The sequence below is a fragment of the Pleurodeles waltl genome, chromosome 1_2 (genome assembly GCF_031143425.1).
Source record: "Pleurodeles waltl isolate 20211129_DDA chromosome 1_2, aPleWal1.hap1.20221129, whole genome shotgun sequence".
In the NCBI taxonomy this organism is placed as follows: domain Eukaryota; kingdom Metazoa; phylum Chordata; class Amphibia; order Caudata; family Salamandridae; genus Pleurodeles; species Pleurodeles waltl.
Genome location: NC_090437.1, coordinates 941,282,194 through 941,426,372, shown reverse-complemented (window position 1 = coordinate 941,426,372; position 144,179 = coordinate 941,282,194).

The following is a 144,179-nucleotide window of genomic DNA, read 5'->3' as shown; positions in this document are numbered from 1 at the left end:
TTTTTCTTGCTCTGGCCTAAATAATTCACATATAATACATTGTTAAAGTGAACCATTCACATTCTTTGGGGGAGAAGCAACCTATATATGATTGATAGATGGAGAGATAGATGGATAGATAGATAGATAGATAGATAGATAGATAGATAGATAGATAGATAGATAGATAGATAGATAGATAGATGGATAGATAATTTGAAATGTTTTACCATAAATGAATTGGACCCTGCACATGGTACACCCTTCGCCAAATAGCTGCACGTTGTCTAATTGCTCTACCAACAGGGTCAGGAAGATGAAGTCTATTTCTCACTCTCCATCTTTGAATTCTTAGTCCTTTACTTCTCAATCTACCGCATACATAACTTTCTCCTGAATCAGGTGTTGATCCTAGAATGTTTACAGTTTGTTGATCAAGTTCTGCATTACTTATATTGGCAAACCTATTTTCAGAATATGTACACAAACCCATTTCTACTCTTCCTCGGTAAAGAGTTGAGGAACTTATGTTCAAACATGATGCAATCGATGCCCATGAAAATCCAATCTCCCATAGGTTCTCAATGTTTTATTTTGGAACAAGAAACCTGCAGAAACAGAATTAAAATAGACTGTAAGGAGCCCTTTGCAAAAAAAGTGTGAAAGAAATAATAAAACTGAGCTGACCTTGGTCTTCCTACACCTTGATTTGCGACGAGTGTATGGAAAGTACTAGCAGAAACAGGTGACAAACTGGTGATCTGCGTTTCAATGTTTGTAATGGAAACAGAATTGAATCTACACAACTCTTCCAAAATTAAGCTCACAGGGATGGTCGCAATTCCAGAAAGATTGTAGGCTGTTAATATGGCAATTCGAATTTCCAAATGGCTCTCCAGTTTTCTCTGCAGGTGTTCCAAATAGTTAATATCAACAGATGTCAAAGCTCGTTCTAAAGCAAAAAAGCATGATTTTAAAGTAGTGAGATAGTCCACAAGATTATCTGATAATGCTGCACCAAAGAAAGAAAGAAGCAAAATGAGCTTAAAACAAAATCTAGATGCACTCATTAAAACCATGCTCAATAAGGGCAAAAATATCAAGGACTGAACATTTTCAGGAATTGGTTTTCCTGTTTGATTTCAACTGTGATTTGATTGGGCCTCAATGTCATGTGCTTTCTAGTGTTGCTAAATCAGCCACCTCATTAACATTTATTCATCTAGGTGGTTGCTGATCCAGTGTATTGGTCTCTTTTCCTTTATGTGCATGTCACATTTATCACAGGACGTGATAGTTGAGTATGTGAAATGCACATCAATTTCAGTGCATGCCATAATCATTTCAGTACATTTTTTATTTACCTAATTTGACTTTATTATTAGTTTCGCATGTGCTATATCAATTCTAAGATGTGTCATACAGATTTCAATGTAGATCATATTAATTTCAAAAGGTTTCATACTTATGTAATATTTTATTTCATTGCATGGTATTTAATGTGTGTTATATTAATTTTTAACAATGTGATATTCATTCCAGACTAGATCATATTATTTGTTAGATGTGCAAAATGTACTTGGTTGGGTGTCATATTCTTTTTAATGTGTCATTCATTTCATATTATGACCTATGGCTTTCAATTATCCACATTACCTTCAATCCATGCCATAATGGTTTCAACAAGTCATATTCTTTTCAATGTAATAGTAGTCACATTCATCTCAATGCAAATCATAATAATTTAGATGTAGATTATATTTATTGCCAAAGGTGCCATATTAATTATAGCATAGGTCATATTTCTTCTAATGTATGTCATGTAGACTATTGTGTCTGCCATATTGATTTCAAAATATGTCATATGCACTTATACATGTGTCAAATGCATTACAACACAGGCCATGTTAATTTCAATATGTAACAGAAACATTTCAAGATGCACCATATTCATTTACATACATGTAATCTTCCATTAGCAATCTAAGCCTCATTGAATCTAATTTGAAATGCCTTCAAATGAGTATGACCAAAGCTGAAATTGTCATGACATTTGTCAAAATGAATGTGGTGTGCATTGAAATGAATATGATACTCATTCAAATGAATATGATATATGTTAAAATGGATAAGTTGCATCTTAAAATTTATATTACAAGTGTTAATATTAATACGACATCCATTGAAAATAAATATAACATTGATTGAAAGAAATATAGCACATATTGAAATGAATATGACATGAGTTGAAATGAAGACGAGCTTCATTAAAAAGAATTTGACATGCTTCATAATGAATGCATGATATGTTAAAATGAACATGACATTTATCAAAATGAATATGGCTTGCATTGAAAGTAGTATGATACACATTGACATGATTATGATTATTGCAGTGGGTATGATTCAAGTTAAAATGAAAATGATGTGTTAATTTGAATGAGACAAATTGAAAGGAATATGACATGCTAAGATGAATATGACATCCATTGAAATGAATATGATGCACATCGAAATGAATATTGCATATGTTTAAATGAATATGACCTATGTCGAAATGGATAAGACCCATCTAACAATTATTATAACAGGTGTTAAGGAGAATATGATATTCATTAAAATTACTATGATATTTATTGAAAGGAATAGGACACATGTTAAGATGAATATGAACCACTTTGAAATGAATATGACACCTGGTGAAAAAATATGGCCTACATCAAAATGAATGACTAATTTTTAAATGAATGTGAAACTATGGGGGTTATTACAACTTTGGAGGTGGTGTTAATCCGTCCCAAAAGTGACGGTAAAGTGGCGGATATACCACCAGCTGTATTACGAGTCCATTATATCCTATGGAACTCGTAATACGGCTGGTGGTATATCCGTCACTTTACAGTCACTTTTGGGACGGATTAACACCTCCTCCAAAGTTGTAATAACCCCCTTAGTGAGATAAATGTAGTATACTTTAAAATGAACATAGCACATATTGAAATGAACACAAGCCATGTTTAACTGAATATGACCCCTGTTTAAATTAATATGGCTTGCATTAAAATGATCTTGATTTGCCTTAAAATTATTAGTACATGTTGAAATTGTTATTACATAGGGTCTTATTACGAGTTTGGCGGATGGGAAAGCCCATCTGCAAACCTCCTGACAGGGAGGCCGACGCCTTCATGGTGACCACCCCGCTGGAAGTATTAAGAGCTTCCCGCTAGATGATCGGGTGGAAACCTCGATTTCCACCTGCAGGCCTAGCAGGAAACAGGCTACAGCATTGTCTCTAGCTCATAACTGAGCTGGCAGCAATGCAGTCACCTGCAGGGTGCACCAGCACCCTCTCAATGTTCACTGTCTTCAAAGCAGACAGCATTGGTCATATTCAGTTTAAGGCATGTTGAATTAATTTCAAAGAGGCTCATCTTAATTTCAATGCAAGTCATATTCATCTTAGCATGTGTCATATTCCAGTTGATGGATGTCTCATTCATATTAACACATCATAATAATTTTAACATGAATGATATCCATTGCAACATATATCATAATAATGTCAATGTGTACCACAATACTTTCAATTCAAGCTGTATTCATTTTGATAAATGGCATGTTCATTTTAACGTTGCTCATATTCATTTTAAAACACGTCAGATTTATTTAAATGAAGCTGATATTCATTTAAACTCATGTTATTTTTATTTTAACATGTGTTATATTCCTTTCAATCATTATTTCAAATGAGGTCATCCATTAACACTTGCCATACTCATTTTAAGATGCACCTTATACATTTTAATATATATCACATTCATTTGAATATGTTTCATTTTACTTTCAATGTATGCCATATTCATTTTGACAAATGTCATAAGAATTTGAGCTGTGGTCATACTCATTTGAAGGCATGTCAAATTAAATTCAATGGGGTTATATTAATTTCAACACAAACCATATTCATTTTAAATCATCTCCATTTCATTTCTGTATATCTCATTCATTGAAATCTGGGTAATATTCATTTCAATGCAATTCAGATTCATTGCAACGTGTGTAATGCTCATGTCACTGTATGAAATATTAGTTTAAGTGTGCATTATGTTCTTTACAGAATCTAATATAGTCATTTCAGTACCTTATATTCATTTCAATCTGTCATATTCATTTCAATGTATGCCATATTCCTCTTGGCATATGTCAGTCATTTCAAGAAATGTCGTATTCTTTTTGATGAATACTGTATACTTTTCAGTGACTACTTTATTCTTTACAGAGTGGCCCATATTTATTTCAGTATGATTGATATATATTTCAGTATCTCTCTTATTAGATTCGGAGTGTGTGTTATTTATATTAGTCACCATTACATTTATTATGGTGAGTGCCATATCCATTTTGCAGCAAGCCATGAATTTCAGGATGTGTCCTTTATGGGTTTCTGTAATTTGTACATGAACGGCTTCCCATAGGGTGCCATATTGGGGGAAGTATCAACAGTTGGTATCTCGGGTACTGAGATGGAAATATCCTCTAATACCATCTGTACTGTTGCCGCCTGGTCTGTCTGTCGCTCCCCATGGGATTCCTGAAAGTAGTATTCCTCTGCCATGACTCCTGCTCCCCAGCCTCTGTGGTGACCCCTCCCTCAATCTTCTGGCTAAAGAGGTAAGTCTGTCTCTGTCCTCCTTGATTAGCTGCAAGGCGCTCAGGCCTGATGTCTTGTTATTGGAGCTGTCAGAGGCAGAGGGTGTCAGAGAAAGTTGTATTCTTCCTGCAACCTCCACTTCCTTTATTGACTCGTCCACCAGTTTCATCCAGTTTGTAATAGACTTCTCTAAGGTATGGATATTACATTTTTGTCGTCTACCAATGTCTTGGGACAATTTATCCAATTTCTTTTGTTTTGTAATGTATGTGATTCAAGCTAGCCCGGCTGATGAAGGGTGATACCCTGAAACTGGTCCCAGGATGCTTGTTTCTGATCCAGGGAAGACCTGGCTCGGCAGTTCGGGCTGGACTGTTCCCATGGGGAACAGGGTCAAGATTGATTTGCATATGGCTGGGTCTAAACTGGAATGGCATGGCAAGCAAAAAAACTGATGGATTAAACCCAGATCTGTGACTGGGGGTGAATGTTTGATTTGTTCTGCATTCCGTCCATCATCTGTGGTTTTTGCCTTTTTTAATTTCGGCAGATGTTTTCTCAAGGCCCCCCAAAGCCTCCTTGCATTCGACATCGCTGTATCTTCCAAAATCTCCTGTGTCAGTTCTGCAATTTTTTTCTTTAACTTAAGTTCAACAGACCTATCTATAACCAAGACCATCCGGTGCCAGATTTTCATATGTTATTCCTAATTTCTGGCTCGTTTTTTTCCTAATGCACTTCCCCTCTTTTAACAGATGAAAGTTCTGATAAAAAGAAATGGAATTCGCGGTTTTCTTTCAATTCGTCAATTCTGCCGATAACGTTTGTCGCCAATGAATCGGAAATGACTCGATTCTGGCAATGAGTGCATTTGTTAGAAGTAACCTCATTCACTAGCACTGAGAAGAGACACGACTAAAGAATGAGCTTTGAAACTACATTTGAATTCAGATAGAGTACATAACGTCTGATTGATCTTGATGATTTCCATAAATATTTTCCTAATACCACGCTGTGTTCATGTTTTCAGAACAGGTTCCTCAAACGCTTGGACGCTCGGAATCGAAAGGCCGACAAGATCCTTCACAACTTCTCTCACTAAGTGATTGACAGAGGAGGTGAGAAATGAGATGTGACTGATGTAGATGAAACAATAATGTTTCTGGAGTTGAAAGGAATCAGAACGGAAGAAAGCTAAGCCATTTCTCTTATTACCGAGCTGAGGGAAACGATGTCCATTACTTCCTCTACAAGTTGTTTCAATCAAAAGTCGATAGAGGCAGTCATGTGTATGGAACATTTTATTAAGTTGTATTGTTTTGTATTTCCTTGTTTCGAATGTTTGACTGTTCCGCAGCGACTTGCCACTATCGCAATTGTGAAATATTCCATCATGCCAGATTAGATTTGAATCAATTTTAAGCATGGAAGTAGTAATGTAAATTTAAGTTGTCTGAAAGAAGTCAGTGTGCTTTTGTACAATTTACTGAATATATTTCTTTTACAAAAGGATCTCATGTAGCATAGCAAATATAAAAACTGAGATACAGAAGGAAGGGCGCCCACGTCTGTACTGCGCATTGTGGAACCGTAGTAGCGCAGAGAAGTAAACGTTAAGAAAATGACCTTCAGACCATACTTGTGGGCAAATGTATTAAGACTGCAAGTCTCATCTCGATGTAGTCCAGACGAGCATTATGCTGAGGTTCAGTCCATCATTACAAGGTGCACAGCACTAGCTGTGTGCAAGCTCCGCATGCAGAATTAACGTCATTGTGTGATAACGCTGCACTGGTACTACGCAATAACAAGTTAAACTCCGTAGAACAGGGGGACAACAGTGTTGGACTGGATTTAATGATTTAATGGCTGCAAAACCACGTATACAACCCAATTTCATCAGATTTAATGCATACAGGTACCATGTGGTCTATGCAGGTGGTAAATGTATGCATGTGCCTCTGTGTGTGGTCTGAATGGAAGGAAAGACGTCAGGAGAGTAGGGAAGAGAAGAGGAAGCTAATTTCTGCAGGGGAAGCATTGTTTGCTCCCCTATGCTGGAAAAAACGGCTAAGAGGCTTGGCTACTCGTAAGGCCAACACCTCATGCAATTTTGCTGGGTGTATTTACCACTGGGTAAAATCGAATCCAGTGCACCCACACCCTGGAAAACTGTGTGGGGGTACACCTACCCACACAGAAACATGCAGAGTGCTATTCAGGGAAGTAATTCTGTGCCACCAGACTCATAATCAGGTCCTTAGACTTTGGTTTGGCCCTCACTGCATGCACAAAACAAACACTGAGACTAACAGTCCATGTTGAATGAATCACCTCAAACACTTTCATACATCAATCAAGCAATCAATCAATCACATAATTTTTTTAAAGCGCACTACTCACCTGGTAGGGTCTCAAGGCACGGGGGTGGGTAGTGGCTGGTTACTGCTCGAAAAGCCATGTTTTTAGGTGCTTTCTGAATGTTAGTAGGTCTTGGGTCTTGCGTAGGTTGGTGGGAAGGGAGTTCCAGGTCTTGGCGGCGACCTGCTGCCAGAGATGGTGCGTTGGATGCAGGGGACTGTGGCGAGGGTGAGGTGGGCGGAGCTGGCAAGTAGGTATGTGGAAGTTTACTCGTTCGTTGAGGTAGGCCGGTCCGGTGTCATGGAGGGCCTTGTGAGCGTGGACAAGGACTTTGAAAATTATCCTTTTGTTGATGGGCAACCAGTGTATGGATCTGAGGTGGGTGGATATGTGTTCGTGGCGAGGGAGGTTGAGGATGAGTCATGCGGCTGCGTTCTGGATGCGCTGGAGCTTTTTTAAAGTTTGGCTGTGGTCCCAGCGTAGAGGGCGTTGCCGTAGTCCAGTCTGCTGCTGATGAGGGCGTGGGTGACTGTTCTTGTTTCTAGGGCTATCCATTTGAAAGTTTTGCGAAGCATGCAAAGGGTGTTGAAACAGGAGGATGATATGGCGTTGATTTGCTGGGTCATGGAGAGGGAAAAGTCCAGCATGATGCCAAGGTTGCATGCGTGGATGGTGGGGGTAGTCCGAGGGTGGTGGGCAACCAGGAGTCATTCCATGGTGTTTTGTTGGGGCCGAAGATGATGATCTCTGTTTTGTTTGAGTTCAATTTGAGGTGGCTTGTTGTCATCCATTTGGCGGTGTCGAGGAGTCCGGCATGCAGGTTAATCTTGGTGGTGGCTGTGTTCTTGGTGAGGGAGATGATGAGCTGGGTGTCGTCAGCGTAAGAAATTATGGTGATGCTGTGGGGTCGGAGGATGTTGGCGAGAGGAGCCATGTAGATGTTGAAGATGGTGGGACTGAGGGAGGATAGTTGGGGGACCCCAAAGATGATCTTGGTGGCTGTAGACCGGAAAGGATGGAGGCAAACTCTTTGGGTTCTTTCAGAAAGGAAGGAGGTGAGCCAGTCCAGGGCCTTGTGGCGAATTCCGGTGTTGAACAGCCGTGCGCGAAGGGCTTGGTGGCATACGGTGTCAAAAGCTGCAGAGAGGTCTAGGAGGATGAGGGCGACGGTCTCGCCCTTGTCCACTCTGGTCCGGATGTTGTCTGTGCAGGCGATGAGGGTGGTCTCAGTGCTGTGGTTCTTGCGGAATCCAGATTGGGAGGTGTTGAGCATGTTTTTTTCTTCAAGGAAGTCAGATAGTTGTGCGTTGACTATCTTCTTGGTGACCTTTGCCGGGAAGGGGAGAAGAGAAATGGGATGGTAGTTTGTGAGGACTTCCAGGTCTGCTCTGGTTTTTTTGAGAAGAGCGTTGACTTCGGTGTGCTTCCAAATTTCTGGGAAGGTTGCAGTGTTGAAGGAGCTGTTGATGACGGCGCTGAGCTGGGGAGCGATGATTTGGCTGGCCTTGTTGAAAATGTTGTGGGGGCACGGCTCTGTTGGGGAGCCTGAGTGGATGGAGTTCATGGTTTTGCTGATTTCTTCGTCGTTGGTGGGGGTTTAGGTGTTTAGTCAATTGGTGCGGTAGGGTGCTGTGGTGTTGGTTGTGTCGGTGGTGGGTGTTGATGATGGGGGTGTTGTGAAGCTGTTGTGTATGTCTGCGATTTTGCAGTGAAAGTAGCTGGAGAGGGAGTTGCAGAGGTCTTGGGAGTGTGGGGGGTCGATGGTGCAGGATTTGGGTTTGGTGAGTTCTTTGATGATGGCAAAGAGTTCCTTGCTGTTGTGTGTGTTGTTGTCTATGCGCTCTTTGAATGATCGTTTGGTGGTCCGGATGAGTTGGTGGTGTTTGTGCATGGCTGTTTTGAGGGTGGAGAAGTTGCTCATTGAGGGTTCTTGGCACCAGGCTTTCTCAGTTTTTCGGAATTCCCATTTGGAAGATTGAAGTTCTGTGGTGAACCAGGGGGCGGTCTTGGTGGTGTGGGTGTTGTTTGTTTTCAATGGGGCGAGGGAGTCTGTGCAGGTTTCTAGCCATCGTGTGAGGTTGTGGGTGGCGGTGTTGGGGTCGTTGGTGATGGGCGGTAGAGTTTGGGAGAGGTTGGAGATCAGGTGTTCCTTGGATATCTTGTTCCACTTGCAGTAGGGTGTGGTGAGTGGTTAGTGGTGGTTGGTGGGTTTCAAGAAGGAGAAGTGGATGCAGTGGTGGTCAGTCCAGTGGAGTTCGGTGGTGTGAGTGAAGGTGATGTGGTTGCTGGAGGTGAAAATGGCATCTAGCGTGTGTCCTGCTGAGTCGGTGGGTGAGGTGACAAGTTGCTTGAGGCTGAGGTTTGTGAGGTTGTCCAGCACGGCTGTGGTGTTGCAGTTGTGGGTGCTTTCCAGGTGAAAGTTGAGGTCACCAGAGAGTATGTAGTCTGTGGAGGGGAGGGCGTGGGAGCTGATGGTATCGGCGATGGTGTCACAGAATGAGAGGCGGGTGCTGGTGGTCTGTAGATAAGGCTTCCTCTAAGAGTGGTGTTAGTGTTTATATGTATTTGAAAGTGTAGGTGTTCTGCGTTGTGTAGGGAGACATTGGTGTTGGTGGAGATTTTGATGGAGTTTTTGTGTATAATGGCAATGCCATACATCGCCCCTCTCCCTCATATCAGTAATTAATCAGGACTATGATCCATCTTGTACAGATGCTACACCAATTTCAAAAGCAAAATCCCTTTCTTATTGGAGATGAATAAAGAACTACATTCCCCCTATAATTACCTATTTCATCTATCTATGAGAGGTCTGAACATTCCAAGCGCGTAAGTATTTTTATTGTTTTCTGTTTGTAATGTTCATTGAGAGGGCCGCCACTATGCTCACAGTTTAATTGGCCTGACCGCAGGTGAGGCTAATGGTACACCATGTTCCTTCTCTTTGGTCTCAGGAATCCAGAGATAGGGTGGATCTCATCTTGATGTCACTTATGGTTGCAGAGAGCCTATTGTAATAGCTGAATCTACCACATTTGTCACTTAAAGGGACGTTGTCTAATGGAGCACAATTTTGCTAAATAGCATAGGAATTAGCAGACCCCCTCAGTTCTTTAATCAAATAAATATACACTGTGCACTCAAATGAATCATCATTTTAAATCCTCTTTAAAAGTAAGGTAGGATATTAAGGAAGAAATCTGAAAATGCCACTTTAGAAAGTTTACGATTTCTTGTCTGAAACATTTGTGCCTTTTGCCACTGTCCTCGGTCACATGACTGTGAATGGTTCTACTGTTGAGGTTTGTGTATTGCTTCCAGGCAGTAACAAAAAGGAGAATTAGATGTGAGTAGGATAAGCCATCCTGGCAGCATGACTGGGGGAGGGTGGTAGCCAGTCCCACTTACACTTCAAAGGGCTTTGTCTCCTGCACATACAAAGGAATCTGACAAGATACTTGCCCAGAGCTTTGTTGTCCCCAGACAGTTTGCAGCCTTGACAGGGGAAGAACATTTGAGAACCAGATGTGAGGGTAGGACAGAGAAATCCCGGTAAATCCACTAGCAAGAGCTTGATTACAGTAAGGTGCTCTTGCTTGCAACATTCAGACTTATTTTAATATATTCCTTACATCCGTGAATATCACATTTGCAATAACCAATGCTTGTTAAATGCCTCAATTATAACTAATCCTTGTTGATTATGCACATTGTATCCTACCTGCTAAACCTGTGCCAACTATAACTGCCAAAACATGTGCTTTTCACAATGTGATCTGCATTGAACATGTGACACAATCTGGAGAATAATTGCTCTTTTCCTTAACAATCTATTAACTGCCAAAAGACACATGTGCACATTTGATTATTTAAGGAGGCTTGTGAGTCTGAGGACTTGCTTGGCTTCGTACCTATTGCTCTGCTCACCTGTTTCCAGTCAAGCCAAGTTCCTTGTCGTCCAGCCTGTCTCCAGTAGAGTTCCAGTGTTCCTCATTCTCCAAACAGGTCCCAGTCGAGTTCCAGCATTCCTCGTCTTTTAAATAATTTATGATAATAAGAAGGAGCGTGATTTATCCTTTGGGTTGGAATCCAATATACTGCTTAAGAAACATTAAGGAAAGATGTATTTCCTGTAGGAAGCGTTCCCCTGAGAACTAGAAGATTGGAAATAGAGCAAGTTTATCAAAACTATTATTGGCAAAAGATTACGCCAGAACACAAAGAAGCTCTTCAGTCAATTTGATTGTTTTTGAGTTTGGACATTGATTCAGAGACTCTGAAAGTATTGTGAAAAGAGGAAGAGACTTGTTCCGCCTTATAGAAATACATGCACAATGTTTCAACAATGTATAACTTCGCAGTAGCTTCTGCAAGTTCAATGTATTAATGAAGTAATTCTTTTGAAGCCCAGAATCCTAAAAACTAAAACCCAGTATTTTGAGAAATCAGAAGTCCTGACGCCCAAAATGACACACAGTCCAGGGTCCACCATTCTGATTCTGCGGTCCACAAAGCAGAAGCTGGTATTTTCCCTTTGTCTCTTCCCAAAACCCCCTTCTCCTTGAGGACTTGAGAGAAGGCAATGTACTCATTATCATGGTCACGTTAGTCCTCACTGGGATTGGGGAATTGTCATCGCCCCATCAGATTGCCTGGAATTTAGGTGAGTGGCTTGCACAGAACAGGCTGGCACCAGGGATACATATTAAACCTTCAAGGCACCCATCAGACTCCCCTAGAGCTGTGTAAGTTACATAAGAAGTACTGCCATGCTGACAGAGGACAGCCATGCTGCTTGAAGGACTGTCTTGCTGTCTGAAAACAAAGCCTGGATGTGCTTACCTTCACTCCATGATACCGGAGTCACTCCAAATGTCAATTGGTTGACATCCTGTATGAACTACACAAAAAGCTTGAGAGGCCCCCTGCAACTGTCCATCTGACCTGTTGCAGTTGGACCTGCCTCTGCACCTGCCTGAGCTCTGCTGGCCTCTGCTGGAGTGAGTCCCTGATCCCCAAAAGGTGCCTCCCCAGGTCCTGGACCCTTAACTAGCATCAGAAGGTTGTACTCCTAAAGAAAAAGTTAAAATTCTGAACTTTGTGCTGCTTGCGAAAGCAAACCAACCCATTTGCGCTTATATGTCACACACGACAATAGTCAATTAGAAGCGCCAGTGAGACCTGCTCTTCACTTTAACAGCAGCTGCCAGAGACTTCCTTCAAAGGGAGACCTTCACTTCGCACTATACCAACAGCCTGCGATGACCGCAAACTCAAAGGTACAGCAACAACCCTCCAGTATGCTCAACCAACTCTTTGCGCTACAGCGACAACCATCTGCGATTTCTTGACTGCTCTTTGCACTACCGCGATGACTGTCTGCAACATTCAGCCTCCTCCTTGCAGCCCTCCTCCAACATGAATGGAACTCTTTGAGCTGCATTTTGAAAGTAACTTTTCAGTGGGACTGACCATGTCCCTGTTTCTGACCCATGTTCCATCATGGTCAGCCTGCACTCATGACTTTCACCCAGTCTACTGCAACCAGATGACTTTGAGTGAAAATTTCTGCTTCTATGCTCTATTTTCACTGAAAACATAAAAATTAAATATCTCTGGTTCTGCTGATTGAAAGTTTATCATTTTGGTATCATTTTTTTCATTAAAATGTACTCTACAATTAGAGAATCGCAAAATGCCATGTATCACAGTCAGACTCCCCAAAATTGTGAATCACTAAGCAGTCTCAGCTGTAAATAGAGAATCACAATTTCTGATTACCTATTTACTCTCAAATTGCAACTGTGACACGCAAATGCGACTAGGAGTCACAAATGCAGCCTCAAATTGCAACTTCAGTGAGCAAAATCAGGGAAAGTGCTTCCTGGGTTGTGGGAAGGACCCTGACCACAGGAAGTACTGCCCACGTGAAGGCAGACGACTAGCCACAGTTTGGAGGACAGGAGTGCCGCACAACACCAATGAGTGAAGGAACACCAGTAGCAGTGGAATATTGCACCAGAATGTCCAGCCAACAGTCACAGAAGGGGACACCTGTAAAGAAGTTCTTGGAGAAAGAACTTGAAATACTGACAGAGATGTTTTGCAAATACCAGGAGCAGCTGTTTAGATGTGGATCCCTGACCGTGCCTGAACCACAAAAACACAAGATCTGGAAGGAGATGCAGCTTAAAATCAGTGCTATTGATGTTGCACAGTGTTTGATGTAAGAAATACGTAAAAGCTGGTACCACCTCCGGTCTCGCACCAAAGAACGTATGACCAACCGCTTTAGTGAGTCACGTGCAACAAGTAGTTGTCCATCAACTGTGCCCCTGTCAAAGTCACTGAAGGCTATGGTGGAGATAACCCTGGAGAGAGAGGCAGTTGTGGGATTTGGCAGCCTTGGCACATCAGTAACTGTATCATCGCAAGGTAAATGTACACCTGTGTGATTCTAAGGTAGATGTATGTGAACCTAAAACTGAGTGAGGCAAATTGACATGGAACTATTGCACCGCAACAGTAGCCCTCATGGTGCATCATGGAACTTGTAGTGAAACAAAAACAAGATGCACGCAGTGTCAGACATTTATTAAAAATAATGTGTGTAACTCAAATGGCATCTCAGAAGCATCAAAATTAAAAATGTGTCCTTTTCCATAATAGATGCATGTGATAAAGAATTAGAGTCTTCAACTGCTGAGGCAGACAAAGAAGTTCCAATGTACCAGGGAGGAGCAGTATTTGGTGATCGTGAACTCACAACAACCTATCCCCACACCAGCAGTGCCTCATTCTCACCACAGCCTCTTTCATGTGATTCAGCATAGCCCGTACGGACGCCCAAGACCATCCAGCCATGATTTGACAGCCCATCAAAATCAGCATACCTCAGTGCATGCCCAAATGTGTCGTGAAATACCTCAGATGCATGTGCCTTCAGGCTCACAGCCCAGGACAGAAAGCACTGTTTAGTGTTCTTGAGACATCCCTGCTTCAGATTCAGCACCTGCAGCACAAAGAAATAAAGGGGATGAATTGCAGAACATGTAGCATACATTGTCCACAGGATTTAATACAATGGGCAGTAAAATGAACAGGCTGACTGATGTAATAGAGAAATTATGCACGCAGTTGGTAGAAGATAGTAGCAACAGGAGGTGCAGAGAGAGGAGCAGTGATGTACATATGACTGCCTTGATGAGGTCCATTGGGCACATGTGACCTTATTCTTAATCAGTTGCATCGTGCCAATACAGGCCAAAATGGGGCTAGTACACTGGGGATGTGGCAAGGACCCTTGGCAACATTACTACTGCTGTGGAGGCCATGAGGTGAGGTCAAGTGTCAGATGCCTCACTGCCACTGAGGTCCAAGTGCAGCGACACAGTTCTACCAGTGCTCCAGCACATTCACATGGTTCAGCTACACATAAGGAATGCATACAAAAGAACAATTGAGAGTAATGGATCCTGAATGGTAAATTTTTGTTTAATGTCAGGTCGGTGATGTATCCAACCCACATTTTGAGGGATATTGCATTTGTTGAGGGGCTAAGTTGTTCAATTCAATACCTCTTCTGACACCTGACAAAGTTTGCTCAGAGGCATCATTGAAACTATTGTGCAAACATTTTTATTGGGCATATAGATGTGACCATGTTTGCATTGTCCAGCATTCCGTCCATCATCTCTTCTTTTTGCTTTTTTCACCATAAGTGGGAGGGGTATGTCCAGACTTGTGTCCCATGCTCACTGCACCACTGGAGATAGCCTGGCTGATGAAAGGTGATACAGTGAAACCGGTCCCGGGATGCTAGTTTCTGGTCACGGAGGACCTGGCTTGGCATTTCAGGCTGGACTATTGCCACGTCGAACAGCATCAAGACTGTTCTTTTTACTCTTAGAAAGTAGGCACTTCTCTGCACTTAATGCTATCTGTGACTTACAGCTTGTCTCCAATCCACGTCTGGTCTGTGCTGGTTGACAGCTCCCCTGTGCATTCCACCCAGACAACCATGAACACAGGACACTCAGCTATATCTGCATTTATCTGCATACTGATGGGTCTTCCTTGGCAGGAAGGGGCGAGGGGCTCCCACTTACACTTCAAAGGCCAGTGGCCTGCCCTCACACAAAATACTGACAACCCCCCACAGAGCTCCTGGCAGATAGGGCTGGGTTGAAAGGGAAATTGGCACACTTCATAACAACTCTGAAGTTTCCCCCACTTCAAAGGCATCTTTGGGTACATATACTGTGACAGTGACCCCAACAAGTCAGACACATCTGGACCTACAATGAGACTGTCTGAAGGACTCATCTGGAGTGCTTTGCTGGAAGGACTGCTGGTCTGCTTGTTGCCCTGCTGCCTGCTGGCCCCTGACTTTGCTAGAAGGACTCTGCCTTCCTCCATAAGTGATTGCCAAGGGCTTCGATTGAGCTTGCCTCCTGTTCTGAAGTCTCAGGGCTATCAAAGACTTTGCAAAAGAGAGGGAAATTCAGCACATCGGAAAATCAATCCAATACCTCCAAAATGTGACTCAACGCCTGCCGGATTGACACAGCTCCTGTCTTGCATCTGAAGAATCACTGCATCGTCTGCCGGATCAATGCACCACCTGTTCCCTCTTCACAATGCATTGTGGATTACCTATGCATCTTCCCTGGGCATCTAAATATCCCCACATCTCAGTGAGGAACCAAGGCTGTGTTCCCAGTAACTGACACATCACCTTGCAGCGTGAAAGGAAACAAAGCATTGATTTTGTCACCCCCCCCCCCCCCCCCCCCGGAAAAATCAATGCATCACTTTACTTTTCGCTGCAACTTCTCCTCTGCGGCCCTCTACGCTGTTATTTTTTATGCATCCCAGGTACTGTGTGTTAAAAGGATACAACCACTGATTCTTAAGGATCGAGACTCATATAAACCTTTTTAAAATGATATATTGACCTGTGCATGTTGGATTCTTGTTATCTGATTCCTATTTTATTCGGATAAATATTATCGATTTCCATAAACTGGTATGGAGTACTTTTTTGTGGTATTTTTATTTTGATTGCACAAATACTGTACACATTTCCTTAAGCCTGCCTGCTCTGTGCCAAGCTGCCAGAGGGTAAGCACAGGATAATTTAGATTGTGTTGTGACTTGCCCTGACTAGGATTGTGGTCCCTACTTGGACAGGGAGCATACTTCTACCAACTAGAGACCCAATTTCTAACAGGTATTGATTAGTCTGCCCTAGCTTTTGGCTGGAGAGAGGTCATGTTGGACCTTGCCCTTTTTGCAAGGTCATCCCTAGTTTCTTGTCTTCTGTTGCTGAATTTGGCATTAGGACTGCTTCCCACTGGGAAAGTGCTTGTGCTCTTTCCCTAAAGCATGGTGCAATTGTCATGTCTCTTTTAATTTACATGTAAGTACCTAGTAAATGGTAAACTAGTGTGCAGCAGAAGCACTCTTTGTGCCACTCACTAAAGCAGCCTTTTAAAACGTGTCAGACTGGCCATTGCAGCGCATACTGTAGTTGAAACTGCCATTTTGACCTGGCATAAGAAGTATTTAGCTAGTCCTAATTTTGTTTAGTGCTAATAAGTCACCACTAAGATAAGCTATCAATGACCATTGGGTAAGGTGCATGGTATTCACACTGATACGAGAGGTATCCTTGTACCATACATAAGTAAAGCTGTTCGGATTGGAGATCAGCAGAGCAAAACGAGGGTGTGTTTTCTACCCCCTATGTTGAAACATAGCTACTTAAGTTCACAGGTGATGATTAAGCTGTCAAAACCAATAACAATATTGAATTAATCCAGGCCAATAAAAAATAATTTGTTTACAAAAATGTTTGTATTTTCCTTATTTTAGCATAGCTTTGCCTAGCTAAACGTCCATACTTTTAGCCTCTTTTATTCTGAGGGCACTTAACTTTCTTGGTTAAGCAGATGGGGACCTCCATGTAGAGCACCCATATAACTCTGACTCCCTTGCATTGAAATAAGCTCTCAATTTGCTTGGCCTTTCTAATTTCACAGCACTGTACCAAAAATTCAGTCAGACGCTTGATGCCATATTTTTAAATAATGCTAATTCTATCAGTATTGCCACTCTTTCTCTTATATGGCTGGATCATTCTATCTACCTTTGAATAAAACCATCCTTTTTATTGAAAGCAATCTGTGTCCCTGCTTTTCCAGACCTTGGTCAACAGTATCAGCTACAGTAGCGCCTACTTGTCAACAGGGGTAACGGGGCAGTGGAGGATATTAGAAAAAAAAATAAGTAAAACAAAAATTCACTTTTATGTTGGGAGAGAAGGTTCCATCTCTCCTTCCTCCTTGGAATTCCGGAAGCACAAGACTTCCAGACTCCCCTCCAATCATGATGTTGCTGTCAACTGCATGACAGCAGTGTCATGATTGGTCTGAGTGCCCTGCTTCGGCGCTCAGACAGGGAGTAGGGCCCTGTACTTTCTCATTCCGGCTGTTCAATACAGACGGGTGGAGAAATGCAAAGTGCACATGACTCCTTGGCCAGCCCAACATGGCACAGCCATCATGTGCACATAGCCCTCCTCCAGCTCAGCCTAGCCCAGACCCGCCCCACCCTAACCCTGCTCCAGAGGAAAAATAAATGTTAATAATATAACGTTATTATCATTTTATTTTTACCTTTCGTCCACTGAATAAAGCAGTGGGGTGACGCTCCTCCGTCTTAGAGGAGGAGCCACTGCTGATCAGCTAGTTTTTTTTCTTTGGCCCGTCTTAACAGATCTCATCATATTTTCCTCTGTAGCTCTACCTCGTCTGAACCTTTTAATTCTGGGATTACGGGCCCACTAATGTGGGAGCTGATCTCAATTGCATTTTTTACCATCTTTCACTTCCTTTCCCATGTACCCTGACCAGCCTGGTACATGAATGTTCAGTGAATATTTCTCTGTTCGATATTTTCTGGCCAATTCACAAAGGCATGTAAGAGTACATAAACAAGTACTACTTTCTGTACTCCAAAATGCCTTTGTGAATTGGTTCCTTTGTTATTTATATTAGTTCAAACTATATTTCACCAATAAAGCTGTATGTGTAAGGATTTTTTGGAGGGAGGATGGTGTTGCCATGTTGCTAGGATTGTGATGTATCACTGAATATTTATAGATTTTTTTCTGAAAGTACAGGCAGTTGTATGTCTTCAAATAGCAGTTTATCACTACTTGGCAGCAGTGTTATAGGGTTTATGGTGGTGTACGTTTTAGAGGGTTGTTCAGAGTTTTAAAATTAGTTCCAATTGATGGGATTTGCTCCAAGTGCTGTTGTGCTTACCAAATGCCTACAGTACCTTTCTACACTATTTTAGGAAGTGTTAGAGTTTGTGGAGACGTAGCTCTAGCTATATTGAGCATTGTGTTCAATTAAGCCAAGTGCTCCTAGATTTTTGAACACCATATTTATAACATGTTTCACACTCATAATTTTAGAATTTGAGGGAGATGTGCAGTTTTTACAATTGTAAAATTACATCCACTGTTTCAGTGCTTAGGTACCACATCAGCTATATTGATTATATTTGCACACAATTTATTTCATAATCACTTGGGGTAACATTGGTGTTTGAGTAAGAACATGGAATCAGGCAACAAGTTAAAAATGTGACAGACTGCTTGCTTCTACATTTGTATGCCACACACTCATGATCTGTAACCTGTACTCACTTCTTCTTGTTGAACAGGTGTGTGAGCGCAATATTTCAAACATTCACACAGCAAACACATTTCGAGGACTGAAAGGCTGGTTGTACACTCAGAATGATGGTACAATTTGGATTGTTACTTCAAATCTTTGTGGGATCCATTGCGTGAGATGCCTGAGTACAACCAAGGAACTACATGTGCCATGAAACCATATAATTAACATAAGGGTTGTGAGTGCCAGCAGCTATTTTTGAGTTCCTTGTGCTCCAGAGTGTCATTGTTAGTCAACTTTAATATGTTGTTGCTCCTGGCAGGTTTTTGTTGCCAGAGCTGTTAGAAATGGTTGGGGACTAGTGTGATCATCTTTTCGATTCAATGGAAGTCCAATCCAAATGCATTGATGCATTCTTAGGAATCAAATTATATTCAAAATAGACAAAACCTTTATTGGTAAAGTACTGTTCTAGAGCCAATAGTAATGATTATAAACTTATACTTGCACACTTTCTTTACCTATGTTAGAAATGGAACACATCTCATCAGTTTCAAAGATTTCGAGGTCTTTCTCCTGATTAACATAGTGTATAAATCTAGTCAATTAGGTTGAGGAAGTAATCCTTTATTATCAAAGTGAATATTAAACATTCTGATGGATGGTTGTTACATTGCAGTTTAACAAAACAACATTGAGTAGATTTTGGAATCAGAGAGAAAATAGAAGCTTGTTACCTGGTCAGTAAAAGATGTAAGATCATTGCAAATTGTTTTGATCTTAGTTTTATGTGTAATATTTATGTTTCAGTTATTAAGAATTCTAGAGTTCCTCCAGAATACACGGAGACAGTCTGAAGATATTAACTTTTTTAAGGGATCTTTTAGACACTGTGGCACAATTGATAAGATATAAACATATTTTCATCTTTATCTTGACATTACATACCAACTATACCAATAGAAGTCAGTGCCCACCTGAATGAAAATACCCAGTATCTTGTTGCCCCTCATATACCATTTCCTTTTCCTAGATATACTGCTAACCAACATATTCATCTCATGCATACTTGACTATGAACAAGATTGGTCCTTACTGACAATAACTTTTATTTTACAGCTACTTTGGAGGAAATCTGGACATTGTGAGGAATGGTGGCATTTGTTGGGTGTGGCATGCTGCCTCTGGATTTATCCTTCAAGCTCTAATTAAGTCATAATTGGCTGCTCCACTACTTTGAGGATAAGTTATACATACTAGAGGAGGACCAGCATTTTATTGTTTTAAGAGTTTAATGTAACACAAACTGTCAGTGGCTTTGTTCTCCATACACAAAATCAGACACATTTACATGCCACATGTCACCACCATGGTCACACTCTTTTGTACATACTGAATACGTCTTCTCAAACGCCAGGTATAGATTGAGCTATTATATATTTTTACATATGAAATGCTACACACCACAATGCATGTCAGAAAAAGGGTTAGCAAATTACTCTAGATGCCATTGTTGCTGATTGCATGGGGCAAATGTGCTGCACTTGACTTGGTTGTGCTTTAATGTGGCAGAAATGTGGGCATGGTGTGTGAGAGGTTACATGACAAGTGACTGTCCTGGGTTACCTCAAGGCTATAACTGCATCCCTCTGCATCACTCTGTAAATTTGCAACACTTGCCCTATTGCTTGCAAAGAGAGGTTGGCCCAGAGATGGGGAAAGGGCAACCCCCCATGTAACTGAATAGGTTAAAAGACTGTATATAGTGGAATGAAAATTCAGGAAATGTTGCCACTGTGCTGCTGATGACAGCTAGCCCCAAAGATACTTGGGATCCCAACAGGGCATTCCTGTTTCATCCAAATATGCAAAATAATACCCCCTAACTACAGACACAAATCAGTCAGCTTGGTCAAGGGGGCAACAATGGTGCCATACCCCTTGACAAATCACCTCTGTTATCTGGTGAGGCCCAAGAATACTCTAATCTCAGTCTGGGTCTTTAAGGGTTTGTCAAGCCAAGATAGTCTTAACTTTGGTCTAGAGGACACCAAGTTGGTCTCCCGATTACACTATGATCCCTGCCCTAGCTGGCACTTACTAGTCTTGATAGTCAGGCCTGCTTTCTGCAGGGCCTGTAGCACATCATGGGGGTGGAACAAGTGTTCATCTTAACTGGAGTTAAACACTGCAGTGTTGTCTAGGTAGGTGTCACTGAAAATCTCCATTCCAGCCAGAACCTGATTGACAAACCTTAGGGAGGTGGACTCTAAATTAGAAGGGACCATTTGGGAAGGAAAAGGCAGACCTCTACCTAGTTCCCTCGGTTAAGGAAATCAGCCAGTACCAGAATATTAAGTCAAACATGCTCAGGGACTTCTCAGTTCCCAACTGATCAATAAGCTCATTAGCTCAGGGAATAGGTGAGCATCAATCTTGGTGACTAAATTGAGCCTGGTCTTTGGTACCAGAAGTTCAGGACTACTCCAAGGGTTGTTGAAGTGCTCAGTCACCCATAGCTCCAGCATCTTGAACACCTCTTCCTTGATGCTGACCCTCGCCTTATAAGATAGCCTGTAGACTGTATGCTTAACAGATATGCTGTCCCAAGTGTCACCATCATAGGTGCACCTAGTGGTGAGCCCTGGGGTCAGTTAGGATAGAGAGGTGAACTGCCCCAGATAGTGGTGACTCTCTTGCTCATGAGTACATTTAGAGGACAGCATGACACCTTTCACTGACCCATCCTAATCCTTGGGAGATAGGAGATCTAAGAGAGGTTCACTGTCCTCCTCTACCCCATCACCCATTGGATATTATTGGCCTCTCAAAGTGGAGCTTAAGGTGATTGACATGGAAGACCCTTATGGGGCTCCTAGTGATCTTGAAATCAACCAGGGGGGTGACCTTCTCCTTGCACTCCTTCAACTCATAGGGCCTAGAACACTAGACCTGTAGGGCCTGGGGTTCCATTGGCTCCATCACCCACACTTTTTTGACCGGGATCTGGTCATGCCAGAGTTTCATGACTTCCAGGCCGGCTTCCAGGCTCTCAGTGTCTCTCTTACAAAAGCTCTTTATCTGATTCTGGAGAACCAGCACATAGCTCACTACAACCTGGGAGGCTTTTCTTGGGAGATTGTTCCCACCCCTCCTTCACAAGGCTGAAGGGGCTCTGACAGGGTGATTATACAAAAACACAAAGGGATTGAACCCAATTCATGTCTGTGGCAACTCCCTGCAAGCACACAACAGGCATGGTAATAGGATGTCCCACTTCTGCCTCAAAGGCTCTGACAGTCCCATGATCATGGCTTGTTGAATCTCTCAACATGCCCTTTGATCTGGGAACCACAGGGTGTGAAGAGCTTGTAGGTCACTACACACTCATCCCACAGTGACTATGGGGGTCATTACAACATTGGCAGTAAAAGGCGCTTACCGCCATGCAGAAGACCGTAAACACACCGCGGCGGCGGCGGGAGCCCGCCACAGCTATTATGACACACATCACGGAATCCGCCAAAATTCAGACACCCACACAACACCGCCACACCAAAGGTCAGCGATAAACATGCGGAAACAAATCCTCCACCTCCACACCAACAGAAACACGCCCATGCCATTACGACCCACAAATCCACGCGGCGGTCTTTCAACCGCGGTATTCCATTGGCGGTACACACCGCCGCGCTCAAAATACACACACAGCTCCAAAACACCGCCACATTGGACAATTCCAAATACACACACCTGATACACATACAAACAGCACTGCCACACATCCAACACAATATGAAACATACACCCACATCACCCACAAACCCCTACGACCCAAAATTAGAGAGAACGCCATAGAGAGACAGCACAGAATAGAGAACCCCATCACACAGAGGCACACTACACCATCACCCACACAACATCCACGCACAAAACACCACATACCTCTAGACTCACCACACTCATCAACACATACACCACCCCACACCCCACCCACACCACCCCATGTCACGCCAAAGACACCCCGCTTCTCTGAGGAGGAGCTCAGGGTCATGGTGCAGGAAATCCTCCGGGTAGAGCCACAGCTATTTGGCTCACAGGTACAGCACACATCCATAGCCAGGAAGATGGAGCTATGGCAAAGAATAGTCGACAGGGTCAACGCTGTTGGACAGCACCCAAGAAATAGGGAGGACATCAGGAAGAGGTGGAACGACCTACGGGGGAAGGTGCGTTCCATGGTATCAAGGCACCACACCGCGGTACAGCGGACTGGCGGCAGACCCCCACCTCCTCCCCCTCAACTAACAACATGGGAGGAGCAAGTCTTGTCCATCTTGCATCCTGAGGGCCTCGCAGGAGTCGTTGGAGGAACGGACACTGGTAAGTCAAACCTTACCTGCATGCTATCACACACCCCCACCCTCACACCCTCCCCTATCACCCTAACTCCTCACTAATGTACCCATAACACCAACCACCCATCCCAACCCCAAGACCTGCATGACACAACTAAGCATGGATACCCATCACTAAAGCATGCCCACTGCACATACCCAGAACACCCCCCAACCATCACCACACAAGCCTCCACACAGGAATGCCTGCACTGGTGTACACGCACACCCAACCATTGCACACCATGAAACACACACATGCAATAATCATGTACTTATACCCTCGCAGGAACCCGAAGGAACGTCACCACACCAGAGGGTCCAGACAACACCACCCCACCCCCAGAAGAGGCCCACAGTGACGACAGCAGCTCTGCCCTACTGGATCTTGATGACCAGCCCGGACCATCGTGGACCTCAGGACAGTCGGTTCCCCTTGCCCAGCCACAGCCCAACACCGAGCTTCCACCCTCTGGTAACCCCAGCACAGCACCCACCCAGCGGGCCCATACCACCCTACCCAGGACAGGTCAATCAGCGGTGTGTCCACCACTACAGGGCACCCAGGGTAACCCACCACCCCAACAACAACAGGGACCTGGGGGCAGTGGTAGTGGGCACACGGTCCAGGGGATGGAGGCACAGGAACATAGGGGAACTGGGAGGGCTGCTGTGCGACAGAGGGAGGACAGACCAAGGGAACTTACTCTCAACGAGGCCCTCTCCTCCATAATGGGAGCATACCACCACTCCCAGGAGACAATGGCAACGGTCCTGGACAAGTTGCAGGAGACCCTGCGTCTGCAGGAGGAGCAGTATTTGGGCATCAGGGAGGAGCTGAGGACCATCGGCTCCGCCCTGGGCCCCATTGTATGGGTGCTGACGGATATTCAAAAGACCTTGAGGGACACCGTGGCACTCCAAGGGGCCCCTGACACTAGCCAGGAAGATGAAATGCCCACCACCTCCGCCGACGCTAGTGGACAGGACGCCCCACCACAGGACCACCACACCAGCACCCCACCCCCTGCAGACGGACAACAACCACGAAAGCGGTCCCTGAGATCCAGGAACAGGACAGAGCAAGATGGCAAGACCCCCGCCTGGAAATAAGACCACCCTGATTGTCCCTACACTGTCCCACTTTGTTACCCTGTCCAGATTGGAACTGCCCCAGCTCCACTTCCAATGGCCAGATGTGCAATGTACCTGTGAGACTAATAGACTGGACTCTGCCATGGACATTCTTCCAACATAACCCATCCCCATTTCACAACCCACCTTCATTTATATGCACTTAAATAAACACCCTTGAAACACTAAAAAAACTGGAGTCAGTCTATGATTTTGAACTTTGTATTGTCAATTACAGTGTCAAAAAGGGTTACCCATTGTACGGCCAACATACCAATGTCACACATCACAAGCCTTTCAAGGGTGCAAGCTGTTGACACGTAGGTTACCACATTTGTGAAACTGAAATGGAAGGGGACAACTCAGTTAACAAATAGTGAGTGAAATGTAGGTACAGGATAGAGGTAGACGTGTGAAAGTTAATGTTATGGTAAACCTGAAAATGTACTCACCTGTGTCTCACTGGAAATATTGCTGTATGACTGACTCCCTGTTGTCGTTTTCTTCTTCCTCATCTTCATCCTCATCACTGTCCACAGGCTCCACAGCTGCTACAACACCGTCATCTGGATCATCCTCCTGCAAAAAAGGCACCTGGCGTCGCAATGCCAAATTATGGAGCAAGGAGCAGGCGATGATGATGTCCCACACCTTCTTCGGTGAGTAGAATAGGGATCCACCTGTCATATGGAGGCACCTGAACCTGGCCTTCAGGAGGCCAAAGGTGCGTTCGATCACCCTCCTAGTCCGCCCATGGGCCTCATTGTATCGTTCCTCTGCCCTGGTCCTGGGATTCCTCACTGGGGTCAATAGCCAGGAAAGGTTGGGGTAATCAGAGTCCCCCAATAGCCACACACGGTGCCTCTGGAGTTGACCCATCATATCAGGGATGCTGCTATTCCGCAGGATGTAGGCGTCATGCACAGAGCCAGGGAACATAGCATTTACCTGCGATATGTACTGATCTGCCAAACAGACCATCAGGACATTCATGGAATGATAACTCTTCCTGTTCCTGTACACCTGTTCACTCCTGCGGGGGGGACCAGAGCTACATGGGTCCCATCAATGGCACCTATGACGTTGGGGATATGTCCAAGGGCATAGAAGTCCCCTTTAACTGTAGGCAAATCTTCCACCTCAGGGAAAATGATGTATCTCCTTACTTGTTTCAGCAGGGTAGACAACACTCTGGACAAAACGTTTGAAAACATATCCTGGGACATCCCTGATGCCATGGCCACAGTAGTCTGAAATGACCCACTTGCAAGGAAATGGAGCACTGACAGCACCTGAACGTCAGGGGGGATTCCAGTCGGATGGCGGATTGGTGACATCAGGTCTGGCTCCAACTGGGTACATAGTTCCTGGATTGTGGCACGGTCAAACCGGTAGGTCACGATCAAATGTCTCTCTTCCATTGTCAACAGGTCCACCAGCGGTCGGTACACCGGCGGATTCCGCCATCTTCCCATATGTCCCAACTGACGGTGCCTAAGAAGGACAACAGCGAAGAAACAGTCACCATTCCTCCAGGTATGTACCCACAGTCACACACAAGAGTACAACAGACAACTAACCCTTCCGGGATATGTTTTGAGTGTAGGCCTCGGTATGTGTGACGCAGTAGTAAATGAAGCCATGTGGGCCCCTGAAATGGCAGCTGCCTGACCTCTAAACTGGGACAATGGAATTGTGGGGTAACTACGCTGGCATTGGACACCGTTGCGGTAGGCGGTCGTAGAGCGCGGCGCAATGCTGCATTGGTTAACATTGGACCCTATGGGTCCCAGGAGCCAATGAACAGGTGCGCCGGCGGTGATGATGCGCCCCGCCGCGGACGTCACGCCATTTTCTATCTGTTCAATCACTAGATACCTGACCTTCGACAGGAGAGGACCTACACTGCTAGTGCTGCTGTGACCTCGGTCTGGAAGCGACGATGGCTGCTGCGTCTGGGGAAAGGGCCCCTGCCTTCACTGCACAGGAGTTGGAGAAACTTGTGGATGGGGTCCTCCCCCAGTACATGCTACTCTACCGTCCTCCAGACCAACAGGTTAGTACACAGGGAGCACGTTGTATGGGCTAGGCCTGGGTGGACAGGGATGGGTGAAAGAGGGAAGGGGGCAGAGTTCTAAGAACAGAAATGCATGGGGATGAATGGGCCACATGGCCAGAGTTGGGAGGGGGCCACTCACATTGACGGTGCAGTAGGTGATGACTGTTCCTCTTTCCTTGTGCATGTCATGTAGGTCAGCGCCCACAAGAAGAGGGACATTTGACGTGCCATCGCGAAGGAAGTCCGGACCCTGGGGGCCCACCAGAGACAGGGCCCCCACTGCCGGAAGAGATGGGAGGACATTCGCCGCTGCAGCAAGAAGACGGCAGAGGCTCAGCTGGGGATGGCCTCCCAACGTGGGAGGGGTGCCCGTCTCACCATGACCCCCCTGATTTTCCAGATCCTGGCGGTGGCCTACCCGGAGTTGGATGGGCGCTTAAGGACATCACAGCAGACACAAGGGGGTGAGTACAACCTCATTCTGTGGACTTTGCATGCAGTGGAGGTGTCTGGGTGGGGGAGGTGGGCTGTGGGTGTCCCTAGGCCAGTGCGAGTTAGGTAGGCAAGGCCCCTCCGTAATGTAGGCCATATGGGACTCTACCCCAGCTCAGAACATTGGCAAGTTGATGTATAGTTGCCCCTTTGCCATCCATGTGCGCAGATGTCCACCATTGCCATGTAGGCCATATCCCAGAAATTGCATGTGCAGAGGGCAGGAGCACGGCGTAATGCATGGGGCTGCTGTGTCTGTCTTGTCCGCCAACGGTAGCGGTATGCGGTCTTTCTTCTGTCTCCCCCCCTTTTCCTGCTCTCCCTGTCCTTTTGTACATCAGCATCATCAGGCGGAGGTACAGTGGCACCGGAGCACGATGGAGCTGCATCCCACATGGCCATGGAGGGCCACACCACAGACTCTGAATGCACCAGTGGGACGGAGGGCGAGGGGAGCTTCACGTCGGCCACCGGATCACCAACCAGCGACACTGACTCGTCCGCCGATGTGAGCTCCCCTGTGGTGGCGGCACCATCTGTGCGCCCCACTTCTACAGGTACAGCCGCCACCTCCCCTACCAGCCCCGCCCTCCCAGCAGCCCCTCAGTGTTTGCCCCGTGCCCGCTCACCCAGAAGGGTGGGCATCACCTTCGCCCCAGGCACCTCAGGCCCTGCCTCAGTCACCCCTGCTGCCCTCAGTGAGGAGGCCATTGACCTCCTTAGGTCACTCACTGTTGGGCAGTCTACCATTGTGAATGCCATCCAGGGTGTAGAACGAGAGTTGCAACACGGTAATGCTTTCCTGGAGGGCATTCATTCTGGTCAGGCTGTCCTTCAGCGAACCCTGCAATCTCTGGCCTCAGCACTGATGGCAGCCATTGTCCCTGTGTCCAGCCTCCCCCCTCCAACTTCCTCCACCCAGACCCAATCCCCTGTACCCCAGCCCATCCCAAGCACACCTACAGACCAGCATGCACACAAGTCAACACTCAAAAGTAGCTCAAGCAAACATAGGCACCACACACACCACAGGCACTCACACAAGCATCACACCCATACAGACACAGCAGCATCCACTGTCTCCACTGTGTCCCCCTCCTCCTCTTCTCCCTCCTCCCTCCCAGTCTCGTCTACACACACACACCTGCATGCACCACATCTACAGGCACTAGGACTTGCACCAGGACACCCAGCACCACCAGCCGCTCACCTGCACTCACCACCTCCACTGCCATTTACACGTCCCCTGTGTCCTCTCCCAGTGTGTCTGTGACGCCCCCTCCCAAAGTACACAAACGCCGGCAATCACTCACCCAACATCCATCCACCTCACGACAGTCTCCAGTACCTGCACCTGCACCCAAAACACCTAAAGTGACACCTCCTACAACCACCTCCTCTTCCTCCACTCCCAGACCCCCTCCAGCTACCCATCCCAGTGTCCGTCAGAAACTGTCCCTATGTCAAATTGACCTTTTTGCCCCCACCCCCCCCCCCTCCAATTCATCATTCCCGTCGTAGCGCCTCAGCCAAAAAGCCTCCAGTACCAGTGGTGCAAGTTCCAGGTTTTTGGAGTGCACCATCCACCAGGGCAGGCAGTAGGACCCGGAGCCAAGGCACTGGCAGCCCACCCCCTGTAAAGGCTCTGAAATTGGAGCGTAGACGACAGGACCGTGTCAAGACTCCTGGTGGGACTGCAACTGAAATGGGATCGAAGACGATTGGTGAGTCAGCTGTCACTCCAAAGATAGTGGTGAAGGTCCTGAGGAAGTCTCCCCAGCCTGTTGTGAGTGTCACGGCGGAGAAGTGCACCATCATTTCCGGCGGTCCAGACACAACCGCCAGCACCGTCGTTACTGGTCAGGAGACCACCGCCAGAGTCACAGCCCAGGAGGGCCCAAGTATCGTTACTGGTCCGGAGACCACCGTCGGAGTCACAGCCCAGGAGGGCCCAAGTATCGTTACTGGTCAGGAGACCACCGCCGGAGTCACAGCCCAGGAGGGCCCAAGTATCATTACTGGTCAGGAGACCACCGCCGGAGTCACAGCCCAGGAGGGCCCAAGTATCGTTACTGGTCAGGAGACCACCGCCGGAGTCACAGCCCAGGAGGGCCCAAGTATTGTTACTGGTCCAGAAACCACCACCGGAGTCACAGCCCAGGAGGGCCCAAGTATCGTTACTGGTCAGGAGACCACCGCCGGAGTCACAGCCCAGGAGGGCCCAAGTAACGTTTCTGGTCAGGAGACCCCCGCCAGAGTCACAGCCCAGGAGGGCCCAAGTATTGTTACTGGTCAGGAGACCACCGCCGGAGTCACAGCCCAGGAGGGCCCAAGTATCGTTACTGGTCCGGAAACCACCTCCGGAGTCACAGCCCAGGAGGGCCCAAGTATTGTTACTGGTCAGGAGACCACCGCCGGAGTCACAGCCCAGGAGGGCCCAAGTATCGTTACTGGTCAGGAGACCACCGCCGGAGTCACAGCCCAGCCCAGGAGGGCCCAAGTATTGTTACTGGTCAGGAGACCACCGCCGGAGTCACAGCCCAGGAGGGACCATGATCCCACAGCCCCGCTGGGCAATGATGGAATGTCAAGCCACACACCAATGTCCAGTGTGGAGTTCGTCATGCCACACACCAATGTCCAGTGTGGAGTTCGTCATGCCACACACCAATGTCAGTATCCGAACCGCCATGTCAGAGCACCGCTGAACAGTCCATAGACCGCCATGGCAAAGCACCGCTGAACAGGGCAAAGACCGCCATGGTGAAGACCGCTGAACAAGGCAAAGACTGCCATGGTGAAGACCGCTGAACAGTCCATAAACCCGCATGTCAGAGCACCGCTGAACAGTCCATAGACCGCCATGGCAAAGCACCGCTGAACAGGGCAAAGACTGTCATGGTGAAGACCGCTGAACAAGGCAAAGACTGCCATGGTGAAGACCGCTGAACAGTCCATAGACCGCCATGTCAGAGCACCGCTGAACAGTCCGTAGACCGCCATGGCAAAGCACCGCTGAACAGTCCTTAGCCCGCCATGGCAAAGCACCGCTGAACAGGGCAAAGACTGTCATGGTGAAGACCGCTGAACAAGGCAAAGACTGTCATGGTGAAGACCGCTGAACAGTCCATAGACCGCCATGGCAAAGCACCGCTGAACAGTCCATAGACCGCCATGGCAAAGCACCGCTGAACAGGGCAAAGACCGCCATGGTGAAGACCGCTGAACAAGGCAAAGACTGCCATGGTGAAGACCGCTGAACAGTCCATAAACCGCCATGTCAGAGCACCGCTGAACAGTCCATAGACCGCCATGGCAAAGCAACGCTGAACAGGGCAAAGACCTCCATGGTGAAGACCGATGAACAAGGCAAAGACTGCCATGGTGAAGACCGCTGAACAAGGCAAACACCGTGTGGGTATGAATAGGCCGCCACATCAGGCATCCTTATCCCATGTGCAGCTGGGACAGTGACAGGACAGGAACTTTCACGGGGAGACTCATCCTATCTGGGCACCAGTCCCACCCAGTACCAGTAGAGAACTGCATCTACTTGCGAAAATGTGGCTTTGCATTCCTCAGGATGGTCTAGTGGGCAACCCACCCACTGTAAAGACTTGTGAGACTGTGGCTTTGCACTCCCCAGGATGGCACAGTGGGCAAACCACCCATTGTAGAGACTTGTGAGACTGTGGCACAGTGGGCATGGAACCCCGTCGTGGATCTGGCTTCGCATTCATGTGGCTGAGGTGCCCCCCCTTCCTTTCCCCCTGAGGTGCCTGTAGTGTTTCTATCTGATGCCCCGGCAGTGTTCTCTCGGATTTTGTTCAGGTATCTATTGTGGGCCTCACCCATGCATTTTTGGACTGTTGGTGCACGGACATTATTGTGTACATATCTGCACTACTGCTTGTATAGAATATATAATTATGACAGATTTCGAGATATATATCTGTATATTTTTGTATGACATGTATATTTGCACATTACAATGTTTGACCGCAATTCGCTTTGTCTTTGCATTCTTCCTTTCGTGGGTTGTTCATGTGATATTTTTGACTGCATTGGTGTGTATGTTGTGATATGCAAGGGTGGGGGTGTTTGGTGGGTTTCCCCCTCACTTTTGCCTTCCCCCTCCCCCGTGTCGTAGATGAAGTACTCACCGGTATCTTCTGGGCCTATGTCGCTGTTGGTCGTAGAGGAGCAGAAAGACAAGGGCAGGTAGGATTTGGAGTTCCGGCTCCATGGAGTCGTAGTTCCTCGTGGAGTGTGTTGAGGTGAGCGTTTTCCATAGCAAATGCTGTTTCTGCCGTGTTTTTATCCACGGAGAATCCGCCCCGGAAAAGGTGGCGGATTGGTGTGTTGTGATACTATGGGCGGTACATTGTCTCCCGCCTGTCTGTTGGCGGTGACCGCCGCGCTGTTTGTCTGTACCGCCGTGGCGGGCGGTGTGTTAAAGTGGCTGTCTTTGTTGGCGGTTTCCGCCAGGGTCATGATTCCCTTTTTTTGTCCGCCGGCCTGTTTGCGGTATTTCCGCAGCTTTAACACCGTCCGCCAGGGTTGTAATGACCACCTATATGTACAAAGATGTAAAGTTGGTGTCTCAGTCAGACCCACCTCTCTGAGGAAACCTATCCCTGTAAATCCTCATTAGGGCCCTGGCCGCTGCAGGTGCAATTACCACCTGAAGAGGTATAGCTTCCGGGTGCTGAGTGGCATGGTCCACCAACACCAGGATTAACCTGTTACCTAGAAAAGTTTTGGGGTCCAAGATCCCATCAATGTCAATACACTTTCTCTCAAAGAAGGTGCACATGACAGAAAGGGGAGCAAGGGGAGCCTTCAGCATTCTCTCTTACTTTCCACTGCCCTGGCAGGTAGGACAAGACCTGCATAAAGCACCTGAGGACACTCTCAATCGGGCCAGTAGAAGAGACAAATCTGGCAAAAGTCTTGTCTTGTCACAGATGTCCTGCCAGGGTATATCATGAGCCAAAATCAGTAGGGAGGCCTGTAGCACCGGGAGACCACCAGTACATGTGCTGTACCAGGCTCAGGAACCTTAGGTTCACTATACAGGAGATCACTATTCTAGTAAATGAGGTGATCACGAGACATCTGCCTGTGGCTCAGCCTGCCACGTAGGCCCTCCAGAGTAGTGAACTCTTTCTGGGCTTCGCAGAACTCTGCCCTAGATGGTCTCCCAAGGAAGCAATGTCCTCCCTGTAAGTTTCAGGGCATCAGCCTCAGGTTGCTCCTCCTCTTGGTTCTCCATGCTCTTCCTCTTTTTGGCAGGTACCTGGGTCATTTGTTCAGCTCCAGATCCTCTTGACTTCCCTCTTGGACTGCTATGGACCATGTAGTTAATCACACCCAGTCTGCTCCACTTGTCAGCCTAAAAACATTTTTTTTTCAAACTGCCCTTTTGGACCCGCTTTGGTTCCCCCTCAATTTCGACATGTTTTTGGCTCCTCCCTATCACAGGCACTTGGCCTAACTGCACAAGTGAGGTATCATTTTTATCTGGATACTGAGGGGAACATTGGGTGGTAGGAAAGTTGTGCCGGTGCAGTGATCCTATACAGAAATGTGGGAAAAGTGTAATTTTTTTGATAAATTTGAGGTTTGCCGAGGATTCTGGGTAAGAACACACTGGGGGGTCTACGCAAGACACACCTCCCTGGACTCCCTCAGGTGTCTATTTTTCAGGAATGTCTGGGTTGGATAAGTTTCCCTAGATGGCTGCTGAGCCCGGGACCAAAAATGCAGGTGCCCCCCGCAATAACAGGTAGTTTTGTAATTGATAATTTTGATGTGTCCACATAGTGTTTTGAGGCATTTCTTGTTGCGGGCACTAGTCTGACCCAAACAAGTGAGGTACCACTGGTATCTGGTGACTTGGGGGAACACAGAATAGAAGAACAAGTGTTATTTTCCCTTGTCTTTCTCTACATTGTTTCCTTCCAAATGTAAGACAGTGTGTAAAAAAGAAGTATATTTGAGAAATTCCCTGTAATTCACTAACTAGTATGGGGACCCCTGAATTCAGAGATGTGCAAATAACTACTGCTTCTCAGCACCTTATCTTCCCATTCAGGAAATACAATGGTTTCCTTGATACCTACTTTTCACTCTTTATATTTTACCAAATGAATTGCTGTATACCAGGTATATAATGAAAACAAGTTGCAAGGTGCAGCTCATTTATTGGCGCTGGGTACCTAGGGTTCTTGTTGAATCCACAAGCCCACAACCAGACGAGTACAGCAGACATAACAGTATATTGCTTTAAATAATCTGCTGGAAAAAGTTATAGAAGAAAATGTGGACAGAGATGGCTCTTTATTTTACCTCGATTTCAATATTTTTTTATTTTAGCTGTTACTTTCTGTAGGAAAACCTTAAAGGATCTACACAAATGACGCCTTGCTGAATTCAGAAATGTTTAGCTGTCTGGGATCTGTCACTAACTGGAAGGAGGCTGAAAGCACAAAAAATATGAAAAATGGGGTATGTCCCAGTAAAATGCCAACATTTTGTTGAAAACTGTAGTTTTCTGCCTGCTCCTGAAAGCTGGGAAGATGGTGACTTTAGCACCGCAAACCCTTTGTTGATGCCATTTTTAGGGAAAAAAAGACATGCTTTCTTCCGCAGCACTTTTTTCCCATTTTTCTGGAAAAAACATTTTTTTAACTGTATTTTGGCTAGTTTCTTGGTCTCCTCCTGGGAAACCCATAAACTCTGGTTACCTTTTGAATCCCTAAGATGGTGGAAAAAAGGATGCAAATTTGGCATGGATAACTTATGTGGATAAAAAGTTATGAGGGCCTAAGCGCAAACTACCCCACCTAGCCAAACAAAGGCTTGGTACAGGAGGGGGAAAAGGCCTGGCAGAGAAGGGGTTAAAGACATCAAAAAGCACTTTTTCAGTAAATGATTCTCTGTTCTCTTCCTCACTCAAAATTCAGTTTTTGCTAAACCCACACTTTCTAACTCAGGAGTGTGCCGTCAATATGTACTATTAGATAATAAGCAACACATTCATTATGTTACAGGCTATAACATTAATTGTATTGATCAGCACTATGCACCATATCCAAGGTTGGAACTTACTGATTTTAATTATTAATTAACCAAACAGGTATTATTAATCAGTCTCTCCTCAGTATGATTTAAAAAATATAGAATAATACACTGGTTTATCCTTTCCACATCTCATTATTTTTCTTCAGGGTTCCTTTTCATATTAGTGAATCCTTTTGATGAATTTTGAATTTCATTTTGTCTCAGTAAATACGTTTCTCATAAGTCAACTATCACAATATCTCAACTGTGTCTAATTTTTTTTTAATTTCAATCTGATTCGTGAAGTTTTAATTATTCTGGTCTACTCACTGAAATCTTGTTTTACTCTCACAAGACCAAAGATCTTTCCTTGCTTTGGATGACCAAGTAAGTTCTTGCCAATTCTTAAAGAGAAAACTCACTTCTGTGAAGACAGGTGGCTGGATTAAGTTCCTGGTTAACACTTGCACCTAATCATTGAACAAATGAGGAAGGCCTAGATCATCAGAGGCTGCTGAATAGAAGGCTGGAAGCTCAGCCTCTACTGCACTTCAAAATGGATGAATAAGTGATGCGGTTAGGTAATGGTCTCTAGTCTGCGCTCTACAAAATTGCCTTTGAGATTGTACTCTGGTGATATTGGGTCACATAAAGCACAAATGCTTGTGTATGACAAAGTTTGCACCTTGCTCTTGAGGTCCTGGCTGCCCTTATCATCTCAACATAAAATTAATCTCTACACATATACATGTAACATATTGAGACATAATCTGTTTGGAAGCTACATAAAAGTAGTTGGTTTGATTGTAAATTCCCAGTCCATCATTAGTCATTGCATTTGGTTTATAAAAATGTAGGTTCAAATGGAAAAAACACCTGCTGACCCAATCGTCACAGAGATCAAATGGCAGGTCATTGAGTTGTAGCTGTAGTCAGAAGAGAGATCCACTCAGCAAAACAAACTCTATGAATCACTCCTTGAATTCTGGTTAAACATTAGGTGGGGCCCTGTGTGAAGAGAGTGAGGTTTTGTGTTTCTTTGATGTTTCTGTCTCTTTATGTGAGATGAGTAGGTCAGACATTCTTCAGGTAGGTGTCCAATGTACATACATGAATGACCCTTCGCATAGCCAGATGCTATCAACTATGGTAGAAATGATCAGGGTACGACAAATCATCAATTGTCACTTCCTGACTCTGCTGGGTACTCCATCCCCCTTTTATCTCCTACTTACTTTTAGCCAGACCATCAGTGTAAATCTTTATTTGAGAGTGGCTGAATAAACTCTTAAGCTACAATAACAATCATTTTAGAGTCAATAAAGAGAGTTCTAATAGTTTTAAAATATGTATTTAAATAATTAATATTGTTTTTATTAATCAAAATCTTAAGTTACAGAAACACACATGAAGAGTGTCCTGAATCTCTCCCTATTTTAATCATCTCGTCCCACAATTGTTGCACATCTAAATGATACTGCCTCTTAGTCTGGGAAAGTTAGAATAGAGCTTTCAGTCTGTTACATTAAACACAATCTTAACGAATATATGTCTCTTGTGCAATTTATCAACTCTTTCTAAGACCTAATACAATCTCTGTAGCAGTATGAATAACTCTGTTGTATCTACCAGTTGGGTAACTGCACAGTTTTCATGACTCTTTTGAAACTTAATCCTATTTCCCTAAACTAATAAACTCAGAATGTTCTCTCCAAAATCTCACCTCACACCCTCTATTTTGGTCAAATAGTGCTCATTAGTTACTTATAACTCAGCACCAACAGCACTAGTGGCAAGATTTAGTGGTCAAGGTCTAGTGGTCATCTCTCAGTCTCTCTCAATCTGTCAGTCAGATCCCTGAAGAAGATCAGTTATCTTTCCTGTGATCATCTGCCACCTGCCTCTCCTCTTTCTAAAGGACACTTTTTATAATTAATTTTATTGATACAATCGTTAACAATGTTATGTTTTTATTGAGATGTTGGAAGAGTAGACAATGCATTGTCTTGTTAGATGGCAAAGATTGGGTACATGTACTTCTTTTTTCGTATGCACTTCACTTCTGTAAAAACTATGTTACATACATAAGTATAACGCCCACCCTATTCCCATCATTCATGTAATGTAATGTTAACGTTTTAAACTAAAGCAAATGTTATTTTCTATATTCATGGCAGTTCATTCCAAAGTAGTTTAGTAGGTGGGTAAAGATGTAAGTAATCCTGGTTCTATTCTTTTAAAGAACGTTGTATCATTTCACAGGTCAATAAGAGGTTATAGAAGAGAAAAGAAAGAAAACAAAAAATATGCAAGCCTAGCAACTTTCGCAAGCCATGCAGCACGGGTTAGACAGAGTTTGGAGAATGCATTTAAACATTCAAGCATTGACAGATTAGGTCTGTCAATTCATCTCATCTTAGTGATTAGTAATATGATCCTTAATTTTCAAATTTTCTTTTAGGGCCTCATCATCTCTGAAAGATGCTATGTAGCAGAAAAATACGTCAACAGTTGCCACAACATGAAAAAATCAAGGGGTTGGCAACCGAATGAGAGGGACACCTAAATGGTGTGTGTCAAATTTGTAACAGGACAGTGTGAGCAGCATAGACTTTCACAGACCTATTACTGAAACTAGGACAGTTTCAAGCACACGTCTTAGCCACCTTGATATAGTTACACACAAAAAATAGTCAATGTAAAGCAATGTATATATACACTGTACTTAAATGTACCCACCGTCAAATGTCCAGAAAATATCCATGCTTGTTCCAACTATCAGTTATCCTCTCCTTACCATCAACTCATATCTATGCTCCTGTTTACCATCATAAGTGAATGTAATGGTTGCAATAATCTAATAGTTAAAGGTATCTTCACCTTTTACCAAATCCTCAATAAAATGGTTCGGAGCAAAGTAACACATGCGTCACCTGCACACTGGTCAGCCATAGACAATGTGGCATGTGGAAGCCCCAAACTTGCATGGCAAGGGGACTGACATGTTTGACAATGTCCCTCTGTCACAATTACTGTTAACATGATGTAAAAAATATATTAATATTCATGAGGTAGCAGGCAAATGCACATTTAGGATAATTTCGTTTCAACAGGCCATGAAAGTAAAAGAGCTGAACCAGTGACAAAGAAAGAGAAGGACTTCAGCTGCTTGATGGGCACTGGAATACTCCAGTTCTTCCTCTGAGAAATAGAGATGATGCTTTGAGTGGGCCTGCAGCAGTTATTGTGACACCCACGTAAGCAGCCATAATCACCTCATCCTGCACCCGGGAACTGGGGGGGGAGCGCTAGTGCTCCCCCGCTGTGCTCCCTACCCACCCCCCCAAGGCAGGGATGGAAGGGGAAGCCCTTCCCCTTCCACCCCGACCCCCCCACCTCCCCTGTGACGTCACAGCCGCGATCGGAAGAGAAATGCAAAGCATTTCTCTTCCGATCATGGGGGGGAGGCCGAGAGAGGCTTCAAAGGGAAGGAAAGTTATTTCCTTCCCTTTGAAGTCTCTCTCCTCGTTTCAAAAGCCGGATTGCAAAGCAATCCGGCTTTTGAAACGCCCACTAGACACCAGGGATTTTCATTTTTTTTTTCAAGTGGCATAAGGGAGCGACCCCTTGGGCAAGGGTCACTCCCAGGGGGGGCATTTTTTTGGAAGGCCTTTTCTGCCCTCCCTGGGGGCAGATCAGCCTATTATTAGGCCGATCTGCCCCCAAGGGGGGCAGAAACCACTAGGTACCAGTGATTTTTTTTTTGTTTTACAGATGGGGAGTGACCCCTTGGACAAGGGTCGATCCCCTGGAGGGGGAAATTATATTTAGGCCATTTCTGCCCTCTTTTGGGGCAGATCGGCCGATTTTAGGTCAATCTGCACGCAAGGGGGCAGAAACCACTAGGCACCGGGGATTCTTTTTTTTTGCACCAATGTCACGCAGGGGGAGCAACCCGGTAGGCAAGGGTCGCACCCAGGGGAGGGTTGGGGGGGGGAATTTATTTTAGGCCATTTCTGCCCCCCCTGGGGCCGGCTGAGCTAGAGACCAAAATCCACAGGTAGGCACTTTGCAAAAAACACCTCTGTTTTCTGTGAAAAAATGTGATGTGTCCACGTTGTGTTTTGGGCCATTTCCTTTCGTGGGCACTAGGCCTACCCACACAAGTGAGGTACCATTGTTATCGGGAGATTTGGGGAAATGCTGCGTGGAAGGAAATTTGTGGCTCGTCTCAGATTCCAGAACTTTCTGTCACCGAAATGTGTGGAAAACTTATTTTTTTTAGCCAAATTTTGAGGTTTGCAGAGGATTCTGGGTAACAGAATCTGGTCAGAGCCCCACAAGTCACCCCATCCTGGATTCCCCTAGGTCTCTAGTTTTCAAAAATGCACAGGTTTGGTAGGTTTCCCTAGGTGCCGGCTGAGCTAGAGGCCAAAATCTACAGGTAGGCACTTTGCAAAAAACACCTCTGTTTTCTGTCAAAAAATGTGATGTGTCCACATTGTGTTTTGGGGCATTTCCTGTTGCTGGCGCTAGGCCTACCCACACAACTGAGATATAATTTTTATCGGGAGACTGGGGGGAATATAGAATAGCAAAACAAGTGTTATTGCCCCTTCTCTTTCTCTACATTTTTTCCTTCCAAATATAAGAGAGTGTGTAAAAAAGACGTCTATTTGAGAAATGCCCTGTAATTCACATGCTAGTATGGTCACCCCGGAATTCAGAGATGTGCAAATAACCACTGCTTCTCAGCACCTTATCTTGTGCTCATTTTCAAAATACAAAGGTTTTCTTGATACCTATTTTTCACTCTTTATATTTCAGCAAATGATTTGCTGTATACCCATATAGAATAGAAACCTATTGCAAGGTGCAGCTCATTTATTGGCTCTGGGCACCTAGGGTTCTTGATGAACCTACAAGCCCTATATATCCCTGCAACCAGAAGAGTCCAGCAGACGTAACGGTATATTGCTTTCAAACATCTGACATTGCAGGAAAAAGTTACAGAGTAAAACGTAGAGAAATATTGCAGATTTTTCACCTCAATTTCAATATTTTTCTTTTTCAGTTGTTATTTTCTGTAGGAAACCCTTGTAGGATCTACACAAATTACCCCTTGCTGAATTCAGAACTTTGTCTACTTTTTAGAAATGTTTAGGTTTCTGGGATCCAGCATTGGTTTCATGCCCATTTCTGTCACTGACTGGAAGGAGGCTGAAAGCACAGAAAATCGTAAAAATGGGGTATGTCCCAGTAAAATGCCAAATTTGTGTTGAAAAATTGGGTTTTCTGATTCAAGTAGGCCTGTTTCTGAAAGCTGGGAAGCTTGTGATTGTAGCACCGGAAACCCTTTGTTGATGCCATTTTCAGGGAAAAAAACCACGAGCCTTCTTCTGCAGCCACTTTTTCCCATTTTAAAAAACAAAAAAGAATTTTCACTGTATTTTGGCTAATTTCTTGGCCTCCTTCAGGTGAACCGACAAAGTCTGGGTACCTCTAGAATCCGTAGGATGTTGGAAAAAAAGGACACAAATTTGGCTTGGCTAGTTTATGTGGACAAAATGTTATGAGGGCCTGAGCGAACTGCCCCAAATAGCCATAAAAAAGACTGGCACAGGAGGGGGAAAAGGCCTGGCAGCGAAAGGGTTAATATTGGAGCCTGTGTGTGCATTTTTAAACTGCTATTTTGACCGGGCAAAATAAACCTTTTGCCAAGCCCAAACCTTCCTTTTTAATACATATGTCACCCCTGGCGTAGGTCGCTCTTACTTAACTAAGGGACGGAGCTGTCACCTACCACACTTGCACATCACGAAGGCCCTGCCTGAACACACTCACAAAGGGTTTGTCAATAGTCATTTGTGTCCCCATACAAGTTGGGGCCTAGGCAGGGAGGTAGGGGATGTCTGACACCTCTGGGGGGTGGAAACCTCCAGAACCTTTTCCTAGTTCAAAGTGGTCACAAAGTATAAATAATGAACCCTTAGATCCAACTCTTCAGTAAACATCTGGACCTGTAGAAAACTCAAAAGAACTGCTGTCTTTCTTTGCTACAAGAAGGACAGCCAATCTGTGATGCCCTACTGTCTGAGAAGAGCTGGACCTGCATCCTGAACTTGGGACACCGGAGTGACTCCAAAGACTAGTTGTCTGGTCTCCTAGTCAGAGCCTCAGGGGCAGAACAGGCTTCAACAACCATGAACCCAGCACCAGCTTTCTGTCAGCTATGAGTCCTGCCCTCCCAAATGGTGCCACACCAGTCTTGACCATTGGAAGTGAACATAAAGGTGCTCTAGCAGAACCAACGCAGTGTGACATATTGCCTTGCAGAACTTTGCATCTGGGCCACTGTGTGACGCATCCCAGATTCAGGACTTCGCATCGCAGCCCTGCAGCTCATCAGAAATTCTACTGTGTGATGCATCCTCAATGCATCATTGACGCAGGCCTTCACATTGCAAGCCCATCATTGAAGGCATCCTCGACGATGATGCAGAACTCTGCAGTGCAAGCCCCACAACTTCTTCAGAATCAACTGCACTTCGCTTTGCAAGCCTCTGTAGATGACATTGTCAACAACAATGCAGAACCTCACATTACAGACTTACAACTCTCCGGAACCAGCTAAGGGTGATGCATCTCCTTACCTGGACTTTCACATTGCCTCTACTGTGAAGCACATCCTTGACACAGGATCCTTCAATACTCAGCAACCACGATTTAAGGTACCCTTTTTCAACAGGCCTAACTTGTTCCCTGTATCCAACCCACGCTTCATCATAGTCAGCCTGAACTGGTGACTTTGTCCAGATCTGACGTGACCAGATAACTACAATTAGCACTTTGTGCTTTTTGACACTATTTTCAATAATGACTTTTAAAATTGTATATCTCTGGTTCTAGTGATTGGGTTTTTGCCATTTCAGTCTTAAAATATTTATTAAAATATCATCTATTTTTCTAAATTGGTGTGAGATCTTTTTTGTGTTGTGGCTCACTTTATTTCTGTTTGGAATGCTGCATCAATACTTTACAGTTTGCCTCTGAGTTAAGCCTGTCTACTCTGTGCCAACTTACCAGAGGGCTGAGCACAGTTTTATTTGCAGTTTACTTGTGACTTCACCCTGAGGAGGATTGTGGTTGCTGCTTAAGAAGGGTTTCACCCCCCCAGCCAGTAACACTATTTCTTAAATATGGCATAAAGAAGAATATGAAGATCTGCTAGGTTTAAGTTAGCAGAATGAAGTTGTTATTAGTAGACACATACTGACTTGACATGACACAATGTGAGGTAGTATGAGATTTAAAATATCATTTTTCTAGTGTAAGCAGTTGGGGAACAGGTGGCAAAAGATGGCTGATAGGGAAAATGTTAATATACCCACTGATAAATCTGGATAATGGAAGATTATCCTTATATGTTTGCATCTGCAATTTTATAAATAATACATGAAAACCACTACAACTGTGCTAATTCTTTACAAGATATTGGGTACCTACATGACACATGTATCTCCAAGGTATATTGATGTTGAGTGAGGAATAGTAAATCTATACTTTCCAATATGCACTTATAATTTGATAACTTGATATTCTTGTACCACAATATTGTTGGTGTTGATATTCAGCAGTACAATCATTTGGTGGAAGTGAGGAAAAAGGGTGTATTACATAGTGTGGTTGTGCGACCTCACCATGTAATACACTTACCAGCCCCTTAAGAACCTTTAGGTTTCATTTGTCAGACCTTCAGATCAACCCTGGGTAGCTGTGACTGAGCAGCAGGACTTACACAAAGAAACAAGTGTAACACATCTAAACAGCACCAAAATAATTGAAGAATAAATCGACAAGAAACCAAAGATATCCAACACCAATTTATAAAAATAGACTGCATTGTTATGTATTGTTTGACATCACAATGAAAAATATCCACCTGAGGGCTCCAGAGATAAAGAATTCACAAGCTATAATAAATCAAATTATTTCACTCAAGTGTGAACAAGCACTGGCAAATTCAATAAATGTGACACCTAAAAAGATTTTCACAAAATTGTTTGGGCAAGTTGAAATGTGGTCACTTGGTGTCACATCAGGCGCCTAACTCTAGTAGAGAGCTAGTCACGGGGACCAGCAGGGTCCTCAGAAACAGTTACCTCAGCATGGGGAGCAGTCTTCAGTCAATCCCAGGCAGGTACTTTTATCCTTTGCAGGGCTTTCCTTGAAAGTGATCCTTATGCAAGGGATGAAGGTTTCTGAAGAAGTTTAAAGGATGCTGTGGATGCAATGCAATTGACAGAGGTCTTGCTGTGATTACTCCTTGGCCCACAAAGAGAGTGAGGCAGTCCTGATCACAGGGTCAAAATCCCTTAAAGTCCTCTTGGTTCTGACAGAAGTCCAGTCGCCACTGGACTACCAGTCACCCATTATCATGGTCACATGCCAATCCTTCTTGTGTTGATAGTTCATCCTCTGTAGGTCCCAGCTGCACTCTGATGACACTCTGGGCTCAGAAAACTCTGATAGAACTTTGAGCATCAGGTCCTGGTCCCTTGTGCTGCACAGTGGTGGTTGGCAGTGGATTGTTGATTTTGGGTTACCAACTTGCCCCAGTAGGCTTCTCAGCTGTTGTGTCTGTGTGCTGTGAACAGGAGGCCAACTCAAAGTCTCTTGCACTCTCTTGGCTTTGGCTGAGCTCTGAAGATGACTTCTCATCAAGCAGGACACAGCAAGCACAGTCCCTCTCCTTTGGCAGCCACCAGGCTCAGCAGGTCGAGTCCATGCTAGTGCATTCTTCCCTTGCTGGATCCACTGTGCAGCAGGACAGTCCTTCTTCAGTCCTTCTTCCAGTTTAGTCAACATCTGAATTTGAGGTGCCAGGCGTGCCTTAGTTATTCTCTGAAAATGCCCTCAGGATAGTATGTGGTTGGTAGCCAATGGGCAACCAGGTTCCCTCTCACCTAATGACCACTTTCTGCAACGTGTGGCATCTGGCAATCCCAGGATGTACCATTTTTCACAATTACAATGTAGCAGTACCCCTCTCCCGGCACGTGGAGCTTTCTAGCCCAACACAGAGATACATCTACAAAGGGAGATACATGCTCCTGGAATGACAACTAGTTTCCCCCTCCTGTCTGAAATGCCAGCCTGTCTGCCTGAACAAATGGTGCAGCCCCTCTCCTAAGTATTACCCATTTTTCCTTCAAATGCAGCTTCTCCTTTGAAGCTCTCCTTTTGAGCCAACACCTTTATGACTTCCTACAAGAGGGAGGTGATACCTCCTTCTAGAACAGGCCTATATTGTATGCTCTTCTGGGAGTCATTAAAATCTCTCCCCAGGAGGGCAGAACATTATCTCTGCGATAGGACCCCGTGTTTAACCAGCATGGGTACAGGGGACTTATGGCAACAAAGTTGCATACTTCAATTTGTTACATTAATTTCAACCTGTGAATTAAGTCAGGCTTCATGTAACAAGTTGTTGGATACCCTGGATGTCCCACTTTGGTCGCACGGTTCTAGAGTTCATACAGCTGAGAGCTCAGCGTGAAACTCTGCACTCCCTACCTGGGTTACCATGTTTTTCCACAGTAAAAAACAACAATACCGTTCTTTCACTGTCAGAACATGTAAACTTACATGTTCTGCCCTAGGAAAATGTTGCACCCTGCCTTAGGACTCAATAGGCCTGCCATAGGGTTGGCTTACACGTATACTAATGGGAATTCTGGCTTTGCAATGCTTCAAATGGCCAGCACTTAAAACTGCTCCTCCAGCCTGCAAATGGCTGGCTGGGAGTCTCATTTCACTCATGTCCCACCTAGGGTGACACAACTGGTGCTGCAATCCCTAGGGCTGACACTCTAACTGACATACCCTGGGTAGCATCTATTGGTGACTTACAGGTGAGTTAGCTCAGCCAATTGGGGAAAAGCCAATTTGGCATTCAACATCAGTCCAAAAACCTGGGGATGACCAAGCACAGCGATGCATTTCTTTACAGTGGACTTGCTGTTTAAATCAGCATTGACTATACACATTCTAGTCAACACAATCAACACTTATGGGAAATTAGGTCCCCCAAAATATATTATTTTCACCTGTGTAATTTGCCCAACCTAGAATTGCCTAAATAAACACAACCTGGGCCTATTTACATTCCTTATCCTCATCTGAAATAGGTGTTTGGTATGTGCGCCATTAGGCTACATTTAATTGTATTTTGATTTTTTCTTGGAGGCTGGATTTTGAGAAAAAAATCATTTGAAACCTAGTGTTAACAGGTGCGCTCTGTGAAGAGCTTTAGCATTCCTTTTAAGAAGTGATTCTAAAACTAGAGTCTATCACTAGGTACTTTAGAGCTGATCAGTGAAGAAACGTACAATGTTTCATGCATATTGGATTTCCAGTTTTTTATCTGTATCATTTTTCTAACCAAAGGGATGTATTATTGCACGTTTCATTTAAAAAATATGTTTATTATAAGATGCATAGCAATTCTGCCATCTGCAAAGCAATTTTGTGTATTTAAAAAGACAAACGTGGCGCTTGAGACGACGAGTATTTCAAACTGATTGAAAGGACTCTCTAATGAGGATGGATCATGCCCAGTTAAGTACACGAACATTTTAAATAGGCTTGTTCAGAAAGAGACTGGCATAAATTATTACTATCACTTCAAATACATTGATTACTGAGCCAGGCCTCTTCTTAGGTTAATGCTGCCACCAATCTTGCATTTCCAGTTTACATCATTAAAACACTTAGAGGCTGAAGATTCTTGTCATACAAACTCACAACTCAAAAATGCGGAAAACTAAATACTTGAAAGTAAGCAGTACACAGCAGGGAAAACGATTTTATTGGGATGGCCAGGGATTCTTAGTATCATAATAGATCAAGAAAGGTTTTCCATAAAATTTCAAAATCCAAATATAGTTGTCTAGAACATTATTTTCTGAGTGATAACAATCAACCCAAAAAACAAATTACATTTACATTTGCTTACATACAACAGTGGCAACCAAACACCCCATTTCAATGATTGTAAGGAAATGCCTCCTTGGCATGGTTGCCCCCTGACTTTTTGCCTTTGCTGATGCTATGTTTACAATTGAAAGTGTGCTGAGGCCTGCTAACCAGGCCCCAGCACCAGTGTTCTTTCCCTAACCTGTACTTTTGTATCCACAATTGGCAGACCCTGGCCTCCAGATAAGTCCCTTGTAACTGGTACTTCTAGTACCAAGGGCCCTGATGCCAAGGAAGGTCTCTAAGGGCTGCAGCATGTCTTATGCCACCCTGGAGACCTCTCACTCAGCACAGACACACTGCTTGCCAGCTTGTGTGTGCTAGTGAGGACAAAACGAGTAAGTCGACATGGCACTCCCCTCAGGGTGCCATGCCAGCCTCTCACTGCCTATGCAGTATAGGTAAGACACCCCTCTAGCAGGCCTTACAGCCCTAAGGCAGGGTGCACTATACCATAGGTGAGGGTACCAGTGCATGAGCATGGTACCCCTACAGTGTCTAAACAAAACCTTAGACATTGTAAGTGCAGGGTAGCCATAAGAGTATATGGTCTGGGAGTTCGTCAAACACGAACTCCACAGCACCATAATGGCTACACTGAAAACTGGGAAGTTTGGTATCAAACTTCTCAGCACAATAAATGCACACTGATGCCAGTGTACATTTTATTGTAAAATACACCCCAGAGAGCACCTTAGAGGTGCCCCCTGAAACTTAACCGACTATCTGTGTAGGCTGACTAGTTTTAGCAGCCTGCCACAAACCGAGACATGTTGCTGGCCCCATGGGGAGAGTGCCTTTGTCACTCTGAGGCCAGTAACAAAGCCTGCACTGGGTGGAGATGCTAACACCTCCCCCAGGCAGGAATTGTCACACCTGGCGGTGAGCCTCAAAGGCTCACCTCCTTTGTGCCAACCCAGCAGGACACTCCAGCTAGTGGAGTTGCCCGCCCCCTCCGGCCAGGCCCCACTTTTGGCGGCAAGGCCGGAGAAAATAATGAGAAAAACAAGGAGGAGTCACTGGCCAGTCAGGACAGCCCCTAAGGTGCCCTGAGCTGAAGTGACTCTAACTTTTAGAAATCCTCCATCTTGCAGATGGAGGATTCCCCCAATAGGGTTAGGAATGTGACCCCCTCCCCTTGGGAGGAGGCACAAAGAGGGTGTACCCACCCTCAGGGCTAGTAGCCATTGGCTACTAACCCCCCAGACCTAAACACGCCCTTAAATTTAGTATTTAAGGGCTACCCTGAACCCTAGAAAATTAGATTCCTGCAACTACAAGAAGAAGGACTGCCCAGCTGAAAACCCCTGCAGCGGAAGACCAGAAGACGACAACTGCCTTGGCTCCAGAAACTCACCGGCCTGTCTCCTGCCTTCCAAAGACCCTGCTCCAGCGACGCCTTCCAAAGGGACCAGCGACCTCGACATCCTCTGAGGACTGCCCCTGCTTCGAAAAGACAAGAAACTCCCGAGGACAGCGGACCTGCTCCAAGAAAAGCTGCAACTTTGTTTCCAGCAGCTTTAAAGAACCCTGCAAGCTCCCCGCAAGAAGCGTGAGACTTGCAACACTGCACCCGGCGACCCCGACTCGGCTGGTGGCGATCCAACACCTCAGGAGGGACCCCAGGACTACTCTGATACTGTGAGTACCAAAACCTGTCCCCCCTGAGCCCCCACAGCGCCGCCTGCAGAGGGAATCCCGAGGCTTCCCCTGACCGCGACTCTTTGAACCTAAAGTCCCGACGCCTGGGAGAGACCCTGCACCCGCAGCCCCCAGGACCTGAAGGACCGGACTTTCACTGGAGAAGTGACCCCCAGGAGTCCCTCTCCCTTGCCCAAGTGGAGGTTTCCCCGAGGAACCCCCCCCTTGCCTGCCTGCAGCGCTGAAGAGATCCCGAGATCTCTCATAGACTAACATTGCGAACCCGATGCTCGTTTCTACACTGCACCCGGCCGCCCCCGCGCCGCTGAGGGTGAAATTTCTGTGTGGGCTTGTGTCCCCCCCGGTGCCCTACAAAACCCCCCTGGTCTGCCCTCCGAAGACGCGGGTACTTACCTGCAAGCAGACCGGAACCGGGGCACCCCCTTCTCTCCATTCTAGCCTATGCGTTTTGGGCACCACTTTGAACTCTGCACCTGACCGGCCCTGAGCTGCTGGTGTGGTGACTTTGGGGTTGCTCTGAACCCCCAACGGTGGGCTACCTTGGACCAAGAACTAAGCCCTGTAAGTGTCTTACTTACCTGGTTAACCTAACAAATACTTACCTCCCCTAGGAACTGTGAAAATTGCACTGTGTCCACTTTTAAAACAGCTATTTGTGAATAACTTGAAAAGTATACATGCAATTTTGATGATTTGAAGTTCCTAAAGTACTTACCTGCAATACCTTTCGAATGAGATATTACATGTAGAATTTGAACCTGTGGTTCTTAAAATAAACTAAGAAAATATATTTTTCTATATAAAAACCTATTGGCTGGATTTGTCTCTGAGTGTGTGTACCTCATTTATTGTCTATGTGTATGTACAACAAATGCTTAACACTACTCCTTGGATAAGCCTACTGCTCGACCACACTACCACAAAATAGAGCATTAGTATTATCTCTTTTGGCCACTATCTTACCTCTAAGGGGAACCCTTGGACTCTGTGCATACTATTCCTTACTTTGAAATAGTGCATACAGAGCCAACTTCCTACATTGGTGGATCAGCGGTGGGGTACAAGACTTTGCATTTGCTGGACTACTCAGCCAATACCTGATCACACGACAAATTCCAAAATTGTCATTAGAAATTCATTTTTGCAATTTGAAATTTTTCTAAATTCTTAAAAGTCCTGCTAGGGCCTTGTGTGTTAAGTCCCTGTTTAGCATTGTCTTTTAGAGTTTAAAAGTTTGTTAAAAGTTTGAAATTAGATTCTAGAAACAGTTTTAGATTCTTTAAAAAGTCTTCCAACTCTTAGCAAAATAATGTCTGATACAGAGATGAATGTGGTGGAACTCGACACCACACCTTACCTCCATCTTAAGATGAGGGAGCTAAGGTCTCTCTGTAATATCAAAAAAATAACCATTGGCTCCAGACCTACCAAAATTCAGCTCCAGGAGCTGTTGGCAGAGTTTGAAAAAGCCAACCCCTCTGATGATGACATCACAGAGGAAGAAATTAGTGACTTGGAGGCCAATGTCCCTCCTCCAGTCCTAAATAGGGAGAACAGGACCCCTCAAGTCCTGTCTCCAACTGTGTTAGTCAGAAATAGTGAGTCCCTCACAGGAGGGTCCCACATTTCTGAAATCACTGAGGATGCTCTCAGTGAAGATGACCTCCTGTTAGCCAGGATGTCCAAAAGATTGGCTTTAGAGAGACAGCTCCTAGCCATAGAAAGGGAAAGACAAGAGATGGGCCTAGGACCCATCAATGGTGGCAGCAATATAAATAGGGTCAGAGATTCTCCTGACATGTTAAAAATCCCCAAAGGGATTGTGACAAAATTTGAAGATGGTGATGACATCACCAAGTGGTTCACAGCTTTTGAGAGGGCTTGTGTAACCAGAAAAGTGAACAGATCTCACTGGGGTGCTCTCCTTTGGGAAATGTTCACTGGAAAGTGTAGGGATAGACTCCTCACACTCTCTGGAAAAGATGCAGAATCTTATGACCTCATGAAGGGTACCCTGATTGAGGGCTTTGGATTCTCCACTGAGGAGTACAGGATTAGGTTCAGGGGGGCTCAAAAATCCTCGAGCCAGACCTGGGTTGACTTTGTTGACTACTCAGTGAAAACACTAGATGGTTGGATTCAAGGCAGTGGTGTAAGTAATTATGATGGGCTGTACAATTTATTTGTGAAAGAACACCTGTTAAGTAATTGTTTCAATGATAAACTGCATCAGCATCTGGTAGACCTAGGACCAATTTCTCCCCAAGAATTGGGAAAGAAGGCGGACCATTGGGTCAAGACAAGGGTGTCCAAGACTTCAACAGGGGGTGACCAAAAGAAAGGGGTCACAAAGACTCCCCAGGGGAAGGGTGATGAGACAACCAAAACTAAAAATAGTAAAGAGTCTTCTACAGGCCCCCAAAAACCTGCACAGGAGGGTGGGCCCAGAGCCTCTTCACAAAACAATGGGTACAAGGGTAAAAACTTTGTTCCCAAAAAGGCCTGGTGTCATAGCTGTAAACAGCATGGACACCAAACTGGAGACAAGGCCTGTCCCAAGAAAGGTTCCACTCCAAACTCCCATCCAGGTAACACTGGTATGGCTAGTCTCCAAGTGGGATCAACAGTGTGCCCAGAGCAAATCAGGGTCCACACTGAAGCTACTCTAGTTTCTGAGGGTGGGGTGGATTTAGCCACACTAGCTGTCTGGCCGCCTAACATGCAAAAATACAGACAGCAACTCTTAATTAATGGGACTAGAATAGAGGGCCTGAGGGATACAGGTGCCAGTGTCACAATGGTGACAGAGAAACTGGTTTCCCCTGGCCAATACCTGACTGGAAAAACTTACACAGTCACCAACGCTGACAATCAGAGAAAAGTACATCCCATGGCAATGGTTACTTTAGAATGGGGAGGGGTCAATGGCCTGAAACAGGTGGTGGTCTCCTCAAATATCCCAGTGGACTGTCTGCTTGGAAATGACCTGGAGTCCTCAGCATGGGCTGAGGTAGAACTAAAAACCCATGCAGCAATGCTGGGTATCCCTGAACTGGTGTGTGTGAAAACAAGAGCACAATGCAAGGCACAGGGTGAACAAGTAGAGCTGGAGTCTGGAAGAATGGCCCAGCCTACCAAGAGAACAGGAAAGTCAGTTGGGAAACCAACTACAACACAGCAAAAGAAAGGGAACCTCTCTTCTCAGGAAGAAGTTCTGCCCTCTGAGGGAACTGAGCCTTTGGAGCTTGAACCTTACCAGGTTGAGCTCTTAGGCCCAGGGGGACCCTCAAGGGAGGAGCTGTGTAAGGGACAAGAAACCTGTCCCTCTCTTGAAGGCCTTAGGCAGCAAGCTGCTGAAGAGTCCAAAGGCAAGAAAAATGGAACACATAGGGTCTATTGGGAAGATGGGCTCCTGTACACTGAGGCCAGAGACCCCAAACCTGGTGCCACTAGGAGAGTGGTAGTGCCTCAGCTGTTCAGGAAGTTCATCCTAACATTGGCCCATGACATTCCCCTTGCTGGACATTTGGGACAAACCAAGACGTGGGAGAGGTTAGTCAACCACTTCTACTGGCCCAATATATCCAACATGGTTAAGGAGTTTTGCCTCTCCTGCCCCACCTGTCAAGCCAGTGGTAAGACAGGTGGGCATCCAAAGGCCCCCCTCATTCCACTTCCAGTGGTGGGGGTTCCCTTTGAAAGAGTGGGTGTGGACATAGTCGGTCCACTAGAACCTCCACAGCCTCAGGAAATATGTATATCCTGGTAGTAGTGGATCATGCTACCAGGTATCCTGAAGCTATTCCCCTTAGGTCGACTACTGCCCCTGCAGTAGCCAAGGCCCTCATTGGTATCTTTACCAGAGTGGGTTTCCCTAAGGAGGTGGTGTCTGACAGAGGTACCAACTTCATGTCAGCATACCTAAAGCACATGTGGAATGAGTGTGGAGTGACCTATAAATTCACTACACCATACCATCCACAAACTAATGGCTTGGTTGAGAGATTCAACAAGACATTAAAAGGCATGATCATGGGGCTCCCAGAAAAACTCAAAAGGAGATGGGATGTCCTCTTGCCATGTCTGCTTTTCGCTTACAGAGAGGTGCCACAGAAGGGAGTAGGATTCTCACCCTTTGAACTTCTGTTTGGTCATCCTGTAAGAGGACCACTTGCCCTTGTTAAAGAAGGCTGGGAGAGACCTCTCCATGAGCCTAAACAGGACATAGTGGACTATGTACTTGGCCTTCGCTCTAGAATGGCAGAGTACATGGAAAAGGCAACCAAAAACCTTGAGGCCAGCCAACAGCTCCAGAAGTTTTGGTATGACCAAAAGGCTGCACTGGTTGAGTTCCAACCAGGGCAGAAAGTCTGGGTTCTGGAGCCTGTGGCTCTCAGGGCACTCCAGGACAAATGGAGTGGCCCTTACCCAGTACTAGAGAGGAAGAGTCAGGTCACCTACTTGGTGGACCTGGGCACAAGCAGGAGCCCCAAGAGGGTGATCCATGTAAACCGCCTTAAGCTCTTCCACGACAGGGCTGATGTCAATCTGTTGATGGTAACAGATGAGGATCAGGAGGCAGAGAGTGAACCTCTCCCTGATCTTCTGTCATCAGACCCAAAAGATGGTACAGTAGATGGAGTGATCTACTCAGACACCCTCTCTGGCCAACAGCAAGCTGATTGTAGGAGAGTCCTACAACAGTTTCCTGAACTCTTCTCCTTAACCCCTGGTCAGACACACCTGTGTACCCATGATGTGGACACAGGAGACAGCATGCCTGTCAAGAACAAAATCTTTAGACAATCTGACCATGTTAAGGAAAGCATCAAGGTGGAAGTCCACAAGATGCTGGAATTGGGAGTAATTGAGCGCTCTGACAGCCCCTGGGCTAGCCCAGTGGTCTTAGTCCCCAAACCTCACACCAAAGATGGAAAGAAAGAGATGAGGTTTTGTGTGGACTACAGAGGGCTCAATTCTGTCACCAAGACAGATGCTCATCCAATTCCAAGAGCTGATGAGCTCATAGACAAATTAGGTGCTGCCAAATTCTTAAGTACCTTTGACTTGACAGCAGGGTACTGGCAAATAAAAATGGCACCTGGAGCAAAAGAGAAAACAGCATTCTCCACACCTGATGGGCATTATCAGTTTACTGTTATGCCCTTTGGTTTAAAGAATGCCCCTGCCACCTTCCAAAGGTTGGTGAATCAAGTCCTTGCTGGCTTGGAGTCCTTTAGCACAGCTTATCTTGATGATATTGCTGTCTTTAGCTCCACCTGGCAGGATCACCTGGTCCACCTGAAGAAGGTTTTGAAGGCTCTGCAATCTGCAGGCCTCTCTATCAAGGCATCCAAATGCCAGATAGGGCAGGGAACTGTGGTTTACTTGGGCCACCTTGTAGGTGGAGGCCAAGTCCAGCCACTCCAACCCAAGATCCAGACTATTCTGGACTGGGTAGCTCCAAAAACCCAGACTCAAGTCAGGGCATTCCTTGGCTTGACTGGGTATTACAGGAGGTTTGTGAAGGGATATGGATCCATTGTGACAGCCCTCACTGAACTCACCTCCAAGAAAATGCCCAAGAAAGTGAACTGGACTGTGGAATGCCAACAGGCCTTTGACACCCTGAAACAAGCAATGTGCTCAGCACCAGTTCTAAAAGCTCCAGATTATTCTAAGCAGTTCATTGTGCAGACTGATGCCTCTGAACATGGGATAGGGGCAGTTTTGTCCCAAACAAATGATGATGGCCTTGACCAGCCTGTTGCTTTCATTAGCAGGAGGTTACTCCCCAGGGAGCAGCGTTGGAGTGCCATTGAGAGGGAGGCCTTTGCTGTGGTTTGGTCCCTGAAGAAGCTGAGACCATACCTCTTTGGGACTCACTTCCTAGTTCAAACTGACCACAGACCTCTCAAATGGCTGATGCAAATGAAAGGTGAAAATCCTAAACTGTTGAGGTGGTCCATCTCCCTACAGGGAATGGACTTTATAGTGGAACACAGACCTGGGACTGCCCATGCCAATGCAGATGGCCTTTCCAGGTTCTTCCACTTAGAAAATGAAGACTCTCTTGGGAAAGGTTAGTCTCATCCTCTTTCGTTTGGGGGGGGGGTTGTGTAAGGAAATGCCTCCTTGGCATGGTTGCCCCCTGACTTTTTGCCTTTGCTGATGCTATGTTTACAATTGAAAGTGTGCTGAGGCCTGCTAACCAGGCCCCAGCACCAGTGTTCTTTCCCTAACCTGTACTTTTGTATCCACAATTGGCAGACCCTGGCCTCCAGATAAGTCCCTTGTAACTGGTACTTCTAGTACCAAGGGCCCTGATGCCAAGGAAGGTCTCTAAGGGCTGCAGCATGTCTTATGCCACCCTGGAGACCTCTCACTCAGCACAGACACACTGCTTGCCAGCTTGTGTGTGCTAGTGAGGACAAAACGAGTAAGTCGACATGGCACTCCCCTCAGGGTGCCATGCCAGCCTCTCACTGCCTATGCAGTATAGGTAAGACACCCCTCTAGCAGGCCTTACAGCCCTAAGGCAGGGTGCACTATACCATAGGTGAGGGTACCAGTGCATGAGCATGGTACCCCTACAGTGTCTAAACAAAACCTTAGACATTGTAAGTGCAGGGTAGCCATAAGAGTATATGGTCTGGGAGTTCGTCAAACACGAACTCCACAGCACCATAATGGCTACACTGAAAACTGGGAAGTTTGGTATCAAACTTCTCAGCACAATAAATGCACACTGATGCCAGTGTACATTTTATTGTAAAATACACCCCAGAGAGCACCTTAGAGGTGCCCCCTGAAACTTAACCGACTATCTGTGTAGGCTGACTAGTTTTAGCAGCCTGCCACAAACCGAGACATGTTGCTGGCCCCATGGGGAGAGTGCCTTTGTCACTCTGAGGCCAGTAACAAAGCCTGCACTGGGTGGAGATGCTAACACCTCCCCCAGGCAGGAATTGTCACACCTGGCGCTGAGCCTCAAAGGCTCACCTCCTTTGTGCCAACCCAGCAGGACACTCCAGCTAGTGGAGTTGCCCGCCCCCTCCGGCCAGGCCCCACTTTTGGCGGCAAGGCCGGAGAAAATAATGAGAAAAACAAGGAGGAGTCACTGGCCAGTCAGGACAGCCCCTAAGGTGCCCTGAGCTGAAGTGACTCTAACTTTTAGAAATCCTCCATCTTGCAGATGGAGGATTCCCCCAATAGGGTTAGGAATGTGACCCCCTCCCCTTGGGAGGAGGCACAAAGAGGGTGTACCCACCCTCAGGGCTAGTAGCCATTGGCTACTAACCCCCCAGACCTAAACACGCCCTTAAATTTAGTATTTAAGGGCTACCCTGAACCCTAGAAAATTAGATTCCTGCAACTACAAGAAGAAGGACTGCCCAGCTGAAAACCCCTGCAGCGGAAGACCAGAAGACGACAACTGCCTTGGCTCCAGAAACTCACCGGCCTGTCTCCTGCCTTCCAAAGACCCTGCTCCAGCGACGCCTTCCAAAGGGACCAGCGACCTCGACATCCTCTGAGGACTGCCCCTGCTTCGAAAAGACAAGAAACTCCCGAGGACAGCGGACCTGCTCCAAGAAAAGCTGCAACTTTGTTTCCAGCAGCTTTAAAGAACCCTGCAAGCTCCCCGCAAGAAGCGTGAGACTTGCAACACTGCACCCGGCGACCCCGACTCGGCTGGTGGCGATCCAACACCTCAGGAGGGACCCCAGGACTACTCTGATACTGTGAGTACCAAAACCTGTCCCCCCTGAGCCCCCACAGCGCCGCCTGCAGAGGGAATCCCGAGGCTTCCCCTGACCGCGACTCTTTGAACCTAAAGTCCCGACGCCTGGGAGAGACCCTGCACCCGCAGCCCCCAGGACCTGAAGGACCGGACTTTCACTGGAGAAGTGACCCCCAGGAGTCCCTCTCCCTTGCCCAAGTGGAGGTTTCCCCGAGGAACCCCCCCCTTGCCTGCCTGCAGCGCTGAAGAGATCCCGAGATCTCTCATAGACTAACATTGCGAACCCGACGCTCGTTTCTACACTGCACCCGGCCGCCCCCGCGCCGCTGAGGGTGAAATTTCTGTGTGGGCTTGTGTCCCCCCCGGTGCCCTACAAAACCCCCCTGGTCTGCCCTCCGAAGACGCGGGTACTTACCTGCAAGCAGACCGGAACCGGGGCACCCCCTTCTCTCCATTCTAGCCTATGCGTTTTGGGCACCACTTTGAACTCTGCACCTGACCGGCCCTGAGCTGCTGGTGTGGTGACTTTGGGGTTGCTCTGAACCCCCAACGGTGGGCTACCTTGGACCAAGAACTAAGCCCTGTAAGTGTCTTACTTACCTGGTTAACCTAACAAATACTTACCTCCCCTAGGAACTGTGAAAATTGCACTGTGTCCACTTTTAAAACAGCTATTTGTGAATAACTTGAAAAGTATACATGCAATTTTGATGATTTGAAGTTCCTAAAGTACTTACCTGCAATACCTTTCGAATGAGATATTACATGTAGAATTTGAACCTGTGGTTCTTAAAATAAACTAAGAAAATATATTTTTCTATATAAAAACCTATTGGCTGGATTTGTCTCTGAGTGTGTGTACCTCATTTATTGTCTATGTGTATGTACAACAAATGCTTAACACTACTCCTTGGATAAGCCTACTGCTCGACCACACTACCACAAAATAGAGCATTAGTATTATCTCTTTTGGCCACTATCTTACCTCTAAGGGGAACCCTTGGACTCTGTGCATACTATTCCTTACTTTGAAATAGTGCATACAGAGCCAACTTCCTACAATGATATTATGCATAGCGAGTTTTCCAGGCCTTTTTTCTTTATAAATTATCCAATGGGAAATGTCCTCACTTTATTGGTTTAGTAGTATGTAAGGAATAATAAATTAGTAACAATGAATAACAGGGAAGTCTTTCACTGAAGGGCTCTGAATGACATCACACAGACAAGGAAAGCAACGCTCAAGTTGTTGAAGATGTCATTTAGAACATCGAGGTGAAAAACTTCCGAGCAATTCATTTGTACTCACCTACAATTTTATTTTATGTATGGCTCACCCACATCATCTCCTCCTGGTTTCAACTGCTTAGTAGGGTTACAGGAGTCACAGAGGAGCCATACAAAACATTGTCATAACTACGTCACCCCCAAGTCCAACTACTCTCCAACCATCAGACTCCCTACTCCCAAAATGTGAAATAATACCTGGTATCCTGTCAACCATCCTCACAGCTTACAGGGTTAACTCCACCCCCCCCCAATTAGTAAAAGGTGCCTGGTGTCTAGCCATCGATATTCACCGGCATTTCCATTTATCCCAACCAGATTTGAAAAAAATAAAATCCTAATGTTCTGACACCCATCCACACATCTTCTCTTCAATCACCCCCTCCATGCCCAAATATATATTTATTTAAATAATACCTAGTCTCCTGCCACTCACTCCCTCTGTGCTTTCTATTTCTATCCCTGACCAAATCTATGCTCTGTGTCAGAGCAGACGGTCAGCGTGGAATCTTGTTTACTACAACATAGCACTAAGTAACCAGATTTAGAATCTGGTAATAATGCTAGTGGCTCTTGCTGACAGCCATGCGCACCATAGAATCATAGATGTGTAACAGTGAATAACATGGATGCTTCTCATGTTTTGCACCAAATTTGTTCAGTTTTTTTGACACACATTCAGTGCAAAACTAACTCCATATTTATACTTTGGCGCTAGACCCGTCTAGTGCCAAATTTGTGGAGTTAAAGTCATTTTTTGGATGTGGAAACCTACCTTGCGTTAATGAGATGCAAGGTATGGCCTTAGCACCATATTTAGTGTTATATTCATTCCCCCATGCTAAAATCATGCATGGGGGAGGAGGGTTATTTAACGCCTGGGTCAAGGCAAGAGCTAGGGGACCTGTGGGCCTATTTCCATGGTGGAACACCATGGATAAGCTCACAGGTGCCCTCCCCAGGCCCCAGGGACACCCACACCAGAGGGACATCAGAGGTTGGGGGACCCCATCAGGTAAGTATTTTATTTTATTTTTTAAAGTGCCATTGGGGGCCCTAAAAGGGGCCCCCCCTACATGGCACTGGGTGCAATGGCCATGCCCAGGGGACACTGGTCCCATGTGCTGGCCATTGGGGTGGTGGGCATGACTCCTGTCTTTTCTGAGACAGAAGTCATATGGTATGGATGGCTTTGCATCAGAAAATGACTCTAGGCTGGTTAAAGTAATTTATTTTACTCTAACCTGCCTACAGTCATTTTTGGATGCAAAACCCCCTTCTTCCATACCGCCACCCCCACCCGGCTAATGTCATTTTTTTTATGCTAGCCCACCTTTTGCACCGGCTTCCACCATTTAATAAATATGGTGCCAGGCCGGTGTTCAGGAATGTTGCAAGCCTTTGCAAAACATTTTGGTGCAAAATTGCATTAGTGCAGTTTTGCACCAAAAAGTATAAATATGGCCCCAAGAGTGAAGATTGAGTTGTCTGTGGTTGACTCATTAATCCTCTACGACCTCCACTTTGAACCCCTGTAAGCCCTGTAAATGTTGTGAACCAGATTTTCGAAACACTGTTGTCCACTGTACATTAAACTATTTTTTTATTAAATAACATTGTGTTCTGATGTGTAACTGCTATTTAATAACTAAGCAATGTTATTTACTTTGGAAACAATATATTTTATAGCTAAACATTGTAAATAATTATAGTTTTAGGTAATAATAATTTGATTCCTTTCTGGGTAGAGCACATGGTTGTGTCAAGTCTGGTGTTTATAATTAAGGGTGCATGGAAGCCAATGTTTGATCTGCTGATGTTCATTTGTTAAGGATTGTTTAGAGCTGAAACAATTCTGTTAAACGTGGTGCTTGTTAAAGGTTCCTAAGGTAAGCTTTGTTTTGATAAGATTGTTTTAGTTTCTATGTTGACTTCAGTTGTTCTGCTTAAGATTTTGGATTCTTTTTTTAACTTAGCTTCTGACAATACTATTTGTTTACTTTTGACAAACATCAACTGTGGATTGTTAAAACTGGGATTTTAGTTGGCAAGGGTATGTGCCCCATCCAAGTAGGGATCACCACTCTAGGTAGGGTAAGTCGGATACACACTAAAAGATAACACATGCTCTCCCTCTGGTAGCTTTGCACCGAGCACTCAGGCTTATCTAAAGAGGCAAGGTGTAAAGTATTTGCTCAACACACAATGACAAAGTAACTACAGAACAAAAAGACTCCACACAAAATTCGAAAAATAGCCAATAATTTTATAAATATATGAAGAGCAAAACAAAAAAAAAGTAGAGGTTGAGTTAAGAAAAGAGTTCTAACTCTTAATAGCATATATCGCTTTAGGGGTTACCTGAGGTCGTTCAGGACCGGATCAAAGTCAATAGTTCACGCTGACCGTGATGGAGCATGTGCTGGATACAAAAGCCACGCAAGCCCGGGGAACAGAATACCTTTGTCCTGGTCTCAAACACAAGATGGGTCAATGTTCCTCACACAGTGCTGCTGAAACATCAATTCTCAATGCCAAGTGCCAGTGCTGTGATGTGATGGTTGCGAAGCTGATGCACTGGGTATCTCCATGTAGTGAAAAGATATGTCAATCTTCCTTCAGGAGTGTGGCGATGCATTGATTCAGATGCTTTGGTTCCAAAGCTGATGTCCAGGTTTTTCCACTCAGTGAAGGGATGCGCTGATCTTCCTTCATCAGTGGTGGCAATACAGTGATTTTGATGCAGTGGCCATGCAGTAGGGAAGCCCTTGTTTTGAGTGTGATGCGCAGATTCTGCTCGCACAACAGGTTAGATGCATCTGTTGCTGCTTCCATCTCGCAGGAGATGAGTCGATTTCACTGGTGCAAGTATCTGGGTCCACTTTCAGTGAACTAGGCTTAGACATCTTGATATCCCTGATTCTCTAGAAACCAGAGGCAAGCCAAAAAGCCCTTGAAGATCACTTGGGGGGACAAGGCAGAGTCTAGCTCATTCTCAGCAAGGTCAGAAAGTGGCAGGCGGCAAAGCAGCACAGCAGAAAATCTGTCTTTCCAGGTCAGCAGCCCAGCAGAGTGACAGTCCTTGATGCAGCACAGCAGTTCTTCCGACAGAGACCAGTTGTAGGTCCAGAAGCATCTGATTTTGTGTGGTCAGACCGAGTACATATACCCAAATGTGCCTTTGAAGTAGGGGTGACTTCAAAGAAGGGTCTTTGAAGTGCACACATATCCTTTCTTCCTTAGCTCTGGCTCCAGGATCCATCAGTAGGGAACAATCAGTCCTTTGTGTGGGGATGGGCAGTGCCTATTCAGGTATAAGTGTCATCCCCGCCCTCCCTCCCTGCCAAGAAAGAGCTATCAGAATGCAGATCAATGCAGATGGGCACTAAGACACACCTAACCTTCCCGTCTTTGTCGCTGTCTAGAGGGAATGGTCAAAGTGTAGCTGTCAACCACCCCAGACATGTATTAGAGAAAGGCTGCAGCCACACAGAGATGTAAGATCAGATAAATTCCCATTTTCTAAAAATGGCACTTCTAAAATCGAAATGTTAAAGCCGACTTCACCAGTGAAGAGGATTTATCATCACCATTCCAAAGATATGAAACATGACACAGCTACTCCTTTCTAATCAGGAATTACATCTTAAAAGTGTATCAATGAATTCCTAATTCTAACCTATGAGAGTAGTAGGTTTCACACTAGTGAAAAACGACTTTGGGAGTTTTTCACTACCAGACCACGTAACATTTAAAAGTACATGTCCTACCTTTTAGTTACATAGCACCCTGCCCTATGGGCTACCTACGACCCTTAGGGGTGACCTATATGTAACAAAAGGGATGTTTAAGTCCTGGCAAAGGGTTTTAAATACCAAGTCAAGTAGCAGTAAAACTGCACACAGGCTCACACAGTGAGACATGTTTTAAATGGCTACTTTAGTGGGTAGCACAATCAGTGCTGCAGGTCCACTAGTAGCATTTAATTTACAGGCCCTGGGCACCTATAGTGCATTTTACTAGGAATGTATCAGTAAATTAAATACACCAATTGTGGATAAACCAATGTTACCACATTTTAAGGAGAGAGCAGAAGCATGTTAGAACTCATTAGCAGGGTTAAAGTGCACACAGACCGAAATCCAACAAAAACTGTGTCAGAAAAAGAAAATGAGGAAGGCGAAAATTTTGGGGTGACCCTTCAGAAATGGCCATTTTCCAACAGGGATATACTATTGGCAAATCATATCTGAAACGTTGTTTTCCTTCGTCTATGAGTAGTTACTCCTTTTCTGCTCTAAATACAGCTATTTCTTTCAGAATTTTAATGATTGTAACTATTTTCCTCAGTTATCATTGCGTTGTATCACAGGTAGCCAGGAGGAATATAGTTTATGTTTGGAGCCAGGTAGAAATCTGATTCAGGATTCGGGATTTTTCATGTTTTCAGGTCGGCTTAGCGTGTATTTTACATTTGCAGTTATAGGGTCTGTCACAATGTTTTTTTTTTAAATTTCAACATATTACTGGTTATGAGGGTTCAATATCTTTTGTATTCGGTTTATTTACGAATTGTTGTTTGTTGCTGATTGCCCTATGTGTATGTTGTTTCCTTCTTAATATTGCCACAGTGGAGAATCTTTCCACTTCAGACAAGATTGCTTGATTGTGCGTTGTTCAAAGCGAACATCAGAAGACATACGGCCACATTTACAGTTACTCAAAGTCTCTAATCGTTCTGTCTTGTTGAAGAGGCCTTCTGCATCATTCCAGTAAATGTTATCTTAACGTCATGAAAATGAAAAGATAAACGTTTACTTTAGAAACGTTCTGCAATGATTGTCATAGCTATTGCACGGATCTCTTTGTGGAAGTGACCAACCTTTGAAATAACTGTATTCTAAGCTTCCAATGCAATGCGCTTTTTTACCATAAATACCTTATTTTGAGATCAAACAATTCTGTCTCCCACCCCGCAGTGGTTGAAATGTGTTTTTATTCGGAATTTCTATGCAGACTGACCCGATGAGTATGCAAGTGCATCTGTGCATACTTGTTTGGTGTAATGCTTAAACGCCAGATGTTCTTATTAATGTAATGAAATGGGTATATGCATGGGGTAAACTGAACAGTTATAGGTGGAGCGATGAAATTATTCTCATCCGGTAGGCTGCGTTTCAGTACACTCGTTTTTTTCACTGTGCAACATAGACAGGGACCAATCGTACTCAAATCAGCGTTGGTTCTTCTCTGAGAACAGCTGTCCAGTCTGCACATACAGAACACATTCCTGTGTACAAAGATCTAAGCAAACCCGGATTTTTTCTGCATTGTGTGGACTCGTGAGAGGTTGATATTGCCAAACCGTTATTTTGGATTAATGTTGTTTTGAAACTGGTAAGGTACACGAAATCTATTTTAGAGCTTTTGGCACCACACCCCAGTGAAAAAGTACAACGTTTGCAGTGGCCACACACATATGTCTTGGAGCAAGAGTTGGTTCTTCTTTTCAATGCACATTTCCATGCATAACTGAGTGAGGTTTTTGAGGACGTTTAACACAAATGTGATGCTACTGGGTGAGTGACGAAGGTCTGCCATCAACTGATATATTTCTAAAGATTTGAAGGTACTAGAAATGCATATTTTTGCTAACAGTACTTTGTGACCTAAGCCTGACATGTGTCCGTCTTAGAGGCCCCAAATCAGAATTTTTTCTAGACTTCCTTTTGAAACTCATTGATTGCACTGCATCTGCAGACATTAAAGCACCCACAACACATTGTACGATATATGTGCTTGCAGTGCCTGTTGGAAAATGGGTTATTAGTAAGGGCAGGTAGGTACCTACACTTAGCAATAGGCCACTAACCTCCACTTAGGTCCAGTTAGGTCTCAGTAAATTAAACCCAGCTCAACCCTTGGGAGCTTGGCAACGAGCGACAAGGCTTAACTTAGGAGACAGAGTGTAAAGCATTCAAATATCACAAGACAGTAATTAAGTAAAACACAGGAAACAGTTTAAAAATCCAAAACCAATTTATAAACATAGATTATATTTTTAGCTTTAAAATGACACAAAAACGAATAACAGGGCAACCGGAGATATGAATCTTTAAAGAATTATTGTTTTTTTAGCGCCTAGAAACAAAAAGCGCCAATCGGGTCATCTGGTTGCACCTCGACAGGGGCAAAGTCAAAGTTTAAGGCCGACCGCGATGGAGCCCTGCTTGGCTACAGGCCGCGGGAGGCCTCGGTTAAAAGTTTACCTTCACACTGATTCTCTTTTCTGAAGATTTTCTTCAGCGGGACGAACCTGCCAGTACAATCCGGCCTCCTGGAACTCTTCTCCAGATACGTGTCGTGGGAATCCTCGGTGGAGATTTTTACCTTCGTACGTAGTCATTTTTTAGAGGTGAAAATCCTTCGACCTGGGTAAACCTGGATCTTGATCCAACGTCCCTGGAGCCCTCCTCGGACACGCTGGCTGGGAGGTCCGGGTCAACTTTTTACCTTCGGACTTAGTCTCTTTTTTGGAGATTTTCTTTACCGGGACTAACCTGCAAATCAGGCCGGGTCGCAGTTGAGGCAAGCCGGCTAGAGTGGCTGCGGCTCTTCGGTCCCTCTATGGAGCTTTTTTTCAAAAGTTCTCCAAACTTCTCCAAACTTCTGGGGCTTCTCCCAGATGTTCCTTTAAGGTTCTTTTGGGGTCCACAGCTCACCCCAAGGGTCCAGAAGCTTGGAGATGATCCTTGGGGGTGCGGACTACAACTCCCAGAATGCACCTGGTGCAAACTTCTTTTTGGCCACTGGGCAGTGGTCAGCTGGTTGATTTCTTCAGGAGTTGGTGCAGGGGACTCTGGTTAGCAATTTTTCACCTGTAGCAAACAGGGAGTCCCTCCTTGAACCAGTTGAAGCCAGGCAAAGTCCTTCTTGTGGTGAAGCCCAAGTGTGCAGCTGGTGCAGTCTTTCTGAGTGCAGGTTCCAGGTGCAGGCCAGGGGTCCAGCAGGGCAGTCCGTCTTCTCCTTTGGGTCTTCCTTGTTGGAATCTGATGGGGATCTGAGGTGTGGGTGCAGGTCTGCCAGTTTTATCCTTGCTCCTGGGTGAAACACAGGGGGGTCCTGATTCTCCAATCAGGTGCAGGGTCCTTCCCCCTGTGATGACCACTTCCTCGAAAGTGTGGCAAAAATCAATCCCAGGAGACAACATTCTTCAAAAATCCATCATGGCTGAATCTGATTTTTGGAGGTTACATCTGGCTGAGCCCACCCACTGGTGTGGCTAAAAATCATAAACACACCCCTCTCCTGCCCTCTCCTAATGTAATCAAGGGGGCACCTAGTTGTCTGGGGTTGCAGGATGTGGGGGTGTTGCTGGGTTGTTCCAAATGTCCTTCTCTGCCTTTGAAGACCAGTTTGGCAGCCCTCCCCCTTCCTGCCTCACCATCTGCTGAGGGGAAATTCCCTCCCACAGGCACATCTCTTTGTGTGAAGCCAGGCCACTGCACACCTCATCAAGGCAGCCTGGCCAGGGTCACAGAGGCTGGTCAATCAGAGCACAGCAGCAAAACAATGCAGGGCTGGAGTTGGCAACTTTTCAGGTAACGTTTAAAGTTTAAAACAAGTTATATTAAATCCAACAACTGGAAGCTGTGGGATTTATTATAACAATTAATTAGATACCAAACTCTTTCTATCCATTACTTAAGGGGACTTTTAAAATTAAAATAAAGTCTCCCCATTCTAGCCTATGGAGGCCATTCACTACAATGATGGAAAACTAATTTGGCTGTTTTTACCTCACCAGGGCTTATAAAACTGTTTTTATAAGGTCCCTGCTTATAGTTACATGGCACCCAGCAGTCCTGGGGGCACTTAGGGCACACCTTAGGGGTGACGTATATGTAAAAATAAGGTTGTTTAAGACTTTGGAACTACTTTTAATTCCAAAGTCGAATCTGTATATAACTTAAATTTAAAAGCAGCCAGCAAGGCAGGCCTGCCTTTAAAATGACACTGGGCACCTCAGCAGTGCACCTATGGGTGCACTACCTATGCTGTGGTCCCTAAACCTACATGCCCTACCATATACTAGAGACTTATAGGTAGGTTGACTTAGCCAATTATAATTAGCCTAATTTGCATATTGATTTTACACAGAGCACAGGCCCTGGGACTGGTAAGCAGTACCCAGAGCACAGCCAAGAGTCAGTAGCCACCAGTACCTGTCCAAAAATTCTGGGGGTGACCAGGGTAAAAAGGAGGACTTTCCTTCACTGCCCCCCCAGATGAAATGTGATGTGTACTAACCTACACCCTGGTAGTCCTCATGAGCTAAGTGGAAAAACCTGGAAAGGCCATCTGCATTGGCATGGGCAGTCCCAGGTCTGTGCTCCACTGTGAAGTCCATCCCCTGTAGGGAAATGGACCACCTTGACAGTTTTGGGTTCTCCCCCCTCATTTGCATCAACCATCTGAGAGGTCTGTGGTCAGTTTGTACACGGAAATGAGTGCCAAACAGGTATAGCCTCAACTTCTTCAGGGACCAGACCACAGCGAAGGCCTCCCTCTCAATGGCACTCCATCTTTTCTCTCTGGGGTGTAGTCACCTGCTGATGAAGGCAACTGGTTGATCTTGGCCCTCTTCATTAACTTGTGCTAACACTGCCCCAATCCCTTCCTCTGAAGCATCTGTTTGCACTATAAATTCCTTGCTATAGTCAGGGGCCAGTAACACTGGTGCTGAACACATAGCCTGTTTTAGGGTGTCAAAAGCTTTCTGACACTCTGGGGTCCAAATGACCTTCTTGGGTTGTTTCTTGGAGTTAAGCTCAGTCAGAGGGGCCACTATGGTCCCATAATTCTGAACAAACCTCCTGTAATACCCAGTCAGGTCAAGAAAGGCCCTGACCAGAGTCTGGGTTTTAGGAGCCTCCCAATCCAGGATAGTCTGGATCTTGGGCTGGAGAGATTGTACATGGCCTCCACCAACAAGGTGGCCCAGTTACACAACTGAGCTTTGCCCTATCCGGCACTTGCTTGCCTTGATAGTCAGGCCTGCTTGAAGCAGGGCCTGAAGCACTTCCTTCAGGTGGACCAGGTGATCCTCTCAGGTGGAACTAAATACAGCTATATCATCCAGATAAGCTGCACTGAAAGATTCCATCCCAGACAAGACTCTATTCACCAACCGTTGGAAGGTGGCAGGGGCATTTTTCAGGCCAAAGGCCATCACCTTGAACTGAAAGTGGCCTTCTGGTGTGGAAAATGCTGACCTCTCCTTAGCTCCTGGACTTAAGGCAATCTGCCAGTATCCTGAGGTCAGATCAAACGTGCTCAGGAATTTGGCAGCCCCCAACCTATCAATGAGCTCATCAGCTCTAGGTATGGGGTGAGCATCAGTCCTAGTGACTGCATTTAGCCCTCTGTAGTCCACTCAAAATCTCAGTTACTTCTTCCGACCTTGGGGATTAGGTTTGGGCACCAGTACCACTGGACTGGACCAAGGACTGTCAGAGGGCTCAATTACCTTGAGCTCCAACATCTTCAGCTTTGATGTTGGCCTTGACCTGGTCAGACAGCTTGTACAGCTTGTTCTTGACAGGCAAACTGTAACCAGTGTCAACGTCATGGACACACCAAGTGGTGAGTCCAGGGGTCAGGGAGAACAGACTAGCAAACTGCTCCAAAACCTGTCTGCAGTCTTTTTCTTGCTGGTCGGTCAACTTGGGAGAGAGTACCACTCCCTCCACTGACCCATCTTGTGCATTTGAGGACAGGAGGTCTGGCAGAGGTTCACTCTCCTCATCCTTCCCTTCATCAGTGACCATCAGCATGGTCATGTCTTCCCTGTCTTGGTGGGGTTTCAACCTGTTAACATGCAGGATCCTATGAGGATTCCTGGGGGTGCCAAGGTCCACCAAGTAGGTGACCTCACCCTTTTTCTCCAGAATTGGATAGGGCCCAGTCCACTTGGCCTGAAGTGCCCTAGGAGCCATGGGCTCCAAAACCCACACCAGCTGTCCTGGGTGGTACACAGGCATGGTGGCCTTCTGATCATGCCAGAGCTTCATGAGCTCCTGGCTGGCCATTAGGTATCTGCTTGCCTTCATCATGTACTCAGCCATGGGTGACCGCAGGCCCAGCACATAATCTAGCACATTCTCCTTGGACTCTCTGAGAGGCTTTTCCCAAGACTCTCTCACCAAGCACAATGGGCCTCTTACAGGGTGCCCAAACAGTAACCCAAAGGGGCTGAATCCAACCGCCTTCTGTGGCACTTCTCTGTAGGCAAATAGCAGGCGTGGTCAGAGAACATCCCATCTCCTCCTGAGTTTGTCAGACAAACCCATGATCATGCCCTTCAGGGTCTTATTAAATCTTTCCACCAGACCATTGGTCTCTGGATGATAGGGGGTGGTGAACTTATAAGTAACACCACACTCATCCCACATGGCTTTCAGATAGGCAAACATAAAGTTTGTGCCCCTATCTGAGACCACCTCTTTTGGGAATCCTACTCTGGTGAACACAACAAGTAGGGCCCTAGCCACTGTGGGAGCAGTGACTGTCGGGAGGGGTTTTGCCTCAGGGTACCTGGTGGCATGGTCCACAGCCACCAAAATGTACCTGTTACCTAAGGCAGTTGGTGGGTCTAGGGGACCAAAAATGTCAATCCCCACCCTCTCAAAGGGAGTCCCAACCACTGGCAGTGGTATCAAGGGAGCCTTTGGCTTACCCCCTGCCTTGCCACTGGCTCGGCAGGTGACACAGGAGCTGCAAAACTCCTTGACTTTTTCTGACATTTGGGGCCAATACAAATGGGTGACCAGCCTGTTCCAGGCCTTGGTCTGTCCCAAATGTCCAGCTAAGGGAATATCATGGCTTAAAGTAAGGAGGAATTCTCTATACTTCTAGGGGAACACTACTCTTTTGGTTGCCCCTGGTTTGGGGTCCCTTGCCTCAGTGTAGAGAACTCCATCCTCCCAGTAAACCTTGTGGGTCCCACTGGCATCCCCTTGTTCTTGCCTGGCAGCAGTCTGTCTTAGGCCCTCAAGAGTGGGACACACTCTTTGTCCCTGGCACAACTCTTCTCTGGTGGGCCCACCTGCCCCCTGTAGTTCTGCCAAGTCAGGCACAGCTTGCAGGGGAAGTGGCCCTCCCTCAGAGGCCAGATCCTCCCCCTCAGGTTTGGATTCCTCCTGATCCTCTGTACTTGTAGGGGCTGGCAAGCCAGACCTAGTGCCCTTTCTCTTCTTCTTGGAGGCTTGGCCTATTGTTCCAGGGTCCAAGTGTCCAGCACTTCCCTGTTGTGCTGCCTGTGACCTAGTCACAGCACACACCCATTCAGGGAGGTCCAGCATCTGTGCATGGACCTTTCTCTCCACCTCTGACCATTCAGATCCTTCAAGATCATTTCCAGCAGACACTCTACTGGGAGGGCAGGAGCTACAGCTACCTTCTTAGGGCCAGTCACACCTCCCCATTCCAGGCTCGCCATGGGATGCAGTTGGGTTCTGCTATCTGCATATGTTACTTGGTGGAAGACATCAGGTTAGACCTGTTCTGGAGAAACCAGCTTCTCTGTGACCATTGTCACACTGGCTCCTGTATCTCTCAGAGCTTCCACCTCAGTCCCATTGACTTTAGGCCTCTGCCTATACCTCTCTGTTAGAAATGGGGTCTTTGGTTGACAGTCAGGTTACCCCCTGTTCAAGCAAGGACCCTCACTCTAGTCAGGGTAAAAGAGAATCACCCTCAGCTAAACCCTGCTTACCCCCTTGGTAGCTTGGCAGAGCAGTAGGCTTAACTTCAGAGTGCTAGGTGTAAAGTATTTGTACCAATACACACAGCAACTTAATGAAAACACTACAAAATGACACAACACCAGTTTAGAAAAATAGGAAATATTTATCTAAACAAAACAAGACCAAAACGACAAAAATCCGACATACACAAGTCAAGTTATGAATTTTTTAGAGATTAAACTCAAAAATAGTGCTTAGAAACAAAAATGCTTCGATGAGATGTTAACATGGCGTTGTGACGGGGTCGGTCCCAACAAGCCGACACCAGCGGCGCCGGACATGGAGTCGTGTAGTCCCCCAAGTACAGTACCTTTGGTGAAGAATGGAAACAAGCCGATGTGCGAAGTCGGAGATCGCGGCGTCTGTGCGAAACGTTGAATCCGTGCACTCCGAGCTGCGTCGGTCACGACGTTGTGCGGCGACTTCCACGGAGTCGCGGACTTCAGCGGGGCTGCAGCGGCGTCGGGCCTGCGAAGAGCGTCGCGTTCCAGCGAGGGTCACGGCGTCAGGTGCAGGCGGCGTTACCAGATTCAGCAGTGGCGTCGGTCCGGAGTCGTCCGAAGTCGATTTCCTTGGATTTCCACCAGCTTTTCTTTCAAGGGCCCAGGAACTGGATAGGGCACCACTTGTCAGAGCAGGAGTCTCTCCAGAGACTCCGGGTGCTGGTAGAGAGAAGTCTTTGCTGTCCCTGAGACTTCAAACAACAGGAGGCAAGCTCTAGATCAAGCCCTTGGAGATTTCTTCACAAGATGGAAGACACACAAAGTCCAGTCTTTGCCCTCGTACTCTAGCAGAAGCAGCACTGCAGGAAAGCTCCACAAAGCACAGTCACAGGCAGGGCAGCGCTTCTTCCTCAGCTATCAGCTCTTCTCCAGGCAGAGATTCCTCTTGGTTCCAGAAGTGTTTCTAAAGTCTGTAGATATGGGTGCCCTTCTTACACCCATTTTAGTCTTTGAAGTCACCTTTCTTCAAAGGGGACTCACACCTACTTGTGAAAGGCCTCAGGCACACACCAGGGTGTTGGAGCCGGCATTGTCAGAGGCAGGCACAGTCCTTTCAGATGAGAGTGACCACTCCACCCCTCCCTCCTAGCAGAGATGGCTAATCAGGAAATGCAGTTTACACCCCAGCCCCTTTTGTGTCACTGTCTAGTGTGAGGTGAAAAACAACCCAACTGTCAAACTGACCCAGACAGGGAATCCACAAACAAGGCAGAGTCACAGAATGGTTTAAGCAAGAAAATGCTCACTTTCTAAAAGTGGCATTTTCAAATGCACAATCTTAAAATCAACTTTACTAAAAGATGTATTTTTTAATTGTGAGTTCAGGGACCCCAAACTCCACATGTCCATCTACTCTCTAGGGGAATCTACAGTTTAATCATATTTAAAGGTAGCCCCCATATTATCCTATGAGAGAGACAGGCCTTGCAACAGTGAAAAACGAAATTGGCAGTATTTCACTGTCAGGACATAGAAACCACATTACTATATGTCCTACCTTATCCATACACTGCACCCTGCCCTTGGGGCTACCTAGGGCCTACCTTAGGGGTGCCTTACATGTAAGAAAAGGGAAGGTTTAGGCCTGGCAAGTGGGTACACTTGCCAAGTCAAATTTACAGTGTAAAAATACACTTACAGACACTGCAGTGGCAGGTCTGAGACATGATTACAGGGTTACTTGTGTGGGTGGCACAACCAGTGCTGCAGGCCCACTAGTAACATTTGATTTACAGGCCCTGGGCACCTCTAGTGCACTTTACTAGGGACTTAACAGTAAAACAAATATCCCAATTATGGAGAACCAATTACGTACACATTTTAAACAGGAGCACTTGCACTTTAGCACTGGTTAGCAGTGGTAAAGTGCCCAGAGTAACAAAAACAGTAAAATCAGAGTCCAGCACACATCAACAACCTGGGGAACAGAGGCAAAAAGTTAAGGGAGACCACGCCATGGATGAAAAGTCTAACACGTGTCCCCCCAGCTAAAAGTGGGGAGCAACTACCCAACCTCATGGGAGTTCTCATCACTAAGGCGGAAGAACCTGGACAGACCATCAGCATTGGCGTGCTCTGTACCAGGACGATGTTCCACCGTAAAGTCCATCCCCTGTAGGGAAATGGACCACCTCAACAGTTTTGGATTCTCACCCCTCATCTGCATTAACCATCTGAGGGGCCTGTGGTCGGTCTGAACTCGGAAGTGAGTCCCAAACAAGTAGGGTCTTAGCTTCTTCAGTGCCCAGACCACAGCAAACGCTTCGTGTTCTATGGCACTCCACCTACGTTCCCTGGGTAGTAACCTCCTGCTAATGAAGGCTACAGGTTGATCTAGGCCCTCTTCATTAAGCTGTGAGAGTACTGCTCCAATACCATGCTCTGAGGCGTCTGTTTGCACAACAAACTCCTTGGAGTAGTCAGGTGCCTGCAGCATAGGTGATGTGCACATGGCAGCCTTCAGGGCATCAAAAGCGTTCTGGCAAGCCTCTGTCCAGATCACTTTCTTGGTTTGCTTCTTAGAAGTCAACTCAGTTAAGGGGGTAACAATGGTACCATATCCGTTAACAAACCTCCGGTAATATCCTGTGAGACCTAAAAAGGCTCTCACTTCAGTCTGGGTCTTGGGCGACTCCCAAGCCAGAATCGTGTCAATCTTAGGCTGTAGGGGTGCCACCTGGCCACTCCCCACCTGGTGTCCTAAGTACACCACAGAACCCTGCCCTATTTGGCACTTGCTCACCTTAATAGTGAGGCCTGCCTTCTGCAGGGCCTCTAACACTCTCCAGAGGTGTTGCAGGTGTTCCTCCCATGTGGAACTAAACACAGCAATGTCATCCAGGTAGGCGGCACTGAACTCATCCAGTACTGCCAACACCTGGTTGACCAACCTCTGAAAGGTGGCAGGGGCATTCTTCATCCCAAAGGGCATCACATTGAAGTGGAAGTGCCCATCTGGGGTAGAGAATGCTGACCTCTCCTTTGCCCCCTCAGTTAAGGCAATCTGCCAGTACCCAGTTGTTAAATCAAACGTACTGAGGTACTTGGCAGCTCCTAACTGATCAATGAGCTCATCAGCTCGGGGGATGGGGTGTGCGTCAGTCTTGCTGACCGCATTGAGATCCCGGTAGTCCACACAGAACCTAAGTTCTGGAGTGGCACCAGGAGCAGCAGCTTTTGGGACCAAGACCACTGGGCTGGCCCAAGGACTGCTGGAGTGCTCAATAACCCCTAGGGTTAACATTTTGGAGACTTCCTCCTTAATGCAAGCCCTGACCCTGTAAGTCACCCTGTAAACCTTATGTTTAACAGGTGTGCTGTCCCCAGTGTCCACATCATGTGTGCACAGGTGTGTGACTCCTGGGATCAGGGAAAACAGCGAGGCGAACTGTCCCAGCATGTGGCGACAGTCCCTCTGCTGTTCCTCAGTCAGGGAGGGGGAGAGGATCACTCCCTCCACAGACCCATCTTTCTCTCCTGCAGACAGGAGGTCAGGAAGAGTCTCACACTCTTCCTCCACCCCGTCATCTGTCGCTAGGAGCATGGATAGCTCAGTTCGCTCAAAGTGTGGTTTGAGGCGGTTGACACGGAGGACCCTCAAAGGGTTCCTGGGGGATTGCAAGTCTACCAGATAGGTGACCTCGCTCTTTCTTTCCACCACCTCAAAAGGCCTAGTCTACTTATCTTGGAGAGCCCTAGGCTCCACTGGTGCCACGACCCACACTTTTTGTCCAAGCTGAAACTCAACCAGAGTGGCATTCTGGTCGTACCTCAGTTTCGTATCCTCCTGGCTTGCTTCCAGGTTCTCCTGAGTGAGACTCCTGAACGGGCAGTCTGGTTTCTTAGTGCCAGCATGTAGCTAAATACATCCTGGGGTGGTTTACTAGGAGCTTTCTCCAAAGCCTCCTTCACCAGACTGAGCGGTCCCCTCACAGGGTGGCCATAGATGAGCTCAAAGGGGCTAAAGCCAAGTCCCTTTTGAGGCACCTCCCTGTAAGCGAACAGAAGGCATGGCAAGAGGACGTCCCACTTACGCCTCAAGGGCTCTGACAGGCCCTGAATCATGCCTTTCAAGGTGCGGTTGAATCTCTCAACCAGACCATTACTTTGGGGGTGGTAAGGTGTGGTGAACTTGTACGTTACCCCACACACCTTCCACAGAGACTTCATACAAGTGAATATGAAGTTTGTACCTCTATCAGATACTACTTCCTTGGGGAACCCCATGCGGGTAAAAACTCCCATCAAGGCACGTCCCACCACGGGGCAATGACTGTCCTTAGAGGAATGGATTCTGGGTACCGTGAGGCATGGTCCACCAAGACCAGGATGAACCTGTTGACAATGGCCGTCTTGGGATCCAGAGGCCCCACAATGTCAATTCCTACCCTTTCAAAGGGAGTACTGACTACAGGTAAAGGTTGGAGGGGAGCTTTGCATTTTCCCCCACTCTTGCCACTTGCCTGACAAGTCTGACAAGACCTACAATAAGCAGCTGACTGCTTGTGCATCAAGGGCCAGTAAAAGTGGGAGACAAGCCTCTTATAGGTCTTGTCCTGCCCTAGATGTCCTGCCAAAGGCACATCATGAGCCAAACCCAGTGGGAAGGCCCTGAAGCACTGGGGTACCACCAGCATACGAGCTGACCCAGGCTCAGGAACCTTAGGCTCACTATACAGGAGGCCATCCTCCCAATATATCAGGTGAGTACCTGGCGCCTCGCCAGCTTCCTGGGCTGCAGCCTGCTGCCGCAGCCCCTCAAGAGTAGGGCACTCCTTCTGTGCTGTGCAGAATGCTTCCCTGGTGGGTCCCCCTTCCTGCTGCCACTGCGACAACTCAGGGAACTCCCCCAGTTCAGCCACCTGTTCCCCTGTAGGCTCCAGGGCATCACCCTCAGGCTCTGCCTCCTCCCGGACCGTGGGAACTTCTGGGGCTGGTTTCCTTCACCCCCTGCCCTTCCTCTTCTTGGCGATCCCCTGGGCCACTGTTTCAGGCTCCAGGGGCTCTTGACTACCATGATTGGCTGCCATAGACCGGGTGGATACGCATACCCACCCAGGCAGACCCAACATCTCCAAGTGAGACCTGTGTTCCACCTCCTTCCAAGGGAAATCCTCCAGGTCGTTACCTAGCAAACAATCAACAGGCATGGTTGGACTCACAGCTACTTTCCAGGAACCTGAGACCCCCCCCATTCAAAGGGAACCTGCGCCACTCTGCAGAGGCGCTCAGAGTTGTCTACCGCAACTACTTGGTGAAGTACCCGGGGATCAATCTGCTCTTCAGACACCAGGTGACTCCTCACTGTAGTCACACTGGCTCCTGTGTCTCTCAGAGCCTCCACCCTCTGTCCATTGATGGTCACCCATTGCCTGTATTTCTTAGTGTTATCAGGCACTAGGCTTCTCTGGACCATCTCACTGTCCCCTAGTGAGACAAGGGTCATTTCTGCTGGTTCCCAGCCACCTGAAACCAACTCCTCCCCAAGCGCTACACTGGCCAAACCCTGGGACGGGGCACCAGTGGGTGCCGGTGTACTTTTGGGGCATTTGGGGTCCCCCCTCACATGACCCACCTGGTCACATGCATAGCACTTACGTGGGGGACCACCTGCCACTGGCTGCCCTTTGGACAACCATGGCTTCTTTTCACTGGCGGGTTGGGAATCCTTACCCTGGGAATCAGTTTGGGGCCCTTTAGAGAACTCCCCCTGTTTGCCCTTACCCCCCCCTTTCTTTTGAGAGGGACCCTGCCCATCCTTGGCGTGGTCTCCCCCATACCTCTTTTGGGCCCTGGTGCTCTCTCAGCGGTCCGCTTCCTGCGCAAGCTTCCTGGGGTCAGTCAGCTTGCTGTCAATGAGGTGCTGGCGCAGCTCTGGAAAACATAAACTGTACAAGTACTCCCAAGCAATTAAATTGTAAAGCCCCTCATATGTGTATACCTTACTGCCCTTCACCCAACCATCCAGTGACCTGCAAAAAGAATCAACACATTCCAACCATGTTTGCGATTCCTTTCTCTTGTAGGATCTAAACTTCTCCTTGTACTGCTCAGGGGTGAGACCATACCTGGTGAGTAAGGCCTCCTTCATGACAGGGTAGGTGAGACTCTGAGCATCCCCTAAGGCCGTCAGTGTGTCCCTCCCCTCTGCCTCAAAATGCTTCCACAGGTCTGCCCCCCAATGAGCTTCAGGGACCAGGTTCATGTGGAGAGCTGACTCATAACCCTTGAACCACAAGTAGATATCATCCTCCCTCTTATAATCCCTCACAAGGTCTTTTGGGATGTGTACCCTTCTCTCCGGCTGCACTGTAGGATTGCTGCCACCATCCCTACTGTACTGGCTCCTCTGATCTAACTCCTTAAAGTTAAGCTCATGAGTCAGCTGCATCTTCCTTTCCTCAAGGACTGCTCTTCTCTCATCTCTTTCTTTCTCCAGATTTAGCTTCTGCAGCTCCAATTGGTATGCCCTCTCTGCCTGTCTGTCCTGCAACTCCTCAGGTGTCAGACCCTTGGATGAGACACTGCTACCTGCCCTGGAGACCTTCTCCCTGGACATAACAGGCCCACCCACAATACCATTGTGTACTGAACACTCTTCCTCATCCTCCTCATCTCCCTCATCCACTGTGTGCCCTTCAGTGCTCTTGGCTGTCACCCAGGCCCTCAGCGCCTTTTGCAGCTCCTCCTTCCTGGATGAGCTCTTAATGGGACAGTCAAAACTTTTACAGAACTGCTTCAACTGAGCTTTAGTATAACTCTCCAATTTCTCAAGGTCAAAGTCAGCTCCAACTGATGCATCTCCAAGTGGAGACATGATGAAAGGTCAAAAGAGTGCAAAGTTCCAAATGCAGAAACAAGTTCCCAAATGAAGTTCAAAGTCAATCAAGGATCAGCGAAAAAAACAAAGTGGACGTAGCGAAAAATCCACAAAAAGAGAAAAAGCAAAAATCTCAAGACAAGCAGAATGTGTTCACATAGTGGTCTGAACTCAAACAGTAGTGTACACTTAATTACTGTATGTCAAGTACAAATACAAGTCCAAATCCCAACCGCTGATCACCAATGTTAGAAATGGGGTCTTTGGTTGACAGTCAGGTTACCCCCTGTTCAAGCAAGGACCCTCACTTTAGTCAGGGTAAAAGAGAATCACACTCAGCTAAACCCTGCTTACCCCCTTGGTAGCTTGGCAGAGCAGTAGGCTTAACTTCAGAGTGCTAGGTGTAAAGTATTTGTACCAATACACACAGCAACTTAATGAAAACACTACAAAATGACACAACACCAGTTTAGAAAAATAGGAAATATTTATCTAAACAAAACAAGACCAAAATGACAAAAATCCGACATACACAAGTCAAGTTATGAATTTTTTAGAGATTAAACTCAAAAATAGTGCTTAGAAACAAAAATGCTTCGATGAGATGTTAACATGGCGTTGTGACGGGGTCGTTCCCAACAAGCCGACACCAGCGGCGCCGGACATGGAGTCGTGTAGTCCTCCAAGTACAGTACCTTTGGTGAAGAATGGAAACAAGCCGATGTGCGAAGTCGGAGATCGCGGCGTCTGTGCGAAACGTTGAATCCGTGCACTCCGAGCTGCGTCGGTCACGACGTGGTGCGGCGACTTCCACGGAGTCGCGGACTTCAGCGGGGCTGCAGCGGCGTCGGGCCTGCGAAGAGCGTCGCGTTCCAGCGAGGGTCACGGCGTCAGGTGCAGGCGGCCTTACCAGATTCAGCAGTGGCGTCGGTCCGGAGTCGTCCGAAGTCGATTTCCTTGGATTTCCACCAGCTTTTCTTTCAAGGGCCCAGGAACTGGATAGGGCACCACTTGTCAGAGCAGGAGTCTCTCCAGAGACTCCAGGTGCTGGTAAAGAGAAGTCTTTGCTGTCCCTGAGACTTCAAACAACAGGAGGCAAGCTCTAAATCAAGCCCTTGGAGATTACTTCACAAGATGGAAGGCACACAAAGTCCAGTCATTGCCCTCGTACTCTGGCAGAAGCAGCACTGCAGGAAAGCTCCACAAAGCACAGTCACAGGCAGGGCAGCGCTTCTTCCTCAGCTATCAGCTCTTCCCCAGGCAGAGATTCCTCTTGGTTCAAGAAGTGTTTCTAAAGTCTGTAGATTTGGGTGCCCTTCTTATACCCATTTTAGTCTTTGAAGTCACCTTTCTTCAAAGGGGAGTCACACCTACTTGTGAAATCCTGCCTTGCCCAGGCAAGGCCTCAGACACACACCAGGGGGTTGGAGCCGGCATTGTCAGAGGCAGGAGCAGTCCTTTCAGATGAAAGTGACCACTCCACCCCTCCCTCCTAGCAGAGATGGCTAATCAGGAAATGCAGGTTACACCCCAGCCCCCTTTGTGTCACTGTCTAGTGTGAGGTGAAAAACAACCCAACTGTCAAACTGACCCAGACAGGGAATCCACAAACAAGGCAGAGTCACAGAATGGTTTAAGCAAGAAAATGCTCACTTTCTAAAAGTGGCATTTTCAAATGCACAATCTTAAAATATCAACTTTACTAAAAGATGTATTTTTTAATTGTGAGTTCAGGGACCCCAAACTCCACATGTCCATCTACTCTCTAGGGGAATCTACAGTTTAATCATATTTAAAGGTAGCCCCCATATTATCCTATGAGAGAGACAGGCCTGGCAACAGTGAAAAACAAAATTGGCAGTATTTCACTGTCAGGACATAGAAACCACATTACTATAAGTCCTACCTTATCCATACACTGCACCCTGCCCTTGGGGCTACCTAGGGCCTTCCTTAGGGGTGCCTTACATGTAAGAAAAGGGAAGGTTTAGGCCTGGCAAGTGGGTACACTTGCCAAGTCGAATTTACAGTGTAAAAATACACTTACAGACACTGCAGTGGCAGGTCTGAGACATGATTACAGGGTTACTTGTGTGGGTGGCACAACCAGTGCTGCAGGCCCACTAGTAACATTTGATTTACAGGCCCTGGGCACCTCTAGTGCACTTTACTAGGGACTTCACAGTAAAACAAATATGCCAATCATGGAGAACCAATTAAGTACACATTTTAAACAGGAGCACTTGCACTTTAGCACTGGTTAGCAGTGGTAAAGTGCCCAGAGTAACAAAAACAGTAAAATCAGAGTCCAGTACACATCAATAACCTGGGGAACAGAGGCAAAAAGTTAAGGGAGACCACGCCAAGGATGAAAAGTCTAACACTCTCCATGCTGGGAGGTAAGGTGGCCATAGTTGCAATGTCCACCCCACCCACGGATACTAAGGTGACCTCTGTGTACACTGATCCCAGCCCTGGGCCAACTTCCACCCCCAACCCTACACTAGCAATCCCCTGGGATTGCCCACCAGTGGGGGGCTTCTTGGAGCAGATAGCATCTTGTCTTTTGTGTCCAGGTTGATGACACTCAAAACACTTGCCGGCCTTAGCATGCTCCTGAGACTTTTCTGCTTTAGCAGGATCATAATTCTTCCCCTGATACCCTTTCCCCTTAGAAGTGGAATGGCTCGGAGCTCCCCCACCCTGAGAAGTTTTTGGGGACTCCTGTGAGGACTCCTTGGGCTTTTTATAATCTTTCCCTTGGTTCTTCCCCTGAGAAGAACCATGTCCTCCCTTTTTCTGATCACCCCCTGGGGGTTTCTGGTTAACCCTAGTTCTTAACCAGTCATCTGCTGCCTCCCCCAGCTCTCTGGGGTTGGTCAACTTAGAGTCAACTAGATACTGGCGGAGCTTCTCTTGGACACAATTGGTTAGAAGGTGCTCCCTCATAATCAAATTGTACAGCCCCTCAAAGGTACTTACCTTGTTGCCCTGTATCTAGCCCTCTAGTGCTTTTACTGAAATGTACACAAAGTCCACCCAGGACTGGGTGCTTGTCTTTTGGATGTCCCTAAACTTGATCCTATACTGCTCTGGGGTCAGACCAAACTTTTTAGCCAAGCATCTCTTCATACTGGGGTATGAGTTTGCCTCCTCCCCCGTCAAGGTTAGGAGCCTATCCCTCCCAGAGGTGGGAACCAACTCCCAAAGAAGTGAACCCCAGTACTGAGGCTTGACTCTCCTCATCTGGAGGGCCCTCTCAAAGGCTCCCAGCCACTTATCTATATCATCCCCCTCTACATAGGTAGGAACCACCCCCTTGGGTAATCTGGGGCAAAAAAAAAACACCCATGGACACCTCAGCTTCTTTGTCGCTGCCACTGTCTCTTTTCTCTTCCCTTGCCCACTTTTTCTTTTCTAGGGCCAGCTAATCTGCCTCCAAAGCTATGAATGCGAGCTGGGCCTCCAGCTCTCTTTCCCTGAGGGACAGGTTCTCTCCTCCAGAAGGGACCCCCTTCCCCCAACTAGCTTTGGGTCTGCCCCTAGTGACTGTATGTAATGAGGACCGGTCTTCCTCATCCTCACTTAGGCTCAGATGCCCTCCCTCCCCTGAGTGGTTGGAGCTAGCATCCTCCCCTGCTTCTCCCTCTTGAGCTTCCTCTGGGTCTACCTCTTGGGCCTCATCCCATGCTGTCAGGGATTTGATCAGGACATGCTTCCTGAGGTCAGTGGTTGCAGGCAACCCTCTTTCAGTACACAACCCCCTACGCTGGACTACTGTCAGTGTGGGTAGGCTAGCCACATCAAGCTCCAAGGTTCCCTAGTTTTGTGTCAACAAAACCTTTTTGCAAAAATTGGAAACAAGAATTTAGAAAAATCAAAAAAATTCAATAATTGAAATTAATCCAAATTAAAAATTAAAAACAACTTTTGCACTAGGACAATTTAAAGGATTTTTTATTTGCTCTACTTAAAACTGTAATGTGATACTGAACACAAGAACAGGATCCCACCACAGCGCACCAAAAATGTTGGAAAATGGGTTATTGGTAAGGACAGGTAGGTACCTACACTTAGCAATAGGCCACTAACCTCCACTTAGGTCCAGTTAGGTCTCAGTAAATTAAACCCAGCTCAGCCCTTGGTAGCTTGGCAACGAGTGACAAGGCTTAACTTAGGAGACAGAGTGTAAAGCATTCAAATATCACAAAACAGTAATTAAGTAAAACACACGAAACTGTTTAAAAATACAAAATCTATTTATAAAGATATATCATATTTTTATCTTTAAAATGACACCAAAACTAATACAATCGGATAGGGGGAACCGGAGATATGAATTTTTAAAGAATTATTGTTTTTTTAGTGCCTAGAAACAAAAAGCGTCAATCGGGTCATCTGGTTGCCCCTTGACCGGGGCAAAGTCAAAGTTTAAGGCCGACCGCGATGGAGCCCTGCTCGGCTACAGGCCGCATGAGGCTTTGGTTAAAAGTTTACCTTCACACTTAGGGGGTTATTCCGACCCTGGCTGTCCATGACCGCCAGGGCCAGGGACCGCGGAAGCACCGCCAACAGGCTGGCGGTGCTTCCTGGGCCATTCGGCGGTTTCCCGCCGGTTTACCCCTGGCCCATGGAATCCGCCATGGCGGCGCTGCTTGCAGCACCGCCATGGGGATTCCGACCCCCTTCCCTCCATCCTGGTCCTGGCGGTAAATACCGCCAGGAACAGGATGGCGGGAACGGGTGTCGTGGGGCCCCTGGGGGCACTGGCATGGGCAGTGCAGGGGCCCCCTCACAGGGCCCCATAATGATTTTCAGTGTCTGCAAAGCAGACACTGAAAATCGCGACGGGTGCCACTGCACCCGTCGCACACCAGCAGCTCCGCCGGCTCCATTCGGAGCCGGCTTCATCATTGCTGGGCCTTTCCCGCTGGGCCGGCGGGCGGTCTTTTGGCGGTCGCCCGCCGGCCCAGCGGGAAAGCCAGAATGGCCGCCGCGGTCTTTTGCCCATGGTGCGGTCATTCGGCGGTGACCGCATGGCGGGCGGCTACCGCCGCCCGCCGTGGTTGGAATGACCGCCTCAGTCTCTTTTCCGAAGATTTTCTTCAGCGGAGCGAACCTGCTGGTCCAATACGACCTCCTGGAGCCCTTCTCCAGATACGCGTCGCGGAAATCCTCTGTGGAGATTTTTACCTTCGGACGTAGTCATTTTTTCGAAGTGAAAATCCTTTGACCGGGGTAAACCTGGATCTTGATCCGACGTCCCTGGAGACCTCCTCGGATACGCTGGCTGGGAGGTCCCGGTCAACTGTTTACCTTCGGACTTAGTCTCTTTTTTGGAGATTTTCTTTACTGGGACGAACCTGCATATCAGGCCGTGTTGCGGTTGAGGCAAGCCGGCTAGAGTTTCTGCGGCAGGTCGGTCCCTCTATGGAGCTTTTTTTCAAAAGTTCTCCAAACTTCTGGGGCTTCTCCCAGATGTTCTTTTAACCCCTTCTGTGCCGAGGACGTAGTGGTTACGTCCTTCGGCACAGTGCTGCTGTGCCGAGGACGTAACCACTACGTCCTCGGCACACAGCCCAGAGGGAGCGCTCTCGCTCCCTCTGTGTGCCTCCCCCCCACCCCCCCCAAAGGCAGGGATGGAAGGGGAAGCCCTTCCCCTTCCACCCCTGACCCCCCCACCCCCCCTGTGACGTCAGTGCGCGCTGATTTGTCACAGGGTCTCCCCCAGTGTGCTGGAAGCTCTGCTTCCAGCGCGATTGAAAGAGAAATGCTCAGCATTTCTCTTTCAATCACGTGGGGGAGGCCCGGAGAGGCTTCAAAGGGAAGGAAATGTATTTCCTTCCCTTTGAAGTCTCTCCCAGGTTTTTAAAAGCCGGATTGCTTACAATCCGGCTTTTGAAACCCCACTAGACACTAGATTTTTTTTTTCTTTTTCTGAAACCTTGGGCAAGGGTCGCACCCAGGGGGGGGGGCATTTTTTTGGGAAGTCCCAGGGGGGGCAGAAACCTCTAGGCACCAGGGATCATTTTTTTATTTTTTTTATTTTTGTTTTGTTTTGGTTCTTTTTTAGGTGGGGAGCGACCCCTTAGGCAAGGGTCGCTCCCCTAGGGGGCAAATTATATTTAGGCCATTTCTGCCCCCCTTGGGGGCAGATTGGCCTATTTTGATGAGGCCAATCTGCCCCCAAGCGGGGCAGAAACCACTAGGCACCAGGGATTTTTTTGTTTTTTTTGTTTTACAGATGGGGAGTAAAATTGGACAAGAGTCGCTCCCCTGGAGGGGCAAATTGTATTTGTATTGTATTTATTGTATATATATATTTAGGCCATTTCTGCCCGCTTTAGGGGCAGATCGGCCGATTTTAGGTCAACCTGCCTCCAAAGGGGGCAGAAACCACTAGGCACCAGGGATCTTTTTTTTGCGCTGTCACGCAAGGGGAGCGACCTTGTAGGCAAGGGTCGCTCCCTGGGGGTGTGGGGGGCAAATTTATTTTAGGCCATTTCTGCCCCCCCTGGGGGCAGATTGGGCTATTGGTATTCATTTTTTTTTTTTTTTTTTTTTTTTGTTTGTTTGGTTTTTTTTAGATGGGGAGCGACCCATTAGGCAAGGGTCGTTCCCCTGGGGGGCAAATTGTATTTAGACCATTGCTGCCCCCCTCGGGGGCAGATTGGCCGATTGTAGGTCAATCTGCCCCCAAGGAAATTTGTGGCTCCTCTCAGATTCCAGAACTTTCTGTCACCGAAATGTGAGGAAAATGTGTTTTTTTAGCCAAATTTTGAGGTTTGCAAAGGATTCTGGGTAACAGAACCTGGTCAGAGCCCCACAAGTCACCCCATCTTGGATTCCCCTAGGTCTCTAGTTTTAAAAAATGCACAGGTTTGCTAGGTTTCCCTAGGTGCCTGCTGAGCTAGAGGCCAAAATCTACAGGTAGGCACTTTGCAAAAAACACCTCTGCTTTCTTTAAAAAAATGTGATGTGTCCACTTTGCGTTTTGGGGCATTACCTGTCGCGGGCGCTAGGCCTACCCACACAAGTGAGGTATAATTTTTATCGGAATACTTGGGGGAACATAGATTAGCAAAACAAGTGTTATTGTCCCTTGTCTTTCTCTACATTTTTTCCTTCCAAATATAAGAGAGTGTGTAAAAAAGACATCTATTTGAGAAATGCCCTATAATTCACACACTAGTATGGTCACCCCGGAATTCAGAGATGTGCAAATAACCACTGCTCCTCAACACCTTATCTTGTGCCCTTTTTGGAAATACAAAGGTTTTCTTGATAGCTATTTTTCACTCTTTATATTTCAGCAAATGATTTGCTGTATATCCTGTATATAGAATGAAAACGCACTGCAGGGTGCAGCTCATTTATTGGCTCTGGGTACCTAGGGTTCTTGATGAACCTACAAGCCCTATATATCCCCGCAACCAGAGAAGTCCAGCAGATGTAACGGTATATTGCTTTCGAAAATCTGACATTGCAGGAAAAAGTTACAGAGTAAAACGTAGAAATAAATTGATGTTTTTTTCACCTCAATTTCAATATATTTCTTTTTCAGTTGTTATTTTCTGTAGGAAACCCTTGTAGGTTCAACACAAATCACCCCTTGCTGAATTCAGAATTTTGTCTACTTTTCAGAAATATTGCGGTATCTGGGATCCAGCATTGGTTTCATGCTCTTTTCTGTCACTGACTGGAAGGAGTCTGAAAGCACAAAAAATCGTAAAAATGGGGTATGTCCCAGTAAAATGCCAAAATTGTGTTGAAAAATTGGGTTTTCTGATTCAAGTCTGCATGTTCCTGAAAGCTGGGAAGCTGGTGATTTTAGCACCGCAAACCCTTTGTTGATGCCATTTTCAGGGAAAAAACCACAAGCCTTCTTCTGCAGCCTCTTTTTCCCATTTTTTTGAAAAAAATGAAATTTTCACTGTATTTTGGCTAATTTCTTAGCCTCCTTCTGGGGAACCCACAAAGTCTGGGTACCTCTAGAATCCCTAGGATGTTGGAAAAAAAGGACGCAAATTTGGCGTGGGTAGCTTATGTGAACAAAAAGTTATGAGGGCCTCAGCGCGAACTGCCCCAAATAGCCAAAAAAAATCTCGGCACAGGAGGGGGAAAAGGCTTGGCAGCGAAGGGGTTAAGATTCTTTTGGGGTCCACAGCTCACCCCAAGGGTCCAGAAGCTCTGAGATGATCCTTGGGGGTACGGACTACAACTCCCAGAATGCACCTGGTGCAAACTTCTTTTTGGCCACTGGGCAGTGGTCAGCTGGTTGATTTCTTCAGGAGTTGGTGCAGGGGACTCTGGTTAGCATTTTTTCACCTGTAGCAAACAAGGAGTCCCTCCTTGAACTAGTTGAAGCCAGGCAAAGTCCTTCTTGTGGTGAAGCCCAAGTGTGCAGCTGGTGCAGTCCTTCTGAGTGCAGGTTGCAGGTGCAGGCCAGGGGTCCAGCAGGGCAGTCCTTCTTCTCCTTTGGTTCTTCCTTGTTGGAATCTGATGGGGATCTGAGGTGTGGGTGCAGGTCTGCCAGTTTTCTCCTTGCTCCTGGGTGAAAAACAGGGGGGTCCTGATTCTCCAATCAGGTGCAGGGTCCTTCCCCCTGTGAGGACTACTTCCTAGGAAGTGTGGCAAAAATCAATCCCAGGAGGCAACATTCTTCAAAAATCCATCATGGCTGAATCTGATTTTTGGAGGTTACATCTGGCTGAGCCCACCCACTGGGGTGGCTAAAAATCATAAACACACCCCTCTCCTGCCCTCTCCTAATCTAATCAAGGGGGCACCTTGTTGTCTGGGGTTGCAGGATGTGGGGCCGTTGCTGGGTTGTTCCAAATGTCCTTCTCTGCCTTTGAAGACCTGTTTGGCAGCCCTCCCCCTTCCTGCCTCACCATCTGCTGAGGGGAAATTCCCTCCCACAGGCACATCTCTTTGTGTGAAGCCAGGCCACTTCACACCTCATCAATGCAGCCTGGCCAGGCTGCCAGAGGCTGGCCAGTCAGAGCACAGCAGCAAAAACAATGCAGGGCTGAAATTGGCAACTTTTCAGGTAAAGTTTAAAACTCTTTACCTGAACAAGTTATCTTAAATCCCACAACTGGAAGTTGTGGGATTTATTATAACAATTAATTTGATACCAAACTATTGGTATCCATTACTTAAGGGGACTTTTAAAATTAAAAAAAGTCTCCCCATTGTAGCCTATGGAGGCCATTCACTACAATGAGGGAAAAATGAATTTGGCTTTTTTTACTTCACCAGGGCTTATAAAACTATTTTTATAAGGTCCCTGCTTGTAGTTACATGACACCCAGCCCTAGGGGCACCTAGGGCACACCTTAGGGGTGACGTATATGTAAAAATAAGGTCGTTTAAGACTTTGGAACTACTTTTAATTCCAAAGTCGGATTTGCATGTAACTTTAATTTAAAAGCAGCCAGCAAGGCAGGCCTGCCGCCTTTAAAATGACACTGGGCACCTCAGCAGTGCACTACGGGTGCACTACCTATGCTGTGGTCCCTAAACCTACATGCCCTACCATATACTAGGGACTTATAGGTAAGTTGACTTTGCCAATTATAATTAGCCGAATTTGCATATTGATTTTACACAGAGCACAGGCCCTGGGACTGGTTAGCAGTACCCAGGGGACAGCCAAGAGTCAGTAACCACCAGTACCTGTCCAAAAAGTCTGGGGGTGACCAGGGCAAAAAGGAGGACTTTCCTACAGTGCCCAAATTCATAAGAGCAACAGGTAGAGATATTTAGCATACCACTATTCTGAGTGGTGAAGGCTGAGCAGAAATTTTATTAATTGGATAATTTGGGAATTTTCTTCAAAAGATCTGTACATTTCCGTTTTGACTCCCATCTATTTATGTAAAGAAAGGGCGGACTACCTCCCACCAAAGATGTTTACAATTTTCAGATAATGAATAAATATGGCTATGTAATTTTTGCTTATAGCACAACAGTATATATGTGCAATCACAAGTCAGGTGCTCTAAACCAGCATTTTGGCTCAACTTACTTTTGAAAGGGGTCACTTGCATTGTGTCAGGGTTTGTACTGCTTGGCACCACAAATGTATGGGAAAGCTATATGTGGTTGATAGCTTCACACTGAAGATACCAACTAAAACACGTACATGGGATGATGTTTGCTACAGACACAGCTCTGCACAAAGAAAGATGAAGAGAAATGCCATCTATGTGAACATACTGTTGAAATCTGACAGTGGTCAATTTCTGTGGATATCCTGTTTAGCCAAATGGGCTAACAGAAGTCTACTACCAATAAGCAGAATTTTATGGCAATTTGTTTTATTTAAACAAAGTCGTGTTGGCTTTTATAGTAAGATAAACAAAACATTGTAATAATTAACCTATTAATCCCCTCACCCCTTCTCAAAACGTCCAGTCCTCATCACATCATGTAAAACTACATTTCCACTGTAGCCTCCACACACACTCCTCTCCGTATGTGAACATACACACAGCTTTTCTGTCATAGCCTCCACACCCATACCCCTCTCCGTATTTGCAAAACTAAAGTTTGCGCGGTATTGCATGATATAATTACATTCTCTCTACATATAGCAGCAGTCATGTTTTTGCCACAGTGACCAGCAGCATATTTTGCAATATCATGGCAATTATTATATACCTTCCAGATCAAATTTCCAGTGTCGCTTGGACGCAACAGTACACAATGTACACAGAGGACACCATCCTCTGCTTTGCTGTATCCTAATGAAGAGTGGTCATTTTAATAAAACATCTGTAGAACATTTTCAGTTCTGTTCTCCTGTTTTCGTGATTGGAAATTAGATAGCGAAAAATCCTGTTTTTACTGTAGAAGTGGTAGATTTACAGTTTTAAACAAATGTGCGCTCTATTCCAAAATGTGGCAGGGAACACTGTCCCCCATCCAGTCTAAAACGTTTATCACTGTCTTCCTTGTGTTCCTGTTCAAAAAACACGTTGGCACTTTAGATTCTGTTGTAGATGATGTTGTTGTGGTCATAATTGAATTATGTGATACAGAACTGCTTTCACCCCTTTCATTTGAAACCTTTTGTTTGAAAAAAAGTGATAATATCGATATTTTGCTGCTTCCTGCATCTTCCCGTAAGTAGGAGGGATTTTAATATCTGCCGCACTGTTTTAGTTGTAAATGTACCTGCAATTTCAGTTCTATAAACTAAGGAAAAAATAACACAAGTGACTGCAACTGAGGGCCAGATTTATCTGTGCTGTACTGTGTGGAAGGGACGTTCCTGCTCTTTGTTATGATATGTTATATGTTCTTACAGAGCGTGAATATGCCTAGAGGCATATTTGCTCTGGCAACTGTGAAACAGGATAAGTCCGCATAGACTCTCTATAGATTAGAAAACAGCCATGTTTTGAGTGCCTGCGCAGGCACACAATCTGTTGCCTAGCTCCAAAGCAGACACCCTTGCAAAGCAGGCACCCTTGCACATTGGTGCAATCATGCCTGCTTTGCAGGCAGGATTGTTTTTGTGCTGGAAGGAAGACCTTCCAGCACAAAACTATCCTGTGAGATTTGTCTTCTTTCTAAGTGTGCCGCCAAAGGCTCTGTGAAAGAAAATGTTTGCCTAGGATCACATAATTTGGACAAGCAGGGAAGCTGGTATTGATTCAAGGTTATCTGGTTTCAATTTTTTAAATTCAGCTACCATATTGGTATAACTTTCTCTCTATCTCTCTCCTGTTTATATCAATGGTCACTGTTTTGTCTTTCAAATGAAATCATAAACATTTATAAAGCGCGCTACTCACCCGTGTGGGTCTCAAGGCGCTAGGGGGATGGGGTTACTGCTGCTCGAAGAGCCAAGTCTTGAGTTGCCTTCGGAATGCGGAGTGGTCCTGGGTGGTCCTGAGGTTGGTGGGGAGGGAATTCCACGTCTTGGCCGCCAGGTAGGAGAAGGACCTCCCACCTGCCGTGGTGCGGCGGATGCGAGGGACGGCAGCAAGAGCGAGGTTGGCGGAGCGAAGTTGACGGGTGGGTGTGTAGAAACTGAGGCGGCGGTTGAGGTATTCGGGTCCCTTGTGTGGAGGGCTTTGTGTGCGTGGGTGAGGAGTCGGAAGGTGATCCTTTTGTTGACGGGAAGCCAGTGCAGGTGTCTCAGGTGGGCGGAGATGTGGGTGTTGCGGGGTATGTTGAGGATGAGGCGGGCCGAGGCGTTTTGAATTCGTTGCAGACGTTTCTGGAGTTTAGCGGTGGTTCCTGCGTATAGGGTGTTGCCGTAGTCCAGGCAGCTCGTGACGAGGGCGTGGGTCACGGTTTTTCTGGTGTCGGTGGGGATCCAACGGAAGGTCTTTCGGAGCATGCGGAGGGTGAGGAAGCAGGAGGATGATACGGCGTTGACTTGTTTGGTCATGGTGAGAAGTGGGTCCAGGTTTAAACCGATTTTGCGTGCGTGGTCTGAGGGGGTTGGTGCGGTGCCAAGGGCCGTGGGCCACCAGGAGTCGTCCCAGGTGGTCGGGGTGTTTCCGAGGATGAGGACTTCAGTTTTGTCTGAGTTCAGTTTCAGACGGCTGAGTGTCATCCAATCTGCGACGTCTTTCATTCCATCTTGCAGGTTGGTCTTGGCGCTGGTGGGGTCCTTGGTGAGGGAGAGTATCAGCTGAGTGTCTTCGGCATAGGAGGTGATGATGATGCTGTGTTTGCGTACGATGTCGGCTAGGGGGCTCATGTAGACATTGAAGAGAGTCGGGCTGAGCGAGGAGCCTTGTGGGACGCCACAGATGATCTCGGTGGGGTCTGAGCGGAAAGGTGGGAGGTAGACTCTTTGGGAGCGGTTGGAGAGGAAGTAGGTGATCCAGTCCAGGGCCTGTCCTTGGATCCCGGTGGAGCGGAGGCGGGTTATTAGGGTGGGGTGGCAGACGGTGTTGAAGGCAGCCGAGAGGTCGAGGAGGATGAGGGCGACTGTTTCTCCGTTGTCCATCAGGGTTCTGATGTCGTCTGTGATTGAGATGAGGGTGGTTTCTGTGCTGTGATTGGCTCGGAATCCGGACTGAGAGGGGTCGAGTAGGTTGTTGTCTTCAAGGAAGTTGGTAAGTTGCTTGTTGACGGTCTTCTCTATGACTTTGGCGGGGAAGGGGAGGAGCGAGATGGGGTGGAAGTTCTTCAGGTCGCTTGGGTCCGCCGTAGGTTTCTTCAGTAGGGCGTTGACTTCAGCGTGTTTCCAGCTCTCGGGGAAGGTGGCAGAAGAAAACGAGCTGTTGATGATGGTCTGGAGATGCAGGGCGATGATGTTGTTGGCTTTGTTGAAGATGAAGTGTGGGCAGGGGTCCGAGGGGGCACCGGAGTGGATGGAGTTCATGGTGGCTTTGGTCTCTTCCGTGTTGATGTGAGTCCAGGCGTTGAGGGTGACTGCTGGGGTTGTAGGTTCTGTGGTGGTTGGCTGGGTCTGGTGTCCGAAGCTGTCGTGTAGGTCGGTGATCTTACGATGGAAGAAGGTGGCGAGGGAGTCGCAGAGGTCTTGTGAGGGCGTAATGGCGTTGGTGTTGGCGTTAGGGTTGGAGAGCTCTTTGACGATGTTGAAGAGTTCTCTGCTGTTGTAAGTGTTTTTGTCTAGTCTGTCTGTGAAGGAATTTCTTTTGGCGGCGTGGATCAGTTTGTGGTGTTCGCGGGTAGCGTTCTTGAGGGCAGTCATGTTATCTGTGTGGTGGTTCATTCTTGGCTCATGATGAGAAAAACTGGCCAATATTACAGACTCAACTTTGGGCTCCCAAACTTAACTACCAATCCAATAATGCATTTATTTGGGGGGTGTCACACCCAAACAACCCCTTGAAGCTGAAGCTTAATTTTAGCTACTGGTAATTACGTTGGGAAGCATTTCAACTTATTGTTTTTAGCTCATCTGTGCCATTTTCTTGTGTTAAATCAAGATGCGGCCACACAGCAAGAGCTGTCAACTTTGGAAATGGCAAACCAGTTTTCTGGTGCCTTTAGAACTGCAGAGCTAGGTTTTAGATTCAAATAATCTCAACCACTGCTCAACATGTTCTGTTTTTTAACATATCACTTGCCTGAAAATGTCTCTTAGAAAAGTGCTTGAATGCCCTGGGGCAAATTTGCATTGCATAAAACTGCAAAAAAAATATGGAACCTACTAAGAGGTCATATGGTACATCTGTTTGCAAACATACATCTAAATTCCAGTTGGCCAACTACCAAGAGAAGCAAAATACAAGCTTCTACTTTAAAATGGAAAATATTTTTCCCTCTGGAGCTAAAGTGGCCATCATGCACCAAATGGAGGCGGGTTTTGGGCCAATAATCGTGCCTTCATTTCAAGTTCCCCAAAACTGACAATGTGTCATTTGAGGCCTTTTAACAAAATAGCAGGAACAAACTATGGTCAGCTACCACCACAAACAACACGTGGTAAGTAAGTTAAACATGAAAATGAATGTGAAAACTTGCAGTAAGCAGTCTTACAGCACATGCTCGTAGGAGGCTAACTCAGGTGTTATACCACTGAGACCATACTGACTTACTTACTGCATTGTCATAGTATCTTTATTACCTACACTACTCTAAAAAAGAGCCTGAGAGCTAAAAACATTCAGCTAAGCACTGATGTGAAAAATGAAGAAAAACTATCCACCAGGTTTTCCTCCTTGCCTAGAAGAGAATGGAGAACCATGTTTGTTCAAATTCAAATTACCTATAAATACTTGCAAACAAGAAGCAAATGATGAGCAAATAGAAGGCTCTCAGTTATTAGGTAAAACTAGGGTTCATGCAAAATCATTTTGCCAAATATCTTATGTTATATGCAGCATAAAAGGGACTGTTTGTCACGACTTACGTGCTGCTTTACCCTGGAGGCTGCAGAGCGAGTGGCATGGATCCTGTTCTTGAATGTTCGGCCTTGGCCCAAATAGGGGCGACTCTTTCTGGTAGCCGTGGTGCTGCAGGCAATGGGTACGCCAACAGCAGGCCGTGTCCCTCAGAAGTAGTGCCAGAGGGAAAAAAAAACCTGAAAGGGGAAAAAACCTCCAAAAGATAGAATCCTGCAACAGGAATAAAAAGAATAGGTAACATCAGGAACAAAATACAGGAACATACACTGGAACCGACGAGAACCAGCATAGGAATACAAGGAAGCAGGAGCAAAGACACCATCCAAACAGAAAGTGTTGCAGAGCAAGGAGAGAAAGAATCACAGCCCTTAAATACCAACAAACAGGAAACGACCAACAGGAAGTAAAAGGGCACCATCTTAGATAGGGAAAAGCACATAGAACAGATTGGACTAGGAACCATAGAGAGTAGGGAACAAAGAATGCTGGGAAGAGAAAGGTAATATGGGAAAGGGGGAAAAACATAAAAGAAGGCACAACCAGATGTCCAGAAAAAAGAAGAAAAGAAAAGAACAAGTGAGTGGGAGTTAGACCGGCCTAGACATGCGGTGCGCTAAAAAAGAACGAGGCCCCATGCCCAATTTGGGGCCTAGTAATGTACAGAGTAGGCTGGGGGCACGTCTTATGACCGTGTGCTGCGGCCCGAGCCGAATGTTCGGCTCGTGCCACGCGCAGCCGCGCGACACTGTTTCATTCTTTAAAAAAAGAAAAGTGATGTTATGCCTGCAGTGTATGAAGTGATAAACACACATAGGAACAATATATTAAAGGAAGCAATTACCTGTTCATTTGTGTACATTAGGATGAAATTGGGTTTCTGGTTGGCAGAAATATGCACCCTATCCAAGCAGGAACCACAATCCTAGTCAGCGTACGCCACATACACATCCTATGGTAACCTGTGTTCACAATCTGGTAGCTTGGCACAGGGCAGTCAGGCTTAACTAAAGAGGCAATATGTTAGGTATTTGTGCACCACTTCGAACAGTACAACTGTGAAAACCCCCACGCAAAAATAATCCACACCAGGTTAGAAAAAATAGAGCTTAATTTAATAAATGAAACAAGGCAAAAATGACAAAAATCCAGGAAGCAGAAGTCAAGGTATACATTTCTAACAAATAAATGTAAAATAGATATCTGGTCACGCTAGACTGGGGAAACATCAAGAGTTTATGATGACCACAATGCCATGTGGGCCAGACACAGAGACCCACATGGGACCGCTGAACCAAAGTACCTTGTTCCGGGATGCATCACCATCTACGAAGATATGGGGTACAGCCGAAGTGATTCGCCAGTGTCGAGCCTTGCAGTAGCTGAGATATGTTGATTTTCTCCATGTAACTACAGTGATATGGTGGTTCCAAGTGTGACACACTGGTTCCAAATGTGATGCGCAGCTCCTGAACCAGAGGCAGGTGATGCACTGATTCCAAAGGTTAAGTGGCAGTTTTAAGGGTGATGCGCCCATTCCACCCCATGCAACCACAAGGATGTGCTGGTTCCAACTCATGCAAAGATGAAGATGTGCCCGTTCCAGTAAGGATACATGTGTTCTGGTTGAAGAAGCCCTTTATACCCACTTACAAGGGCCCAGGGCTGGGTTGGCACCACTTAGCATAGCAAGAGGTGCAGCAAGCAAAGTCCATATGCTGTGCAGAATGATACGAAGACCTTTGTGTCCCCAAGACTTCAGAAAACAGGAGACCAGTCAGCTGGCCCGTGGAGCCACTCTGTGTTCTGGGTTGTAGAGATATAGGGTCAGTCCTTTTCACTCCCTGACAAGAGGTCAGCAGGTCAGCACAGCAGAGCAGGAGTTCAGCAGAGTGGCAGTCCTTGTAGCAACACAGCGGTCCTTCTTCCTGGCAGAGTATCTCCAGGTCCGGAAGTGAACAGAGTTGGTGGTGTCAGAGATACAGTACTTATACCAAGTAATGCCTTTGAAGTGGGAGAGACTTAAGAGAAAAGTATTTGGAATGTGTAGATGTTCTTCCTTCCTGCCCTAGCTCCAGTTTCACTTCAGGGGGATATGCAGCCCTTTGCATGGGGACCTAACACTCCCTCTTCAGGTGTGTCAACTTCTCCCTCCCATCCTGCCAAAGATGGCCTATCAAGGTGTGGATGGACCATAAGTCATAATCTCCCTTTGTGTTTGACTGTGTAGAGTGAATTTACAAGCCCAGCTGTCAACTCACCCCAGATGTATATTGCAAGCAAGCAGTGCCCACCAGCTGGCTAAATTTAAAAAATGTCACTGTTCTAAAAGTGGCAAAATCATAATTGCAATTTAAAATCCATCTTCACCATTAGTTGTGATTTTTTAATTGTGATTCTAGAGACACCAATCTTGGGAGTTCCATCTCTTTCCAATTTTGGATATTACACTCATAAAATTTAATAAGGCAATCACAATGTTGTCCTATGGGGAGATAGGGTAGTGCTAGCGCATCGGTCCTTAATAAGTAAACTTACAAGGTGACGTGTATAGGTCAATGAACCTTCTGATTCACATGGAGTATCCTAGCTATGATGTGACCAATGTTCTTAATAATCAATGCACAATATTTATAACCATAAATCAAATCATCAATCAATAGTCAATAAAAGCAATAAACATCATACCATCACCTTTCAGCCATGAATAACCACACATCAGTATTTGTTTTAATAATTGTATTTCCCTATTGATTACAATACCAAGTCATGAGATTAATTCAAAAGCAATTTGATTCAAAATAAAAACCCAGCATCAATTTGTTAGAAGACGCCAAAACATAAACTAATCAAAGCTTGCATTAGAGTACATTCCAAAGCAGTAACACAAGTCAATAAAATAATCAAAGACAATAATTCATTCCTGGTCATGATGTTCAGCAAAGCAGTCCATCAATCATTTATCCCTGATTCCATCAACATCATGTAAGGAAACCTCATCTAACCCAGATTAGCATCAGCATGTGGAACTTCATGCAAAAACAATTTGGAGAACAAGAATTTTAGAAAAAACATCTAGCTAAGGAACTATTAGACAGCGCAGTTGGTATCTAGAAAGGAAAGGCACAATAATGCATTTCAATCACATTGTCATATCTACCTATCCACGTAATGGGCCAGAAACAGGATCAGTCTTCATCCTCTGATCATCAGCCGATCAGCATTTCATCAGGCTCTCAGAGAGTATGCGTCCAATGACAGAATTTCGAATCACCTCTATGATCTTGCAGTCTCTATCCCCTAGCATCATCTGTACTCTCTTGTCTTTGTCACATTGTTATATCGAAGTTACCCAGACTATCCCCCAATTTCCAATTGGTCAATAAATCACAAGTTATGACTCTACCCAATAGTTGTACTATTCTAATCTATGTATTCTAATATTTCACAGTTTACATGTCGTTGATTGGTCCGCTTTACAAAGTTCTCATCATCCTGCTCGTCAGGTATCAAAAATGTTGTATCTTCATCTCCAGTCAGGGTCTTCATCGTTGGAGTCCTGGGAAAGTGCATCTCATGCACGTTACACATTATAAGTTACATTACTAGAGACATCATCTCCTGTTGGTCGGTTCTCACAGAAGCTCCAGTAAAGCATTTTATTAAAAACGTGAGCAGTTCATGGTCATTTCATTTTAACAGCAATTTCCATTTAGACATTAAGAAATTCCGCTTCTGTATGACGACTGGCAAGACTAGGCCAAGACACTCGCTAAGTTAAGGCATACAGTTATTGCAAGACATTGATTATAACTCTCAATATGACATATTACTACATAAATTTAATACGTATTCAATATTTCATGTATATTAATCACTTATTTAGTACAATTTGTGAATTCTGATGGCCATTCTTCGAGGTCACAATTTCAAATGTGCACATTTTTTTTTTTACGTTAATCATTTTCTACTAATTTCTTTTATTCAAAATACATAAACATTCATTAATATTTTCTAATTAAGCCATTTGCGTTAACAATCCCTCCTCTGATGACTAAATATGTCATCACGCTACTTTTCCCTTTTATTATTTCATAATTTGATTTCCTCTTCATTTAGGGCCTGATTCTAACTCTGGAGGACGGTGTTAAACCGTCCCAAAAGTGGCGGATATACCACCTACCGTATTACGAGTTCCATAGGATATAATGGACTCGTAATACGGTAGGTGGTATATCCGCCACTTTTGGGACGGTTTAACACCATCCTCCAAAGTTAGAATCAGGCCCTTAGTCTTCTTCTCAAATCTTCCCTATAGATTCTTTCCCTGTTTCGTTCTTCCCTCCTCTGATTATTTTTAGACCTTTTCAATTGAATCTTTTGACACAATTTACATAATCCCCATATTCCTAATAAGTAAGCAGTTACAATCAATATTCCCTGTATGATTTTTAGTAGTACCCCATTCCAAATATTACTAAGGCAAATTCCCACTGAAGCAAATCCTTTTCCTACCTTTTCCCAAACACCTAGTTGTTTCAATTACTTCAAATAACTACTTGAGTTAGTCAGGTTAGTAAGTAAGGGCCACATGTAGGAAAGTTTTGCGAGTCGCAAATTGGTTGCAGCGCTATTTGCGACCGTGCAAAGTCCCAAATAGCAATGCGACCAATTACCGACTAGCAAAAATTGAGACTTGAGATTGCGACTCGCAATTAAGAAATCACAATTTGCGAGTCACAAACCACATGTACAAGGTAGTCGCTAATTGCGAATAGTCGCAAAAAGCCCATTTTGCACACCCAGATTAGCACTGATTCCAAACAGGTGGTAACTAGAACCATTGTATAAAAGCAGACCCAGAAGGCATCAGGGTTTCTCAAAATGGCTGCACCCTACTTGATTGCATGGAGGAGGAGAGTCCAGGCTGCCCAGCAGAGGAGGAGGAGGCGGAAATAGGGGAGGATATACAGAACCAGGCAGACCATATTTCAACAAACTGGGGAGGAAACATATGACAAATACAGACTGATCAGCGCAGTTATCTTAGAGTTTATTGAACTGCTGAAACCTCAGCTAGAATGCCAGACTTTGCGCAGATGCTCTATCCTCACACATGTGCAAGTGCTTTGCTCACTGCCCCTCTTGGCCTTAGTTAGCTACCAGGGGGTGATTGCTGTTGCTGGTGGGGTGTCCCAAGGTACCCTGTCATTATTTTTTAGAAGGTTCTTAGATGCCATACTTGCACTGATGTCCAGATACATATACCTTCCCAGGATTGAGGAGGAAATACACAACACCAAGTTGGACTTCTACAGAATTGCAAACTTTCCCCATGTAATAGGGTGTGTGGACGGGACACAAATACCCATTTGCCCGCCTGCAAATCTGGAATATGTGTTCCACAATAGGAAATGTACTCACTCACTCAACATCCAGGTCGTACACATGATGCGTACATATTCAGGCACAGTGGGATACACCAATGCCTAGGACATGGGGAGTTTGGTGAAGGATATTTATTAGTGTTAGACTTTTTATCCCTGGCGTGGTCTCCCTTAGGTTTTTGACTCTGTTTCCCAGATTGTTGATGTGTGCTGGACTCTGATTTTGCTGTTTTTGTTACTCTGGGCTCTTTACCACTGCTAACCAGTGCTAAAGTGCAAGTACTCCTTTACAAAATGTATATGTAATTGGCTTATCCATGATTGGCATATTTGATTTATTAGTAAGTCCCTAATGGGATTACGACCATGGCGGAAACCGGCAACATAGACAGCCACTTTAACACTCTGACCGCCACGGCGGTACAAACAAACAGCGTGGCGGTAACCGCCAACAGACAGGCGAAAGACAATGTACCGCCCACCCTATCACAAGATGCCAATCCGCCACCTTTTCCAGGTCAGAATCAACGCGATCAAAAACACAGCGGAAACAGTACACAGAAGGGGAAATCACTCACCTCTCCACACCCAACGAGGAACCAGGATGCCATGGAGCCAAAACTTCACATCCTGCCGGCGATGGTCTTCCTGCTCCTCTATCAGGAGCTCCAGAGACGGCGGCGACGATCACAGTGAGTACTGCACCTACAACACAGGGGAGGGGGGAGGAAAAAGAGAGTGACACACACACACAACATGCAACACCCCCACCCCCACCCTCACCCACAACACCATACACACAAATACATGCTGCAACATCACATATACATCCCCCCAGCCCCCCTTCAATAATGCAAGGACAAAAGGAATTGCTTTGAATGGTTTGTACGGAAAAATCCAGTACCCAAAACTCTAAATACAGTATATACAATTATGTACCCAAAATACACAAGTCCGGATAGTGCATTCAACACCTGACTCCAAACAGAAAGAACACTGGAGGGCCATCAGATGGAAAATAAACAGGCACCTCAGGGGGAGGTGGGGTGCCTAAGCCTGATGAACGCACAATGCCACTGCTCCACGAGGGGGCTCCATGCCCACTGCTGTATCCTGGGGAGTGCAAAGCCACAGTGTCTCAAGTCTTTCCAGTGGGTGGTTTGCCCACTTCTTTATCTTGGGGAGTGCAACGCCACACTCTCTCAAGTCTTTCCAGTGGGTGGGTTGCCCACTGCTTTATCCTGGGGAGTGCAAAGCCACAGCCTCTCAAGTCTTTCCAGTGGGTGGTTTGCCCACTGCTTTATCCTGGGGAGTGCAAAGCCACAGTCTCTCAAGTCTTTCCAGTGGGTGGGCTGCCCACTGCTTTATCCTGGGGAGTGCAAAGCCACAGTCTCTCAAGTCTTTCCAGTGGGTGGGTTGCCCACTGCTTTATACTGGGGAGTGCAAAGCCATAGACTTTCAAGTGGATAACAGTCTCCACTGGTTCTGGAGGGGGCTTTGTGCACAGAGTGCTTCATCTTGCCAAGGACAGAGGTAGTGGATGTCTTTCTCCACTGGTTCTGGAGGGGGCTTTGTTCCCAGAGTGCTTCATCCTGCCAAGGACAGAGGTAGTGGATGTCTTTCTCCACTGGTTCTGGAGGGGGCTTTGTGCCCAGAGTGCTTCATCCTGCCAAGGACAGAGGTAGTGGCTGTATCTCTCCACTGAAAGTGATGCATCATTGAAGCTGCCCGGGCTCCTGGAACTCACCACCAGACTCGGACGACTGACCACTGGGGATGGCAGCCATGTCTGCGGTGGTGCCACTGGCTCAGGATTTTGCTGGGCCACTGGTGGTGCTTGCGGCGGTGTCAGTCGTGGCGGTGCTTGCGGCAGGCTCTGTGGCAGTGGTGCTGGCGGCGGGCTCAGTGGCAGCGGTGCTGGTGGCGGGCTCTGTAGCAGCGGTGCTGGCGGTGGGCTCAGTGACTGCAGTGCTGGTGGCGGGCTCAGTGACAGTGGTGCTGGCGGCGGGCTCTGTTGCGGCGGTGCTGGTGGTTGGCTCAGTGACTGCGGTGCTGGTGGCGGGCTCAGTGACTGCGGTACTGGTGACGGGCTCTGTGGCGGTGCAGATGGCGGTGCAGGTGGCGGTCTTCTCTGCAGTACAGGTTGGCGTCGACGTGGACAGAAGGTGTGACACTGGTCCCTCAGTCGGTGCCACCATGCCCTCTCCTGACCTGCCCTTCACTTTCTGGCCCTTACCCACCTTGGATGGTGGTGCTGCTGTTTTGCCACTATCCCCTTTCAGTCTCCCAGAGGCCCTGGTGGCAGGTGTTTTTGGCTTCTCCCTCCGGGATGTGGGCAACTTTTTAAGTTTTGCAGGTGGCGGAATGTCCTTGCACTCGCTCCGAGGCACACTAGCAGCCCTAATTGTTGGCGCACTCCAATAGCCCACATTTGCTGGCACCACTGTGCCCGGTGATGTGGTGGCTGAGGTGCTGGGTTGGGACCTGGAAAGCCTGGCCCTAGGGGATGGGCGGCCGCTGGGGTGTAGGGAAGAGGTCAGTATTAGCCAGGAAACATTTTTTAGACACACTGGGACGGGTAGATGGAGGGGGTTTTGGAGTGGAGGAAGAGGTAGTGGTTGTAGGAGGTGTATGTCTGCTGAATTTAGGTAACGGTGCATGGGCTGGAAGCTGTTGTGAGGTGGATGGCTGTTGGGTGGATGTGTGCCTGCGTTTGTGTTCTTTGGGAGGAGGGGGATGTGTGAATGATAGTGGGGGTGGTGAGTGCACGTGAGCGGTGTGTGGTGATGGGCGTGCTGGTGATGGAGGTAGTGGCTGAAGATGTAGTGCATGCAGGTGTGAGTGGAGACGAGACTGGGAGGGAGGAGGGAGACGTGGAGGAGGGGGACACAGTGGAGGCAGTGGATGTTGGTATGTGTGCATGGGTATGATGCTTATGTGAGTGCCTGTGGGATGTGTGGTGCTTATGTTTGCCTGAGCCACTTTTGTGTATTGAGGTGTGTGCATGCTGGTCTGATGGTGTGCTTGGGATAGGCTGAATTATAGCGGCTGTACCTGTGGATGCGGGGGGCACAGAGGGGCCCGCCACCGCAAGGAAGCTCCCATCAGAGGAGAAGTCGCTGTCGCTGCTGTCTCCTCCTGTCCCCGCCGTGGAGCTCCACTCGCCCTCCGTCCCACTGGTGGCTTCAGACTCCATTGTCTCGCCCTCCAGGGGCCAAGTGGGATGCAGCTCCCTCCTGCTCCGGTGCCACTGCTCCTCCGCCAGATGATGCTATTGCACACAAGAACAGGGAGACTACAAAAAGGGGGGAGGGAGACAGAAGAAAGACATGCTCAGTACATGCATTACCACTACCGTTGGCGGACACTACAGACACTGCAGACCTCAGCACTACGCCATGCACTAACAGTTCCTAGATTATTCACAAGCCCATGGGGTACAAGGCCTGTGCCCGATTGCTGCACACTTGGAAGTCACAGGAGCCTGACTAGGTGTAGATGGCTCTTACCACTGGTGGGGTTGCGGTGCCACATAGCCTGCCTCACAAGGAACCTTGCCTACAAACTTCGCCCTGGCCTAGGGAAACCCACTGCCCACCTCCCCCACCCTGACACCTCGTAATGCGTGCAGAGTAAGATGAATGTGTCTGTACTCACCGCCTTGTGGCTGCTGTGATGCCCTCAAGCGCCCATCCAACTCCGGATACGCCACCGCCAGGATCCGGAACATCAGGGGGGCCATGGTGCGACGGGCACCCCTCCCACGTTAGGAGGCCATCCAGCGGCGAATGTCCTCCCATCTTTTCCGGCAGTGGGTGCTCCGTCTGTGGTGGACCCCCAGGGTCCAGACATCCTTGGCGATGGCACACCGAATATCCTTCTTTTGGTGGGCGCTGACCTAGAGGAATAGTACAGGAGAAAAGGTAAATCTTTCTCCATCCAGACCGTCATAGTCATTGGCCCACATTCCCACCCTTGCCCTGATGCACATACACTCACCATCCGCACATGCAGGCCTCAGTCCCCCCCATGTATCTTCCAGTCACACCACTCCAAACAGCCATTGCCCATGCAGCATGCTCACAGTGTACTCACCTGTTTGTCTGGAGGACCGTAGAGTAGCGTGTACTGGGGAGGACCCCATCCACTAACTTCTCCAACTCCTCCAAAGTGAAGGCAGGGGCCCTTTCCCCACACACGAGCCATCGTCACTTCCAGACTGAGGTCACAGCAGCACTTGCAGTGTAGGTCCTCTCCTGTTGAAGGTCAGGTATCAAGTGAGTGAACAGTGAGAAAATGGTGGTCACGTCTGCCGCTGTGCATACCGTGACCGCCGGCGTACATCATCATTGGCTCCTCGGACCCATAGGGTCCAATGTTAACCAATGCAGGATTGCGCCGGCGTCTTCGACTGCCTACCGCGTGTAGAAGGCCAGTGCTGTTACCTCATATCCCCTTGTCCCACGTTACAGGTCAGGCAGCCGCCATTTCAGGGGGCCACGTGGCAAGAATAATAACTGTCTCACACCTATGTAGGCCTTGCATACACACAGTAACAGGCACATTACGTATTAATAAACGTATGCTAATGACAGTTTGTGATATCTCAGTGTTGCCTGACTCTCTGCTCACTGTTCTTATCCATAGGGCACGTCCGCTGGGGCAGGTGATGAGATGGTTGCATCCTCCGGTGTACAGACCGCTGGTGGACCTGTTGACAATGGAAGAGAGACAAGTAATAGTCAGCTACAGACTTGATCGTGCAACAATCCATGAACTGTGTGCCCAGTTGGAGCCAGACCTGATGTCAGCAATCTGCCATCCCACAGGGATCCCCCCTCTAGTGCAGGTCCTGTCAGTACTCCACTTCCTGGTAAGTGGGTCTTTTGAAACAACAGTGGCCATTGCATCAGGGATGTCCCAGCCAATGTTCTCCAACGTGTTGTCCAGAGTGTTGTCTGCCCTGCTGAAACACATGCGCAGCTACTTCGTTCTCCCTCAGTTGGAGGATTTGCCCACAGTGAAAGGTGGCTTCTATGCCCTGGGACATATCCCCAACATCATTGGTGCCATTGATGGGACACATGTGGCCTTGGTACCCCGCACAGGAGTGAACAAGTGTACAGAAACAGGAAGAGCAACCATTCATTGAATGTGCAGATGGTGTGTTTGGCCGACTAGTACATCTCCCATGTGAATGACAAGTTTCCTGGCTCAGTGCATGACGCTTACATTCTGAGGAATAGCAGCATCCCTTATTTGATGGGGCAACTCCAGAGGCACTGTGCGTGGCTAATAGGTGAGGACAAGGAGCCTATACCCTGTGAATAGTTGTCTGGGGTTGTCCCTCTGGGTTAGTGTGTGTCTAACAGTTGTCCCTCGACATTTGCAGGTGACTCTGGGTACTCCAACCTGTCATGGCTACTGACCCCAGTGAGAAGTCCCAGGATAAGGGCAAAGGAATGCTACAATGAGGCACATGGGTGAACTAGGAGGATTATAGAAAGAACCATCGGCCTCCTGAAGGCCAGGTTCCGGTGCCTTCTAATGACAGGTGGTTCTCTCTACGACTCACCAAAGAAGGTGTGCCAGATCATTGTGGCCTGCTGTATGCTACACAACCTGGCTTTGCGACACCAGGTGCCTTTTCTGCAGGAGGATGGTCCAGCTGGAAGTCTTGTGGCAGCTGTGGAGCCTGTGGACAGTGAAGAAGAGGAGGCAGAAGAAGAGGATATCGACAGCAGAAACAATGTCATCCAGCAATACTTCCAGTGAGACACAAGTAAGAAAATATCACTGCCTCACACATCTCATACTATTGTTTGAACTATCATACGTCTGTCACTTTCACCCAGTGAATGGACCCTGACTTGTCACTTTGGCTTTCCATTTCACAGACGTGGGTCCCACTGTGTGACCTCTGCTATATTTCCTCATGGACTAGAGCTGTGTTACATAGGTATGTTGACAATAAAATTGACATTGCTATATTCCATAGTTATTGGAAATACACATCTGTGAAAGAACAGACTGACTCCAGATTGTTTTGTGATTGATGTGTGTTTCTTTTTGTGCAAATAAGTGGAGGGGGTTGTAAAATGGTCATGGTGGGGGAATGTCCATGGCAGAGTCCAGTCTATTTGTTTCACAGGTGCATTGTCCAAACGTGCATAGGAAGTTGACCTAGGGCAGTTTAAGGATGGAAAGGGTGACAAAGTGGGACAGAAGGATGACATTAAGGGGGGTCTAATATCCTGGCGGGGGTCTTGGCAATGTTCTCTGTCTTGGTCCTGGATCTCAGGGAGCATTTGCAGGGTGGCTCTCCATCTGCAGGGGGTGGGGTGCTGGTGTTGTGGTCCTGTGGCGGTGCCTCCTGTCCACTAGCGCCGGCGGAGGTGGTGGGCTGTTCATCATCCAGGCTAGTGTCAGGGGCCCCTTGTTGTTCCACAGTGTCCCTCCTGGTATTGACAAGGTCCTGCAGCACCCCTACAATGGTGACCAGGGTGGTGTTGATGGACTTGAGTTCCTCCCTGATCCCCAGATAATGTTCCTCCTGCAGCCGCTGGGTCTCCTGAACGTTGGCCAGTACTGTTGCCATCGTCTCCTGGGAATGATGGTACGCTCCCATGATGTTGGAGAGGGCCTCGTGGAGAGTGGGTTCCCTGGGCCTGTCCTCCCCCTGTCGCACAGCAGTCCTCCCAGTTCCTGTGCCTTTGTCCCCTGAACCATGTGCCCACTGCCACTGCCCCCAGGTCCCTGCTGTTCTTGGGGTGGTGGGTTTGCCTGGGTTCCCTGTAGTGGTGGACACACTGCTGCTTGACGTGTCCTGCGGACAGAGGGATGGGCCCGCTGGGCGGGTGCTGTGCTGGTGTTTACTGAGGGGGAGGCTCTGTGGTGGCTTGTGCCAGTGTCAGGGGAATCGACTGTCCTGAGGTCCCAGATGGGCCGGGCTGGTCATCTTGATCCAGTTGTACAGAGCTGCTGTCATCACTGTGGGCCTCTTCTGTGGGGGGAGTGGACATGTCTGGAACATCCTGTCCGGTGATGTTGGGTAGGGGTCCTGTAGGGGCAGGCAAGATTATTGCATCTGTGTGTGCCATTGTGTGCAATTGGTGAGTGACCCTGTACTCCAGTGCTTACATTCATTTCTAGGTCCTTGTGTAATATTTGGTTTGGGGTCTGTGTGGGTATCTGTAGTGGACATGCTTTGGTGATGGGTGTCCATGCTTTGGTGTTGCATGCAGGCTTGGTGTTGGGATGGGTGGTTTGTGAAAGTGGGTCATATGTGAGGTGTTGGAGTGATGGGGAGAGGGTGAGTGTGGGGGTATATGATGGCATCGGGTGGGGGATATAATAGTTAAGAGTTGACTTACCAGTGTCCATTCCTCCTGCTACTCCTGCGAGGCCCTCAGGATGCAGTATTGCCAAGACTTGCTCCTCCCATGTTGTCAGTTGTGGAGGAGGAGGTGGGGGTCCACCGCCAGTCCTCTGTACTGCGAACTGGTGTCTTGAGGCCACAGAATGCACCTTCCCCCGTAGGTTGTTCCACCTCTTCCTGATGCCATCCCGTGTTCTTGGATGCTGTCCCACTGCGTTGACCCTGTTGACGATTCTGCGCCATAGCTCCATCTTCCTAGCAATAGAGTTGTGCTGCACCTGTGATCCGAATAGCTGTGGATCTACCCGGACGATTTCCTCCACTATGACCATGAGCTCCTCCTCTGAGAACCTGGGGTGTTGTTGTGGTGCCATGATGTGGTGTGGGTGATGTGTGGGGTGGTGTGTGTTGTGATGTGTGAGGGGATGTGTTTGTATGTGTTGTCTGAGGTACGTGGATGTTGTGTGAGTGATGATGTTGTGTGTCTGTGGATGCTAGTGTTGTTTCTGGTGGTATCTCTCTCCGGCCTTCTTTCGCAATTCTGGTCATAAGGGTTTGTGGGTGATGTGAGTGTGTGTTTTATATTAGATTGGGTGAGTGGGAGTGGTGTGTGTATGTGTATCAGGTGTGTGTATTTTGAATTGTCCAATGTGGTTGTGTTTTGTTAATGTGTGTTTTTTGAGCGCGGCTGTGTGTGCCGCCAATGGAATACCGTGGTTGAAAGACCGCCACGTGGATTCGTGTGTCGTGATAGTGTGGGCGTATTCCTGTTGGCGTGACGGTGTCGGTTTTGTTATCGCCAGTTTTCACTGACCTTTGGTGTGGCGGACTTGTGTGGGTGTCTGGATTTTGGCAGATTCCGAGCTGTGGGTCGTAATAGCTGTAGCGGATTTCGGCTGCTGCAACGGGGTGTTGGTGGTCTTCTGCACGGCGGTAAGCGGGATTTACCGCCAATATTGTAATGAGGGCCATAGTAGTGTGTTTTATATGTCCTGACAGTGAAATATTGCTAAATTTGTTTTTCACTGTTGTAAGGCCTATCCCTCTCATAGGTTAACAGGGGGGCTACCTTTGAATATGATTAAAGTGTAGATTCACTTTGGGAGCGGATAGACATGTGGAGTTTGGGGTCTCTGAGTTCACAATTTTAAAATCCATCTTTTAGTAAAGTTGATTTTAAGATTGTGTGTTTGAAAATGCCACTTTTAGAAAGTGAGCATTTTCTTGCTTAAATCGTTTCTGTGACTCTGCCTGTTTGTGGATTCCCTTTCTGGGCCAGTTTGACAGTTGGGCTGGTAGCACCTCTCACTAGACAGTGACACAAAGGGAGCTGGGGTGTGGTCTGCATTTCCTGATGAGCCATCTGTACTAGGAGGGAAGGGAGGAGTGGTCACTCACTCCTGAAAGGGCTGTGCCTGCCCTCACACAATGCAGTCTCCAACCCCCTGGTGAGTGTCTGGTGCCTGGCCTGGGCAAGGCAGCATTTCACAATCAAAAGAGGCTTTCCTTTGAAGTAGGCCTACTTCAAAGGAGAAAATGGATATAAGAAGGGCACCCAAAACCACAGACTTTAGAACACTTCTGGAAACCAAGAGTTTCCTCTGCCTGGAGAGGAGCTGAGGAAGAAGAGCTGCCCTGCCTATTACTGTGCTTTGTGGAGCTATCCTGCAGTTGCTGCTTCTGCCTTTGCTAGAGGGCAAAGACTGGACTTTGTGTGCCTTCCATCTTGTGAATATCTCCAAGGGCTTGATTTAGAGCTTGCCTCCTGTTTGATATCTCAGGGACAGCACAGGCTTCTCTCTGACAGCACCCAAAGTCTCTGGAGAGACTCCTACTCTGCCCTGTGGTGCCCATCCAGTTGCGGGGACCCTGAAAGGAGACAGTGGCAGAAATCCACACACACAATGCCATGTGGGGAGAAGATCGAAGCAACTCTGATCTGTGGCTGAAAAATCAACGCCTCGCTGGCTTTGCGGCTGAAAATCGACGTTCGCCTGCAACGTGACTGAAGAATCGATGCACAGAGCTTGAGAAATGACGCGCAGCATCGCTGACGGAGACTGGTGAGATCGCAACCTGCTCCTCGTGGTTTTTGGATCATCGTGCGGCTAGATTTCCGACGCAAGTATCACTGGATGTATAAAATCAAGGCAAGGCCTGCCCAGACCCGAGAGTGCTGACTGGATCGATGTATCGCTCTCCTGTGGAGAGAAGAAATGACACACCCGACCCGATGAAAGGAGAAACAACGCAAGGTCTCGCTCGTGAGTGAAAGCGACGCATCGCAAGCCTCTTTTGAAGCACACTCACCCATGCAGGGTAATTTTTTATGCACCCAAGGTATATTTTCATGCTAACAGTGTTAGTGTGTGTTTAAAACTACATGAAGACTCTTTTTGCTTTTTAATTGATAACTTGACATGTGTATTGTGGATTGTTGTGTTGTCATTTTGGTCTTGTTTTGTTTAGATAAATATTCTCTATTTTTCTAAACCAGTGTTTTGTCATTTTATAGTGTTTTCATTAATTTACTATGTGTGTTGGTACAAATACTTTATACCTAGCACTCTAAAGTTAAGCCTACTGCTTGTGCCAAGCTACAAAGGGGGTAAGCAGGGGTTAGCTGAGGGTGATTCTCTTTTACCCTGACTAGAGTGAGGGTCCTTGCTGGAAATGGGATAACCTGACTGCCAACCAAAGACCCCATTTCTAACATTGGTGATCAGCGGATGGGATTGGACTTGTATTTGTACTTGACATACAGTAATTATGTGTACACTACTGTTTTGAGTTCAGACCACTAGGTGACCACATACTACTTGTGATTTTGCTTTTTCTCTGTGGGACTGTTTTTTGTCCTACTTCTATTTTTGCTGATCCCTGGATTGACTTTTCTTGAACCTCATTTGGGAACTTGTTTTCTGCCTTTGGAACTTGACACTTTTAACTCTTCATCATCTCTCAACCTGGAGATGCATCAGATGGAGCTGCTTTTGATTTGGAAAAATTGGAGAGCTATATATTATCTCAGTTGAAGCTGTTTTATAGAGATATGGCCTGTCCCATTAAGAGCTCTTCCAAGAAGGAGGAGCTGCAAAAGGCGCGGAGGGCCTGGGTGACATCCAAAGAAGCTGAAGAGCACACAGAGGAGGAGCAGGGTGAGGAAGAAGGGGTGCAATTCATTCACAATGATGTAGTGGATGGGCCTGTAATACCTAGGGAGAGAGTCTCCAGTGCAGGTAGCAGTGTGTCCTCCAAGGGTCTGACACCTGAAGAGTTAAAGGACAGACAGGCAGAGAGGGAATACCAATTGAAAAAGTTCAGTCTAAAGATGGAGATGGAAAGGAGATGGAGCAGAGAAGGTTGGCCATTGAGGACGGGAAGCTGCAGCTGGCTCATGAGCTTAACCTGAAGGAGTTAAACCAGAGGAGCCAGTCTTGCAGAGATGGTGGCAGCAATCCTACAGTGCAGCCTAAGAGGAGGGTGCACATTCCAAAAGACCTAGTGAAGGATTACAAGAGGGAGGATGATATATAGTTGTGGTTCAAGGGGTATGAATCTGCTCTCCACATGAACCTGGTCCCTGAAGCTCATTAGGGGGTGGGCCTTGGAGGCACTTTGAGGTAGAGGGAAGGGATACACTGACAGCCCTAGGGGATGCTCAGAATCTCACCTACTCTAGCATGAAGGATACCCTACTCACAAGGTATGGTCTCACCCCTGAGCAGTACAAGGATAAGTTTAGATCCTACAAGAAAAAGGAATCCCAAACATGGTTGGAATGTGTTGATTCTTATTGCAGGTCACTGGATGGTTGGGTGAAGGGCAGTAAGGTAACTACGTATGAGGGGCTTTACAATCTGGTTGATTGGGAGCACTTGTACAGTTTATGCTTTCCAGAGCTGCCCCCGCACCTGATTGACAGGAAGCTAACTGATCCCAGGAAGCTTGCGCAGGAAGCGGACCACTGGGATAGCAACAGGGTCCAAAAGAGGTATCAGGGAGACCACTACAAGGGTGGGCAGAGTCCCTCTCAGAAGAAAGGGGGGGTAAGGGTAAACAGAGGGAGTTCTCTAAAGGGCCCCATACTGATTCCTAGGGTAAGGATTCCCAACCCCCAAGTGACAAGAAGCCATGGTTCTCCAAAGGGAAGCCAGTGGCGGGTGGTCCCCATGTAAGTGCTATGCATGTGACCAGGTGGATCATGTGAGTGGGGACCCCAAATGCCCCAAGAGTACACCGGCACCCACTGCTGCACCGTCCAAGGGTTTGGCCAGTGTAGCACTTGGGGAAGAGTTGGTTCCAGGTGGGTAGGAGCCAGCTGAGATGACCCTTGTCTCACTAGGGGCCAGTGAGATGGTCCAGAGAACCCTCATGCCTGAGAACACTAAGAAGTACAGGCAGTGAGTGACCATCAATGGACAGAGGGTGGAGGCTCTGAGAGACACAGGAGCCAGTGTGACTACAGTGAGGAGTCAGCTGGTGTCTGAAAAGCAGATTGATCCCCAGGTACTTCACCAAGTAGTTGCAGTGGACAACACAGAGCACCTGTGCAGAGTGGCACAGGTTCCCTTTGAATGGGGGGTCCCAGGTTCCTTGAAGGTAGCTGTGAGTCCAACCATGCCTGTTGATTGTTTGCTAGGCAATGACCTGAAGGATTCCCCTTGGGAGGAGGTGGAAGACAGGTCTCACTTAGAGAAGTTGTGTCTGTCTGGGTGGGTATGCGTATCAATCTGGTCAATGGCAGCCCGTCAGGGTAGTCAAGAGCCCCTGGAGCCTGAAACAGTGGCCCAGGGGACCAGCAAGAAGAGGAAGGGCAGGGAGCACGGGAAACTGGCCCCAGAAGTTCCCACGGTCCAGGAAGAGGTGGAGCCTGAGGGTGTCGCCCCAGAGTCTACAGGGGAACATGTGGCTGAACTGGGAGGTCCCTGATCTGTCGCAGTGGCAGCAGGAAGCGGGTCCCACCAGAGAAGCATTCTGTGAAGCACAGAAGACATGCCCTACTCTGGAGGGTTTGCTGCAGCAGGCTGCAGACCAGGTGGCCGGCAAGGAGCCAGAATCACACCTGATTTATTGGGAGGATGACCTCCTGTATAGCGAGCCTAAAATTCCTGAGCCTGGGTCAGCCCATGTGCTGGTAGCACCCCAGTGCTTCAGGGCCTTCCTACTGGCATTGGCTCATGATGTACTTTTAGCTGGACATTTGGAACAGGACAAGACCTTTGAGAGGCTTGTCACCGACTTTTACTGGCCCCTAATGCGCAGGCACTCAGATGCGCATTGCAGGTCTTGTCAGACTTGCCAGGCAAGTGGCAAGATTTGGGGGAAATGTAAGGGTCCCCTCCAACATTTACCTGTTGTCAGTACTCCCTTTGAGAGGGTAGGCATTGACATTGTGGGGTCTCTGCATCCCATGACAGCCATGGGCAACAGTTTCATCCTGGTCTTGGTGGACCATGCCACCCTGTACTCAGAAGCCATTCCTTTGAGATCAATCACGTCCCCGGTGGTGGGTCGTGCTTTAATGGGGGTTTTTACCCACATGGGGTTTCCCAAGGAAGTGGTATCTGATAGGGGTACCAACTTCATATCCACGTATATGAAGTCTCTGTGAAAGGAGTGTGGGGTAACCTACAAGTTCACCACCCCTTACCACCCCCAAAGTAATTGCCTGGTTGAAAGATTCAACTGTACCTTGAAAGGCATGATGATGGGCCTGTCAGAGCCCTTGAGGCAGAAGTGGGACATCCTCTTGCCATGCCTTCTGTTCGCCTACAGGGAGGTGCCTCACAAAGGGACTTGGGTTTAGTCCCTTTGAGCTGATTTATGGCCACCCTGTGAGGGGACATTTGAGTCTGGAAAAGGAAGATTTGGATAAAGCTCCTAGTAAACCCACCCAGGATGTATTTAGCTACATGCTGGCTTTGAGAAACCAGACTGCCTGCTTCAGGAGTCTCGCTCAGGAGAACCTAGAAGCAAGCCAGGAGGATATGAAATGGTGGTATGACCAGAATGCCACTCTGGTCGAGTTTCAACCTGGTCAAAAACTGTGGGTGATGGCGCCAGTGGAGCCTAGAGCGCTCCAAGATAAGTGGACTGGGCCATTTGAGGTGGTGGAATGCAAGAGTGAAGTCACCTACCTGGTGGACTTGCAGCCTCCAAGGAACCCTTTAAGGGTCCTGCATGTCAACCGCCTCAAGCCTCACTTTGAGTAGACTGAACTGTCCATGCTCCTGGTGACAGATAATGGGGTAGAGGAGAATAGTGAGCCTCTTCCTGACCTCCTGTCTTCAGGAAAAAAAGATGGGTCTGTGGAGGGAGTGATCCTCTCCCCCTCCCTGAATGAGGAGCAGCAATGTGACTGTTGCCACATGTTGGGACAGTTTGCCTCACTCCATGATCCCATGGGTCACACACTTGTGCACACATGATGTGGACACTGGGGACATTACACCTATTAAACAAAAAGTTTACAAGGTGACTGACAGGGTGAGGGCATGCATTAAGTATGAAGCATCCAAAATGCTTACCCTAGGGGTTATTGAGCATTCCATGAGTCTTTGGGCGAGCCCAGTGGCATTGGTCCCAAAGGCTGCTGCACCTGGTGCCACTCCAGAACTTAGGTTCTGTGTGGACTACCGGGGACTCAATGCAGTCAGCAAGACTGACGCACACCCCATCCCCCAAGCTGATGAGCTCATTGACCAGTTAGGAACTGCCAAGTACCTCAGTGCGTTTGATTTAACATCGGGGTACTGCCAGATTGCCTTAACTGATGGGGCGAAGGAGAGGTCAATATTCTCTTCCCGAGATGGACACTTTCAATTTAAAGTCATGCCATTTGGGATGAATAATGCCCCTGCCACCTTTCAGAGGTTGGTCAACAATGTGTTGGCAGGGCTGGATGAGTTCAGTGCCGCCTACCTGGATGACATTGCTGTGTTTAGCTCCACATGGGAGGAACACCTGCAACACCTCTGGAGAGTGTTAGAGGCCCTGCAGAAGGCAGGCCTCACTATTAAGGCGAGCAAGTGCCAAATAGGGCAGGGTTCTGTGGTTTACTTGGGTCACCAGGTGGGGAGTGGCCAAGTGGCACCCCTACAGCCAAAAATTGATACAATTCTTACTTGTGAGCCTCCCAAGACCCAGACTGAAGTGGGAGCCTTCTTAGGTCTCACAGGATACTACAGGAGGTTTGTCAAGGGGTATGGTACCATTGTTACCCTCTTGACTGAGTTGACTTTGAAGAAGCAACCCAGGAAGGTGATTTGGATTGAGGCTGGCCAGACTGCTTTTGATGCCCTGAAGGCTGCCCTGTGCACAGCACCTGTGTTGAAGGCACCTGACTACTCCAAGGAGTTTATGTGCAAACAGACGCCTCAGAGCATGGTATTGGAGCAGTACTCTCACAGCTTAATGAAGAGGGCCTAGATCAACCCATAGCCTTCATTAGCTGGGGGTTACTCCCCGGGCAACGTAGGTGGAGTGCCATAGAACGTGAAGCATTTGCTGTGGTTTGGCACTGAAGAAGCTTAGACCCTACTTGTATGGGACTCACCTCCTAGTTCAGACTGACCACAGGCCCCTCAGATGGTTAATGCAGATGAGGGGTGAGAATCCAAAATTGTTGAGGTGGTCCATTTCCCCACAGGGGATGGACTTTACGGTAGAACACCGTCCTGGTATAGAGCACCCCAATGCTGATGGTCTGTCCAGGTTCTTCCACCTAGGGGGGTAGAACTCCCATGAGGTTGGGTAGTTGCTCCCCACTTTCAGCTGGGGGGGGACATGTTAGACTTTTCATCCTTGGCGTGGTCTCCCTTAAATTTTAGCCTCTGTTCCCAGGTTGTTTATGTGTACTGGACTCCGATTTTGCTGCTTTTGTTACTCTGGGCACTTTACTACTGCTAACCAGTGCTAAAGTGCAAGTGCTCCTTTACAAAATGTGTATGTAATTGCTTATCCATGATTGGCATATTTGATTTATTAGTAAGTCCCTGGTAAGTGCACTAGAGGTGCCCAGGGCCTGTAAACCAATTGCTACTAGTGGGCCTGTAGCACTGGTTTGCCACCCACATATGTAGCTCTATAATCATGTCTCAGACCTGCCACTGCAGTGTCTGTGTGTGCAATTTTAACTGTAAAATCGACTTGGCAAGTGTACCCATTTGCCAGACCAAACCTTCCCTTTTCTTACATGTAAGGTACCCCTAAGTTAGGCTCTAGGTAGCCCCAAAGGCAGGGTGCAGTGTATGGTTAAGGGAGGACATATAGGCGGTCATTACAACATTGGCGGTAAAAGCCGCTTACCGCCGTGCAGAAGACCATCAACACACCGCCGCGGCAGCGGAAATCCGCCACAGCTATTATGACCCACAGCACGGAATCTGCCAAAATTCAGACACCCACACAAGTCCGCCACACCAAAGGTCAGTGATAAACTGGCGAAAACAAAACCTCCACGTCACGCCAACAGAAATACGCACACAGTATCACGATCCACGAATCCACACGGCGGTCTTTCAACCGTGGTATTCCATTGGTGGTACACACCGCCGCGCTCAAAATACACACACATATACAAAACACAGCCACATTGGACAATTCGAAATACACACACCTCATACACATACACACACCACGCCCACACACCCAATACAATATAAAACACGTACCCTCATCACCCACAAACCCCTACGACAACAATTACTGAGAGAAGGCCAGAGAGAGACACCACCATCAACAATACTAGCATCCGCAGGCACACAACACCATCACCCACATAACTTCTACGCACCTCACACTACACACCACTACATATCAGCACACTTATCACCCCACACACCACCCCACACATCACCTACACCACCACATGGCACGGCAAAGACACCCCAGGTTCTCGGAGGAGAAGCTCAGGGTCATGGTGGAGGAAATCGTCCGGGTAGAGCCACAGCTATTCGGAGCACAGGTGCAGCACACCTCCATAGCTAGGAAGATGGAGCTATGGCAAAGAATAGTGGACAGGGTCAACGCAGTGGGTCAGCACCCAAGAAATTGGGAGGACATCAGGAAGAGGTGGAATGACCTACGGGGGAAGGTGCGTTCCGTGGTCTCAAGACACCACCTGGCGGTTCAGCGGACTGGCAGCTGACCCCCACCTCCTCCCCCACAACTAACAACATGGGAGGAGCAGGTCTTGGCAATTCTGCATCCTGAGGGCCTCGCAGGAGTAGGTGGAGGAATGGTCTCTGGTAAGTCAAATCTTAACTATTACATCCCCTACCCTACCTGCATGCCAGCACATACCCCCACCCTCACTCTCACCCCCATCACTCAAACTCTTCACAAATGTCCCAACATCACAAACCACACATCCTAACACCAAGCCCTGCATGCAACAACAAAACATGGACACCCATCACTAAAGCATGCCCACTTCACATACCCATACACCCCCCTAAACCACCATCACACAAAGACCCACACAGGAATGCAAGCACTGGGGTACACGGTCACCCACCCATTGCACACCATGCCACACACAGATGTACTAAACATCCTTTTATACCCTGTAGGACCACTACCCAACGTCACCGGACAGGAGGGTCCAGAAATGTCCACACCACCAACAGAAGAGGCCCACAGTGATGACAACACCTCTGTCCAACTGGATCTAGATGACCAGCCCGGCCCATCGGGGACCTCTAGACAGTCGGTTCCCCTCACACAGTCACAGGCCACCACAGACCTTCCCCCCTCTGGAAACACCTGCACAGCACCCACCCAGCGGGCCCATACCTCCGTCCCCAGGACACGTCAATCAGCAGTTTGTCCACCACTACAGGGAACCCAGGATAACCCACCACCCCAACAACAACAAGGACCTGGGGGCAGTGGTAGTGGGCACACGGTCCAGGGGACGGAGGCCCAGGAGCACAGGGGAACTGGGAGGGCTTCTGTGCGACAGGGGGCAGACAGGCCCAGGTAACCCACTTTCCACGAGGCCCTCTCCAACATCATGGGAGCCTACCACCACTCCCAGGAGACGACGGCAACGGTACTGGCCAAGATTCAGGAGACCCAGCGCCTGCAGGAGGAACAGTATTCGGGCTTCAGAGAGGATTCCACCCTGGGCACCATCGTAGGGGTGCTGAAGGAACTCCTCAATACCAGGAGGGAGACTGTGGCACTACAAGGGGCCCATGACACTAGCATGGACGATGAACTGCCCACCACCTCCGCCGGCACTAGTGAACAGGAGGCACTGCCACAGGACCACCACACCAGCACCCCACCCCCTGCAGATGGAGAACCACCTCGCAAACGGTCCCTGAGATCCAGGACAAAGACAGAGAACAATGCCAAGACCCCCGCCAAGAAATGAGACCACCCTGATTTGTCATCCTACTGTCCCACTTTATCACCCTGTCCATCCTTAAACTGCCCCAGCTCCACTTCCTATGCCCATTAGGGCAATGCACCTGTGTGACTAATAGACTGGACTCTGCCATGGACATTCCTCTGCCATCAACCCTCACCATTTTGCTACCCCCTCCAATATTGAGCACTTAAATAAACACCCTTAAAGCACAAAACAATCTGGAGTCAGTCTGTGATTTCGGAATACTGTATTAGCAGTCACTGTGGCAAAAAGCTCTTTCATTAGTAATGTCAACATACCTATGTCACAAAGCTCTAGTCCATGAGGAATCAAAGCAGATGTCACACTATGGGACCCACATCTGTGAAATCGTAAGGGAAAGTGACAACTCAGTGACCATATACTGGGAGAAAACGACAGACAGTAGAGAGGTAGTTGTGTTTAAGTACATGTAGTAGGCAGGTTTATATTCTTACCTGTGTTTCACTGGAAATATTGCTGGATCACTGAGTCCCTGTTGTCCGTGTCTTCTTCTTCTGCTTCCTCGTCTTCACTGTCCACAGGCTCCACAGCTGCAACAACACCGCCATCTGGACCATCCTCCTGCAGAAAAGGCACCTGTCTTCGCAAAGCCAAGTTGTGAAGCATACAGCAGGCCACGATTATCTGGCACACCTTCTTTGGTGAGTAGAATAGGGATCCACCTGTCAAATGGAGGCACCTGAACCTGGCCTTCAAAAGCCCGAAGGTCCGCTCAATCACCCTCCATGATTGCCCATGGGCCTCACTGTAGCGTTCCTCTGCCCTTGTCCTGGGATTCCTCACTGGGGTCAGTAGCCATGACAGGTTGGGGTAACCAGAGTCACCTGCAAATGGCGAGGGACAACTGTTAGACACACACTAACCTGTAGGGATATCCCCAGACCCACACAACCATTCCCACTGACTTGCTTCCAGGTGCTCACCTAATAGCCACACACGGTGCCTCTGAAGCTGACCCATCACAGAAGGGATGCTGCTATTCCGCAGGATGTAGGCGTCATGCACTGAGCCAGGGAACTTGGCATTCACATGGGAGATGTACTGGTCTGCCAAACATACCATCTGTACATTCATAGAATGATAACTCTTCCGGTTTCTGTACACCTGTTCACTCCTGTTGGGGTGGGACCAAAGCCACATGTGTCCCATCAATGGCACCTATGATGTTGGGGATATGTCCCAGGGCACAGAAATCACCTTTCACTGTAGGCAAATCCTCCACCTGAGGGAAAACGATGTAGCTCCGCATGTGTTCAGCAGGGAAGACAACACTCTGGACAACACGTTGGAAAACATAGGCTGGGACATCCCTGATGCTATGGCCACTGTTGTTTGAAATGGCCCACTTGCTAGGAAATGGAGCACTGACAGCACCTGCACTTGAGGGGGGATTCCTGTGGGATGGTGGATAGCTGGCATCAGGTCTGGCTCCAACTGGGTACAGAGTTCCTGGATTGTGGCACGGTCAAGCCTGTATGTGATTATAACATGTCTTTCCTACATTGTCGACAGGTCCACCAATGATCGGTACACCGGAGGATGCCGCATCTCCTCACATGTCCCAGCGGAAGGTACCTATGAAAGACAACAGCGAGCACAGAGTCAAACAACTCAGAGGTACGTACCCAAAGCTTACACAGAACACCAATCATAATCTAAAAAGTGGCCTGTATGTGTGTTGAGTCTAGGCCTAGGTATGTGTGACGCAGTTGAAAATTAAGCCATGTGGGCCCCTGAAATGGCGGCTGCCTTTCCTCTAAAGTGGGACAATGGGATGTGAGGTAACTGCGCTGGCGTTGTACACCGTTGCGGTAGGCGGTCAAAGACCGCAGTGCAATGCTGCATTGGTTAACATTGGACCCTATGGGTCCCAGGAGCCAATGACGATGTGCGCCGGTGGTGACGGTACGCACCGCCGCGGACATGACCACCATTTTCTATCTGTTCAATCACTCGATACCTGATCTTCGACAGGAGAGGACCTACACTGCAAGTGCTGCTGTGACCTCAGTCTGGAAGAGACAATGGCTCGAGTGTCTGGGGAAAGGGCCCCTGCCTTCACATCGGAGGAGTTGGAGAAACCCGTGGATAGGGTCCTCCCCCAGTACACACTACTCTATGGTCCTCCAGACAAACAGGTAAGTACACTGGGAGCATGCTGTATGGGCTATGCCTGTGTGGAGAGGTGTGGATGGAAGAAGGAAGGGGAGAGAGTGCGGCGTGCATGAACCAACGGTGAGTGCATGTGCCACATGGCAAGGGTAGGGATGGGGGCCAATGACTGTGACGGTGCAGTTGGTAATAAGTTTCTCTTCCCCCTGTACAAATCATGTAGGTCAGCACCCACCAGAAAAAATAGATTTGGCGTGCCATCGCCAAGGACGTCTGGACCCTGGGGGTCTACCACAGATGGAGCACCCACTGGCGGAAAAGATGGGAGGACATTCGCCGCTGGAGCAAGAAGACGGCGGAGGCTCAGCTGGAGATGGCCTCCCAATGTGGGAGGGGTGCCCGTCGCACCATGACCCCCCTGATGTTCAGGATCCTGGCGGTGGCGTACCCAGAGTTGGATGGGCACTTGATGGCATCACAGCAGCCACAAGGGGGTGAGTACACTCTCATTCTCCTGATTTTGCGCGCAGCGGAGGTGTCTGGGTGGGGGAGGTGGGCTGTGGGTTTCCCTAGGCCAGGGCGAGTTCCGTAGGCAAGGTCCCTCCGTAAGGCAGGCCATGTGGCACCCCACCGCACCTCTGTAGAGTGCCAAGTACATCTAGTCATGCCCCTGTGTCATCCATGTGTGTAGATGTCGTCCATAGCCCAGTAGGCCATTTCCCAGGAATTGAACAGTGGAGCCCAAGAGCTCGGCGTAGTGCAGGGGGCTTGTGTGTCCACCAACGGTAGCGGTAATGCATGCACTCAACATGTATTTCTTCTGTTGTCCCCCCCTTTTTTGTGGTCTCCCTGTTCTTGTGTGCATTAGCATCATCAGGCGGAGGAGCAGTGGCACCGGAGCATAAGGGGGCTGCATCTCACATGGCCATGGAGGGCCACAGTACCGAATCGGACTTCACCAGTGGGACGGAGGGCGAGGGGAGCTCCATGGCGGGGACAGGAGCTGAGACCAGTGACACGGACTCGTCCTCTGATGGGAGCTCCCTTGTGGTGGCGGCAACATCTGTGCCCCCCCCCATCTACAGGTACAGCCGCCACCCCCCCCTTCCAGCACCGCCCTCCCAGCAGCCCCTCAGCCTTTGCCCCATGCCCGCTGACCCGGGAGGGTGGGCATCACCTTTGCCTCAGGCACCTCAGGCCCTGCCCCAGTCACCCTTGCTGCCCTCAGTGAGGAGGCCATTGACCTCCTCAGGTCCCTCACTGTTGGGCAGTCTACAATTGTAAATGCCATCCAGGGTGTAGAAAGGCAGTTGCAACAAACAAATGCATTCCTGGGGGGGCATTCATTCTGGTCAGGCGGCCCTTCAGCGAGCTTTTCAGACTCTGGCCTCAGCACTGATGGCAGCTATTGTCCCTGTGTCTAGCCTCCCCCCTCCAACTTCCTCCACCCAGACCCAATGCCCTGTACCCCAGCCTCTCCCAAGCACACCTCTAGACCAGCATGCACACACGTCAACACACAAGGGAAGCTCAGGCAAACATAAGCACCACACATCCCACAGGCACTCACCAAGCATCACACACATGCAGCCCAACCAACATCCACTGCCTCCACTGTGTCCCCCTCCTCCTCATCTCCTTCCTCCTTCCCAGTCTTGTCTACACTAACACCTGCATGCACTACCTCTACAGCCACTACTACCATCACCAGCACACCCACCACCACACCCCGCTCACGTGCAGTCACCACCCCCACTACCATTCACACGTCCCCTGTGTCCTCTCCCAGTGTGTCTGTGAAGCCCCCTCCCAAGATACACAAACGCAGGCACACACCCACCCAACAGCCATCCACCTCACGTCAGCCTCCAGCGCATGCATCTTCACCCAAAGTCAGCAAATGAACACCTCCTACAACCACAAGCTCTTCCTCAACTCCCAAACCCGCTCCAGCTACCCGTCCCAGTGTCTCCCAAAAACTTTTTCTGTCCAACCTTGACCTCTTTCCCACACCTCCCCCACCCCGTCCGTCTCCTAGGTCCTGAACTAGCACCTCAGCCACAACATCTCTGGGACCAGTGGTGCCTGTAGTCACCGGAATTTGGAGTGCACTGGCCACCAGGGCAGCCAGTGTGGCACGGAGCCACAGCACAGACAGTCCCCCACCTGTGAAGCATCAGAAGTTGGCCTGTGGCCGGCCAGAGAGGGGGAAGATTCCAGCCACCAAAGCCGCTCCCAGGGGTCCCGGTGGGAGTGTGGAGTCAGGTGCGACACCTTCCAAGGTGGGGAAGGGCCACAAGAAAGCAGGAAAGTCTGGGAAGAGCAGCACGGCGGAGGAGACCGCCATCATCCCTGCTGCCCAGAAGGCCACAGCCGTCATCCCCGCTGACCAGGAGGCCACAGCCGTCATCCCCGCTGACCAGGAGGCCACAGCCGTCATCCCCGCTGACACAGAGAGGACTGCCAGCACAAGTCCCGCTGGGACAGAGAGGACCGCCACCACAAGCCCCGCTGGGACAGAGAGGACTGCCAGCACAAGCCCCGCTGGGCTAGAGAGGACCGCCAGCAAAAGCCCCGCTGGGCCACGAAGGACCGCCAGCACAAGCCCCACTGGGCCATGAAGGACAGCCAGCAGCTGAGTCACTGCAAAGGAGCCCGCCGCTCCAAGCACCGCTGAACAGGGCACCGCCATCTCAAGCACCGCTGAACAGGGCACCGCCGTCTCAAGCACCGCTGAACAGGGCACCGGCGTCTCAAGCACTGCTGAACAGGGCACCGCCGTCTCAAGCACCGCTGAACAGGGCACCGCCGTCTCAAGCACCGCTGGCACATGAGCCCCAAGGGCACTGACGCTACTGAGTCCGTCACGGGCAGAATGAAGCACTCTGGGCACCATGCCCCGTCCAGAACCAGTGGAGAGATCCATCCATTACCTCTGTCCCTAGCAGGATGAAGCACTCTGGGCACCATGCTCCCTCCAGAACCAGTGGAGAGATCCATCCACTACCTCTGTCCTTAGCAGGATGAAGCAGTCCGGGCACCATGCCCCCTCCAGAACCAGTGGAGAGATCCATCCACTACCTCTGTCTTTAGCAGGATGAAGCACTCTGGGCACAATGCCCCCTCCAGAACCAGAAAAGAGATCATCCACTACCTCTGTCCTTAGCAGGATGAAGCACTCTGGGCACAATGCCCCCTCCAGAACCAGTGGAGACTGTTATCCACTTGACAGACTGTAGCTTTGCACTCCCCAGGATTGAACAGGGGGCAAACCACCCACTGGAGAGACTTGAGAGACTGTGTCTTTGCATTCCCCAAGATTGAACTGTGGGCAAACCACCCACTGTAGAGACTTGAGAGACTGTGGCTTTGCACTCCTCAGGATTGAACAGTGGGCAAACCACCCACTGTAGAGACTTGAGAGACTGTGGCTTTGCACTCCCCAGGATGTAACAGTGGGCATGTGGCCCTCTCGTCGATTTGGCGTCGTGCACTCAACCGGCTGAGGTTCCCCCCCTTTCCCTCCCTCTGAGGTGCCTGTTTTCTTGCTCTCTGATGCCCCTGCAGTGTTCTCTCCGTCATGGTCGGGGATCTTGTGTGGGCCTCGCCCATACCGTGTGGGCCCAGTGTTCCACTGACTTAATTGGAGCACTACCTGAACTACTATGCTTGGTGTATATTTTGTTAATGTGTATTTTTTTGCCTACTTGCTTTTAAAATATTACAATGGTTACACTCATTTTCTTTTGTCTTTGCATTCTTCCGGGGGGTTTGGGGGGTGTAACTATAATGTATCATGCTGTATTAGTGTGTGTGTTGTCGTGGGTGAGGGTGGGGGTGGGGGTGTCCCTGTTTTTTCCCTCCCCCCTCCCCTGTGTCGTAGGTGCAGTACTCACCGTGGTCTTCGCCGCCGGCGTTCGTGCTCCTGGTAGAAGAGCAGGAAGACTATCGCAGGGAGAATTTGGAGTTCCGGCTCCATGGTGCCCTAGTTCATCATGGGGTGTGTAGAGGTGAGCGTTTTCCCTTCGAAATCCTGTTTCCGCCATGTTTTTATCCGCGGTGAATCTGCCCCGGAAAAGGTGGCATATTGGTAGGTTGTGATACTGTGGGCGGTACTTTGTCCTCCGCTTGTCTATTGGCAGTGACCGCTACGCTGTTTGTTTGAACCGCTGTGGCAGTCAGAGTGTTAAAGTGGCTGTCTTTGTTGGCGGTTTCCGCCACGGTCGTAATTGCAAACTTTTTACCGCAGGCCTGTTGAGGGTCTTACCGCCGCTTTAACACCGACCGCCAGGGTTGTAATGACCACCATAGTAATGTGTTTTATATGTCCTGAAATATTGCTAAATCTGTTTTTCACTGTTTTAAGGCCTGTCCCTCTCAGAAGGTTAACATGGGGGCTACCTTTAAATATGATTAAAGTGTAGATTCCCTTTGGGAGCGGATAGACATGTGGAGTTTGGGGTCTCTGAGCTCACAATTTTAAAATCCATCTTTTAGTAAAGTTGATTTTAAGATTGTGTGTTTGAAAAGGCCACTTTTAGAAAGTGAGCATTTTGTTGCTTGAACCATTTCTGTGACTCTGCCTGTTTGTGGATTCCCTGTGTGGGTCAGTTTGACAGTTGGGCTGGTTGCACCTCACACTAGACAGTGACACAAAGGGAGCTGGGGTGTAGTCTGCATTTCCTGATGAGTCATCTGTGCTAGGAGGGAGGGGAAGAGTGGTCACTCACACCTGAAAGGGCTGTGTCTGCCCTCACACAGTGCAGTCTCCAACCCTCTGGTGAGTGTCTGGGGCCTGGCCTGGGCAAGGCAGGATTTCATAATCAAGAGGGACTTTCCTTTGAAGTAGGCCTACTTCAAAGGACAAAATAGGTATAAGAAGGGCACCCATAACCACAGACTTTAGAACACTTCTGGAAACCAAGAGGAACCTCTGCCTGGAGAAGAGCTGAAGAGCTAAGGAAGAAGAGCTGCACTGCCTGTGACTGTGCTTTGTGGAGCAATCCTGCAGTTGCTGGTTCTGCCTGTACAAGAGGGCAAAAACTGGACTTTGTATTGCCTTCCATCTTGTGAAGATCTCCAAGGGCTTGAATTAGAGCTTGCCTCCTGTTGTTTGAAGTCCCAGGGACAGCAAAGACTTCTCTCTGCCAGCACCTGGAGCCTATGGAGAGACTCCTACACTGCCCTGTGGTGCCCATTCAGTTCCTGGGACCTTGAAAGGAAAAGCTGGCAGCCTAAGAGGAAGAAATCTATGCACAGACAGCCGTGCAGGGAAAAGATCAACAAAACTCCAATTTGCAGCTGAAAAATCAACACGCCGCCGGCTTCGCGCCTGAAAATCAGTGCTCGACTGCAACGCGACAGAAGAATGAACACACGGAGCTGGAGAAATGACACCCAGCATCGCTGACGGAGACTGGTGATATTGCAACCCGCGCTGCGTGGTTTTTGGATCATCGTGCACTGGATTTCCAACGCAAGTACCACTGGGTGTGTAAAAACAACGCAAGGCCTGCCCGCACCCGAGAGTGCTGACCGTATCAATGCATCGCTCTCCTACGGAGAGAAGAAACGGCACGCCCGACCCGACAAAAGGAGAAACGCCACAAGGTCTCGCTCGTGAGTGAAATGATGCATCGCATGCCTTTTCTGACACACACTTGCCCATGCATGGTTATTTTTGACACACCCAAGGTACATTTTCACGCTAACAGTGTTAGTGTGTGTTTAAAACTACATGAAGACTCTTTTTGCTTTTTAATTGATAACTTGACTTGTGTATTATGGATTTTTGTCATTTTGGTCTTGTTTTGTTCAGATAAATATTCCTTATGTTTCTAAACCTGTGTTGTGTCATTTTGTTGTGTTTTCATTAAGTTACTATGTGTGTTGGCACAAATACTTTACACCTAGCACTCTGAAGTTAAGCCTACTGCTCGTGCCAAGCTACCAAGGGTGTAAGCAGGGGTTAGCTGAGGGTGATTTTCTTTTACCCTGACTAGAATGAGGGTCCTTGCTTGGACACAGGGTAACCTGACTGCCAACCAAAGACCCGATTTCTAACAATTAGGTACTGTGTAGTACACACCGATGTAAATACATGTCACTGCACAACCATGTGAAGCCATGCACATATATGCTGTTTTGTTACACAGGTGACAGTGCATATGCTCTGAGGCCATGGATACTCACCCCATACCTAACACCTGCCAATCCAAATGAGAGGCGCTACAACATTGGACATCGGCGAACCAGAACCGTCTTTGAGAGGACCTTTGGCATGTTGAAGTCACATTTTCGATGCCTAAACAAAAGTGGAGGGGCACTCCAGTGTGCCCCCGAGACTGCATGCAAGATTGTGGAACATGTGCCATCCTACACAACATAGCATCCAGACGTGGGCTACATCTCATCCTAGATGACACAGATTCTGAGGATGAGGAGCAAGAGCAACCACAACGACAGCCTGGGGATGGGAGCATCGCAATGGAGGGCATACAGAGACGGGACCACATTGCAACTCACTACTTTGGCAGGTACGTGGCAACAGTTACAGCACTCACAAATGTAAGACACACATAGCCAGGTTGTGCAAAAAAAAAAAAACTTTAATGTCAGGAGTGTAATAATGAACTGTTTACTTCTAAACAGCAATAAAACATAAAATGTTACAACATCTGACACATTTACATCATGTGCCTCAGGCAAATCCCAGATTAGCAAAATCACACCCTCCTGTGACTACGGCCACCATGGTCCGATCCTGGTTGGTCCCCTGATGTTTTGGGGGCACTGCTACTCCGTAGGATGCGTGCATCTGAGGCAAAAACGGTGCTCACACTGGAGATGTCCTCACTATCCTGAGGGGTATCACCAATGCCCCTTGCTGCCTGGGTGGTCTGTGTTAGGTCTACTGCATGACTGATGCGCCCTAGTGTCCTTGCTACATCACTGTAAAAAAAATGCCAACGTTCCACTTGTAGTGTTACAGTGCGCCTTGACAGGAAGGTAGTAGTGAATGCGAGGCGGCCAATTGGCTTACTCAGCCGCTCCAAACGGGCAGAAGAGTTGACCTCTGTGCACCTTGCATGGGTCCTATCCACCACCATTTCCCTGCACAGGAGGTCATTGATGGCGGTGGGGAGGTAGGCCATGTTGTTGTTCATGGTGGTGAATTGTGTGTCATCATTGGCAAAACCCTGTGAGAGGGTTTGTTGCAGTCTGTGCAGGTTCCTGTTCATTAACCGCATATGTTTATTTTGCAGGCGGTGACTGCTTGGTAAGGATGCCTCTAGTCCTAGGAATTGTTCACCTGTGACATCCTCCTCACCTGCTGACTGTGTTTGATGTCGCCGTCTCTGCCCAGACCCAGCTGACCTATGTGGCCGACTCACACTCATCTGTGGCCCTGGTGTCATGTTGCCTGTCTCAGTGTCCACATCTGTCTCCTCGGTGGTCTCAGGTGCATGGTGGACAAGTGGTGTGATCATGCACTCTCTTGCTGACTCACTGGCTGCCGCGTCTGCTGTGATGGTGGCAGATTCATCTCCCTGCACAGTAGGGTCATCGGTGGGTACTTGTGGGAGACCTGTAGGAAACAGGGGATACACTGTCAGTGCCTCTCATATGTGTGGTGTATCAAAATAAATATTCCTCAAAAGTTGGACTACTGGACTACATTGCCCATTATGCATTGTTCTGTAGGTTGCAATATAGGCATGGAACAAATGTGGAGGATGCATGCTTTTGTGTACTGTGGTTGTGTGCATGGTGCAGTGAATGGTGTAAAAAAGTGAGATTTGCTACTTACTTTTGGATGTTCCCGGTGCTGAACTGTCCAGTTCCCCATTTCCTACGACAGCCTCCAGCTCCAGAGTGGTCTCCACCATGCTCTCCATGGCTGTAGAAGTTGGTACTGTGGCTGGTCCTCCACCAGTTCCGTGCGCCTCCCTTATTCGCTCTGCCACCCTATCTTTGGTCCTGGACCTGAGGTAGTATCACCTTTTGCAGAGCTCATCAGTGGTGCGATGGCTGACTTCTATCGCATTGATCTTACTCTGAATGTCCTGCCAGATCTTCTTCTTCTGTGTGTCAGGGACACCCATTGCTGCCTTGCCAAATAGGACCTCATGGTGCAGGCAGCACTCCTCAGTCAGGACCTCCAGCTCCTTATCAGAAAACTTCAGTTTCCTCTTCCTCCCTACAGTGGGTGTCTCCTTAGTCTGAGCTGACATGGCTGCAGTTGCTCCTCTCAGCTGGGTGTGCCGCTGCTGTCTGTGCTGGGTAGACTCCTCCGAGTTCCATGGGGGGTACTTCCTGGTTTCCTGGTTCTGATGTCATCACTCAGAACCAGGAAGTGTGTTTTCTTCTTTTTTTTTGGCACCAGCTCGCAAATTGCAACTAAGTCACAATTTGCGACTCTAGGCCACACCCACACACTTGTGCAATTTGCGAAATCACAATTTGCGATACGACTCTGCACCGAATCGAAAATAGAATTGCAATTTCTACTTACATCCTGTTGTGTGAGTCAGAAATAGCGATTCGCATTGAGTGGCTATTTCCAACTCGCAATTCTTTAGCTTCGTACATGTAACCCTAAGGCCCATATTTATACTTTTTTTTAGCACCGTGTTTGCATCATTTTTTGATGCAGAAATGCCGCAAACTTGCAAAATACAGTTGTATTTTGCAAGTTTGCACCATTTTTGCGTCAAAAAGCAGCGCAAATGCGGCGCTAATAAAGTATAAATATGGGCCAAAGTCTCATATCTCCTTACTATTGTTAGGAATATACAAACAACAATGGCTAGAGTTAATCATTTTACAGACTCCGCCGCCCTTCACTAGAAGGATGTCTAAAGCAAGACGATTTTGAAGAGTCATAGCTCTATCCACAGCCAATTCAGTATCTATCAGGAGTATTGCCCCTGTAAAATTTGTCAACATGTTATCTACAATACTAGACAAGTTTTATATCTTGATCGAGTTCAGGAAAACTCCCAGTGAAAGAATCACTGCATCAAATATATCTCCCACTATCGCAGAAGAAGATTCTCGCCTTTGTTGCTTATGATGTAATTCAGTCAATTTCAGAAACTTTTTCAAGTCCTCTCAAATAACATGTCCCTTACCATCCTCTTGGAAGACGGTAATAAGCACTAAGGGGCATATTTATACTCCGTTTGCGCCGGATTTGCGTAGTTTTTTTAACGCAAATTTGACGCAAAACTAACTCCATATTTATACTCTGGCGTTAGACGCGTCTAGCGCCAAAGTCCATGGAGTTTGCGTCACTTTTTAGCGTGGACACCTACTTTGCGTTAATGATATGCAAGGTAGGCGTTCCCGTCTAAAAAATTGACTCCGAGGCATGTGCGCCATATTTACACTCCGGGCAAAAATCACACCCGGGAGTGGGCGGGTCAAATAAAATGACGTCCAGCCGCTTTTGCGTCGTTTTTTAGTGCCTGGTCAGGGCAGGCGTTAAGGGACCTGTGGGCTCGGAAGGAGCCCAGAGGTGCCCTCCCATGCCCCCAGGGACCCCCCTGTCACCCTTGCCCACCCCAGGAGGACGCCTAAGGATGGAGGGACCCATCCCAGGGAACATAAGGTAAGTTCAGGTAAGTAATTTTTTTATTTTTTTTTGTGGCATAGGAGGGCCTGATTTGTGCCCCCCTACATGCCACTATGCCCAATGACCATGCCCAGGGGACAGAAGTCCCCTGGGCATGGCCATTGGGCACGGGGGCATGACTCCTGTCTTTGCTAAGACAGGAGTCATTTCAATGGGGGTTGGGAGTCGAAAAAAATGGCGCAAATCGGGTTGAGGCGATAATTTTGCCTCAGCCTGACTTGCCCCATTTTTTGGCGCCCAAGCTCCATATTCCCCTACGCCGGCGCTGCCTGGTGTACGTAATTTTTTTTGACGCACACCAGGCAGCGCCGCCGGCTAACGCCGGCTAACGTCATTGTATAAATACGGCGCCCGCATGGCGCTTCAGAATGGCGTTAGCCGGCGTTAACTTTTTCGACGCACAACTGCGTTGGCGCAGTTGTGCGTCGAAAAGTATAAATATGGCCTTAAGTCCACAAATATAGTAGATACCAGGAATCACAGGGTCCTGACCATTCAGCATTAAAGTCCATTTACTCTGAAACAGAAACACATGCCTACATTCACTCGTACCCACAAAATAAGTGTCAGTGCATGATTTTGGCCTATATATACAAAGCTTCCCTACGTGTAATGCATCTAAAGCTAGTTTCCCTTGCGTTTTAATTGCAGTGTAAACATATTAATTCTTGAAAGTTCTTTTCTCTAAGCCTTTTTCTAATTTCTCTTTTAATGATTTTCTCCTAGTAGCAGTATAGCCTAAAAAGCTTTTCTCCAAAGGTGTAAGCAAGCATGTTTAATTATTTTTATGAGCGTAAGCAGTCCCAAAGGTTAGTGTAGGCTCAAAGAATCCTCTAACCAATATTATGTCATGATCCTTAGCTATTCTACTCCAATACCTAATAATAGGAACAAACGAAAATACTACATTGTGATTTAAGTAAAAATATTGAATATATTCCTGGTCATTAAACCTTCTTAGTAGCAGACTACAACTTATCCTGTACGTTAATGGAAGTCTATGGTATGTAACTCCTTCCTCGACTGAAAAAGCAATTTGCGTACACACAAGACAATCCCTTGTATCCATCGTCTCAACATACTCACTCAACAAGTGATAGAAGACGTTAGAAGAAAGTTCTCCTTGAGCATTAGTATAATCATGCAAATATTTCTCATCTAACTTAAACTTATCCAAAGCCGTAAGTGTAGTAGTCTCAGAAGTAGAAGTATGGTTGGCACCTTTTGCATCAAGAACAGACATTCCCACAATCACCACTATAAACAAAATCCCACACATAATTGCCAACCCAATGGTCATATATTTACAGCACTTAGCATCTCTAACCTGGTTATTGAACTCAGCCATGATCTGTAAGGAATCAGAAAGTAGAAATAACTCAGAAAAGTGCAGCAAAATAGACAATTCTTCTTTCAGCAGTTCAGTTTCGCATCCAGAAACCCTTCTCCTTGTCAAAATCGATTAGCAGCTTGTCACATCCGGTTTCCAAATGTCAGATCAGGTTATGAATGGCTTTTCCAATTTACCTTCGACAGTCTCTTTACTCAAAATAATTCTCAGATTAAATATGACAGTTCAGCTCCTTGCTCATCTTCAGGTTACGTCAAAATATTGACTAAGAACTTCCCTATCAAAACAAAAAGACATAAACTTGTGTTGCCATTTGTTTGTAGTTGCATATGCCCATTCAGGACCTGCTTATCTTCGACTTGCTATTCTCTTTCTCTTCAACTTTCGATCACCACTCAACTCTCCCTCACTTAATTCTTCTTTTCTCGTAGTATCTACTTCTTCCTCTATTGTTTGGTCGACAACCACTTCCTTCCTTTTCTCTACTTGTGATTCAGGCACATTATCTCTTTTTCTCGATCCTTCTGTCAATATTTTCTTCAGGATTGGATTAGTCTCTTTTTCTTTTTCTATGGTGTTTTCTCTTGATGGACCTGACTTTGATCCAGCTGTACTCCTTCCCCTTCTTGGTCTGGCACTTGCTCTATTTGCTTTTCAGAATTGTCTGCTTTTGGGAGAACCCCCGCTGTGCTAGTCTCTCCTGCTACATCCATTGAGATTGATTCTCCAGCACCCTCCTGTAATTCTTCACTTTCGTCTCTTACAAGGGTGATAGAACCATCTTCCACAAGCTCTTGTTCGATTTCAGGTTCTCTTTGTTCCTTTCCTGGTTGAGGTGCTGCAACTTGCTTCTCAGTTGTTGGTGCTCTCAACAACGCTTCTTCATGATCCAGTGGACATACCACTTGCTTTGTGTGATTTGTGTGAATCCAGTTCGGAATCACTGCACACTTCACAGCTGTTGTAGTTGTCAAGATCACCTGATACAGTCCTCCCTGACGTGGCTCCAAACACATCTTGAAACAACCCAGTCACTGGCTCTCAGGTTGTGCTCAGGATCGTGAATGGTGGCAGTGTGGTGGCCTCCACCTGCTGAGAGAAAGAGCGAACCACATCAGCCAGACCCTTGCAGTAGCTCAACACCATATAATTTGTAATATCTACAAGTGCATTGGCTGGAAGTGCTGACAACCTCATTGTTCTGCCCATAAGAATCTCATGGGGCGACAGTCCTGTCCTCCTGTCAGGTGAATTTCTCATTGACATCAACACCAAAGGCAATGCATCTGGCCATTTCAAATTCGTAGCTCCACACATCTTGGCAATTCTTGATTTCAAAGTACTATTCATTTGCTCCACTAGTCCTGATGTTTCAGGGCAGTAACTACAATGCAACTTCTGCTCAATATTTAGTGCTGCACACAAAAGTTTAATCACCTCGTTTTAGAAGTGCGTTCCCCTATCTGATTCTAACGAGATTGGAAATATGAAACGTGGTATCAGCTCCCTAAGCAACAGCTTTGCTACTGTGAGGCTATCATTCCTTCTTGTAGGGTATGCTTCAATCCAGTGACTAAAAATGTACACAATCACCAACACATATTTCAAGCCTCCATACAAAGGCATTTCAATGAAATCCAATTGCATTCTGCTGAATGGACCTCCTGCTCTTCCAATGTGGCTCAAGTTCACCACGGTCCCTTTCCTCGCATTTAATGGCTGACAAATAACACAGCGATGGAATACTGCTTCTGCTGCTTGTCTAAACTTGGGGTTAAACCAATCAATTTTAAACAAACGAACCATGGAATCCCTCCCAATGTGTGCCTGACCATGATAGTACCTCGCCATTTGTGACAGCAAACTATTTGGCAAAACCATTTGTCCCTCTTCTGATTCCCATAGCTAATCCTGTCTCTGGACACACTTCATCTTAAGCAATGACTTTTTTTCTTTCTTGTCAACATTGCTTTGTAAAGTTTTCAATTCTTTCATTGTATCAATCACTTTTAATGCGAACCTTGTACATGTAGTGTCTTCTTCAGACATCAATTCCCACTTGTCTTTGAACGATATACAGTTCAATGTGCAAAACCTTGCGACTTGATCCGGATATCCATTTCCCAGTGACACATAGTCCTGTGACCTTAGATGTGCACTACATTTCACCACGGCAATTTCTTCAGGCAATTTTATTGCATTCAACAACTCTTATATTCTTTCGCCATTTCTCACTGGTGAACCAGTAGAGGTCATGAAACCTCTTTGAGACCACAATTGACCAAAATCATGAACAATTCCAAATCCATATTGGATATCCATATAGATAGTGACTCTCAGTCTAGCAGACACATAAGATGTCCTAGTAAGATCTACCAACTCTGCTACTTGTGCAGAATATACTCGTCAAAGCCAAGAAGCATCTAAAGTATCTGTAATTGTGCACACAGCATAGCCTGCTCTCAATGTTCCTGTACCATCTCTGAGACATGAACCATCAACAAAGACAATTTGGTCATTTTCTTCCAATCGAGTATATCTGATATCAGGTCTCAGTGTTGTGCACAACTCAGTTACTTCAAGACAATCATGCTCAATGTCTTCCTCTTTTTCAATTTGAACAGTATCATTTGGAAGCAAAGTTGCTGGGTTCAGCACTGTACATCTTTTCAGTGTTCCATTTGGAGCACCTAAAATGCTCGTTTCATACCTTGTCAGTCTGGCACCAGTGAAATACTGAGTTTTCGTCCTTGTCAGTAAAATCTCAACTGAGTGAGGGACCATTACCATCAGGGTATATCCCATCACTACTCCCTCACATTGTGAAAGACTTTGACCAACTGCGGCAGGAGCACGCAAACAAACTGGTAAGGCTGCTGCAACTGGGTCCAAGGTAGCTGAAAAGTAAGCTACTGGGCTATAAGCACCTCCATGGACATGTGTCAAAACAGACAAAGAACATGCATCACTTTCATGACAAAACAGTGTGAATTGTTTTGTATAACCAGGCATAACCAATGCTGGAGCTCTGCACAAACTCTCTCTCAACTCAGATCCTGCACAATTTGCACCTTCCCACAGGGCTTCTTCAAACCCATTATGGGTGAATTACATGGGCTGTTCAGCACTTCTTTCACTGCTCCCTGCTTCACAAAATCTCCAATTATCTGTGCTGCTTTCATCAGGACATCTTGTGGCATATTGTACTGGGGAAGCTGTGGAAACACTGCATTTAGTTTCAAAGTAACCTTAATTGGTTCCACTCCTTTGATCAAACCGACTTCTTTGCCTGTTAGATCCAACACGTTTTCCTGTACTGTTCCCTGCAAATCTAAATGAAGCTCTTTTACTGTAAACATTGGGAAAAACTCAATCATTGGTAGGTTCACTCTCAGTTTCTGGAGTTAGTTCTTCTTCATTGTCACTATTTGTCTGAATCTCTATTCCAGCAGTTGAACAAGTAATTGAACATTTGGTCTTGCACAATAAGCCCCTTCCCAGTAGGGATACTGGACTTGAATCACAGACTACAAACTTATGCAGTCCCTGGAAGTTGCCAATCTCAACTTAAAGTGGATCTGTGATTGGATTTGTCAAATGCTTATTCACTATCCCCACAACCTGAACTGCTCTTCCTGAAAGAGGTACATTCGGAACTTCTGCACTCCTCACTGTAGAGCACGTAGCTCCTGTGTCCACCAAAAATGAGACCTTATGACCCATCACCTTCCCTTTCACAAAGGGTCCTCTCCGATCTACCTCTAAGGAGGCTGCAAGCATTCATGGCTCCTCATCCGAGCTATCACTCATCCATTCACCATTTTTTCATTCTCACTGTGTAATGGGAATTGGTGCACCGTGTCACTACTTCTGTCTTTCCTCTGACCCGTGACCTGTTGAGTAAGCATCATCTGTTGTTGCTCCATCGGGGCTTGAGGTATCTGCATTTGCTGTCTAGGTACCATAGGAACCTGCTGCTGCACTGGTTGTAACTGTGTCAACTGTGCACAAGGCATCTGTACCTGCTGCATGGGTTGAAAATTCTGCATCTGATTCATGTTATTCTTAAAATTAGGATTAGGACCTCTCATTCTTGGTACTCTTGTATTTTGAAATGTATTGACATCACCACCCTGCTGAACAACACCTTCCTGCACCATTGTCGGACACTCCCCTTCCAATGTCCCACGGCTCCGTAAATGTGTCACAGCAACATCTTCTTGCACATCATTCTGAACCAATACAGTACTCAGATCCGGACCATGATTTATAGTGACTCCACGACCCCTACCTCTCACCTGAGGTTGGAACATGACAGTACCCTGCTGCTGTGGTATCTCTTGAACAAAAGTTCCTTGTACTTCTGTTTGAGCTGCCTTACTCTGCATCACCATCGCTTTCTCCCTCAGCTTTTTCTGCTTCATCTCAATTTCATCACTATAGTATTTCGCATACTGTAACACCTCATCAATTGGGTTCGCCTGCCAGAAAATTAAGTGACTCTTAATCATCTGGACTATTTCAGGTCTCAGTCCTTCCACAAACCTGAACACAAAATGCACCATGTCTTTTGGCTCGATCGCTTCCTTGCCACTGTACTCCTTGAAAGCCTTCAACAATCTCTCATAGTATGCATGTATCATCTCCTTTACCTCCTGCACTGTCCTGTCAGTCCTTTGCCTATCAATATTTTTAGGTGCAATTCTCGTCTTCAATAACTCAATCACCTTATAATAATACTTAATTACTTTAGGTGATGGTGCACCTGTAATTCTATCCCTTTCTGGTTCACTTGTCCGCCAGTCTATAGCTTTCTTACATTCAACCCACTAATCAGCTGGAACCACTATCTCCAATAAAGTATTCAGGTCTTCCCACAGACATTTTGAAAGCTTCACAAACCTATCTGTCTGCTGGTACCATTTGACCAGTTTCTCCCTCCATTTTGGATAATAATTTGTGAATGACAGAATATCACTCCTGTGCCAAGGCACATGAACAATGGAATCTCCCTCACTGGTAAAATCTTTACCGGATCCTTATCTTTCTGTACACTTTCAGACCCTTCTTGTGAATCTAATTTCCTCTTATCCTTCTTTGCCCATCTGCATTCCCACTTTTCTAATGCTCCGCAAATCGGAGCACTCTTCAATAATTCTTTAAGATGCGCTTTCGTTCCGGCTGACCTCATGTGTTCAAAATCCTTTGCCCAAAAATCTTACCTGTAGCTCCTTTTCAAATGTTTTGAGTCTAAGTCTGCCAATCTCTGATGTATCTTACCTACCTCTCTTGTGATTCTCGGACATAAGTATCTTAGCTCTTCTTCCGTATAGGATTCTAACCTATTCACCCCCATTGATCCTTCAACTAATTCAGTTATTTCTGTACTCAACCATGACATGATCGGTCGGCTCCTCACTTTTAGACATATTCTGTGGAGTGTTCAGGCTATCTAACCACTCATTCAGCTGCTGTGCTGTAAATCCCCGTAGCATAATGTTACTCGCATTTGGTGATGGCACCTGCTGCAGCACTGAACCTAGAGGTTGCGGTGTCAAGAGCTTCAAGCTCTGACTTACACTCTGGCCATCATCAGGAAGTGCGACTAGTGGACTGAGATCCATTCGTGACCTTGAGCCATCAAAGATCTGACCCATGGAAGAGACTACCTGCACATGCTATCTCACCCCCCTCCTCACAAGGCTCTGTGACATCTCACCTTGTTCTCCTCTGATTGATTTCTTCTGCGCAAACAATGGTACCGCTGGACCAACAGTTTTCAGCAGTGATATTGCATCTGGGGCTACTCTTGCACCTGCATTCTGTGGAAGAGTAACTCCCATACTCTGATTCATTACTGGAGTCAAATCTGACTGTTTTCCTGTCGTTGGGGTAAACCTCTGCATACCCTGTGGCTGTGCCTGGGGCATCAATATAGGAGTTGGCTCAGTCTGGACCAACAACAGTCTTGGAACCACTTGTTCTGTAGGCACCACTAAGTTTGAAGTTGTCTCAAGAATCAGCACATCAGGATAAATTCTCTGTATCAGTGGTGGATGCATCTGTGCCTGGACTACCGAAGCAGTCAACACATTAGGAGTACTCTGCACCACACCTTGTACCTGTCCATTATCAACCTGTACTGAACTCACTGTCCACATTGCCTGTGCCGGGGCAGTTGGAGCAGAACTAGTACTTGGACCCCCCTCATGCACTGCATATGGTGGAGGTCGGTCCTTCAGTATCTGGGTAATAAGATCCTCGTCATCTGAGTCTTATTCTACTATGTAAGCCTTTTTCGCCTCCTTACTCCCAGACAACCTCTTATCACTTTTGCTAGTCTCCTTTTTCCCTTCGGTCTCATCTTCCTCTGTGATAGCAGGAAACAACTTAACATCCTGCATTGTCACTGTTCTCCACTTCTTCTGTTCCCAATTCCATTTCACTTCCGCTAGAGCCTTCTCTACTTTTCTTATTCTCTTTTGGAACTTCATTTCTTGCTGCTGTCTCGCTATTAGCTCCCAAACTGCTAACGCCTCAGACTGTGCTGGTCTCGGAAGGGGCCTTGTTTCAAACAACGCCAATCGCTACTGATCCACAATTCTCAAATTAAACGTTCCCTGCTCAGGAACGCTAAAGCTCCTTGTTTCTCTGTCAATTTGCACCATTGCTTTAACCAAAGACACAGCATGACACCGGGCTCCTCCATCACAATATAAGCCGAAGAATTTTCCATTGGGGTAGGCTCCCCCACAGTCGCCTTAATGCATGTATCTCCCTTCAGGGCGCTCTTAAATGCTTTGAAAAACGTAATCTTTTTACTTTTGGATATTTGAATCAAATCAGGAAATTACTTCTACTCTCAAGATACCTTTCACCCACACTCTCAACCAATTGCCTCTCATGGACGGCAGCCAATCTGTGCGCGACCCTTCTCACTAATCAACCTATCCCAGCACGGCTCCAGTGACGTCACACTCACACAAACTGTGGCTGACAAAGTCTTGCAGCTTGTCCTCCTAAGCTCCAATTCCCACAAACCTAATGCAAATTATTGCGAGCACTAACCAATATCCAATAGCAAATCTGCTGGTTTATTACAGGAAGGTAACACGATCACTTCAGAGACCTTACGGATTTTCACAGATGGCCCTTTCGCTCATGCAGCTATTCCTCTTTCTCAGTCTCCCACATTCGCAAGCAAAATTTGACCTGCGAATTTTACTCTCAACCGATCAATGGGTCTGTCCTGGTGCACATAGGACTCGCCAAATCTCAGTCAAAATCTTTCTCTCACCCACCTTTACATACACACCGACTTGTTGACCACACCTGATCAACCTACTAAATCAGACAGATTACAACACATACCCAAGTGTTTCCTACACTCGCCAATATACTTCAGAGTCTTAGACCACACAGGGTCTGTACATCACCAGCCACATGGACAATTTTTGCGTACAAAGCACCATACAAGTGAAGTTCGATGACTTCCCTACTCTCATACTGCAGAGTACGCACATTCCTAATAAAACTCCTTTTGGAGTACGCAGACTCCACATTTTCCCTCACATGCGTCACAATTCAACTGCGATTTGCATTAGCTGTGCATGCACAACCTATCACTCTCACACTATCACTAAAATGCTGAGAACGTACCCAACACTACTAGCAAGATCCATGATCTTGAAAAGTCATATCTGGGCTTAAGGGAACATCATTCTTGCGACAATTGCCATGTCGAAAAATAGAATCCAAATCTCAATAATGAATATCTAACCAATCTTGCAGTCTCCCTCCCCTACCACCATAACCACTGGTCACCACCTAACTAGGACTCCAAGGAAACTAACCATCAAGCTGCTACCAAAAACAGCTAGTGCGTTGGTCCTTAACAAGTAAACTTACCAGGTGACGCGTATAGGTCGATGAACCTTTGGATTCGCATTGAGTATCCTAGCTATGATGTGACTAATGTTCTTAGTAATCAATGCACAATATTTATAACCATGAATCAAATCATCAATCAGTAGTCAATAAAAGCAATAAACATCATACCATGACCTTTGAGCCATGAATAACCACACCTCAGTATACGTTTTAATAATTTTATTTCCCTATTGATTACAATACTAAGTCATGAGAGTAATTCAAACACATTTCAATTCAAAATAAAAACCCAACATCAATTTGTTGGAAGACGTTAAAAACATAAACTAATCAAAGCTTGCATCAGAGTACATTCCAAAGCAGTAACACAAGTCAATAAAAGAATCAAAGACCATAAGTCATTCCTGTCATGAAATTCAGCAAAGCAGTCTGTCAATCATTTATGTCTGATTCCGTCAACGTCATGTAAGGAAACCTCATCTAACCCAGATTAGTATCAGCATGTGGGACTTCATGTGAAAACAATTTGGAGAACAAGAATTTTAGAAAAACATCTAGCTAAGGAACTATTAGACAGCACAGTTGGTACCTAGAAAGGAAAGACACAATAATGCATTTCAATCGCATTGTCATATCTACCTATCGACAGAATAGGTCAACAACAGAATCAGTCTTCTTCCTCAGGTCATAAGTTGATCAGCATTACATCAGGCTCTCGGAGAGTATGAGCCAAATGACAGAATCTCAAATCACCTCTACGATCTTGCAGTCTCCCTCCTCTAGCATCATCTAACTCTCTTCTCTTTGTCACGTTGTTATATCGAAGCTACCCAGACTATCTCCCAATTTCCAATTGATCAGTTTCATCACAAGTTATGACTCTACCCAATAGTTGTACTATTCCAAATCTATGTGTTCTAATATTTCAAAGCTCACATGTCGTTGATAGGTCCGCTTTACGATGTTCTCATCATCCGGCTCATCTGGTATAAAAAAAATTGCATCTTCTTCTCCAGTCAGCGTCTTCATTGTTCGGGTCCTGGGAAAGTACATCTAATGCACGTTACACAGTATTAGTTACATTACTAGAGACAACATCTCCTGTCCGTCGGTTCTCACAGAAGCTCCAGTTCAGCATTTTATTAAAACAATGAGCAGTTCATAGTCAGTTAATTTTGTCAGCATTTTCCATTTAGACGTTAAGAAATTCCGCTTCTGTATGAGGCCTAGCAGGACTAGGCCAAGGCACTCGCTAAGTTAAAGCCTACAATTATTGCAAGACATAGGTTATACCTCTCAATATGACATTACTACATAAATCTAATACATATTCAATATTTCATGTATATTAATCACTTATTTAGTACGATTCGTGAATCCGGGTGGCCATTCTTCGAGGTCACAATTTCAAATGTGCACATTATTTTTCTACTTTTATCATTTTCTACTAATTTCGTTGATTCCAAATTCATGAACATTCATTAATATTTTCTAATTAAGCCATTTGCGTTAACAGTTGGATGGGCCTTGCAGTAGTAAAACATGAATTTAATGTTTTTTCACTATTAGGGCATGTAAAAGTTAAAATTAAATGTCCTACTTTTTAAATACACTACGCCCTGCCCTTGTGCTGATCAGGGCCTATCTTTGGGGTGACATAAATGTATTAAAAAGGAAGGATTAGGTCTGTCAACAGGGTTAACTCTCCAGGTAGAGATGGCAACTTAAAACTGCACACACAGGCCCTGTGATGGTAGGTCTGAGACACGTTGAATGGCTACTTCAGTGGGGGACACATCAGTGCTGCAGGCCCACCAATAACATTTAATTTATAGGCTCTTGGCACAGGTAATGCATTTTACTAGATTCTTATAAGTACATTGAATATGCAAAATTGTTGATAAACCAATGTTTCCATGTTTTAAGCAGAGGTCACATGTACTTTGGCATTGTTTAGGAGTGTTCAAGTCCTAAAGCCCACACAAATTAGGTCAGAAAAAGAGAAGGAGGAAGACAAACATTTTGGGGATAACCCTGCCAAAGGGCAAAGTCCAGCACAAAGCTGGTGCGGTTGTGTGATATTTTTCTTTTTAAGGCAGGTTCAATAATGCTTGCATAGCATTACTTAAATATTGAAGGGACGCTCTTACGTAATTCCTTCAACCAGGTTTAATATGGTGTTATTTTTTAGGTTTCATACAAAAGCATGCCAAGATCCCAGTGGGACTTCTTAAACCATTGAGATTAAGTGTACATCTAAGAACTGTCCCTCCACAAGCCAGAGGACAAGTACTGAGTGGACTTTCACACAGGTACCAAGTGTGAACAGCAGTAAATTACTGGTCAACAGAGAGCTGCCTACACTGAAGCTTTCAAAACTCTCTTAGTTTACAGCCAGTAGGAATCTGCAATATAGCACTGGGTTCATGTGTTTAGGAAAGGAGCCCTGAGAAAGCCCCCTAGGGGTTGCAGTCTAAAACAGGCCACTCACAATAAGTAAAGGTGAGCCTGCAAACTACAGCCCACAAGAAGCAACTGTGTCTTGAGCAGTCAGTTACAAAACAGCAAAACCAGTGCTGTGTGTCAGACTCACTTTTGGAAAGAATTTGTGAGAATGATGTCCTCTGCACTAGTTTCATTTGCAAAATGGTGCCCACTCACACCACCATCCTCCACTTTAGCTGAGAAGGTGTGTGGTTCACAACACCACTGTAAATAGGGATTTCAGTTTGCAAACTTAGGATTTTCTGAATACAAACATGAACCTCTGAGCGGTTCAACATCAAGCTCCAAGCTTCTTGACCAAAGGGAGCTTTGAAATAGCAGGATTTTCAATAAGCACCAGAGTGCTTTCAAAGACACGGGGGTAATATCAACTGAAAGAAGATTAAGCTCTCATAAGAAGAAAAAATGAAGGCCTCAGAATCCCTCAAATGACAACCAAGGAAGGTGAATCTCATACAACTTCAGGGAAGAACCTACAAGGACAAGAAGGGGACAATAGTCCCTAAAGGAAAGGTTGACACTTTGGCTGCCACTACACATACCCCAGGAAGGCAGCCATTAGTGGGCAGTCCACAGGAATAGCTAGCATGATACTGGTGAGAAACAGTTTCCAGGATGGACAGGTAGAACACGCCCCAGTGTCCCTTAAAGAGGAAGTGCAATTTGAGAGAATTTGAGAGTAATTTGATGGTTACTGAAATTTCTCAAAATAATTTGAAAGATCCATGCTGAACTGTGTTTCTGTGACTGCTCCAGTGAAATGTCTGGTGTCCACAATCACTATCTGAAGGGCGTAAATTGTGGGCTACTAAATGTTTATTGTGGGTGTTAGTATTGGTATCCTTGGTGTGGTTTCCCATGACTTTTTGCCTCCTGCCCACTGCTTTTCTGACTTCATTTTTGCTAGCTTTAGGGTTCTGTGCACTTTACCACTGCACATCAGTGCAAAAGCGCACATGCTCTATACTCCATATGTGGTGATATTGGCTTATCTACAATTGGCATATCTAATTTACTTGTAAGTAACTAGTAAAGTGCACTATGTGTGCCCAGGGACTGTAAATGTAATGCTACTAGTGGGCCTGCAGCACTGATAATGCCACCCACTATAGTAGCTCGTTAAACAAATATCAGGCCTGCCACTACAGAGCCTGTGTGTAGTTTTAAATTCCATTTCGACCTGGCAAGTGCACCCACTTGCCAGTCCCATACCTTCCTTTTTAGTGCATGTAATTATGCCTAAGGTAGGCCCTACCTAGCCACAAGGGCAAGGCACACTGTATTTAAAATGTTGGACATGTACTTTTAAGGTTAACATGTCCTGGTAGTGAAAAAATATTACATTTGTTTTTCACTACTGCAATATTCTTTATTTTTTAATCTGACGTTGAGTCTTGTTGTGGTGTTTTCACTGTGTTACTGTAATTTAAGTGTTACACAAATACTTTACACATTGCCTCTTAAGTTAAGCATAAGTAGTCCATGCAAAGCTACCAGATGGGGAACACAGGTTAATTTAGGGTGCGTATGTGACTTACCCTGATTAGGATTGTGTTCCCTACTTGGACTTGGTGCATACCTCTGCCAACTAGAGAACCAATTTCTAACAGTGGGAATTACTTTCCTATGCCACCCAGCATGTTAGACTGGATGGGGTATTGGTATCCAGAGAAGGAAGTTGAAAGAGTGTTTTTACTAGTTTAGGAGACTAATTTTTGTCCCAATATGATATGTTTTGGAGGTCTAAATCAATAAATGCACATAAACGTGGCTTTGTATTTGAAGCTTGCACAGAGACATCTAAGTGTGAACTGCTGACAAACACATACTTTAACAATTGTTTTCCTTCTTCTTTTCATCTTTGTTAATTCTTATTCATGTCATGGTCATAAGTGCATATATTTTCATGATGAACATGTCTTATTGCAACAGTAAAATGAATAGAGAGATTGACAAGTCTTAGCTCTGGTACTTAAGGTGCATGACAGTGGGAGTGATTTCATTGTGAAATGTATTGAACTTACTTTTACTTGTTTTTGTCTCATAGAGCATAATGTTGAGACAGAAGAGTGGAATATCAATAATATTGCATTGAAGAGTTAAATGTATCTTGTGTTTAGGAGGTTCTTGGTACTTGCAAAATCCATATAAACTTTCCTTTTCCTATGAAGACATAGGCATCTCATTGTCTGAAACCAAAAGTTATCTTTGCAAGACCTGCAACTTATTTAATTTTAAAATTGTACAAATGCGTGTCCCAGGCTAGATGAGGGAGGGGTAGATGATAGATGAGGAGTGAGTGATATTTAGGATAGAGAATAGACGATATACCAGAATTTTTCCTACATCACGTACAGACTTTCCCGAGGGCACTTTCACACAGATACATTCTGACTAAGGTGGTCATTCTAACATTGGTGGGCGGCGGTTGCCGCCCGCCAAACTTACGCCGCCACTTGGCCGCTCCGCGGTCAAAAGACCTCGGGGGCCATTCAGACTTTCCCGCTGGGCCGGCGGGCGCCCGCCAAGGGAGTGCCTGCCGGCCCTGCGGGAAAGGCCCTGCAACACAGAAGCCGGCTCCGAATGGAGCCGGCGGTGTTGCAGGGGTGCGACGGGTGCAGTTGCACCCGTCGCGATTTTCACTGTCTGCTATGCAGACAGTGAAAATCATGCTGGGGCCCTGTTAGGGGGCCCCACGACACCCGTTCCCGCCATCCTGTTCCTGGCGGTAAAAACCGGCAGAAACAGGCTGGCGGGAAGGGGTCAGAATCCCCATGGCGGCGCTGCTTGCAGCGCCGCCATGGACGATTCCCCCAGCCGGGGGAAATCCGGCGGGAAACCGCCGGACCCGGCTGGGCGACCGCGGCTGTACCGCCGCGGTCGGAATGCCAAATGAAGCACCGCCAGCCTGTTGGCGGTGCTTCCGTTGACATCCACCCTGGCGGTCTATGACCGCCAGGGTTGGAATGAGGGCCTAAGTCTCTTTGCTGATATTTCTCAGATTCATTCTGGGAAGACTTTTGACTTATACTTTAATCTTATGCTGTTACTCTACCGAGTTTCTTAGATTTGTCTTTATGATTTGCAGCTTTATGCTTTCTCTTCTTGAGGTTATAACTCTTTATGGGTTCTGTTGATATATTCTTTATAGTTTGAATTACCTTACAATAGAGATTTTATGGAATGCGCTTCATGCATTGTTCTGTAATTGTTTGACAATTTATAAATTACAAATACAAGAATTTAATTACTAAAAGACTTAATTAAAACTTTAAAAACAATGTAAGTAAACTCTTATTATTGATGCCCACAAATTAAATGTTTCAAATGGTATGTTGGTGATTTGCAGTTCCTTGTTAATTGTACTGCCTCCCAAGAATTTCACCTCTTGGGCTCAGTGGAGTGTGGAGACTTCATACCTCTCATTAAATCTAAAACTAAATCATTGAGGTTCCCTATAGTCTCCAGGAGTTGATTAATACAGGTATCCGACCACTATCAAAAATCTGGTAGCAGAGGTTGATTTTTAGTGGTGCAAAAAAGGAACTGCAAAATGTAAAAAGTATCCTGAAATAAGATAAATGCCCATGTACCAAGTGCCCGAAACCTAAGTCTGATGATTGATGGAGTGAGTTTTTCAGAAACAGTTGCAAAATTTGGAGGTGTGGTCTCAATAGTGCTATGAGTCAAATTTTATTGATGGATATTGATAACTGTGGGATATCTGCAACAAATGTGTTTTTGAAGCTTATAAATTTATGCTTATGCATTTGCTGATGTTATGTGATTTTGTTGATGAAGATAAAGAGGTTATCAGACTATGAGGTAGTCCAAGATCCCAGGATTGATAATTAAGAGTTGATTTATGGTATTCTTGTCTGCCAATGATTTGCGGTGCACGTTGTGAGATGTTGTTAACTGTACTTTGGGATAGGGACAGTAATCATTGGTTGTGATTGTACTAATATTGGTCAGTGTTGGTGGAACCTGATGCACAAAGGTTATATACTACATTGATCAGGTGATTTCCCGCTGGTCAAGATTTCATTGGTATGTGTTGCATCGCTTATTAGAAGTGATGTCTTGTGTGAATATGGAGAAATTGTAAAGGAGGGTGAGCCACTTCAAGGAGCAGATTGTTACATCATATTGTGCTGCGCTGATATTGGTTAGTTGGTGTGAAATACTGGACCACGATTGGTTGAGCTGTGTGGAGAGCTGCGCAGTGATTAGTTGTTGATATACTGTACCACACTGGGACTGGAAGAAGAGCTTACTGAAACTTGTCTTTGCAGAACTGAAATTTGTACCCTTACGTGGGAACATTTTCTCAGAACATCAGCTGTTTTATTATAAAGCACTTCCCTGTCCCTTACAAGTTAGAGGGAGATTCCAGCCAGAGAACTACGATTGTATGCTGATTGCTGAACACTTTGCTACATCTGCTTAAGCAGACTTCAGGCCTTTGCTCAGGTATGGGGGATGATGTCTTCCTAGGGGAGCCTGAAGGGCAGAATTTTAGCTTAACCTGCTGTGCTCAATTATAGCCTAGGTACGAATTAGTCTATTGACTCTAGTGAGAATATGGTAGCATTATTTCTATGCTTCACTCTCCTTATCACAAATCTAATCTTGTCATTGTGTATCGTCCGGGTTATTGCAGTACATGCTTTGCTATCTGAGATACGGTTGCTTCATTAAAACCTTATTGAAACATATACTGCCTTTTTTGGCATTGTGTATATGAGACTAATGTAACTGAGAGAAACGGATGAAACCTGAGTGACCACAATTTCCCTGAGAAATCAGTTATGTCAGGCGCTCGGCTGCCCAATCATCCCTGCCCTTGGGTAGAGATGAGGCACTGCTAGTTAGCAGAGCAAAACCCGGATTAGGGCGGCAAGTGTCACGTGTAGTGGGTCAGACTAAGTCCCCCACACCGCAGGCGATTCTGCAGCTCAAAATCCAGTAGTCTCATTAGAATAATGAGAGCCTATACAACAATGTAATAGCAATTTGTTGATGTAAATTTGAATTTTTAAAGCTGTCTGAAGTCTAATGAGGGGTGAGGTACCTCCTGAAAGTATGCCAGCATATAATATGATGATTGAGGAAGTGTGACACACATGTGTATGGCTTCCGCAATGGTGCAAGATCACTGAAGAAGAGGGTCCATTAAGTTTTCTTGGAGGAGGTACCTTTAATCTGAGAATTATTGCCATATTACAAGAAACACTTTGTGAAATGAAGACTCCTCCTAGACCAACACAATGTGAAGCAATAAGTTCATGGGTGAAGATGGCTCGTAACTGAGATAGAGAAAAGTGTCAGAGACTAACAAAAAAGGCAATGAGGAATTATATAGATATCATTTGGGATTATCAACAACAAAGATGAAAAAAATATAGTTTACAAATGGGAAAAAACAGCAGTCTGCAAAACTTGAAAAGCCTAAAAAGAAACAAGTTAAAGGGGGAATCAAGGACAAAGTATGAGACAAAATTAGATACTATTGCTGATGATGATATTCTGGAAGAATTATTGTCTGCACATCCGCCACCTTTTGTGGGTCCTGAAACGGATGCAGCAGAAACGAGTACTGGTAGAACAACAACAAGTAATGTTACTGTGGCTCCTGCTCCTGTTGATCCAAATATATATCTGATTGAGGGCCCAGTACAGATAACACAACCTGTCGTAACTCAGTCTGCTCTAGAGAAGGACTGGGCAGAGTTCGTGGAGTCATGCTACACAGAGCTCCGTTAAGTAGTAAAAAAACTCCACCACGTCATGTAGATCCCCGTCAGACGTGTTTCCCCATCACACTTGTTCACATTGTGTTTTACGTCAAATGCAATGCTGAGTACATTCTCACATTCAAAATCATGCATGAACAACCTCATGTGGTCCACATGGGCATTGCTATCTTGTTTTCTTAGTCTGTTCTTGGTGCTAGGCCTTCTTTTTTTTGCATCCTTTCCTAATCTTTTCAACCTTCCACACTTCGAATAAATCTACCCTAATCTTTTATTTATAGTGTGTGTTTTTGTGTGGAAAACAGCCATTATCATGCAGCTATAACCATGGACGCCATTAACGATGCATGCATGCTGCATGCACATTTACCACGTATGGCCTTAACCACACATTTTTTACAATGCATATGCCTTTACCATGCATGCATTTACAATGAATTGTGTTGTATAGGCATCCATGGTAAGGGCATATGCATAGTTGTGGTGGTTAGGGCATATGTGTTGCAAAGATGTGGAAAAGGCAATCAGCGTTGTTAGAGGAAATGGAAAGACCTTTCCATTTCCTCTTTACGACTGGCCTACCGGCCTGAAGAATACCATGTCATATGGAGAGTGATGTAAGGGGAAGGGTTAGGGGGTGTATTTAGGGCTTGGGGATTAAGCGTTAGGGTTTGGGGTGGGGCAGTGTTAGGGCCCAGGGCGGGGGTGGGTATTTTATTTTTGTAAAGGGTTGTGGGGTCCCAATGAGGGTCAAGTTTTAGAGCTTGAGGCTGGGGTATAGGTTTAGTGTAGGAGCAGGTTTAGGGCTCAGGGAGGGGGGAGGTGGTTGTACTGGGGCCAGGCTTTAGAGCTTGGGGAGGAGGGGTATAGGTTTAGTGTTGTGGCGAGGGTGGTGTTAGGGCTCGGGGTAGGGTGCGTGTATTTATTTTAAGAAAGGGTCAGGTGATGAGGATGGTTTTAGGGTTTGGGGCCGAGGGCAGTGCTCTAGGGCTCAGGGTGGGGACTTTTGTTTTTTTAAAGGGTTGGGTTCAAATGTCACACTGGGGGTCAGGTTTTAGGTCTTGGGACAGGGGGTATAGGTTTAGTGTTGGGTTGCGTGGTGGTGTCAGGGCTCAGGGCTCAGGGTAAGTATTTTTTTTTAAAGTGTTGTGGTCAGAGGAGAGGGGTCGCACTGGGGTCAGGTTTTAGGGCTCAGGGAGTTCGGCTTTAGGACTTGGAGGCTCTTTTAAGATTCAGGGCAGGAGTCGGTATTTTATTTTAAAGGGCTCTGGGTGGGGGGTGCAGTAGTCCATTTTTAGTGTTTAGTGAAGGAGCCAGGGAAAACCTTAACCACTTATATGCATTTAACATACATGCTTTTACAACAGAGTGCATTGTGAAAGCATGCGTGGTAAGTGCATATTTGTTGTTTGATATGCATGGATAAGGTAATGTGGGAAAATGGCATTTGCTTTGTAACGCATGCATGGTAAAGGCATGCGTTGCAATGGAACGTGAAGTTCCGTCATACAACCTTTGGCTATGTTTTTTATGTATTCTTTCATTTGTTTAATGTCTTTTTCATGACCTTTTGTATTTTTGTTTATTTTTCCCTTTACTTCCTTATTCATTTCTTCCTTCTTTCCTTCCTTCCTTTCTTCCTTTCTTCCTTCCTTGTACTGTTTCTTTTCTTTACCCCACCAAGTGCCATGGCAGAGCTTGGTGGTGACTAGGGGAGCGGAAGTGCCAGGACCCCTGAGCAGCCAGCAACATCAGCCACCTACCTGACGGGCACAAAGGGATGCAGCCTAGCCTATCTTTTGTAAGGTGCAGCTCCATCCCTCATCCATGCTGGCAGCAGGTGGCAGTGGGTACCCCCTGCAGTAGCATCAGCTGCAATGAGGGAGGGTGCACTGGTGTGTGCGGCGCACCAACCAGGTCTAGCGCACCACACACCAGCTGATGCACTGCTGGGAAGACCTGCTCGGCCTGCCAGGCGTATATATTCCAGGGCTCGGTGAGTATTAATTATATTATTTGTTCTGCTTGTATTCAACAATGTTAACTTTTTTTCCGAATAGCATGCTTCTCACACTCAGAGGTACGTTACTTTTAGTTTACGTTAAGAATATTACTATGTGGTCCAGTTTTAGCTAGGCAGGAGCTCAGCACTACCTAACCATACTCCTTGGCACTCGCTTTGGCTGATTATTTAAGGAGCCATTGCAATGCAGACTCCTCTGTCCTCCTGTCACCAATTGGTGACACAAGTGAATTAACATTCCCTGTGATTTTTATGTGGCTCGTACAGTCCCAAGCAATTTCACTGTGATGGTTAGCACTAGTATGCATTTAGGCTTTGCTAAGGAGACTGAGTTGGTCCATCAAGGGGGTTAAGGAAATGAGAATAGAATCAAAGATCATTCATTGCAATACATAAGTTCCAAACAGTAGTTTTTGTCAAGGAAATTCAGAATAGGGATTTTAGGATTAAAATAGAAAAGTCAGCGATAGTCGATACTAGTACCATAGGCGATCTGATTTAGATACGTGCAGTATTAATGCATTTGCCTTTTGTAGTAATTTTGTAGAGATTAACTGCATCACTAATCTATTTTTTTATCTTCCTTATTTCTTACATTAGCAACCAAGGGTAAGAAAAGAAGCAGCACTGAGTCGGTTCCAAGAAAAGCTGGGGAGTAGGAGGCACGGACCACCTGTGTCACTGCTG